General features: G+C 38.1%; 10 protein-coding genes across 20 annotated transcripts in view; 4 read left to right on the top strand and 6 right to left on the bottom strand.

Annotated features, from left to right (window-relative positions):
* LOC102225006 (protein ALKAL-like) overlaps positions 1-8534 on the top strand; it is a 16995-nt gene extending 8461 nt beyond the window's left edge. Inside the window, exons 5-6 of the mRNA XM_023340066.1 lie at positions 627-700; positions 8051-8534. Coding sequence (XP_023195834.1) covers positions 627-691 — 65 coding nt within the window. The 3' untranslated portion in view covers positions 692-700; positions 8051-8534. The remainder of the gene's footprint in view (positions 1-626; positions 701-8050) is intronic.
* Positions 8535-13769: 5235 nt separating this feature from the next.
* mindy4 (MINDY lysine 48 deubiquitinase 4) lies at positions 13770-21895 on the bottom strand. The gene is made up of 18 exons (XM_014469329.2): positions 21370-21895; positions 19829-19948; positions 19530-19747; positions 19189-19447; positions 18895-19112; positions 18740-18792; positions 18559-18659; positions 18351-18467; positions 18154-18245; positions 17566-17667; positions 16927-16990; positions 16012-16077; positions 15853-15920; positions 15688-15751; positions 15266-15427; positions 14874-15054; positions 14459-14537; positions 13770-14311 (listed from the first exon to the last, which is right to left on the bottom strand). Exons 1-18 carry the CDS (start codon positions 21427-21429, stop codon positions 14263-14265), a joined length of 2073 nt encoding a protein of 690 aa, XP_014324815.1. The 5' UTR covers positions 21430-21895; the 3' UTR covers positions 13770-14262.
* Positions 21896-22391: 496 nt separating this feature from the next.
* Positions 22392-33989, bottom strand: nexn (nexilin F-actin binding protein). 3 transcript variants are annotated; one of them, XM_023339937.1, is made up of 15 exons: positions 33849-33988; positions 31132-31540; positions 30842-31039; positions 29432-29516; positions 29191-29339; positions 27384-27587; positions 27123-27296; positions 26745-26933; positions 26177-26368; positions 25405-25449; positions 25009-25203; positions 24590-24811; positions 23623-23817; positions 23165-23528; positions 22392-23013 (listed from the first exon to the last, which is right to left on the bottom strand). In XM_023339937.1, the coding sequence occupies exons 2-15, from the start codon at positions 31489-31491 to the stop codon at positions 23000-23002; spliced, it is 2586 nt and encodes an 861-aa protein (XP_023195705.1). In that variant the 5' UTR covers positions 31492-31540; positions 33849-33988; the 3' UTR covers positions 22392-22999. The 3 variants fall into 3 exon arrangements, with proteins under 3 accessions (XP_023195705.1, XP_023195704.1, XP_023195706.1); XM_023339936.1 differs by lacking the exon at positions 22392-23013 and having other exon boundaries at positions 23025-23528; positions 33849-33989; XM_023339938.1 differs by lacking the exons at positions 22392-23013; positions 25405-25449 and having other exon boundaries at positions 23026-23528.
* A 5248-nt stretch (positions 33990-39237) lies between these two features.
* Positions 39238-48778, top strand: tab3 (TGF-beta activated kinase 1 and MAP3K7 binding protein 3). 4 transcript variants are annotated; one of them, XM_023339640.1, is made up of 8 exons: positions 39238-39418; positions 40076-40247; positions 41349-42357; positions 42466-42597; positions 43830-43990; positions 44398-44491; positions 46854-46937; positions 47931-48778. In XM_023339640.1, the coding sequence occupies exons 2-8, from the start codon at positions 40146-40148 to the stop codon at positions 48068-48070; spliced, it is 1722 nt and encodes a 573-aa protein (XP_023195408.1). In that variant the 5' UTR covers positions 39238-39418; positions 40076-40145; the 3' UTR covers positions 48071-48778. The 4 variants fall into 4 exon arrangements, with proteins under 4 accessions (XP_023195408.1, XP_023195406.1, XP_023195405.1 ...); XM_023339638.1 differs by having other exon boundaries at positions 40091-40247; positions 41349-42597; XM_023339637.1 differs by having other exon boundaries at positions 41349-42597.
* Positions 48779-50027: 1249 nt separating this feature from the next.
* Positions 50028-58302, bottom strand: LOC102234870 (transmembrane protein 47-like). Its single transcript, XM_005800501.2, has 3 exons — positions 57874-58302; positions 51017-51157; positions 50028-50927 (listed from the first exon to the last, which is right to left on the bottom strand). Exons 1-3 carry the CDS (start codon positions 58097-58099, stop codon positions 50749-50751), a joined length of 546 nt encoding a protein of 181 aa, XP_005800558.1. The 5' UTR covers positions 58100-58302; the 3' UTR covers positions 50028-50748.
* A 2610-nt stretch (positions 58303-60912) lies between these two features.
* On the top strand, positions 60913-68901 carry LOC102234610 (transmembrane gamma-carboxyglutamic acid protein 1-like). 3 transcript variants are annotated; one of them, XM_005800500.2, is made up of 4 exons: positions 60913-61005; positions 61728-61768; positions 63967-64127; positions 65463-68901. In XM_005800500.2, the coding sequence occupies exons 2-4, from the start codon at positions 61759-61761 to the stop codon at positions 65925-65927; spliced, it is 636 nt and encodes a 211-aa protein (XP_005800557.1). In that variant the 5' UTR covers positions 60913-61005; positions 61728-61758; the 3' UTR covers positions 65928-68901. The 3 variants fall into 3 exon arrangements, with proteins under 3 accessions (XP_005800557.1, XP_023195898.1, XP_023195897.1); XM_023340130.1 differs by having other exon boundaries at positions 63451-64127; XM_023340129.1 differs by lacking the exon at positions 60913-61005 and adding an exon at positions 61077-61536.
* A 690-nt stretch (positions 68902-69591) lies between these two features.
* Positions 69592-73023, bottom strand: LOC102224481 (oxygen-dependent coproporphyrinogen-III oxidase, mitochondrial-like). Its single transcript, XM_005800547.1, has 7 exons — positions 72747-73023; positions 71971-72114; positions 71757-71867; positions 71493-71634; positions 70686-70904; positions 69761-69856; positions 69592-69676 (listed from the first exon to the last, which is right to left on the bottom strand). Exons 1-7 carry the CDS (start codon positions 73021-73023, stop codon positions 69592-69594), a joined length of 1074 nt encoding a protein of 357 aa, XP_005800604.1.
* A 6231-nt stretch (positions 73024-79254) lies between these two features.
* On the bottom strand, positions 79255-82841 carry LOC102224230 (oxygen-dependent coproporphyrinogen-III oxidase, mitochondrial-like). Its single transcript, XM_005800546.3, has 7 exons — positions 82144-82841; positions 81352-81495; positions 81156-81266; positions 80876-81017; positions 80282-80500; positions 79905-80009; positions 79255-79820 (listed from the first exon to the last, which is right to left on the bottom strand). Exons 1-7 carry the CDS (start codon positions 82688-82690, stop codon positions 79736-79738), a joined length of 1353 nt encoding a protein of 450 aa, XP_005800603.1. The 5' UTR covers positions 82691-82841; the 3' UTR covers positions 79255-79735.
* Positions 82842-83527: 686 nt separating this feature from the next.
* On the top strand, positions 83528-89932 carry ccdc181 (coiled-coil domain containing 181). 4 transcript variants are annotated; one of them, XM_023339182.1, is made up of 6 exons: positions 83528-83811; positions 84789-84890; positions 86188-87258; positions 87371-87517; positions 88438-88595; positions 89161-89932. In XM_023339182.1, exons 2-6 carry the CDS (start codon positions 84792-84794, stop codon positions 89330-89332), a joined length of 1647 nt encoding a protein of 548 aa, XP_023194950.1. In that variant the 5' UTR covers positions 83528-83811; positions 84789-84791; the 3' UTR covers positions 89333-89932. The 4 variants fall into 4 exon arrangements, with proteins under 4 accessions (XP_023194950.1, XP_023194949.1, XP_023194947.1 ...); XM_023339181.1 differs by having other exon boundaries at positions 84786-84890; XM_023339179.1 differs by having other exon boundaries at positions 83529-83838.
* Positions 89933-90540: 608 nt separating this feature from the next.
* p3h2 (prolyl 3-hydroxylase 2) lies at positions 90541-140268 on the bottom strand. The gene is made up of 17 exons (XM_023339801.1): positions 139849-140268; positions 123189-123232; positions 120869-120962; positions 103896-104048; positions 103161-103350; positions 100555-100686; positions 99268-99395; positions 95465-95554; positions 95081-95121; positions 94860-94951; positions 94640-94767; positions 94433-94528; positions 93762-93912; positions 93385-93502; positions 93218-93293; positions 92854-92994; positions 90541-91496 (listed from the first exon to the last, which is right to left on the bottom strand). The coding sequence occupies exons 1-17, from the start codon at positions 140266-140268 to the stop codon at positions 91404-91406; spliced, it is 2187 nt and encodes a 728-aa protein (XP_023195569.1). The 3' UTR covers positions 90541-91403.
* Positions 140269-142702: the final 2434 nt, after the last annotated feature.

The raw sequence follows: 142702 nt of genomic DNA, 5'->3' as shown, positions 1-142702 counted from the left end.
TACAAAATTTTAATTGCCACACTTACCAGTTAAACTTATTAATATGTTTACGTGTAAAGCAGACTTTGACCGTTCTTGCTGTGCGTACTTGACACATATTTTTAGTGGTTGAGATATTAAAGCTAACTATGACTGACGAATACCTTTTATCTATTAATTCAAAATGTCTGTCTCTACTTAGGATTTTAGTTACAACAAAACAAAAATTATTAGACAATTTAAAATGCAGATGCAAAACAGAGTAAAAACATAACATTGATCTGATATTGTTATCACAGTATTCAGCATTGCTGTCACATTATGTAAAATAAAGATTTTATTGCATTTTAGAAACTCCCTAACTTTAGGAAATGTGATTGGTTCTATAACTTCTTATTAGTAAATAAATAAATCAGGGAAAACATTTCCAACTCAGTGTTTGTTGCTTCTTTCTCTGAGATATTTTCAATTTTCAAACTTATGGAGTAAATAGCAGTGAAAGCAGATATGCTCAATCATGACTCTTATTTGTCCTCGATATTTGTTGAAGTAAAGCTGCTGTTATTCTGTTATTCTTTTAATTTTCGTAATTGATTAGGTCATGTGAAGATGCTAACAATCTTTATCTTACCATTTCTTTCTTTTAGATTACAAAAGGTGTGCAAGATTGCTAACACGATTAGCAATGAGTCCGCTCTGCATGCAGTCATAGGTTTTGTATGTGAGTATTTGTTTTTTCTTCTTGAGTTACTCTTGGTCTTTTACATCCCTCGATAAAACAGAAATGATTAATATAGACACGTAGATGTATACTTTGTGTTGAATCAGATGTTCATCTGAGGAAGACTGATGCGTCCTATAATCAGAAACATATCTATTTTACATCTGTCCAACATTTGGATCGTGTATAGAATGTGGTCTATCCTTGATCTCTGAAATATTTTTATGCCAGAATGAAATCTTCTCCTACCATAACTTCAACATTTACTTTGAAACATTTCTAAATTAGTTAAACTTGGACTTAAATTGTTAGGATAGGAAGAAAACAGACATGCACATTGGGATGATTTTGAATAACGATAAATGAAAATTGAAATCCTCAAATGTGTTGAAATTTAAAAAATTCACAAATAAAAGTCTTTCAAAATTATGGACAATAATTTTTCTCAGAAATTTAAAAGACTTGTTCCCACTTAGCACAAACACTTGTTGACACATGCCACTTCCCCAGGGAGGCAAAAGTAGTTCATACATTTTGGGAGCATTTACTTTCTTACAATTGCAACAGGCTGGTAGACATAGATTTTTTTTGCCTAATAAATTAAATCACTTGAGAATTTTTTTTGTATTCTTTGAGGCTATTGTTGTCTGATATTAAAATGTACTTAATGGTCTGACGTGTTTAAGTGTGCCAAACATTAGAAACAGCATCACTCCTCTACATTTTTCCCATAACTGGAATAAAGAATTCATTTAATTTAATCATATGAACAACTTTAGATAGTGCCAAGCATTATCGGTTGTTTTCAGAAGTACATGACAGCATCCCTGAAGTCAAGGAAGGCCCCTGAATGTCGTCAGTGAAATAATTCTGGATGTGTGCTGTTATGGTCTGGCTCTAGTACCATAACAAATGAAAGGGAAGCAACGCGTGGGATAACTTAAAATAGGATTTATTTAACAAAAGTCATAACTGGTTGGAGAGGAAAGGGAGAAAAGAGGAGAGGTTGACAGACCAAGAGAAAAAGGGCTGTCCTGGTGAGAAAAAGGTGGTGCATTTTAAGCTGATCTGATGTCATTCATGGAGACACTGGCCAGCTGCCTCCACTTCCAATCAGCACCAATCAGAAGATCTGGAGCAGGGATGCTAAACCCCAAAGGAATAGCCTTGGGCCGTAACACCCCCCCTCTTCAAAACAGGGTCCCCACCGGAACCCTGGGCAACCTATGTATCAACATCTGAAGAGAAAGAAAAAAACAAGTTTAAATACACTCACATCATTTCAGACAAGCTGAGACGGAACAAAAAACAAAACTTAAATCCTTTTAAAACCCATCCCCAAGTCAACAACTGGTACCATGAAGTGACTCAGACAGGTAAGAGGAAAAAATAAATAAATTACTGACTTTGTGCTCTTGACAAAGCATCTGCGATGACATTATCCTTTCCCTTGATATGACGAATATCTAAAGAAAATGACTGCAGAAACAACGACCATCTCACAAGTCTCTGATTTGGGCACCGAAAAGAATTCAAAAAGGTCAGAGGATTATGATCTGTGAAGACAGTTAAAGGACCTGAACCCACATAAACCTCAAAATGTTGTAATGACCAAATAAGAGCAAGGGTCTCTTTTTCTATGACTGAATAATTCAGTTGATGTCTATTAAACTTCCTAGAAAAAAAACTCACAGGTCTCTCAATTGAAAAGACATCCATTTGCAAAAGGACTCCCCCTGCACCAACATGACTGGCATCAACCTGTAGTTTAAAAGACTTATTCATATCCGGAGCCAACAAGACAGGAGAATCACATAGCATCCTCTTCACATCTTCAAAAGCCTGCTGACAGACAGAGGACCAGATGTATTTCACATTACTTTTCAAAAGATCTGTCAGCGGTGCAACCACAGTTGAAAAGTTTCTGCAGAAGGCTCTATAATACCCAACTAAACCCAAGAATTTCATGAGTTCCTTTTTAGTAGTTGGTGGGGGATACTTTTCAATCGCTTCCACCTTTGCTTTAACTGGACATACTTTACCTTGACCCACTTGATGACCAAGATAAATGACAGTTGCTCGAGCAAACTCACATTTGGCTAGATTCACTGTAAGACGTGCATCCACCAAACGGTCAAACAAAGTTGTGAGTTGTTCCAGGTGAGAAGACCAACTATTAGAATAGACAACAATGTCATCCAAATACACAGAACAACCTTCTAAACACCCAACAACTTTATTCATCAAGCGCTGAAAAGTCGCCGGCGCATTCTTCAAACCAAAAGGCATAACATTGTAGGAGTACAAACCAGTAGGTGTAATAAAGGCAGCGATTTCCTGTGCCCTTTTAGTTAAAGGGACCTGCCAATAACCTTTTAACAGGTCTATCTTACTAATGAACTTAGCATTACCAATCTGGTCAATACAGTCATCCATACGAGGTAGTGGGTATGAATCAGTTTTGGTTATGCTATTGACTTTTCTGAAATCGGAACAAAACCTATAGGTTTTGTCTGATTTTGGAACTAGCAAGCAAGGTGAAGACCAGCTTGAACATGATGCTTGAGCGATCCCATTTTTTAACATGTAGTCAATCTCAGCATCCAGATATTTGCGTTTTTCAGGGCTAACCCTGTAAAACTGCTGTTTTATAGGTTGTGCATCACCCACCTCAATATCATGCTCAATCAAATGTGTGCAGGATGGAATATCTGCAAACAAATCAGAGTAAGATTTTATCAACTGAACTAACTCAAAACATTGAGTCTCTGGTAAATAATTCAGCATAGTGTCCAAGTTCTTCAGTACTTCAGAATTTATAAGTCGACCAGTTAGCATGGCTGAATCTGGAACAGGCAACCCATCGCCATTCCATTCACCTCCAGCAGATGTCACCGTTTCACTAATGCACACAGGGTGAATGTCATCCACCAATACAGTGTTATCACGAACATGGTAAGGTTTTAAGAGGTTTACATGAACCGTCTGCTGTTTCTTCCGTCTTTCTGGAGTTGCAATGAGATAGTTTTGATCGGAAAGCTGTTTCAAAACTGTGTGTGGGCCAGAAAACTTGGCCTGAAATGGTGAAGTCACAACAGGAAGTAAAGCCAGTACTTGATCACCTGAAAGAAAAACACGATGTTCAGCTTTCTTATCATACAAACACTTCATTTTTTCCTGTGCAGATGATAGTTTCCTATTTGCCAACTGCGTTGCAGTAAAGAGTCTCTGCCTAAACCCATTAACATAATGCAACAAGTTTTGTGGTGGTTCAGCATCCTTCCACTCATCTCGCAAAACTGTTAACGGACCACGCACAGTATGACCGAATACTAATTCATTAGGGCTAAAGCCCGTACTTTCTTGTGTTACTTCTCTCGCTGCAAGTAACAACCAAGGCAGACCATCCTCCCAATCAGCCTTCATCTGAACACAGTAAGCACGGAGTAAAGATTTTAATGTCTGATGAAATCGCTCCAGTGCCCCTTGGCTCTGTGCGTGATACGCTGTAGATTGATTATGCTGAATGTGTAGCTGCTTCAAAACCTGTGCAAACAAATGAGAGGAGAAATTAGATCCTTGGTCACTCTGAATGACTTTAGGTATTCCAAAAATACCAATAAATTGCCCAAGCGCTCGCACCACAGACTTTGCAGTAAGTGTGTGCAATGGATATGCTGCTGGATACCTGGTACTTTGGCACATAACTGTCAAAAGATACTTAGCACCTAAACGTGAAGGTGGAAGAGGACCCACACAATCAATTATTAAGTGCTCAAATGGTTTACCAATAGTCGGAATGGGATACAGTGGTGCCCGGTGTATGACTTGATTGGGTTTACCAGTCAACTGACAGGTGTGACAGGTTTTAATATATGAAGCAATATCTTTTTTCAGCCGTGGCCAAAAAAAATTTCTTAAAATGCGGTCATAGGTTTTCCTAACTCCCATGTGTCCGGACTCATCATGGGATACCTGCAAAACCAAGTCACGCAATTTCAAAGGCACCACAACCTGATAAACTGGCTGCCCAATAACATCATCACCACATGGCATCCACTTCCTTAACAGTACCTTGTTCTCAACAAAGTATCCATGAGCATGGTTCTGCATCTCCTCAGCAGGTAATGCAGACTGAAACAAGTGCTGTATTGTGGGGTCAGATCTTTGCTCCTGCCCCAGATCATTCTGTGAAATAGACAAAGGAATGTTAGACCAACAAAAAGAGGACGTCTGTGTATCTTTTCCAAAGCTTTCATCCTGATGCACAGCACTGGATGCTTTCATTGCTCGTGTCACAGCACATGCTTGGAAAACTTCTGGGTGTGATTTTTCATTTTCGTCAGGACCACTGCTGACCAAAGGTATTGAAACAATAACTGGAGATTCTGGTTGATCAGGCCAGACTTTCCCTCCAGCTATATGGTTCCCCAGTATAACTGTGACACCAACCACAGGTAGTGCAGGTCTAACACCCATCCTTACTTCTCCTTCAAACAACTCTGAATGAAGCACAAGCTTATGTACTGGAACACAAAACACAGACATGCCCATACCCAACACAGGTATCGATAATCCAGTGTCAGACTCATCTGAAAAAGACAACACTGATGCCAGAATGAAAGAATCATATGCACCAGTATCTCTTAAAATGGTAACTGGCACCCTGACATCACTCCCAATTAAAGAAACTTCTCCTTCCATAAGAAATGGTTTGTAAGAACTCAAATCAGGTTTTCCGGCAAATGGCACTTCAGTCATTTTGTTAGAAACATTTAAAACTGATGCAGCAAGTGCTGCTGGTTTAACCTGATTTCCATTTTTATTTCTAGATTTCAACAAAGCACAGTCTTTCTTCCAATGACCCTTTCTGTGACAATAATTACAAATTTTGTCCAGATCACGGTTACTGTGGTTTGAAAAAAAACCTCCAGAACGTGTTGAACGCCAGTTTGGAGCACTCATCCCATCTGTGTACTCTCCACCAGTATCTTTATGCGTCAAGACAAAATCATCAGCCAAAACTGCAGCTTCTGATACAGTTTTTACCTTCTGTTCATTAATGTACACTGCAATGCATTGAGAAACAGAGTTCTTAAATTGTTCAAGAACCATTAAATTACAGAGGTCACCAAGTGTTCTAACCTCAGAGGAAGTGCACCAACGATTGAAATGAATCTCCAAATCCCTTGCAAACTCTACATAAGTTGTGTCACCTTTTTTCCAGTTTCTAAACTTCTGCCTGTATGCTTCAGGGACTAATTCATACGCTTTCAGTATTGTAGCTTTAACCTTGGCATAATCCTGGCCATCAGCTAAACTCAACATAGAAAAAGCTTCCTGAGCACGACCAACCAAAACACACTGAAGCAAAACTATGCGGTCTGAATCAGACCAGTCTCTTGTCTCTGCAACCCTTTCAAACAAAGTGAAAAAAGTTTCGACATCCTTTTCACTAAACTTAGGCACCAAACGCAAGTCACTTAAAATGTCAGAGGCCTTACATTTTGAGTCCATAACACAAGATTCCGCAAACAATTTGCCGTCTTTCATCAGATTTAATTTCTCACTTTCTAAATGTATTCTTGCCAATTCAGTTTCCTGTCTTAGTTTTTCCAAAGCAAGAACCTTATCCAAATCCGCCTGCTGTCGTAAAGTCTCCAAAGCCAACTCCTTTTCCTTCTCCAGTTGCATTCTTAACCTTAACATCTCTTTTTGTTGTTCAAAATCCAAAAATTTAGGCTTTACAACCTCTAAATCCAAATCTTCAGGCATTGAAGGCAAAGACAAAACGCCCATTTCAATTAAGTTTTCCCTTAAAATTGCTTTAACATTTTCTTTCAACCGTTTATCACCAACACTTATTTTAAAGTGCTCAGCAATTTTTACCAATTGTTCTCTAGAACACAGGTCCAGAAATTCTGCTGATGGATTTTTATTAAAATCTTCAACAGACATAATTAAATTCTTAATCAGAAAACAACGTTTCAAAATTTAAAGTAAATTGCTGACAATTTGTGCAACACAAAACAACCAACCTGAACCTCCCCTCTAACTGCCTATCAGACACTAACTAGCTCAACCCTAGTCTTCAGAGATCAGGGACGGTGGGTACTTATGCACTAAATACCAGTAGAGTGAAAAAAGCGACCAGAAAACTGGCAACCTTCTCAACACTACGGCTGTGCCCCCGAGACAATTGCTCTAACCATATGATCTCACACTACTATTTTGAGCACATGAATCCCAAAGGGGAAACACGATGAGGCCTAAAGGAGAACCAGTTCAGATCAGTCATACTTAATTGCACAAACCAGTCAACAATCACACTTACCATTAGAGTCGTCAGAAGAAATGAAAGCAAACTACTTACCCCAAACCAGAAAAAAGGAGAAAAAAAAACATTTCTCTAAAAATAACTCAAGATTCCCACACTAACTTCCCAAAAAGCTTACTAACTGAAAAAACTGTCACGCCAAACTATAACATAAATTTGAACGAGCCCCCAATTTGTTATGGTCTGGCTCTAGTACCATAACAAATGAAAGGGAAGCAACGCGTGGGATAACTTAAAATAGGATTTATTTAACAAAAGTCATAACTGGTTGGAGAGGAAAGGGAGAAAAGAGGAGAGGTTGACAGACCAAGAGAAAAAGGGCTGTCCTGGTGAGAAAAAGGTGGTGCATTTTAAGCTGATCTGATGTCATTCATGGAGACACTGGCCAGCTGCCTCCACTTCCAATCAGCACCAATCAGAAGATCTGGAGCAGGGATGCTAAACCCCAAAGGAATAGCCTTGGGCCGTAACAGTGCTCATCCCTTTTTTTAAGGTGATTTTTAAAAACCCCTCTTTCTCTGCTGCCTTGATGGCTTTAAATCTAACATAGGTAAAAGCAGGGTTCACATTGGATGCAATTATGTCCAGACTGATGAGTGATTGCCACACACAAGTTCATCTCCCTAAGTGGTCATTCATGGTCATTGGGCTTAGCTGGTAATAATGTAATTGAAGAGACTGACACATCTTCAGGAATCAGATAATAGGATGCTGTCTACATTGTTCTGAGAGCTCACGTGTGTCACGATTGACGAACTTCAGAAGACGTATGAAATGAGTCATGATTCGGCAATTCTGGTCATTTCTCAGTGAACTTTGGCAGCCCAGTAATGATCCATCTTTAGAAACTGACAACATGAGTTTCTTAGAAAGATGTGAAAAAATGTGAAGATATGATCAAATCTCCAGATCCAGCATTGAGCCATGGGATTTTGATAAAAAATAAAACTTTGAAAAGTGCAGAAACTGCTAATATTGAACTATGCATTTTTGTGTTGCGATTTAAATTCCAGGTCGCCATATAACGGAAGAGGGATCAATGTGTTGCCAAGGAAGTGCCTTCCAACCCACAGCAGACATGAGGACGTTCTTTCTGTGTGTGTCTACAGTGTCTATATTTTTGCTGTTGGTGTTGTCATAACTCAAAATGATGGACATTGTTGGTTGTTTTTGAGTGGAATGGACCATGTATTTGTAAGCAGATAATGTAATATCAAATACATCTATTTATTGAAAGGACATATAAATATATGTAATGATTTAACAGTCACTGAATAGCCAATCATTTTGGTTATAAAAGTCATAAGTGATGGAAAGAAAATGTATTTGCTTTATTTTCTATATAAATTCCACTTTTGCTAATTTGCTGACGTTATACTCCATCTTTGTCTTCATCACATTTTATTTGGCACTTGAGTGATTGTTGACAATAAGACCATATAAAATAACAACAATGGTGACAACTCACTGCATTACTAAATAAAGAATACTGAAGCACAGGAGGTTTTGCTTTTTTTTTTTTTTTTTTTAATTCATGCTAAACATGGAGTCAGGCAGTGCGATGGGTGAGACCGCGAACGGAGCCCACGGGAGTGGACGGTTCATTCTTGGCACAGCATGTGATGCGTTTATCTCCATACACTTCACTTTTAACAGAAAAAAACCTGTCTTCTGCTCGTCTGAATTTGTAAACACTAGGTTTCATCACAACTGTGTTGCTATGGGATTGCTGTTTTGGATCAAATGCTTGTTTTGCACTTTTCAGCACCTTTTTCAGATGCTGCTGTCCCTGCCACTCAGAGCAGGTGCTATAATCACTGAGTCCACCCACTCACCTCTCTTTTTTTCTTGGAGGTCATTGCAGATCATCTGGCAGACTCTCACGTTTGCAGTCACTCACTTAATCAAGGCTATCAGATGCCTTGGAATGAACAGGAGGTTGAGCAATCCTTGCTTAGCCAAAAAGATAAATGTATAGTAGATAAAACCACAAAAAGTTCCCACAAAAAAGCACAAGCTTAATGCTTGAAAACATCTGTTTAGTTCGCGGAAAGCGCTTGTGAGGAAACTCAAATGCAGTGACTGACTGATTTATATTGTCGAAAAACAAAGTGTTTCTGGTGTTTGAACTTCTGAACCACTCACACACACCTATCTATGACCGCTGGGTTGGGGGCGTGTGTGTGTGTGTGAAATCTGAACCATTTCTCACATTGTGTCTTAGTTTATTTGTTCTCAAGCAACAAGTAAACTGTTTTCTGTATCGCTCCATAATTAGAATATACCAAACACTGCATATACGATATTAAGGAAATCAAGACAAACAGAGTTGGCTTAGAATAAAAGCTTCCTTTTAATGAAATTCAAATGAATAATTTTAATTTTCTATAGTAACCATGTATTTGGTCCATTCCAAACTAACAAAGTTTGTGTGGAGTACTATAACACTTTGTTAAGTGTTATAGCATTAACATAGTCCTATAACACTAGCAAAGTGCTATAACGTCCCTTGAAACCACAGAAGTGGGAGATGTATCCTCCCTTCTGGTCTGGAGAATATTGACAGTGATTGTTTTTTGTTTAAGTAGTGAAAAATACACTGAGTCAGGAACACACACATACACACGCCCACACACACACAAGGGGGGTTGCTGATGGATAAGGTTCTGAGAAAACACAAACTACAAGCCAAAGATTACAACAGCTCAGTTCTCATATCAGCTAGTCTCCACAGACCGAGAGGGAGCCTTTTCTTTCACAGGCTCATGCATTATTCACTAATAGTTTGGCTTTTTGAGCCATCATTATAGACTCATCCGTGGAAAAAGTTGAGTTGGTGAAGAGCATGTTTAATGGTGTGTACAGATACCGTCGCTGTGACTGGGATCTCAATCTAGGCAATGTTTCCAACTTGATATGAAGTTGCCTAGCAGGGCTATAAGTCATGTGATAGCCTTTGCTCCACAAATCATAGCCTTCTTAAGAATGGAGGAGTTCAGCTTTGAAATTTATGCTTCACCCAACCTCTGTATACTTGTCAAACTTGCACACATAAATCCACCCTGAGCAACATGTGGCAAAATATGAAGTGATTACCTGAGCCAATTAAGGAAACGGCTGAAGCTATAAAAGGATTAAGCTGCTAAAAATACAGCTTGCACCTCATGGGGATGCACAGGGGATCCCTTTCCCTCCGGGTGGGCAGGACAGGGACATTGGATCCTAATCTGAGGAGGATATCACTTATCTGGAGACAAACAGCACAGATTAGGAGAGGAGACAGAAGATGCACTGGGGATAGCATGTGGGAGGGCTTTAACACAATTACACACAAGCATCAAATCCCCTTTCTGGTACCTTTGAGAAATTTGGTGTAATAAATAGTAAACAGAGACCAAAGCCATGCCATTTCCTTCCTGTCAGACTGTATCCAGCCTTGCCAAAGCCCAGGGGTGAAGAGAGGAAACACCTTAATGTCGTCACCTTCTGCTCCTGTGTTATGGCTAACAGCTTCTTAAGCATTTTCACATTTCAAAACCACAAACTTCACTATGCTTTTTGGAACTTTTTGTGGTAGACCAAGCCAAAATGGTGCACAATTGCACATTTTTATTAAGCCTCTTTTAACTTAATACTTCTAAATAACATTAATTACAAAAAAATTCCACTTGTGAGATATTTAATCTTAGAGGTTTCCTAGGCAACACTAGAAGCAGGAGGAATGAAGACCAAAGAAACAGAGCAGACAGGTCAAGGGTAAAGTTATCAAGAAATTGAAGGCAGGGTTAAGCTACAATGCAATATTCCCTTGAAATATTTCATAAAGTCCTGTTTAATTCCAGACCAAAATACAATTGAGAACCTTTGACTGAGTTTGACCAATTTTTTTTTAAAGAAAAATAAGAAAATGTTTCAGTTTGTAGATATTAAAAGCTCCTGGACATATCCCAGAAGTCTGAAAATTAAAGCAGCTGCAGCTCATTCAGAACCCTGGTGCTCATGTCTTCACTAAAACTAGGAAAACAGACCCTCGGGTTAAAAGGGTCCCTGTAGCTCAGATAATATACTTTAAAATACTTTTGTCAGTTTATAAATAACTGGATGGCTTTGCACCAAAATACATTAAAGATCTGATATTGTGTCAACCTTCGAGACCATTCGGGTCTTCTGGTTCAACTTAGATCAAACATGGAGAAGCAGGATTAAGTTTTTATGCTCCTCTAATCTGGAACAAACTTTCTGAAAACTGTAAGTCTAAACCCATTTGGCAAGTGTTGCATTCAACTGTTTCAATTATAATATGAACTGAAACATCCTTAATTTTACTCTGTAATTCAACTTTATTTTCTGTGTTACAATATGTCGCCACAATCTTCTTTTTGTGCTTTCCTCACGTAAAACACTTTGTCTTGTGGCTGCAATGTGTCAGGCAAATAAACTTACCAACAGTTGGTTTTACAAAACATTGACTAAACATTTTTCAATTGTGTTATTCGTAAGAAAGTATGTTTTTAAAAAGCATGTCATTTTACTTCAACTATAATTTTTGCACAACTTGGTTTCAATCTATCACATAAAGTTAAATACTTTTAAGGTTGTGGTTTTAAAGTTGAAGAACCGTTAATACTTCGAAGGCATCGTCAAAAGTCTTTAAGGTGAATTTGAACCTCTGGTGCCATTCCTTCATTGCTGCTAACAGCTCACTAAGGGCATTCATTGGCCTGATTTTTGTCTTAAACCCTCCAAACATAATAATATGCTTGTCGAACATATTTCATGCTGGCACACAAGCATGGTTACTTATGACGTATATCAAACCACCTCTCCCCTCATGCGCAGAAGAATTTTCTGACAAAAGTGCACACGATAATCCAATTTTGGAGACCCTTAAGGCTTTATTCAGGCAAAGCATCATATTTATAGTGCATGCAGTAGCCACAGTGGCTATAAAACTGTCAGAGGGTGAATAGATTTACGCCATGTCTCATGATTAATTCATTTCTCTTCTTATGTCTTTTGGGGAATGCACAAATCCCGCATGAGTCACCAATAATATACATTCAGATAACAAGGTCTCAATTAAGAATTTGCCAACTGAAAGATGAATAAGCTGTCATCATCTCAGCGAGATCTTCCCCAACGGTTTCATTGTGCCAAAGGGAAAATGTTGACAGTAAGTAAAACAGGTTCTGTTTCGTGAAAATATGTTGATGAGCATTTTGACCCAAACCACGGCTGATCAGTGATTTGGTCTGTGGTGCAGCAGTTTGACGAGGAGGGAGCTTCTGGTTCTGCCAGCTGAAGGGTCTTTGATCCCCCTGTGCTTGAGGTGTTGGCAGTAAGTCTCTGCCACCCCCTCTGCATGTCCCACACTGACAGTGCTATGATGCCTTTCAATTTGAAGAAAAAACAAAACAAATTACTGGAAGACATCTTTCTCTTCGATCCTTGTTATCCCAACCTGTTGAAATCACGTGATCTCAGTTTATTGTACTGAAAGAAAAAGCTTGAAGCTCATGATTAAAATGAACAAACAAAAAAAAAATCTTAAGACAATAAATATGTTTTATTACAGACAGTGATATTTTGGATTATTTCTTATTTAAATGTCAAGGTTAGTAACATGTCTTAATGTAAATGTTAGTTTGAGCTGAACTGTGAAACCAGATGATCACTGGGATCCTTTAGACCGAATGTGCTCATTAAGTAATTATTCACATTTTGATTCCAGTGATAAAATTAGATACATTAATTTAAATACACTAATTAATCAACTGAGAAAAAATGACTATTTTTCCATCAGATTTTCAGTCTAGTAACGGGTAAAAGCAAGGACGTTGTTTGCTGATTGGATCTGATGCACGCAAAAACAAAAAGACGATGTTCAAGTTATTGTGGGTAAAAATAAATAAAGTTTCCATTTACATGCGACTAAAAAAAACAAAATGTCCAAATTTATTTATACCCCTCTCACTAATACAAGGAAAAGCCTATTGTGTACTATAGCAACCAAACACTACTACTGTACATACGAGCTAATGACTTTCCACTGATATTCTTTAAGGTTGAAAGGCCTCCGTCTCATCAGTCTCAAACTTTGAAAATTTAATCAAATTGAGCCACTTCACTTTTTTTGCCTCAATGAGATTTGCAAAGGACATGAACGCTTTTTAGTCAAGACTCTCAGAATCCAGCACTATGCAAGGATCTTCAAGATTTTACAACCAGCATTGCCCACATTCTTATAGATGCCGTTTTTATTGATTTTTGCTTTAGTTTTTTTATTTTTTAAACCTTTCATAACATTAATCTTGCAAGAGAAGTTATCACTTGTGACTACCACATTCTCTGAGTTTCCAGTGTAGGGTCACTTTTGTTTTTTTTAATACTTTATATGAATACCACTGTAACTTTGTGACATTTAGACATTTTCATCTGTTTACTCAAAGAAAACATCTGTTCACAATTAATCTGTGCAAATAAGATGCTTTAGAAAAACATGGAATATTTGGAAGGGTGCAGAGGCTTAAATATTCCCACAATCTCACAATCCAATAAATCAATTTTAGACAACCTCTTGCAAACATATCCACTCTGTTACTTTAAATCTAAATCTGGTGAGTGGGTATGATTAATTTTGGGAAAAAATGTAAAAACCTCCGTAAGAGCAAAATAAGAAATACATTTGCTAATTAAACAAAGGAGACATCAATGTTTGTAGAAAATTCTTGTTTTATTATCCACCAAAAATAAAGTTTATATACATAAAATTGTGGTGCAAAGCATTTTAAAAGTATTGCTAAATAGTAAAAGGCCACAGAAAGTTTACATTTACAGTTTGTTTTTTCATGAAATATTCAAGACTCCTTGTAAATAAAAACGATCTCATTTAATAATAAATGTGATTAAAATGAAATATAGCTTTTCTTAAGGAAAAAATGGTTAGGGCAACAAGTACAATGCAGGAAATTGTTTTTTAATATTGACTATTTTAACCATGTTTTGTAATTGTATTGATTTAAGTTTTACATTCACATTTTTAAATTAGAATTTAAACTTTTAACCCAGACACTGAATTTATGCTGTGACTTGTTTTTCGTTCATTATATTCTTCTCTTTAGCATGTTTTGTAGGGAAGAAAAAGATAATTTTACAGTCAAAATAACATCAAAATGGTTACATTTGAACACAGCCATTATTTGAACATTTTAAACAGCATGATTACTCAGAGAATTGGTTCGGTCTCATTCCAGTTGACTGATGCATCTTTCCACCTGCATGAAAACAAAACCAAACTTTTTAGGGCACGAAGAACAAATCCAGGTAAGCACAAAATGATGTAGAATTTTTATTTAACCAAATTTATCAGTTATTGTGCACATTAAGAAAAAGGGGAAAAAATGGGCAAAACAAGGTCCTACCGTGTCCTGATGCAGAGCTCAAGTGGAGGAATTAGATCAGCATCAACTTGGTGGTGTTTCTGTGCCAATTTGCCGAGAGCTGAACAAACAATTCACATTTTTAGTTTGGTTCAAAAAAGGTAAACTAAAAAGTAAACTTTCATTAAAAGAAAGGTCCAAATAGATGAAAACTGTTAGTGAGGTAAAACATTGCAACAGCTGTTCATGCATAATCTAGGTCTAAATCAGTCACTGTCTAATGTACTGTAATTAGAATTAGTAGTATCGAAAGGGAAAACGCACTAATCAATAAGTATTTCCTGTTGTCGGGGAATCAGGAGAAACAATCTATAAAAAACTAAGAACATATTTGAAGCATGTGGCTGCATTTAAAAACAAAGATGATTAGATCTAGAGAACTACAATACAAACATACAAACAGTGAGGCGGATTTCCTCCTGCTGATTGGCCAATCCATCATAATAATACAGATCAAACTCCAGGTCTTCATCTTGATTTGTCAATAGCTCCCTCTGCAGGCCAAACAGCACACTGAAGTGACTTTCACTGCACACCACCCAGATGGGGTAAGAAGGAGACTTCAGGTAAGCCCCCACCTAAGGCAGACAATATGAATATTTAATGTTTTGGCGTATAAACGCTCACCTAACACAATTGTAAAATCGCTTCTGTGTGCAGTAAGACTCCGCTGATGACAGAACAACTTGATTTATACTAGACAAAAAAATCAGCTGCACTGTGATATTCTGTACTTGCAAGTATCCCAGATGTGTCTACCAGCACCGTGAAGAATTCAATACAACTCACCTTACAGATATTATAATGTTCAAACAAGGACAGCAGGCCGACTTGGCATTGGTCCTTAATTCCCTTAAGCAAAGTCATGTTGCCATTTCCTGAGTCCAGCTCTATATCATTGTCAAAGACGTTAGAAACAGCTCTGCCACAGAGCAACAGATTCACCAACTCCTGAAGGTAGGGGAAAAAAAAGACAAGCATGGATGAAGGATGGACAGAAGGAAGAGGTAGGAAAAAAGATTGGAGGTCAGGAAAGGAGGAAATATACAAGGAACCACAACATTTAGATGGGATTGTTAGAAATATTTTTTTTGTCTCTCGTTTTCTTCTATTTTGTACTGAACCAGACCTGGAAAATACTCAAAGCCAGAGTTTGTAGAAACGCTGTAAATTTGGCTTGATGTTATCCAACTTAAATAGATTGTTCAAACCTGAGTGCAGTAGCCATGAGCTCCTATCAGTGGGGTTGTATGCAGATCCATATCCTCTCTCACTCTGAGAAGATAAAAAAATAAATTAATTAACAATACAATCCAGTTCAAAGCAAGTTCTTCAGAATGTCTTGTTTTGAAGAGACACAAAGGGTTTGCATCTACTTTTCAATGGATCGAGAAAGAACAGCTGAGATGACCAGCAGGACGCATCCGAACATCCCCATTTCATACTGGGGAATAAAATACAAAGAACAAAAACATCAAAACAGAATATCTGGCAGGCAAGACGGGAAAAACTGAGAAAAGTGGCGAGTTCTTCACCTGCTCAATATGCTGCTCTAGAATGACCTGCAGATCTTTGATGTTATCCACAGAGAAACACGTCATCTGGATCAAAAGGTGTTCAGAAACACATAAACTTGAAAATAAAAGCTTAACGAAAGACAACAAAAATACAGAAAAATATAATAACTTAGCATGAAATTTTGGGCCTTTAATGATACAACTTGAATATTTTTTACAAATGAAAATTATATTTACAAGTTGGAATTTGTTGTGGATAATCTACACAAGCTTAAATGTATATACAGTACACCAATCTAGACGCCCTTTGTTCCAGACGTTTTGTAGCCATCAACTATATTCAGATAATGGATGGACTGATGGTTTTGTGTCATGGACTCTAGTTTTAAGCATATACCATCAAGCTTTGAATAATGTTGAGGTCTAGACCATATCCAAAGTGTAGCTTAACTTCGCTTCAGTTTGGGTTTCGGATAATGGTCCGGTTGGAACCTGATTTTCTCCAAGTTTTAACTAGTCAGTTGTTGATTTAGGGGGAAACTGAATAATTAATCAATTTACTTTGTGCGATGCACAAGTATCACTAACAGCAACGCAGTCTGAAAAAAATTATGCCACCACCACTATGCTTCACATTGTTCTTTGAACTGAAAGCCTATCAATCTTTGCTTTGTCTGACAATCGGCCTTTTCTCCTGAAGACACTTAGCTTGTCTATGTGGCGAGCGCTTTCTAGGTGGGCAGCAAAACTAGTCTAAGAAAAGATTAATTAAAAGTTGGACACGTTTATAAAAATCTGAAAATGTGTTTGTCCTAACCCCGAAACATCTTAAAAAGGCCAAAATTAAGAGAACATTAAATTATATGATGAGTGTCCAGTATGTAAATCTCTGATGGAAACTGTCCTATTGTACAGACAGAAGAACCTTTGTACCTTTTCAAACAATTCCTCAGATCTGTAGTGTCCAAATGTGGTGAAATGGCTTCTTCCTGAATTTCTGTTATTAAAAAAAAAAGATGAAAGAATGCAAAAAAAATATAAACACTTTAAAATAGTGGTACATCTGGTCAAGCAGTTCCATAGGGGAGTTCTCAGATAAATAGGTTTGACAGGTGGTGGAGATGTGAACCCAGTTTGTCAAGAGACTACTCATCTGAATCAGACATACTGAACTGATCTGACCTTAGATAACATATTCTCACAACTTGACATAAATATGAAAAGACAATGGTGTGGTTCTCTGTGTTAGCTAAAACCCTTTAGTGACCTAAATAAGTAAGCTCAGGTTGCAGCAGATATTATGTTAAACAGTAACATATGGCAAAATGAAATCATTACTAGACAGCAGAATGAAAAAGATTATTAATTCATAGTTTAATTCATTCACCACTACAAAACAAGAGGAAAGATGAGCAAAGAATAAGAAAATTCTTCCACAAACCCGTTCTGACGCAGAGGTCATTACAGCAATTTTTTTACCTCTTTAAGGATCGACTTTCGAGACTGTTATCACACCTACAAATGTCAGCGTGAGAGGCAGGTATTTTAACCAATTAACAGGCGTTGTCTTACATTGCAACTACAGCTTGTTTTTCCTCCCCGGCTCTCCACAAAACTTCAGCCAGAGCCAAAACAAGACAGTGTCTTCTGGTGCTGCTGGAAGGTCTTAGTCGTCTGAAAACAAAATGAAACGTCAGTCTTAACCACTTTGTCTGCAGTTCCAATCCGGATGATACAGACTATATATATCAAACAAAAACTAAGTTGTGAATAATTCTTAGGTGGAGAGAAAATAATACATGGCAGAAAAGAGAATGCAAGTAATTTGTGTGCAGTTTTAGATTGGGATCAAAATTTTAACTACCATATAAAACCTTTTAATAAACCATCTTTCAATTATCTTACAAATGAAACATGCTGACAGCAGAATTATAATGTGTCGATGACTTTCTTCAGGAGGGAAAGTGAAGCTGTCATGGGAAAAAAAGTTGACGCAACAAAAAGACCAAACAGCCAGACTGACAATGGTATACTTAGAAAAACTACATCACATAAAATCACAATAAAACACATTATAGTTTGTGGTTATGTAGTGCCAACATGTGAAAATGTTAGATTAAAACCCAGAAAGGCAAAGCTTTGATGTGAAAGCTCACTTACTGAAGGATAACATCTCCGCCATCAGTGTTTTCAAACAGAAGCTTCTTCAGAAAAAATGCTTGAATTGATGCCAGGACTCCACAAGGACCACCCTGAAAAAAAAGAAATAAATAATAAACTTATTAAGCATTAAGAGTGATTTCAGACATGAGAATAAATATGTACTTGAATTTATTTTAAAGTATGATCAAATTCACCTTTCTCTGCACAATCCCGTATCCGAGGTCATGTGTGTCAGAAAAGGTAAAACCCTGATTCTTCCACTCAGTGCTAAAACAACTTAAGCTGGAACCCAGAAGAATTGTTTTCAATTCCTAAAAGAAAAGCAACTATTAAACAAACAAGCTCAAATCAAACAGAAACAGTCTCTGGCTGGTCTCTGTATCGGTGCTGTCAGAAACACACCATGGTGTTGCGATGGTCCATTGGACGGCCTGGAAATTTAAACTTTGAAACAGCGCTACGAAGAGACACTTCAGGCAGACCACCAGAGTCATCAATGTCATCTGAAAATGTAATAAAACACATCCATTTGGCAAATCAAGTTGTTAAACACATCTATGACATTTCTTTCTTTCATGCTTACCTAAAACCATCTCAGCCAGGTTCAGCTCATGGGCATCTGGTTTCATCTGTACTCTTCAAGAAACAACAAGATATAAAAAACCTCTGATAACCTTCTGAATACACTTTCACTACTATGAAAACATACGATGCAACTACTAACAAATGAGTATTTACTTTATTGTGTTTACTGTTCTTTGTCCTTTACTTCTGAAGTCCTTTTCTTCCTGGTTTTCTTCTTTTAAATCAATAGACTCTAGATTTTGTTCTTCGCAGCTGGATGTGTTTTTGGCAGTCATCTCAAGTCCATCCTGAGTCTCCCTGCTTTCCTGATCCCTGATGAACAATGGTTGAGAAACTTCGACCCTTTGACTATGCCTTTTTCTGTTAGATTCCTGAAATGAAAACATAATTTAATTATGGAGGAAAAATATCAGAACTATACCATCTACAGGTTTCTAAGGTAATTACCTGAGCTACTGGTCCGGCCACCATACCTCGCCTGATGCGGCTAGTTTTGGTTTTTGAGGTGACCCCAGCAATCAAACATTTACTTTCTTTCTCTTTTTGGGTGTAGTTCTCCTTTTTCGAAGGCATTGGTTGCTGGCTTTCTTGGTAATCTGTGTTGTCAATTAAGAAATCATTTGGATTCAAGGAAGTGGGTCCATCTTTCTTTGAAATCATTGTTAAGTCTGTCACCGGAATGCTGCATATTTCTTTCACTTCAGAACTGTAAAAAAAAAAATGTCATGCAAGTAAAATACAATAGCTTCAATGGAATAAAATAATGCAAGTTTGTAGCTGTTAAATACCTCAGTTCACTGTGTTTGCTAGAACAAATCGCTGGTGTAATTTCATCTGCTTTTGTTTCATTTATCATTGATGGCGATCCTGCACAGTAATCAGATGTTGAGCCTGTATTTGGGACCACCTGTTGAGAGTCTCCTGTGGTGATATTTTCATGGTGTAACCGTTCAATGTGATGCTTCACGATGATTTCCAACAATGTTTTCACAGGCGATTTCTGAGTCTGCAATTTTAAGAAAGTCAGTTGCAGACTATTTAGGCAGATATGTATATAAAGGTGTGGCATTTAATATGATGAATTGACCTTATTTTGTCTGTAGAGATCTTCAATGTTAAGCATCTGCTTCAGCAGTGATCGGTTATTGATACTGGCAGGCGTGCGTGGATGTTCCTCATCCATACAAGCAATGGTCCTTTTCAGGCCCTGTGCAAAAAACACCACAGAATGCATGAATGGATGGTGGGAAGGCAATTTTGTTTATATACAGCAACAGTTAGAAAAGCTCCTCGAGAAGGCCAGCTCTGTCTTTGGACGCCCCCAGTGCAGGAGGTGGGAGACAGAAGAACTCTGTCAACAACACCAAGGAGCAGCAATATCACAGATTATTCCTCCTGGGAGCAGACTAGAAGGAAGACATTATAACCATTATACTCCCAAAAAACTCAAAACATCCCTGCTGTTATTTGCTTAGTTTTTTCTTATTTCAAATAACATTCCTGCTGTTATTTTCATAATTCTGTTGCTTGTACAGTCTATTGTTTTTAAACACAAATATCCATGCGTATTTTTCTTCAAATGATCCTTTTAATCTGAATATACTAATTGTAATAACTGTACTACTTTTCTTATGTTGGAAATTTGCCCTTACTGTACAGTCTGTTATTCAGATTTTTAGATATTTTACATTAATGTAAATATGCCTGCTTCCACTTATCTTTAACTTGCTGCTGGTACACTTGGATTTCCCCACAATAGGTCAATAAATGACATTTCTATTCTATTCATGCATAAGTGTGACCAACAATCAAAGAAAAAACTTCAAAATACTATCATTGGCACTCTGACACATACTGTATAAAAAAGTTAAATGACAAATACTAATTTACTTAAAACTCGTACTTCAATCAATGATACCTACTGGACAAACAGTTAGCATAGTGACATTCTTTGATCAAAGTTTGCAGGTAAGAATTGTGTTATGATTTGTCTGATTTCTGCACAACCCAGCTCTATCAGGGAGTTTGTTCCAGAGGGAAGAAGAATACAGGTTTAATTCTCTCTCACCGTGACCAGTTCTGCTCCACGGAACATAGAATAAGATGGCTCTACATGGTTCATAAATTTATTTATTTAGGCTCAAGAGCAATGGAAAAAGTATGAAATCTTCAGCAACATTTGAGCTGCAGCTGTTTGTATAATATGCATCACTTTTGCCTATGTCCTGTTTTGACTACGTTTGTTGCAAATCAGACAAAGCAAGTACGCTGGTTAATAAAAAAAAAGATTAATGATCATCGGAAAACATGTAAAAGTCTGCTCCGATTAATATATTCCAATTGCTTTATCAATGAATTGCATATTAAGACACATAATAGTCCTGATATTGCTCCAACCTCCAGTTTTTCGATCACTTTGGGGGTTTATGCTTGATTCAGTTGTTCCCTTTATATATGCAAATGACAAAAATAAAGCAAAAAGTCAGCGTAAACACCATATCATGGAACATGTCCCAAAATAACATGCTGACCACTGAGAGGGTGATGCTAACACGAGCTAGGTAGCTAGTTAGCTAACGGTCTTCACAGAAACCGAGTTCTGTTGACCCCTAGCCTTCGCTGACTTACCTTCCTGCTCAGATATTCCCGCACTAAAGACGAAGAAATTTCTTCAACCGAAGGGACCATGATATTGGTAACGTGTCCAGCTGCAGGAAATTCAACAAAAACAGCAGTGGGCAGTTTACTCTGCCCTGCGCCGACACCGCAGATCTTCCGTTAGGTGGATGGAACAATAACGCGACGAGATCTCCCAGGAAGAAATACTGTCGTTAGCAAAGTGTTGACTGAAGCGGTGCCTCCTCGGTTGCTGCTTTAATTAAACAAAATTGTTGTACGTGTACACACTGGTTGTCAGATCAGGAAGACTGATGGTTGGTGGAGGGCATCAACATGTTTTATAGGTCAGTGAAACTGCGCAGCTGGTTGTTCGGCAACGCGTGTTACCATGGTGATGAGAGTCGCTCTGGTGTTCCACTAAATTATGCTGTATTTCAGAAAAACTATCATGGTCACCATAAATCCTGTAGTTTTGATATCCGGTTCAGTAATATCAAAAAAATAAAAGTAAAATGTGAAAGGATAACATTTAACAATCAAAAAGCTTTGTTGTAAAGAATCATATTTACCAAAGACATATTTGTCTTTGCAGAATTGTTATTCTTAAATGTGGAAGAAACATACATAGGCTATATAACCTAAGGCTGTAGTTCCCAAACGTGGATCACTAAATGGAATCCTGAGATTATTTTCACCTAAATACCAAAAGTGACAATGAAAAAGCATAAGCCTTTCAGTAATGTTGCTAAAGATGAGAGAGGAAAAAAACAACAGGACTTTTAATGCTAATTGTTTTGTCCTTGTACCATTTGTTCACTGATTCTGTAAAAATGCTTATACTCAGCAAAGAGTTGAGGTCATGATTTAAAGTGACTAAACCATTATTATTTATGATTCACAATATTCATTATCATTATAAAAACATATAGTGACAGAAACTGCACACATTGATGGTTTCAATCGTTCATCAAAAAGATGCATTATTTTATTTTATTAAAACTTGTTCTCTATTTATAATATAATAAGACAAATCATCAGGCTAGCCTACTTTTCATTAATTATCAAACAATAAAAGATTGTTCTTGACAAATAAACAATGACATCTGAATCAAGAATTTAGAGAAAATTGGCATTTTTAACATGGTTCATGAAAAATAATTAATGATCAATTGTTTTTGTCAGATTCTGCATATAAAAATTGGGATGTACACATGAATTTATTTCCTGCAAAATGTGACTTTTGCAGTCGTACTTTGATAAGTGTTGCCTCTCGATGTGAGATCCGATTAGTCTTGTTTGCTGTTTATGGACTATAAAAGTGTGATATTTACAATGTAGATCAACAGCATTTTGAACTGATTAACATTGTTGAGGTTTTGCAACAATAACATATTTGAAGCACAATGCGACCCCTGGTGTTAAAACAGGAATCTGTCTGTTTTGGCACAGGTATAATCCAAAATCCCTGCAGGGTGGGCAGCATTTTTCATTGAGCAATACGTAAACAACATAATTTCTTGTGCATGTGCGTGCATGTGCTGTGTATCCTTGTCTTAGGAATGCCAAGCATACTGTCCGTCCCTCTACCATTTGACCACAGTGGATGATGTTTTACATTGAAAAACAACAGGGAGAGGCTTCAGTAGTCATAAGCTGCAAGACAGAAACAGAAGAACTGTTATGAAAGTTTGTTTTTCAGCCTGAGTTCCTGAACAAGAGGAGCATGCGATCCACTTTGTAAAGTGAGGTAAATTCCAGGGAAAGATCACCATGCAGGCATGCGGTCACACCAGAGTGGTCTTACTTTCTATTGTGAGAATGCAGGTACTTGCTGCTGTGCCCCTGCTGTTCACAGCCTTGCACATGTACTCCCCCTCGTCCTCCGGGAAGGTCTCCGGCAGGTAGAGGCAGTATGTCTCTCCTCTTTCGATATACTGATAGTCTTCACAGTCCTGGAGCATCTCCCCCTCAAACCACCAGGTGACCTCTGGCTTTGGCTCTCCAGTGATCTTAACGGTGAACCGAACTGGCTCAGAATCCACCACCGACTGGTTTTTGAGGGGCTTTTTAAACCACGGCGCACCTGACCTCGCGTGATCTTCCTCATCTTCATAGGCTGCAGATCCGTTGATGATGCTGCCTTCATCCTCGCCGTCATCCTCTTTTTTCTGCAAGCAGACAAAAACAGTCAAGTTCTCTTACAGGCTTCCAATGAAGCCTAAGTGAGCCTAGTTCTAATTTGTATGTGACACAGTCAGGTACTTTTTGCAGCGCAGCATCAATTTCTTGCTGTTCAAACTGCATCCTCTGCAGCTTCTGCTCCTCTATTCTCCTCCGTTCTTCTTCCTCTCTGGCTTTGGCCATTTGTTCGAACCGGGCCCGCATGTCCACCTTCTGTTTGAACGGTAGGTCGTCAGATCTCACCGAAGTTGCCTCTCTTTCTTCTTCTTCCTCGTCCTGAAATGCATAGGGCATATGTACAGTTCAAACAAGATTTCTAAAAACACATTGTTAAAAGACATGGCCATTGTTCATTTGGAAGTCCAGTTTGCTTAAACACCTTAACCTCCATGTTTCTTCAATATCCAATATTTCAATATGATGCTCTTTCCTCTTCCTTCTTGCCAGACTGGGCTTTTCTGCTCCTGTTGGTTCATCAATGTTTTTCACTGTGGATGACACTATCTTACCAGCTTCAGTCACTATCTTACCAGCTTCAGTCAGCATCTTCCCATGGTCTTGTTGATACACACGTTTCTTAACAAATCCAGTGAATCCCTGAGATAAGTAGGACCGACCTCCTGACTGCTGGACGTTTCTATGGCCGAACTGTTTAAAAATGTTGTAATCTTAGTTTGAAAGCCTCTGAATTTGAATAAAGCATTTTTCTGGCATTTCACAAGTAGAAATAATCTTAAATTACCTAAATGGTTGTGTCTCTTTTTATATACAGTGGACATACAGTATGTAGTATTTCAGGTGTATGTGTTTTTGAATTATTTTTCAATTAATTCAACTACTATATTTTGCTTTTTGATGCATTAGCTTTTGAAAACTAACAATTTTTGTCTTTTGACACAAGAACTTGTTTGTAATAGAAGACTCATTCATATTTTCACAGTAAGACATCTAGGATTGTTTTAGGTTTTCAAGGTTCTTTAAGAGTCAGCGCAAACTATGTTCTGCAGAGAAAAGATAAATTCTTCATTTAACATTTCAGTCCTTTTACCTCCTGGGCCCTTTCAGCTTCTCTCTGTTTAATTTCGTCATCAATGGCCTTCCTCCGCTCTCGTTCCATCTCGATCTTTTTCTGGATCTCCTCCTCTGTCAGCTGCTTGATTTTCTCAAATTTGGACTTGAGGTTTTTGGCCTTAATGGAGCCAGTTTTCTTGAGTTTTGTCAGTTCTTCGTATTCCGTGCTTATGACGTCTGAGCTTTCGTTTATTTCTTCCTGTAAAATATCACCACAAATTAAGTGTTACATTATGAAAGTTTAGAGCCACAGTCCAAAATTAAAACAAAGAATATCGGTGTCATATTCACAAACATTTGTTTGGATGAAGTCTAGCAAATGAATTCAAACCTTAGGTGAAGAGGTATCTAAAACAAATGTGGGTTTACACAAGACTTTAAAATTTAAAGACAAACCTCTCCCATCTCTTTTCTGAGCTGCTCAAATTCCTGCTTTTCCTGCTCCAGTTTCTTTTTGCGCTCCTCAGCTTTGCGTCTCCTCTCAGCCTCTTCCTTTTCTTTTAGGAGCTCCTCAAAGTTGATCTCCAATTTTCTGGGGTGCAGAGCCTCCTGAGACTCACTCTTCACCATCACCTCGTCATCTTCCAGCACCTAAAAGAATATCAGGTAACGTAACATAACGTAACGTAACATAACGTAACGTAACATAACGTAACGTAAAAAGGTAACTCCATTCCCACTATGCATTTAGAGTCAGCATGCATCCTGTTATTATTCTGCATGAAAATCCAGATTTAAATTTGACTTTATAGTATTTTTTCAAAAGGTTAAACTAAAAAAAAAAAACCTTACTGTTTCATCTCCATATGCAGATTTTTCCTGATCCAGGATAGGGCTCTTAAAGAGATGATTTGGAGATGGTAACAGCAGTACAGACATGTCACTTGAGCCCAGTAGAATAATATAGAGAATATATATAAAGGCCAAAAGTTTACATACATCAATTATGAAAGTCTTAATCATTTGGATGTCTTAGTAATGCATTTGCACTGTTCTTGTTTTTCTTATATTATGGACAAAATTATAATACAGCATATTTTTTTTATCAATTTCTCAAATGTGCCATCATGCCTTGCAGTAAAGCATACCCTCAGCATGATGCTACCACCACCATGCCTGTCAGTTGGTAAAGTGTTCTTTAGTTTGTAAGTTTCAGGTGTCATGACCCTTGAAAATAAGTGAACTTTATTTGATAACCAGCTCCATAATAGGAAACAGTTGTGATTATGCCACAATTGTACTGAGGGTGACAAAAAATTCAATTTCTCTGCAGCCTGCTAAAGCCTGTTTAGCAAAATAAATTAACACATTTTTTAAAAATATTTGAGCTGCTGTGTATTATTTTGTACTTGATATTAATAGAAAAATCAGCATAGAAAACAGTCTCAGAAGCATAATTCAAAGGCCCAAATTATTATGACTTTCATAGCAATGATATGTAAACCTATTACTGGCACTGTGTAAGCACTATAAAAAGGCTGAACAACGACTGAACTAAGTCATATTAGTAACCAGCCCAACACAAACGTGCTGTAAAATTTGATCACTGAGTCACTTGGCTCACCATGCTCTTGCGAGCCTCAGCAAAGAGCCTCTTCTCCTCCTCCAGCCTCCTCTTGGCCTCCTCCTCTGCTTTCCTCTGCTCCTCCTCACGTCTCTGCCGCTCTAAGTCTTCAAAGCTGGCGCAGATTTTCCCAGGTTTGCTGCCCTCTAGGTTCAGCAAGGCCATCAGCACTTCATCATCTTCATCTATCAGCTGAGAAAAGAATACAATGTAAGTTTAAGGATTCTTGGTAATGTCTGTAAATAATCTACTTCTTCTATGATTCCTCTGATTTTTTCCCTGGTATTATTTCCTCTATTTGGGAGGTGTTCTGTGGATTTATTCCATTGATGTTAGTTTTGTGTTACTAATTCAGCCTTTTATTTTTGACAAATCCTTTCAGACATAATAACTAAGCTTCAGTTAAATATTTCCTGTTTTACCCACAATTTATTATAATAGCCAACAAAACCTGCAAATTATGAGGATGTTTCCTCAGAAACAATTTTAGATTTGCAGACAGCTTTGAAAACCATGCACATATTTATACAAATTATTTTTTTTTATCAAAAATGAAAACAATATTGACCATGCTCTTCCTTGCTTCAGCAAAAGCTCTTCTCTCCTCCTCCATGCGTCTTTTGGTCTCCTTCTCTGCTCTTTTGCGCTCCTCTTCAACTCTTTGTCTCTCCACCTCCTCGAAGCTCAGCCTCAGTTTTCCAGGACGAATCTCCTCTTTGTCCTCCTGATCCTCCTGGCTGATGTCCTCATCTTCTTCCTAATTAGATGTAAACTATTAGGTTTGCTCAACAGGTATTAAACACAATCATAATTTTAATTTTAATTGTTTTGAGAACTTTAATTGTTGCACATGGTGCTAAAGTTCAGGTTTTAGCTATGTGAACATGCACATTAAGTTAAAAAAACCATGTTGCATTTGTTATTACACTTGATGTATTTTGTTTACCATTCCCTGTTTTGCCTCCTGAAAAGCCTTCTTTTCCTCCAGCAAACGTTGTTTGGCTTCTTCTTCAGCTTGCTTCCTCTGCTGCTCCTGCCTTTCCTTTTCCAGCTCCTCAAACGTCAGCTTCAGCTTTCCAGGAGTCACCGACGATTTCTCTGAAGGTTTTTCTTCTTCATCCTATGTCAAATAAAGAAGACCCTTATGTCTTCTTATGCCTTATGCCATAATGACGTTGTAAAAGCAGCTTAAGAAGTTTTTTTTTACCTCTTGTTGAACAATAGAGCGCCGCTTGGCTTCCCTGAAGGAGCGTCTGTTTTCATCATACCGTCTCTTTTTCTCCTCCTCTACCTTTTTCCTCAGCTCCTCCTCCCGGCTTTTCTCAATGTCCTCGAAGTTCATCTTGATTTTGCCTGGAGGTCTTGACTGCTTTGCTGGAACCACACGTATCAGGATTGTGTCGTCTCCTTCCTGTAAAATACATAAAAATTCACTGTGAGGTTTGGGTGTGAGAGTGGGACACTCCGCAGGTCTACTGTCACCATTTGCAGTGGGTCATTATGAGGGTGAGGGGTGTGAGTTCAAGATAGCCGAGTCTAAATCTGTCACAGGATGGAAGTCTACAGCAAATTTAGAAACTGGGATGTGTGGGAAACAGTTGGCAGGCCTGGGCTGTCTACACCTAGCAGCTCACTTCTAGTTCCTTCTAGATTGAATCTTGTTAACCTCAAAGAAAATAATTGAATGAAAATAAGTGGTGAGTAAAAGTTGTAAAGCAAGTGCTTAAAATCTTGAATTGTGAATCTTTAAGCAGAACATACACACTGATATTACATTTTTACGTGACATTCACTGTAAGCTAATTTGTAATATATATGATTTAGCTTTACTTCATTTGTTGATACAGGAATAGCTCAAAACTGATTTCATTTAAGAAAACTGAAAGCTCTCTGAACTAGACATTTTTATTCTGTTCTAGTAAATTTTCATAACATGTTAAATTTAAGGGTGAATGGCTTTTCTTAACATTTGACAATCTCTTGTAGCTTTACCCCTGTGGCTTAAAGAGAAAGATTGAATGTTTTTAGTCCTTAAAAACCAATGTACTTTGGGGGCAAACTTGGAAAACAAGGAGCATGGAGATGAGCTCACAAATACACTCAAATTCATAAATGTTTTCCCAGTTTACATTTTATTTTACTAGACATTGTTTGCTCCAATGTCTAGTTTGAGGAGTCTTGATAGATTGTATTTAGTATGACTGCTAACAAAAAAACATTAATAATACCAATACCAAAAATATATATTTTCTCATTTAAACATTTTTCAATATAATTGGAAATTTATTGAGTATGATGTTGAATGTGTTTTGTGTGTAGATTTGATGTTTTCTCAACAAGCAAGATAAAAACAAAATTTTTTTGACTTCAAAGTTGATCTCCTACAAGGATTGTAATTTTGGCAGTAAAATAGTCAGCTGACAATATTCAAGTCAGTTTTAAGATGTAATATATAGCAATCCATAAAGTAAATTTAATATCACAATTATCTGTCATTAACAGCGTCCTGACTGAGTTTTCCTTCTGTTATTCATTTCAGTTCTGTTAATGTCACTCACACTGCACTGAAGCAGAACTAGGGCACAGAGATAGCAGGTAATAGCCTGTGATTACCTATTTGGCACAAGAATACTTACATAACCCTTTCCCGAGAACTTAACAGTAAGCCTTCTGTTATTTTTTCTGTGCATAACAATTGGTAATCTTTAAATCATTTACCTCAAATCATTTTCCAAACTAGTGAAACATTGAACACGCTGTCGGTTCATGGTCTTCACATGTCAACAATGCTACCGTTGGGTTTCAGACCTATTTCCAGCCCCTGCCAACTGTTCTCATCTCAAAAGCCACTTAAAATAACTATTCCAAGTGGCAGCTGAGGATTATCTCAGTCATTACAGAGGAAAGTGCTCCATTGTCACCATATAGGAAGGACTGAACCTCTCACACAGGCCGCCATGCTTCTCAGTAAGATATGAGACTCTTTGCAACCAGTTAACCCTGAGATCACTGACCTCAGCAGCTTTCTTAGCCAGTTCCTTCTTAATTTTGGCTTTCTCCATGTTGTCCTGGGCCTCTCTCTTCTTCCTCTCCTCCTCCATCCTCTTCCTCTCCTCTTCTTGTCTTTGTTTCTCCATTTCTGCAAACTTCCCCTTCACACTACCTGGATAAATCACACAGGAAGACGTAAGCCTTCAGCCTATCCCCTTCTCTGCCATATTCCTATTAATAGCTGCGTCCCTTTATGTGTCTTACCTGTGATTTTGGGGACGTAGGACTTTTCCACCTTTTTCGTTTTTACCTCCTCTTCCTCATCACTGGAAGCAAGTAGTTCTTTTATCTGCAGTACATCACAGAGAGAGAGAGAGTGGTGAGGTTAAGGTTTAGCTGGGATCATCTCCTCTGCCACTAAGGAGCCATACTGGTCCCAGCAAGAACTAGGGCCAAATCCCTGTTAATATCAGGGTCATGTGGCCTGCTGGTGGGCCTCTGATTGGCCTGCAGTGTAGCTGCACAGATAGGGGATGAGCGTAGGTGTCCATCCCTGGCAGGCTCTGGCACGACAGTTTACAGGAGGGTTGTTGTGTCTGCTTATCAACACTAATCCACTCACATAACATTGAATCACTGCCTTTATTTTATTTCCTGCAGACTAGAAGAAAAGTTGTTTACTCTCAAATTCTGGATCTCTGATTTTATTTTTGCACACTAAAACTGAGTTGAAAATTTAAATTCCATTCATTTATTAATGAGCAAAATTAGGTTTTTATTTATTCTGTTTTTTTTTTAATTGGGAGGTTTTCTATGTAATTAAGATCATTTGTATCTAAACGCCATTGATTTTCATCTACTGATTATAAAATGCATGAAAAATATAATGTGCACAAACAACAAATAAACTGTGTTAATTCCTCTGACAAGCCGCAGATAACCAGAAAATAGAAAAAAAAAATAGCAGCTCTGAGTCTTTGCGAAAACACACAAAAATAACAAATAAATTAAATTAAACTCAGTAGGGGTTGGGTGAATTTCTCACTAATTATTTCTGAACAGGGACATTTGACTCTTTTTTTTCATTCATTAAGCATGTTGAATATTAAAGATTTCTTATTTTTTGAAAAATAAAATAAATGCAGATTTCCTAAAGATTTAGCACAAACTTAAAAAAAAATCTAAATTTCCCAGAATTAAATATTTAGATACTGTCTAGGTGTAACTTATTGAACAGCTAGTTATTCTAGTATTGCATAATCTGATGTGATCTAACATAAAAAAAAAATTAAGTAAGACGACAAATATTGCGATTTTGCACTATGTAGGTGAGCAAAATTTAAGATAAATAAATTACCTAATTTGTAAAATAATAATTTGTTGCAGTCAAGTGATTTGATTAGTGCATGTCAGTACAACTAGTGTTTAGTTTATGATTCAATGCACATTAATATGACTTTTAATAAAAACCAAGACAAATCAAGGCTGAAAATTATAAAACTGAAATGAGTTATTAAATGTGACCATTAGTATTAAGGCAGTGTGTCTGGAGCTGCAGCGCTCTGGATTAAAGACTAGATTCTCACTCAGACTGGCAGCTTCGTCACCTCCATCATGCCCCATCATGCCATGCAGCTCACAGTCGGACGTTAGTGCCATTTGTCTCTCTTTGACCTGCTGCTTTCTGCGATTCCACTCCCTCTCCTTGACATATTGATCCTTCCTCTTCTGCTGTTCCTCCCTGTTCCTCTGCCGGCTGCGCTCCTCTCTGGCTTTCTGCATGGCCTCAAACTTGTTTGTCACATCTCCTTTTTCTTTGTTCAGCTTCGGCACATAGGTCCTGGCCACTGGCCTTCTGGCCCTCAGCAGCTTCTACAGTTTGTACGGAGATTATAAAATGTTGTGAGTCAGATTTTAAGCTTATATAATGACACAATCTTGCTTGTCCAGCTCCAGTGTCTTACCTCTTTCTTAAAAGCCAGATCAGACATGTTCTGTGAGTTGTCTGTTTCCTGTACTTGATCTTTACTGTCCGAAACACCATTGACAGCATCCTTTTTCTCACTTTCATCGCTTTCCTCTCCATTCAGTTGTGTTGACTCAGCCTCCTCACTTGTTTTGTCTTTCACTCTGTTAGTTTCTCTGCCTTTGCTCTGTGGTGTCCTTTCACTTCTCTCCTCAGCATCGCTAAATGTCTCATCGTCCTCTTCCTGTCTCATTTCCTCCTCCGAGTCTTCTTCGGCGCTCGTCCTGTGCTCGTTGTCGTTTGCATCATTTTTATCATCATGAATGTCAACAGCTGCAACCTGTGCCACCTCAGTCATGTTTGTGCCACAATGACAAGTTGACAAACAGGATTTGTTGTAAATGTAGCTGCAAACCAAGGGGAGAGATGGCCATAATCAAATTATCAATATAAATGGAAACATTTTATAACACTTAAATTGCACAGTAGTACAGGTAGATTATTGAAATAAACAATTGTGCTCTTTGTTTATTTCTTTTAATAAAAAGTTGTTCTGTCTCTATCCCTAGCTCTGTATTGGACAAAGTCAATAACTGAGCAGCTTCTCTTTTTTTCACAGAAAGTACTCCTGGCTCAGTTCCTCTGTTTTTATCTGAACAAAGCTATTGACCATGCTGCTTCCATTTTGCTTTGATAAATCCCTTTCTACTGATTGGCATTGAATAACTATTTAAATCAGAAATTGAATTAGACCAAATACAGCAATTAAATCTGAAAGTAACTGTATGATTGGATTATGATGGATCTGGATTCATTTGAGCCAAACTGGATTCAAAATTATTAGATATGAACTAAAACTGTTTATCTTTCTAAGGTGCTTTACATTTTGAATTGTCCTATGTATTTAATACATTCAATAAAAAACAAACAAAAAAGCAAACTCTGTTTGTGTTGGTTGCTGCTACTGGTAATGAAAACAATTGAAGTGGTGTGTCTTTTCCATAAAAGTTTGGCCAAAGTCTTAATTACATTCTTTGGTATTAGCATTTTTATCACTGCAACTTTGTCGTTGCATCAGTTAACTTGTTCATCATTTTATTTTTTTCAACATTAATAGTTAGTTTGCGTTTTTCTGATGTAATCTTAAAAGCAGATTTGAGGCGAAGCCAGCCATTCTGCTCCTCAGTCTGTTGAGAAAGAGTGCAGTGAAGGCCTGCTTGCTCCTATTTATATCCCACTTATGTACCCAGAACATGTGATCATTTCTATTTGTAATGAGTGATAGGCAGTTGGACAAAGATCAAGCTGGCACCCACATGTCGCCCAAAGGACCCTCCACAAAATGGCCAGACTCAGAGCTCAACAACTTGGTGAACAAAGGGGACTATTAGTCTTCCCCCTGTAAAACAGTCACTGTTTGTCAGCATCCACACACACCTTCTATTCGGATCTGATGATCTTATTGCTGTAAATCAGAAATTGCTGTATTTTGAGCAGTTTAAGGTCAAAAAGGAGTGTTCAGGATCAACACAATCAAACGCGAAAACACCACAGTTAAAGGAGAAACTACGGTGACTCAACCTGAATACATATACCAAGCTTATTCATGTTTCAAGTCTCTATAGTTCTGAATAGGATGAGTTGTTAAAATAAAAGTTTAAAAAGAGCATCTTTCTGTTATAACATTTTCAAAAGCCTGATTGGCTCAGATATATTCTGGTTTAATCAATAGCCTTTGATTTTCAAACCGGATGAACCGCATGGTGTATTTATGTTTATGTTTCTATTTATTTATCTTTGTTAATCTGCTCTGTACAGTTTCTGAAAAACACAAACAAACAAACAGTGGTTTGGATTTGGGGAGACTGAAGGTCTTGCACTAAATGTAACGAAACAAGCTGAGCGAAATGATCCAAAATGCCAACATGCAGTGACTGGCTGCTGCCAGGAAGACACAAGAAGATGCAATTTTATATTTTGTAGATTTGTTCTAAAGAAGTATGTTTTTGTTTTATCGTTCAGTAGCACAGAACGATAAATATGGGAGATCACCTGTCATTTTCCTAAAGCATGCATGGCAACATGTCGTCTGGAGCTAAAATTTACTGAATCATTGTTACATAATATATCCTGTCAACTCCCAAACTATCATCAGTCTACATATTTTATTAACTAAACAAGAAAATGTACTTATTTCCAATAAATCTAATCTACAACTTGAGTAAAATGTTTAAGGTCTTCAGCATTAACTGAAGAAAATTGTGCTAACTGGAAAATTTTAGTTTCAGCAGGTGCTGTCCTATTTTTGTACACAGCTGGCACAAGAATTCATGACGAAAATAAATGAGTTTGACACATGTTACACGGAAAGAGTCAAGTGTTATCACTACCATAGCTTAGAGCTTTCTTTGGGCCTTGCAGTGAGTGCATGTGAAGAAAAAGTTCAATTCACCAAAACTAGGCTGGAAACAGCTAACATTTCCAGGCAGTCATGAACAAACCTGTCAGATAAAATGCTGCTCACAAAGTTGAGTGTATACATTTTATTATTTTGCCACTCCTCTACTCATTGTGTTTTAATTTTCACTTTGATATGTTTAGAAAAGATAATTCAACACAATTCTATGTCCAAAGATAAAGTCACAGTTATTTCATGTGAAGAGATAAAAGAGAAGGGCAATTGTGTTTTTAAATAACAAAAAAAGAAAGTCTTACCTCCTGATAGTGTTTTAGTCCTCAAGTTTTGATTCAAAAATCCTTTTTGTAGATAAAAACTCTAACCAGTGAAGTCAGAGCTGCGAGACTATCGGTGAGGTGTGACCACAGTCTGAACAGACCCTACTGGCTGGGGGTCAGTGAGGCGTTTCCATAAAAGTACCGTTACTTTCTGCCGGATAGCGTGCAGGCCTGTCCCACATTCAGCTGTTGCCCAGTCTGCACGTCTGCACATGTGCACCAGCACCACACAGGCCTATCCTGGTTATTAGCCACAGCTGCATAAATAGTGAACTGCTCTTTGTGTTTATTTTGATAGAAATAGTCACTTGCATCTTATCTGGACTAAATGGACTGTTGCTATTTTAACCAACAGAACAAAATGAAGTGGAAGGGAATAAACTATTTCCTTCCCCCCTGCCCTCTAAACTCTGAAAAGTGTGGCATGCATTTATAATCAGCTTTCTTTACTCTGATCAAATCTAGTGCAATCGTTAGCCTTCTGAAATCACTTAATTGGTAGTTAGAGGTTGTCCATTTGTGCATAATTCCAGTTCCATATAATGCTGCATTCAAATTGTCTCCAAAGTCTGAGCTGGAAATGACATCACACCCAAGTAGCAAGAGTTTTGGTTGCAAGTCAGGAAGCACTTAGATTTTCTATTTGTTTTAAATCCTCTTACAATATATTTCTCGGGCTTAATGAATTACAATCTTTCAGAAGGGCTTAATAGTTATACCAATGGTGATTTAAACTACGTTACTTATTTTTACGCAGCCATATTGGATACTGTACTCGAGGGAGTTTTGTTGTTTTCAGAACTTGAAAATCCAATTTTGGCAGTATAAAAAGAGAGCAGTGGATCTAGAAAGAACTCAGACATTTATTATCTAACATTACTGAACAAATAGCATCACGAGAACCAAGCAACACACCAGATATGTCAGGAGTAAAGTTATGAAGAGGTCTAAAGCAGAGCTGGGTCATGAATAACAAGCAAGCACCTTTGTCCGAAAATTGAAGAGAATGACATAATTATAAACCTACAAACACTTGGTCATCTACCCAAACCGACAACCCAGAGAAGCAGAGGATTAATCAGAGAAGATGCCAAGATACACATAGTGACTCTTCAGAACTAAACTATTAGTTGTGCATTCCACAAAGTTGGCCTTTATGGAGGAGTAGCAATAAAGTAATTATTAAAGACAGTCATCAGATGTGCAATGCAGGTAGAGAGACAGACACCCCAAAAAACTCAGAGTTGTAATTGCAGCTAAAGGGGTTCTACAAGTGCTTTATTTAGGGAGCTGAATACAAAACCAAGCCATATTGTTTCCAATTAACAATTCTCTGTTACCTTGTTTCAATCTATTACTTTTAAATCTAGTGAAATACACCGGAGGGTTTAAATCTACTATGAGATGATGTGAACAAATTTCAAGGGGGATAAATACTTTGGCTAGGGACAGTATACAGTGATTTTAAACCCCTGACTTTCAAATTATTGTCTACACGTTGATCAGGGAAACCAACACCAAACTGGCTGAACTATACAGTGAAATACTGTATATGTTATACACTTTTGAAGACGTTTGTTTTGGACTGAATTCTAAAAGCAGACTCTGATATTTGTGGTCTGCTTGTTGAATCCTTGCCAGCAAAATTCTTTACTTATCAGTTGGAAAAGCTGTTTAGGCTTTTGTTATACCAAAAATAACCTGTATAACGCTGCCATTCTGGTATGCACTGACCGTTAGAGAGCTCAGTGACATGAAACAGTGTGTGTGTGTTGAGAAACTAAAGCTTCATATATTTCAGATGTCAGAGGTTACGTAGGAGTCTGTAATGAATTGCACTGAATTGAATTGAATAGATTGAACCAGCTAAATGGGAGTGGGTAGCTGCTTATTGTACATGGATGAAAATAAATATCATGCTGTAGAACCACTTAGTCTCATCCATGCAGAACTGTTGCTACACTGAAGAAACCAACCTGAAAATACGGAAAATTCAATTTTCTAAACAAACATTTTGCTCAAGCTTTCATAGTGCTACCATTACCTTTGCGTCACAGTAATCTTTAAGTTTGCTGAGCTGAGTTTACTATTGCAAGACTAAATATAATAACAGCATTAAAAGCTATTCTGTTTCTGGAAACAGTTGGCATTAGTTGGGGCTTTGGGAAACCCCTGAGAATCAGAGTCAAGGCTTGGGCTGCTGTTCTCAGAGGTGTAACCAGACACTCACTGTGTCATTGCAAATGAAAGAGGCAAAGTAAAATAGCTCTGGATTCCTTCGAGAAAACTCAAAGGATTCTTTCAAAGGTCTGTGCATAAACACTAAAATATGTATATATTTTTAAATTGCATAACGTGCAGAAACTAAATATTAGAGAGTTACTTCATACACGAAGAAGCTAAATAATGTCATTTGAGCTCCTCAAATATCCTCGAAGTCACCACAGACGTCTCACCTGTCTTCGTCACAATATTTGTATGTCACCATGTTTATACATTTCTGTGAAACAATTATCCATCTTCAAAAGGTTTGCGATTTTGTAAGTGGCGTTTTAAATTTCATGCAGATCAACCTTCCCCTCAGTTTGGTGTCTGTGCTGTGTGGAAAGCTTCGTCCCCCTCTGTTCTGATTGCTGCAGGACAACAAGGACACTGCTTTAAATAGAACTGCAGCTGTGGCAACTAATCAGCAAGGAAAGGACAGCTAACCTGAGTCAGACTGGGCTTTAGCGTCAGCTACAATGGCAATGCCCTTATGCCCCTCTGAATATGTTAGTGGTGGTCCAGCCTCCAGACGATTCAGTAGACCAACTCAGCAGGTCAAACCTTCATCATGTGCTGGTGGAGGGACACACCTCTCCACACCTTCGTAAAATCTTTAATGTCTCTGTGCTATTGAGTTTCGCTCATTCTCACGCCATTTAATCTCCGTTAACTCTATGGTATTGACACTATTAAGTTAATAAAGAAACCATTTGATTGTCAACAAGTTTAATGTCTGAATAATAAGTATAGCATCTGGTAGTTGCTGGGGTAAAACCTATAAAATTACAAAACATCTTACCTAAAATAAGCAACTTGTAGGTCCATTAACATCATTCCCCAGATATGTTAGGGGTGTTTCCAACATCAGATTCATAATTCAATAAATAAATGACAAAAGCATTGTTATTAAAATAGTCATCCTCATACAAATGTATCAAAATGTTAGATGTGCATTACCTTTTCATGTTCATTTTAGGTTATATGTAGTGAAATACAGCAACTTAAATTGCAACAACCAACAATTTATACCAAAAGGAACAACCAGCAACTGTTTTTCTAAATGACAATAGAGACAATTCTTTTTATACATAAAAAAAACACTTCAATTACATGAAGACTTGTAACTTTAGCTGCCCAAGGCTAATCCTGAACAACAGGCTACAGGCAATTAATTTTCATGCGCAATTATTGGTACTCTGAACTCTACAGAAGAGGATTAGGGCCACCGAAAAAATAAAGAAAAAAAAAAGAATTCTGACTTTAAACTCAGAATTCTGAGATTAAAGTCAGAATTCTGAGATTAAAGTCAGAATTCTGAGATTAAAGTCAGAATTCTTAGATTAAAGTCAGAATTCTGAGATTAAAGTCAGAATTCTGAGATTAAAGTCAAAAAGTCAGAATTCTGAGATTAAAGTCAGAATTCTGAGTTTAAAGTCAGAATTCTGAGATTAAAGTCAAAAAGTCAGAATTCTGACTTTAATTTCTTTTTCTTATTTTTCGGTGGCCCTATTCCTCTTCCGTATAACTCTTTCCTCTATTTGACAGAAAAACAAAGTACCTACTAGGTTATCCAAGTAGGTAGTTTTTTAAGCTAGAACTAGCCAAATGCACGTCAGACTCCTCAAAAAAAAACAAAAAAAAACATTGTGAAATATTTCTAGCACTTACAACGTTCACACCACCAGGTGGTATCCACTCTCATTAAATGGGCATGAAAATAGCTAATAGAACTAATAATTTCTCTCTCGCCAGGCAGAAAGCCTATACTGAATCACTTTTCTTTATTTTCCGTATTTCTGCACCTGTAACATGCCCAAATCTGAACAACACTCAGATATGCATGTACTGTGATAAAAGGAATGTAGTTTGTATACTCTCATGTTTTTGCAATTTATGTTGAAATGGGACCGTTGTATGAAAGTTGAACAACACTGTAGTATTAATGATTGTGATGTCTTTATAGTTGCACAGTTTGTGCAACAGAAGCTAGCAAGTCTTTCCTAGTTGTCACTGCTAAGTGCTCAGCTGTCATGGGGGAAAAATGAACTCCACCACAGAGCAGGTGCTCTGTGATTCACTACCAGAGATAAACTCAAAAAATCTCAAAATAGTTCTAAATTATATGTTAAAATGATATTCTTCCAGATGGTAAACCACACAAATAAAAAAATAGATCAGACATTTCTAACTGTCTTTTGATAAGCAACCTAATTCTGACGAAAACATCTGACTTGATAAAGCCACTGGATTTATCTTTACCCTAGTTCAAAAACTGTTCACAAGCCTAAAATAGACTGAGCTATTTTTGCACCTTTGCATTGTGACAGCACATATCACTGTGTCACAATCAATCCTGACGTCACACACACAGATTAAGATCACTCTCACTCAACTTGTTGTCAACGGTTGGTGTGAAATGTGAAGCTATTATTTACAATAGTAACTGAGTCATTGGTCTGTCTTCATTTAAAAAAAGAGCACATGCACTGAATGTTCTTTAAAGAATTCTGCAAAATTAAATTTTTTAGAAATTTATATGAAAAACACTTATTCTTTAGTTGCTTAAGAGGTTTTTCCCTTATTTCTCTTATATACACACATATATATAGTGTTATGTGTATATATGTAGCTGCCTGTGAAAGTTTTTTTTTTACTTGATCTACATTGTTGGCATCAATCACGTCAATGTGAACGACTTCCTGGTTTGGTGTTGTGGCGAAAAAAGCGTCCCTCCCCTGAAAATCCCCCATTTCGCCAAAACACTTAGTACATTTGAATGCCCAATTTTTTTTATTTTTTTTTGGTATTAAGCATGAAAATAAAGTTTTGGGGTTCTAATATGTCAGGCACCAGACAATTTCTTAACATTATGGTAAGACATCTGCCTTAGCATTGTGACATGGAAAGATAGGCTGTCGTATCAATATAATAGATAAACAAACAAATAAATAAATACATTCTAATTCTAAATAGTGAACATTTTGTAATTCGGGACTCCGCAGCTCTTAACATTATGAATAAGATGTGGCGGCGCGTTAGTAACGAAGGTTGCTTTTAACTGTAGGACGCTTTTTGCGGCGTCACACCGGGAAATCCTGACATTATCGCGATAAACTGACTGCTATGCAGTTCAGTTGCAGGGGCCTGACGCTGGAATGCGAAACTACAAGTTATTTCGCCGAAACAAACAAACAGAAAAACATCTCCCCGTGGTTTCCGAAACATCGAAGCGTCCCTCTGTAGACAGCTATGGTTTTAAACGTAACCGAGACTTTTAACCAATGGTAAGTTTAATAAAATCGTTGACTGGCTTTAGCAGGGTTAGCTGGTCCATTAACAGCCGGGGGACTGAGACAGCTGAGCAGCCTCAAGTTAGCATTAGCAAAGTTAGCTGCTTGGCAGTTTAGGAACTGAGTTAATCTTATTTAAAGAGTCATCCTGTTTAGAGGATTGGACTGCTAAATTAGTACAAGGTGACATTAGAAAATCTCTCAGGAATAGTAACTCCGTGTCTCAGTGCGACCACGCAGGACACAGGTGCGGCTGTTTGTTTGGGTGATGTTCCGGAGGCTAACTGACGTTGATAAGTAGCCTGCTAGCTGACGGCGGTATGTCGTCGTTGCCTGGTGCAAAAGTATGGCGAAACAAACAGAATGACAGGCGCCTTGCAGTTCTGCATTAATGTGAGTGAACATGCACAAGCCTTGCTTAAGTTGTTCCTGCGATCGTAATGAACTTTAATTTTTCACGTTGATGAAATATGTGCATTCTTGTTCTTGACAGTTCAAGCTTGCTATGCCCCTTAAGGACTGCTTCTCTGATATCTGTAATGACATTACTGCTGACACATAGGGTGTGTTTGAAGCAATCAGTAAGCCAACAGGTTTATTGCAAGCTTTTCCCTCTGACATGAGAGTTTGATCACCGTTTTTATCGTTTAGCCTCTGCTTCTTCAGGGGATGAGACGACGCATGCACCTTTGGGCCCTTTGACTCTCTGTGTGGGTTCAGGATGGCGCAGGGAGGCTCTCAAGTAGACTACCACATCCTGCAAGACCTCAAGCAGCGATTCCCAGAGATCCCAGAGGGAGTAGTTTCTCAGTTCCTTCTACAGGTAAATGCACTCTTCAGATGGGTATGAGCTTTTTCTGTAAAAAAAAAAAAAAAGTTGTATTATTGGTTTTCTGCACCTACAAAACCTATTTGTCATAGAATATTTTTTGCCCCAACAAATTTCTTTTCTCTACAGTATATTTAGATGTGTACTCTAGAAAACAGATAGATTCGTTCAAATGAATGATTTTGACTTAAAGCTGAATATCATTCATATGCATTATACCATATTTTTGCTGGGTTGTGACATTTAGATGTGCTTCTAAAAAGATGCAATTTTGTTTTTTGGCTGTCATTTTCATTTATATTCTTTTACTTGTAAATAAGTCCCAAATGACTTCAAAATAAATCAGAGGTGTAAATCTAAACTGTAATGACAATCTGGTGGTTGCTTACACATTGTATGACAAATATTTGGCTTATAAAATTTCACAGTTCCTTTGGCAATGAAGAAATAAAAAAAAGAAAAACTAAATATGTCATTCTTATTATATTAATGCAGCTATACTTTAGGGTTATATGCTAAGATTGTGGTGAGTTTGGATAGTTGCCAATTGACTTTTTTATCTTTTGTTTTTATGAAGGCAAAATCTTTGTGGTTAAAAAGTATGTAAAACTAAAAGTTCAATTTATAAACAGATAGTCAACTTTTTTGAGATGATCCACTCACAGAGCCATGTAAGATGTAATTGCCAAATAGTCCTCTTTTACTTGAAAATTATTTACTGAAACCTATGAGAAATATGCAATATGTAAATAAACTCCATAAGTTTTAGTGTTGCACCGGATCCTTGTTTGCCAATTTTCTCCATTTTCTCCCCCATATTTAACCCACTCTTAGTTAGTGTAAGGCATTCATTAAAGACATTTTATTGTTGCAAATATATGTTCTTTCAGATTAAATAAAATATCCACTAGTATGTAGTACAGTATAATACTGCAATCTTTCTGCAATCTCTCCAAATAATTTGGTTTCATAACCACTGGTTACCATCTTCTAATTCCTTTATTGACCTGAGCTGTAAAGTTGTTGGATTAACTTTTGAACTCTGTTATTTAAGATCACTGAAATGATCTTAACTCAGCATTTTGACTCTTTCAGAACAACAACAATCTGGATGTTTGCTGCCACCTGCTGTCCCAGGAGAGTAACAGATATCTCTATGGTGACTTCCATCACAGTCCGGAGGAGATGCGAATGAGTCGAAACCACATGCTACACATTAGCTTGGGCTATCCAGGTTCAGAGGCTGGAAAGTCAAACGGAGGAGGAGCGGGAGTGGGGCGCTCCTTGGTGCACAGCACCAGCGACGGTCACATCGACCCTCAGCGGCCGAGCTACCCTGAACCCCTGTCGGCTCCCGCCACCATGGCGCCCTCCCCGAGTTACAATCCTTTTTTTATGAACGATCAGAGTCGCTCATCCAGCACGCCCACGCCTCCTCCCACAATGCAAGGCATGTCCCCCACATATACTCCAGTTCCACGATATCCTATGAACCCTATTTCTGTCACTCTTCCACAAACTATACCTACAGTCCATCAGGCTCTGCAGATTCCTCCAGGGCACTATGTTAACAGCACCAATAGCACCCTGTACATTCGGCCCTCCCCCTCTCAGAGCCCACAGCCAGCTCCCTGGCCGTCCCCTGGAGCCCCCGTCTACCAGCATCAGCAGTCACCATACAGTACCCCTACATATGGCTCCCCTTACAGCTCACCTCAACATCAGGTCCAGCCACAACCACAACCACAGCCTCAACCTGGGCACCAGCAATACGTCTTCCTCCCCATTAGCCCCCCAAATCTCACAAATATGCCCTACCATCACCAGCAGCAACCTCCGCCACAGTACAGGCCCTACCAACCGAAAACCGCTCTCACAAAACAGATAGAAATCGCCCTGGAAGGACAAAGACCTCGCAGCAACTCGCCTGTTCACACCCCACACTCCCAGGGCTCGCTTTACATGGCAACAAGCCCCTCACCTAGCTCCCCGTCGCGGCCCATCACGATCGGCGGACCCCCTGGACCAGCGACTTTTCACCCGGGAATGTACTTGCAGCACCAAGGCAACACAAGGCCTCGGCAGGCATCCTCCCCCCAGCCAGGCCAGTCTGCCTATACCTTTAAAATTAAAGTGTCCCCTGGAGGCCAGGTGCAAAGACCACCCAGCTCACCACCTGTCGCTGAAGCTGAGTCTCTTCTCAACATTGTAGATCAGGGTGCGCACAGCGCCACCCCAGCACCCATCCTGCCCATCTCCGCCCTGCCAGGGAACATCGCCAGTCAGTTTCAGCAATTACCCCGACGCTCAAGCTCAGCCTCTGATGACTATGCCTACACACAAGGTAAGTGCATTAATTATGTGTTATTTTTTTATTATTTGTTTTTAAATTTTCTTTCAGTCCATTTGAGGGTGTAAAGATTAGAGATGCACCAGTCAGTCAACCAAGAGTGAAGTTACAGGGGTTTCCCTTCATTGCTTCTAATTGATGGTTAGTTGATCAAATTCTGAAAACTTTTCTGTGTTTTTAGTGTGACCTCCAATGTACACTTTAACATTATGACTAAATACATCTATTTAGATTTTTGGTCAATAATTCTGTTTTTCCATTTAACTCTTTCAATAACAAATGGTTTAATGAGTCATTAAGGCCTTCTAGTAAAACAGTAGCATGAACAGGAAATTACCCAAAATTGAACAACAAATAATTTTCAGTTCAAAGCTGTGATCTATTTGAGTCAAACTTTCCAAGGTAGCAGCTGAAAATGCAATAAAACATTTTCTCTGAATTCATAATTCCTACTTGGAAAGTTTGCGCATTCAGAATGGTGCAAGTTGCAGATGTTTTCATTTAGCAACACTTCCAATAGTTTCTTTTTAAACCAGTGCTCCATGCAATGCTCTGAAACCTATTCGTAAATATGTTGCTTTAGTGTCTGAAATAGAGATGCACCTATGAATCATCCAGAGGTCAAGTACTGAGAAAAACATTATTAATTGTTTTTTTTATCTCTTGATAACATGCATCAGAACTCAGAACACCTGCATTTTCCACTCTGTAAACATGGCTAATTTACTTCTAAACCTATGAGCAAAATATTTAGGCAATTAAAAATGTATGTAAAATAAAATCTGAAAAAATGCAGTTAGAAGGCTAACATGATGCAACATGATAGCCTTGTATTTATTTCCTTTCATTCATTTTTTTTATTGTCATTATCAAATTGTAATTTTAAAATTCCCTCTTGCATTTACTTAAAATTATAGAAGTGTGCAGTGTAATCTTTGCATAATTTTTCAGTTCGCTGCCTGATATTTAACCCTTGTATTCTTAAGTTGTCTGAAGTTAAATGATTGAAATCCAAATATGTTTTGCTAAGCAATCTTTTGAATTTCTCCAGAATGTAATTGTTAGCCTCCTCTAAAGCTAGCTGTGCTGTTTTGTATGGCATGATTTGATTGTGTTGTCATGTTGAAGTACCAACAGAGCACTGAAGAGAGAAATGGCTGTAAATTAAACAGCATTCCTCAGTCCTGATTTTTAAACATGTTTATAATCGATGTCCATCCCCACAGCTCTTCTGCTCCACCAGCGGGCGCGGATGGAGCGTCTGGAAAAAGAGCTGCACATGGAGACGCAGAAACTAGACCAGTTGAAGACTGATGTCAATAACATGGAGTACGACGCCCTCCAAAGGCGTTTTCGACGGGTCAACTCCACACATCTTGTTCCCAGAGTAAGGATCGCAATGTGTACAGTGCCTTAAAAAATAATTGTCCCCCTTGCTTTTCTTTTTTGTCAGAATTTTTCAGACCATCAAACAAATTTGATCAAATTAAGATAATTTGAGTACTTTCCAAAGCTTGTTTTCCGATAATGCTTTAATTTATCAAGGGATAAAAGCAAATCAAACCAATTTATTATGTGCCAAAACAAAGATTAGCCACTTTCCTCATTCAAATTCACTCAGGCCTATTTCCTGCCAGAATGCAGCAGTATCCAAGAAATATTTCTGGTCATCATAATAAAAACAATCTATAAAATACTTCATATTTTTAATAAGAACATTTTGAAAGTTGGATCGGGAATATGAAATGTTTTAAGGCGTATCTAAACTGACCGGGATGTTTTCATTGACTGCAGCCGGAGGAGATTACCCGACTTCGAACTCACAACAGACAACTGCAGATTGATATTGACTGCACACTGAAGGAAACGGATCTGCTGCAGTCCAGAGGTAGTACACACACGCGCACACACTGGCTTAAACATAAATAACATTTGAGTGTTTATGTAGATGAGTGTGTGTCTAATTTATTTAAGTGGGCTGATTCTAAAAGAACCAAGCATCAAAGCAGACAGAGTTGGACCTGAAATGATTGATGGATTTTGTTACTCTCTTTATAGATGCAGTGTTTAAATGGCTGGTTGCTCTGTAGCAGAAAACAAGCTGATCCATAACCGACCCCCCACCCTGTCAATGCTCAATTTGGTTGATACAAAACTCCTGTTGATCCTAACTGATAGAAGCAATAACTTTTGTGTGATGAGTAGAAAATTACTTTCAATTTCTTGTCTATTTATGTAGCATGTTACACTAAAAATATCCTGTTGCTACTCAGTCATCAGATTAACCTTTATTTTACCGCTGCTAAAGTTTTATTTCTGTTATTTGGTTTATTTAGTAGTTGCACTTTAAATTTAGATAAAATCTATAAAATGATTTATGGTTTAACCTCACTCTGAACACAATTTCATCATAGTTGTTAATGTGATGCAGTACATCACCTCACACAAATATTCAGACCCATTTATTCACATTTTGTCACATTCAACCAAAGGTTTGATGAGTCCTGAAATCAGGGTTTCCCTCAGTGTATTATAAGCCTGGTGGGCCACCAGGCTTTACTTGTTCCCCCACCAGGCTATGCATTGTTTATTTTTTTAAGTTTTTAAATATTAGCATTTTTTAAGACTTTATAGTTGGTGTTTAGGTATTAATATTCCAATTTTTTCAATCACACATAATTATCAAGTGATATTTTCAAATTTCCTATTAATTTTACATGTTTTAACTCAAAAATACGACAAGCCGCTGGATGAATGACTGCCTTAACACCCAACCCCCAGGCTTTGCAAGTTTTCTGCGGGAAACCTTGCTAAATGTAAAACCAAAACTATGATGGAATGGTTTAGATTGAGGCACATTCATGTTAAAATGCCTTAGTCAGAGTTTATACGTAAAACCAGTAGAGAATCTGTGGAATGTGTTTTTTACAGTAAACATAAAATCTGACTGAACTTGAATTATTTTACAAAGTAGAGGGTAATGTGGTTTCCTGGTTTGCAAGCCTGGAAGAGAGATTTTCAAACGACCTGCAGCTCCAAATGCATTGAAAAGTGACTATGCAAAGCATTGATTGAAGGGGAGTTATTTAAAATAAACTTCATTTAAAATAATATTAGATAGTGTTTGATATCTTCCCAGTCATACACTATTTTCTGTTGGTATCCTCCAGTTCCAATAAAAAACACAGACATTTATTGTAGTAATGTGACGAAATGTGAATGCTAAAGGGATAGAAATACTTTAACAATTACTGTAAGTGTAAATGTACAATTGTATTTTTTTTCAACCATCTTTAATATAGTGTCAGTTTCAGTCAAGAAACTTGGCTTAAAGTTTGCATCATGTCAACAATGTGAATGACTGAAGCTTGTGTTTTTTTACTTTTTGATTTTCTGTTCAAGTTATAAGTAATTTTATGCTGCTATTTCTGATTTCATTATGTGCTTAACCCTTTAACTATCACCCCCAAATTGCTAGCATATATACTATATATATATATATATATATATATATATTCCTTTATTTAATCAGGTAAACCCCGTTGAGATCTAGATCTCATTTTCAAGAGGGACCTGAGCAAAAATTTGCAATACATAGCAACCTGGTTACAAGATAAAAACAATTAATACATATGCACAAGTATAAAACAATAAAAACAATTTAAAAACAAGGACACTGTTTCATAGAATCTTGTTGCCTATCTTTAAGAACTGCTCGAAATAAGTCCAGTGAAATCATTTCCGACATCTTAAGTTCAGACTGCAACTGATTCCACTCTGTGGGGGCCAACACACTGAATGCCTGCTTCCCTTTTTCAGTTCGAAAGTGTGGGACATGCAGAAGAATAATGTTATTGGAGCAAAGAGAACAAAAACTGACAGTTCTATGTAGGAGAGTGGATAAATATGCTGGGGTTAGACCGAGTAAAGATTTATACATCAAGATCATTAAATGATTGTTTCTCCGTACACTTAAAGGAGGCCATTCAGCTTTTGCGTACAAATCACAATGATGTTATCCAATGGGTCCATGATGATACTGGTGTCCTTGTGACAGTTTACATAACTAAAAAGAACAAATAATTGATACAGTTCACAGCAAAACATTTTTTGCCTTTTTTTTATGGGCTCCATCTTTTCTGAAACTTTGCAGTGTGGACAGCTTGAACTGAGACTGGTCTGACTTTAAGGTGTAAGTGACACTCTAAAGTAAACAAATCCAAACTCTTATTTCTGTTGTTTTTCTACAGGGAAGTTTGACCCAAAAGCAATGAGTAACTTCTATGACAATATTCAGCCGGGTCCGTTGGGTCCGACCAATCCTGGGAAGAAAGGTTAGGAACATTTGAAACTATTAGTGATAAAGGCTTTTGAAACTACAGTAGGTACAGTTTGATTTAGAATCTGGCACACTTTTGTTTACGAGTATCTTGTTAACCCTTTTTTAAATTTTTACATTTATTTTTTTAATTCAGTTTATTTAAACATTAATGTTGCATTGAGATATAATATCTTTTCAGCTAGAATTTCATGGTTAAGATGATCTGAAAAAACCTGACAAGTTAACACAATGAGTATAACACAACAAATACCCAAGACATGTAAAATAATATGCATCAAATGGAAACTACAGTTCAAAACAGCGATGCTCTTCTACTAAAGCTGTTTGTAGTAAATTGTTTGAAATGAATAAGTGAATGTAATAAATGAAAGTTAGATATTCTCTGGAGATCAGAGCATAATTGAAGAACCCAATTCTGTTCTGCCGTCTGGAAAGTGTGAAATTTGATTCAAGTGTTTTCCAGCTCCGGATAATTATGAACAAAAGGAAATGGTGATATATCTGCATATTTCTGGTCCCATCATCTAAAACAGTGTTTCCCAACTCTGCTCTTCTAAGCACACTGCCCTGTATGTTTTACACGTATTCCTGCTTCTTCACACCTGATTCAGATTATTGCTGTTCAGTCCTATTAATCAGTCATTAGTTAAAGTCAGGTAAGCAGGGAAATGGTTATTAAACAAACAAGTAGGTCAGTGTGCCTTAAGGACCAGGAAGAAAAACATTGATCTAAAATTCCTGTACGTCCATCCAGTGACTGTGGTTTTTGCAGGTTTTACTCTTATAGCAAGAGCACTGCAGAAATGTTTGATGAACTTTAGTCTATGCTTAAAAAAAGATTCTGGAAATGTATATCCATAGCTGGATCTAAATGTATCCCAAGATTATTTTAAAAAGTATTAAAAAAAAATTGGTGTTTTACCTGAATTAAGTGTTTTTGTGCTTGATGTATTTACAGTTTTTTCCTGTCGTTTTTTTTCTTTAGAAGGGGAGCAGGCCTCCAAGCCGACGCCTCAAAGAGACGAGGATTTTGAAGGAGCTCACTGGAACTGTGATAGCTGCACCCTCCTGAACCACCCTGCACTCAATCGCTGTGAGGCGTGTGAGATGCCACGCTACAGCTGAACTCGGCATGGCACTGCGTCGCCCATCCCTGCCCTAATCTTTGCAAATCTTCAGACACCCTGGAGATTTGCTCAGAATCGACTCTCGGAGTCTTGACGTCTGCTCCTGTCAATCGATATACAAGTTCCCCTTTCCCCCTTCTACCTGCTGAGGAAGAGCCACTATCTCCCCTCTGATTTCTTCTCCTCCTGTCCAATACTGTGCACTATGATCATTGTTTTCTTTGGTGGATCATGAATCTCCTGGCATTTGTCGAAAAACAAAAAAAAGGGGGCTGGAAAAGGTGCAACCGCAGCAGTGACGGGGACAATGTGGTTTCTGGATGGAGGAGAAGCGGCTGTGGTTTACTTAGGGAACATTCCAGGCAGGGGAGAGTGACTGCCCTGTTTACACTGTGCCCATTACTGAACTCGGAAAGGAGGCACGTCCACTTTAATCCAGGACTTGTGTGTTTCACAATGACAGCGGAACAATGAACGAAGTGGTATGTAAGTTGTGACAAATGCGAATTGTAGATTGTACACTGTATCCGGCTCCGTGTGGGAGCTCGTATCACTGAAAGAACACTAAAAGACACTTGCATAAAAAGTATGCGCTTTGTACTTTTATGCATATTATGCCACCATGTATTATGTGTTCAGAAGATGTTGATTTCCTGTGCAAATGCCTCAACTTGCTGTACTTAATAAAAGAGCTGATTCTATGTGACTTGACGACACAAAACCGCAATTTCTTTTGATTCCTGAACCAAACTTTTATTTTTCCTCCAGTATGCGTTTATTATGTTGATCATCAGAAACATTGCAGCAAACGGTAGTGACATGCACATGCTCTCACTTTGTGAAAATGAAGCACCACGAGGTTGATCAATGCATTCATCCTCACATCAAACCTGCTGCACGTTAAACTCTGTTACTTTAAATACAATTATTATTAACCCCCGCTTTAATATCAAACTTAAATATACAACTTTCCTCAACTACAGTAACTTTTGTCCTTGTTACCCATTTTTTTTGTTACATTTCAGCATAGTGGGAAGATAAACAAGCATCACATGGGGAGCATTGTGAGCACATGCTGAGGAGCATGATCACCCAGACTGTGCAAAGGTTTTCCCACAGGGGCAAAAATCAAAGTTGAAAGGATTTTCAGGTCAAAACTTTTTAAAAGTTAAGTTCTAAGATATATTTATTTTTGTGTTTTAAGATTTTGTAATTCATTCTAAGACTGAACCATAAAAAGGGACTTGGGTTTTAGACTTTAGGAACAAAATCTGGGTATTTGGTTATGCTTCATTAATTTCAGGGAAATTTAATCAGAGTTGTAGGCAGGAAGAAGAATCTCCTGTAGCAGTCTGTATCAAAGTGGCTCTGAAAAATGCTCTGACTGAAGAGATTTTATAACAGTCTCATAAGAAAGTTTTAATTGCTTTTAAAACAAAAGGTATACTTTGTTTTATTGATCTGTAATTTGTTGTAAAACTGAAATATAAACTGGACCTCACACCTTTGCCTTATTTAAAGACCAACATCCTAAATTTTGTTGGTTGGTTGGCTTATACTGATTTGGTCTAAACCCTTTTTGGAATAAGAAGAGGATAAGCATCACTACTGTAAATACTTTCTGTGTTTAGTCAAGTTTAGACTACTGGTGCTGCTCTTAAGAAAAGATTGCAGGATGTTTGTGGTGGCATTTTCTATAAAATACCACTAAAGCCAAAAAATTGATTAGCAAAAGCCAAATACTTTGTGTTGCACCTAAACATTGTGCATTTTAAGAACAACCAGAGGAAATCTTGTTTTGTTTGTTTGTTTTTTACAAAGTGTAACTTCTGCATATAGTGTCTGAACCACTGGACCAAATTTTAGTCATTCTTGAATTGTTTTCAGAGGCCATAAATTGCCCATGAGCCGCTGTTTGGACACCCCATGATTCAGACATGTATTCACTCAGCAAGCATGGTAATTTGTCATTTTAATTCCCGTTCTTCTAGGATTGCATACTTTTTGATTATATTACATATAGTACAACAGATATATTAAAAAAAAAATCTAAACAATATTGTATTTGAAAATTGACACTGCCACTTTGTGCTAATAATAACCCAGCAGATGTTTCTCTGACTAGAATCATATAATCAGTAGGTGTCTGTGGAATGTTTTCTCTGTTAAAATAGCCCTTAAGAAAAGGTTGTTTAAGGTCCAGCTCGGCGCATCTCTGGGGAAATGTAAAATGTTACCCTGTCTTCCTCACTTTGTCATCACCAGGATATAACTTGAGCAGGACGTCGTCCTCCCTACGCTGGCCTGAAATCACTGCAGACTTTTCTCTGTCCTGACTACTTTATTATTCCACTGTTCCATATTTTCTGCTCAAATCTACGACCCACATGAGCTGCACATAATTATCTGATTAGTGACATTATCTCTCAAAATGTCTTCTGGCTGGGTTTGAATTTCTGCTTTGGGTTTGTGATTTAGGCTATTAATAAAACTCATGGGCATCTGTCCAGGTTAGGGAGTTCACAGCATCAAACAGAAGAGGTTAGTACAAACACCGTCAACAAGCGTTTTGTTTTTTCCTGTTTTCCAACTGTGGTTGTGCACTGGGGGACAGAGAACGTTTATTAAACGACAGCATGAAAACACTGTGGGGTTTTTTCCTCCCTTGTGACATTTTCAATAGTAATCTTCATAGTTCTTGGGGTTCAGGCAGTAGAGGATGGCGCCTCCGAAAGAGAAGATGGTGGATCCCCAGGCCAGGCCGTAGCCCCAGTTGAACTCGTGGTACACCCTGAGGCTGACTGTTTCTATGAACTTGATTGGGAACAAGACCAAGCTGCAGACCTGAAGAACCACTGTAAAAAGCAAAAAGAGATCAACAATGAGGACAAGGAATAAACACGCATTTGAGATGGTCACTGTAGTCGTGGAGAAACGGACTGACCTGCGGAGAACAGCATGACGGCCACGGGTTTGTAGCAGCGACTCCTGGAGCCGAAGCACAGGGAGACCAGAGCCACGAGGAAGGACAGCAGGGTGAGGGCTGCTCCTCCAAGCAGCAGGGCCAGCGTGGCGATCTGCCAGTCTGAAACCAAACACAGGGGCAGAAACGACGGAGAACATCATGAAACCAGTCTGAGATGCATCATGACAAAGGTAACTCCAGAGTAATGTTCGTCTAGTTGAGGGAAAATAAGTAGCAGTCCATAGTAGTGATGTTAGGGTCAACATGACTCAACAATAATCATGTTATCTACATAAAAAACAGTTGTTTGTGTTGTGAGGTCTCTCCTACTGTCACAAATGTAAATGGTTAAACATGCAAAAACACAAAATCTCAATAAGAATTTTTGATCTAGTTTCTAGTGAAAATATTTGCATATTAGTTCTCTTGAAATAAGACAAAATTAACTTGCACATAACTTTTCGGCAAGAGATGTGAGCTTGTTTAACAAGTACTTTTTAATTAATTAAAATTAATTAAGGAACTATTGACTTAAAAACAAACTCCTATATTGTACAGAAAAATTGATTGTTAGTTTTGTCTCATTTCAAGTGCATTAAGATATTTGAAATTTTCTGTTTTTCAAGTGCAGCTGAAACAGATTTGGATTTCTTAGCAACAAAGACTTCAGTTGGGTCTGAAATGAAATAAAGGGTTTATATGTAATAGTACCTAATCCTCATTATTAAGTAAAATGTAGGATCTGTGATGCTGTGTGTCCATTTTTTATTCTTCTAAAGCTCCTGAAGCCTTGCTTGGGTGTCTGACATCATAAATTCATTTAAATGTCAGAAGATTTTATACACAAATTTGGGGAAAAAAAGAAACACAAATATGGTCAACTCTCCTCTACCACTAAACTGAAAATGGATAATCATTGGATCTTTTCACGAGATAATAATTCAAAACATATGACCAAGTTCAACTTTTTCCATTGCCATCTCTGTATCCAGACTTAAATCTTATATGAAACTTGATAGATAGATTGAAGATAACAAGTATTACGTATCACGTAGTTCACGTGATAAAGGCTCACTTTCAAAGTGAGCCAGAAAAGCAGATTACTCTATGGAGTTGAGGTGTTGGTAAATTACCACAATGTAAACAAAAAGTATTTCTGGTCAGAAAGTGGGTGGGCTGCACCGTCTGAGGTTCTGTCAATGTCCCAACATGTTTTCAATCCAAAGCCACTTGGGTTCAATGACCAGTAAACCGAAGTTCACTGGTCATTGTGGAGTGGAAGTGAACCACTCCACAGACAAGACTCCTTCTGAGAACAGCTCTCTCCAACTTGACAAAAAACAAATGCTTCTTTCTTTTTACTAAGCACAGATCTCAGCACTTCAGTAATGACTGCCAGTGCAATAGGAAGGAAAAAGTGATTCTGTGAGGTGGCTGCTCGGATAATGAGAATCCCTCCATCGTCTCTGGCTGATGCCAGCGCAGCAGCGTTCTCAGCATTTCCACTGACATTCTCTCCCAAAAAAAACACTCAGCTGGAAATAACAGCCATACCAGAGTTTTGAGATTTTTCGCATTTTGCACATTTAAAACTTAAATCTTCAGTGTACTGTTGGGTGTTCTGTTGGAATTTCATGTGATAGACCGACACAAAGTGGAGCATAATTATGAATGAAAATCATTATATGGTTTTCAAACTTTTTTTAATAAATCAAAATCCGAAAAGTGGCATGCATTTGCATTCTTCTAAATAAAATACAGTTCATCAAATTGCCTCCAGGGCAAGATGAATGAAGCTAAATACACTTCCAACAGATTTACTTCGCTAAATGCGAAGTAAATCTGTTGGAAGTTTCAAAATAGTCACTGAGGAAAGCGACACTTTCCAGACAGCAACCCCAAAGACAAACACTCAACTCCAATGGAATGGTTTACATAAAAGCCCATTCAGAATGGTCCAGTCAAAGTCCAGACCTAAATCCAAATGAGAATCTATGGCAGGACACTCCCATTCAGTCTGACTGAGCTATTTAGATAAGAAAATGCCAGTCAGAAGATGTGTAAAGCTGGTAGATGTGCCCCAATTTCATGCTACAAAATGGTCATTCTGGACATTGAATATATGAATTTACAGCAAACTTTTCCTATTTATATTGTAAAAATCTGAAACCTATTTGTCATTTTTCTTCAGTTGGTTCTATTGGCTTTAAGCTTCAGACCACAGTTTTTGATTTAGTATTTAAAACCTGAGCTAAATTCAAGCATGCGTTTGAGATGCAGGTTTAGTGTTTTAATGAGCCACTGGAGACATGCTCAGGTTTGTTGTAGATATAATGTTATTGTTTTATAGATTAGAGATCTCTTCCTTTACTTGTTGCTGTGTACTCACGGAAACAGGAGGTCAATACGTAAACATGAAGAGGATATTATGGGGAGGAATCTGATTACACAGGAGGAAATCATTTAAAGCAGAGGGTGGAGCAAAGACTTGACATCAAAGCACAGAGGCATGCTCTGTAGACATGAATCAGTTTTACAATAGGTGAGAGCGTTCAAAGACAGTAGTTTGAATGGGCTTCATCTTTTTCCTGCCTTTAAGGAGTCCAGGGAATTAAAAAAAAAAGAAAGAAAAAGATTGAGCATTGCCAAGAAGATTTCCTCTCTGTTGGGGCAGAAAATCATCAAAACATTCACCAGCAGGAAGAAAAGTGGAGAGACATAAGCTGCTTAAAGTACAGTTCCCACTCTTTTTGGAAGGGGACTTTAAACCAGAGGCCAAGTAGCTCAAATATAAACAAACATCAGCTACTTTTGACCAAATATGGTCCAGGATTTGGAGGTTATAAATGGGCCTTGTCACCACAGGATGTTGGAAGGAGCCCACTTCTTGTTACACAACTCACAGGGACCCCTCAGTGTTCGCTGCCTCTCACAGGAAATAAGAAGGGGTTGAAGTGACTTGACCTACGGTTGTCACACAGCCTCCGCTGCTCTAATATCGTCCCTGGGTCAGCTCGGTGCCATCAGCCCGCGGTCAGTTTCAATTGGCTGGGCTTTATCAGTGGGCTCGCGAAAACATCAGGATGCAGAAAGTTTTCTCATGTCAGATTTGGAGAAGAGCCTGTGTGCTGAGCAAGAAACACAGCCAGATTTGGGAGTGCTTAAAGGCTCTGATGAGCAGGAAGCGCCAAATATTAATCTGCGCCCTGCGTGATGACAGATGGAAAAGGAGATACCATGCATGAGAAGATCAGATCTGAGTTTTAATTACGCTTCCCGTGCGTGCATGTGAAGTGTTAATTGAGAAAAACCTTCGAGGTCTCAGTTCAGTCTCTTTGTCTAAGGCAGAACTGTGTCACAGAAGAGCCCCGAGTATCTCATTTCACTTTAAACACCCGCTTTGTCTCAGATCAGAAGGATGGAGAATCCAGAAAGTGCTTCGATCAGAGTCCCCTGGCTCAAGCCCTTTGCTGCCACCTCAACCAGGCCATCACTGAGCTGTGACCATCCTCGGAGAAGAGATAAGCTTCCAGAAATGGAATCAATATTACATTATTAATGTGCTTTGCCTTCACCCCCCCCTCACTGAGCTGGACTGCCTCACGCGCTGGCGCCACAGTCGTCCCCTCATCTCACACCAGCCTGGCATCGACACACTCTGCTCTTGCATGACTGCTCCACATTCCAAGCCCAATGTCGAGCCTCTCCAGTTTAAACATGACCTCTGACCCCACCTCCCTGTCTATCTGTGTTATTGTGAGAGAACTATACAGTGGAATTGAGATACTTATATACCTCTCTGTGAAAAGAAAAAACTTCTTTCTTAATGTCTGTTTCAGTCCGTTAGGATTTGCTTAATGCTAAAATAATGCCATTATTATTCATATTTTCTTGAATTTTGTCCCATTCCTCCTGGCAGATCTAGGGTTAGTGAGTCATGACTGAAGGTCACTTTGCTCACGCACACATTTTCAACTCTGCCTACAAATTGTCTCTGGGACAGAGCCAAAACATTGGCTTTAATGTCTGTGTTACTAAATTGGGTTGGTAAGATTATTGTCATTGTCCATTCGCAAGACACATCCACGCTTAATCCTCACTGATTTTGGAGATGTTGCCTTAATATTTCCACATAATGCTATTTTCATCTTGTGTTTTGTGAAGTCACTGTTCCTTCTTGAAGCAAAACACACACAAAATGAGGATGTGTGTGCAATAACAGCTGCATTGTTGTTCCTGATGAATGGACCGTTACCTTTATCAGGCCACCGGACATTGCTAAAAAAAATTAGGTTATTTTTCTTAAGTGTATTTGCAAACTATAATCCATTTGTGTTACTTCTAGAGTAATTGCCTCTTCATCCATGAGTGGCCTTACAGTCCATGTTGTCCCTGGACTCATTCAATGGAAAATGACATGCTGTTACAAGATTAAACAAGTTTCTTAATTTGTGTTTGTTCTGGTGTTCAAACACACATTTTGCAGCAGAACTCATCTTTGGGACATAAAACCTCATTGCTTCCTGAATGATATGGGAAAATATTTCCATTATATTTATGCTTGCATATATTATACTATATAGTATACTATTTGGAAACTGAACCCAAGGACGTGGCTGATTTGTGAAGATACACAAATCCCCTACTGATATCTTGACTGATTTAGCTTTAAGTTTCTCTGATGTCACACAAGAAAAAAGTGTGTTTGAGGTTTTGCCTTAAAATGCAAGCACAAGTGTGTCTCCAATTAACTAAAATAATGCGAATTAACCAATCTGGAGCTTGAAAAGTCATGACAAAGTCGTACAGGGTTGTCTAAGCCGTTAAAAGCAAAAAATAAAAATCTGTGTATGTAAAATTCTGGCATTGAAGAAAGTGATAAAAATCTCAAAGTAATAATCATTTTTGATAATCCCAAGAGTAGGGTTAGACTGAATCAAAACATCATGCTTCTTTTTGTAAGGTGTATTGACATATCTAGTTTCATCTGTTCAGATATATTTCAAACCTCTAACAAACAGCATCTTATTGTTTTTCCCAGGTCACACATTGACTCATAGATCAAGTTCAAACACATCTATGTGGCCAGATGCTGTTTCAGACTAACAAGATTTAGTTAATGCCCCAAGCATGACACCAAGGAAAATATTTTGGGGGTGGAGTGGTTTGAGAAGAAAAAGATAGAGGAGAAGGGCAGCTGGTGATTTCTGGGCCTCAAATCAATAATTCTTAACCAAGCACAAGCTTAAGGAAAAGGAAGTTTACTGTGTACATTCACTGTGGCAGGTTACTGCTGAGAGCTGACATGGAGGCTGCATATCTTTATGTGGCACCAAAGTGCACTTTGTCTGCGCTGACAGAGGAACGGGGGCCAGCGTGACCCATCTCAGACAGAAAGAAAACATTTTGTCAAGCTAACAAAAACACGATTCACCGCGCGGCACACAGGAGAAGCCCAGAGGCAGCGAAGAAAATGAAATATTTATAGGTAAACAGGAGAGCACAGGCAGAAAATGCTAGACAGTCTGTGGGTTTAAAACTGTATAAACCAATGTATGCTTTACTTGTACGCATTTGCATTTATATTTACATTTACATCTGGCTTACAGGATGATAAAGAAAAGTCTGTTGGTGAACAATGTTACAGTCTGAAAAATGTTCCTGGAATAAATTTAGGCTTCTTGCACATTTTAAGAAGTAAAGATGGGAGAATGGAGCCAAAAAGTAAGATATTGTTGAAAAATAAAGTTTGCCACAAGCCATGCAGAAGACACATGGTGGAAGAAGGAAACGATGCTCTGTCAGATAAGAACAAAACTGAGATTTGCTGACATAAATATACAATGCTTTGTTCGGGTCTAATACTGCACAGCACCACAAACACACCGTCCTTATGGTGGTGGTAGCATCATGCTGGGGCGATGCTTTATTTTGATGGGGAAAGGGTCAGAGATCATGAGAAAATGAAATGAGCAAAATACAGGATGATCCTGAAAAACTGGCCCAAGGCATAAGTGGCATCAAATCACATATTAGCATTGACATAAATACAACTATAAATCATGATTTCCCAGCATATTTTTCAATCAAAAACAGATTAACTTTATGCTGAATATGATAAGAGGTAACCCATAAAATGCTCCCAGACATATCTCAGAGAGGGGACTCCATGAGGAAGAACCCTAAAAGGGACAAAACCAGCTTTTCTGAAGTGTCTCAATTGTTTCCCTGGTAACTAATCTCCAGGCATCTGGATCTCTGGGGAGCTCTGTTTTCTGAGTTGCCCTTGCTCCTTGGCCGGTGGAGAAACCCACACAAAGGCTTATTTTGTACGCAACAAAAGGCCAAATGAAACCCCATCTGGAGCGCTCCTGGTTGGGAAAGATTCCCACTTCATTCTGCGGTGCAATGGGGAAACACTACAGCAAAAAGAGGAAAAAAGTTCACAAGAACAGATAGAAAACTACTGCATGTCTCAAGACTTGCACTCAGGGGTAAAACTTTGATTTCTATAACTGACTGTTTTCCTCAATACCTCTTAAGTTCTGCGGTTTAAGTTAAGTAGGCAAGAGTTAATTATAAAGTAATTAACATTTAGCCCTCTTGTGGGTGATGTTCTATAATTTCACACACAGACTAGATTGGTTCAGCAGTGTTCTGACTGCAGGGAGTCAGGGATCCTTTGTTGCCGATGCACACATTTAAATATGAATGTGGGTGTCTGCTGCACCGACATTTCTGTCATTTAACAGTGAAACACTCTAAAAAAAAAACAGAGCTAAGCTGGTTTAAAAACTTCCAAAGAACATTTTGGACCCCACGTGCGTCTTTCTCACCGGCGGCCAGCGTGCTGCTGCAGGACCAGTCCACGGAGCTGACGGGCTTCCAGCAGGACTCCCACATGGACAGGTAGTACTGGTCCTCCGCCGTGACCCACGCCGGGCTCACGATGGCCCCGACATCCAGGCAAAGCGCTAGGAAGACGCACACCAGTCCCACCAACTTCAGCGGCGTCAGCCCCGACACCCGCACCTCCTCTGTGCCGCTCGCGGATGAAGCCATGTCCCAACAAAAGTGTCTGGTAACTTCAAACGGAAAAGGGGAGTACAAAAAACAGCAACATTTGTGAGTTTGTGTCTTTCCTAAAGTCCATAGGGTGAATGATGTTCAGGTTGTTTCAATACTGAAACCCCTGTCCGTGGCCGCTCTGTGGTTGCAGGATGGGGAGCCGCTGTTCACTGACTGCGCGTCCCGCTGGTGCGCACAGTGCGCTCTGCTGACAGGACGGCGCAGCTGCATATCAATAAAACACCATGCTGCACCTGCTGGGTCCTAGTGTCTGGGATTATATGTGTCTCAGTGCAGCTACTACTAAAACATGCATACATTTAATGCCAACATGATCGAATGAAACACAAATGGAGAAGTCAAAGTAGCAAAATTTAAAAAGTTTTCTGTTGTTGTTTACAGCTATTATAACTGCAACCTGTTTCCGTATGCATTTTTACAGAAGCCATTTATTTTTACATTTTATTGTTTCATTTCTATTTTAAGGTTTTAATATTCTTGCCTTCAGATTAGAGACTAAGTAAAAGAAAAATTATGCAATAGCACTATCAGGGTTTGCAATATCATGATTACTTTATTTTGTTGGCTATTTTATTTATTTATTTCGTTCACAGTATGAAATGCTACACTTATCTTGCTTTATCTGACATATAACTTTAATGTGTGGCTTGAGTTTCTTGGAACACATGTATTTACCCAGAGAAGCTTCCACTTAAATTATTAGAGATACGTTTCAACACCCAAAAAATAAAACTACCAGCAGAAATTCAAGTTCTTGCTGCTGTGTTCTTGGGAAGAAATGTTACTTTAGTGAGCAGTATGGGCAAGCACTCACAGAACTCAAGAATCAAAACATGTAAAAAATTCCTCATAATTTATACTATTAATCCCAAGTGCAATATCAGCTTTATAGCTCAAGCCTCAACGATTGTGAAGTCTTGGACATTTTTACATCCTTTTTTGTCTTTCCCTCACCCACAGATGCTGTGAGTAGAGCTTACGCAGCTCATTTATTTTATAATTAAACTCTCCTAATTCTGTTTCCTTAGGGAAGAACCGCAAAATTAATTCATATTGATTTACATAAACACACACACACACGGACACACACAGATAACAATGTCACAAAAGTGGAGAAAAGGCTCCCACAGTCTATCATAAAACGATACAGATTTATTTATTTATTTTGTAATTTGCTAAACGTTCACTGTTTCTGTCTGTTTTGGGAACTGGCTGACAAAATCAAATAATGAACAATAATTGAAATGCTGTGCCGAATGTATTTATGTAAGCTCTTCATTTGTTGAAAATAATAAAATTTGCCAATGGTTTTTGTGAATAATTGGTCTCTCTAAGTCACTCTTGAGTGTGTGTCCAACTTAGATGATTGCTGGAGACAGGCACCTGTCCACTGGTGACCCTGCAGAGATATGGTGCATAGACAGTGGAAGGTTTAACTTTGTTAAGAGTCTGTGACTCTCATGCATCTCTGTGGAACAATTTGTGATGGAAAAAAACCCATCATTTTTACTTCTGTGACGTTGCAAAGTACACGTTTTTTTAATGAATGAAAACTCTCACCATGACATACTCAATTTGGGTGTTCAAAAGATTACTTTTGAATATAGAAACAAATTTAAATAATCTTTTTTTCCCCCTTCCAAAGTTAATTGGACAATGAGATAATCTCAGCAAAAACAAAACAAAGTAGAAACTGGAAAATGTCAGACACTTCATGTAGTTGGAAAATTATTAATTATGATAGGGGGGGTTGACTTTATTTTTAAATTAATTTCAGAGTTTTCCAATTTGTTGCGCTGGAATAAGAATTTATGAGATTTTACATTTAGTCTCACTGCAGCACAAAATATTGTCACGTAAGAAACCAGTCTGAAGTTCCTAGTATATAATCGTATAGTTTGTAATAATTCTTAAGCTTTATACCAGCTAGCTAACAAACTAACTAACTAAAGGAACACCAAAACTAATTGTTAAAAGTCTTTTTCCAATCTGCAGAGAAACTCCACAACTCCTGCATCAATAAGCTTTTCGCTTCTGGCTGGAAATTGTACAATTTTTTCTTTCTTAAATGGTAGAGCTTATTTAAATGAGTTGGTTTCCTGGTAAAGAAAGAAAAATAGACAAATGAGGCATGGGATGACAAAACAACAAAAGAACCTGTTGTTCCAGGTTCTTTTGTATCCGCTTGAACAAATTGTTACTGCGCTCTTGGAGTGAGGTTTTCCACTGCTCCATGTTTTGTCCATTTCTAGATAATAGCTGTCACTGTGGTTCTCTGGAACAAAAGCCTTAGAAATCTTTTTGTAGTTCTTTCCAGACTAATGTCAAGTACTTTGTTCTATGTATGGTTACCTTTTGATGTAGGCCTGCTATGGCTAGTAAAATAGCATTTCACAAATCGTAGTCAATCACATTTATTCATGATTCACTTTTTACATAAGGCCAGGTTGGCTTGATAGATTTCCTCTTAAAGATGTTTTATCATTTATATACAGTTGTGGATATCTTTGTTGGTATTTTAACTAAACTGAAACACTCAGAGTGTGAAAAAGATGCCAAAGCACAAGGGATTTGGAAGGAATAAAAAAAAATGGAAACTTTATTTTGATTTCCATTTAAAAGGTTTGTTCCCAGAGACCGACAGACAGACAGGCAGACAAATAGACAGACAGATAGATCGATAGATAGATCGATCGATCGATCGATCGATAGATAGATAGATAGATAGATAGATGTGTCTGTGTCTTTAATTGGGGAGGTGGGGGGACCGCTGTTGCAAACAGACCTTCGCGCCTGCGCACTGTGCGCAAAACATCTCTTCGGTTAACGACGGGTCGAAGAGAGACATCGCTTATGCAAATTTTTGGCATCGAAACAAGGTAAGCAGAAGTGATGTGTTTGGTGTCTGTTGCTTCTGTTCGGTGTGTTCATGAATAGAAAGCAACAGCTGGCAGAGATCTCCGTCTCCTCGGCTGCGCCGAGAGGAAATCCGGCCTTTTGAACCACATGTCGGTCATTAAATAGCATCCTGAGCTGGAGGTGATTAGATCCAGTGAATTGTTTCTCTGATCACCTTGGACCTGATTACCGACACACATTCAAACGGAGAAGAGACTGTTTAGCGGTGAAGAAACGGTGTTGTAGGTGCTTCAGGTTATTGTTGTAACAGGGCGGCGGCGCTTTGTTTTGGGATTTTTCTGCTGCACGTCGTCTATTTTAGCCTGAAGCAGGGATCTGGGAGCTTACTAAAGATTTCACCTTTTGTCATTTTAGTCAAACATGTCCTGTTGACTGTTCAAAAATGCCCCTTGACTCCTCGATTATGGAAACTGTCACAACATTGACTTCTATTTGAGGCATTTTGAGTTGAGCTATTTGCCATCCAGCTGTTTATAAGAAATATCAGAGAGGTGAGAACTTTTACAAATTATCTGACTATTGCTAAATGAAAACAAGTCTTCATGTAGGATATTATTGAATTATTGGCGGGTTGCTGGGAAAAAAACAGCGCAAAGTATGAGTTAATCAGACAAAAATAGGTTGATGAGTGGATGTTATTTTTTATAAGTCTTTTAATCTATGTTTGACCTTTGTCCCACAGATAAATCACCCCAAACATACTGGCAGGGATCATGGGGAGTGGTAAGTTGATTCACTCTTTATTTACAGTACACTCATGGTTTTCATCGTAACATCAGGGCCGGCTAAAGCTTGGATGAGGCCCTAAGCAGTATCTTATTTAGGGGCCCATGCGGTCAAGCCCACCAATCACTAAGAGGCACTTTTACTCCGTGAATGCATGGCGTGAATTTTTGTTTCTCATTACATTAATTTTATGGTGGATTTAAAAAAAAATCATTCTTAAAAGTCACATTTAATTTTATAAGGATTTTCTTTTTTTGAAATTTTATCACAATATCTTGTGTTGTTTATTGTGATAAAAAAACAGCATTTATTTTTTCAGTCTTTTTAGGCAAGTATATGGCTGTGAATGCACGTGTTTGCTGTCAAGGACCTACAAACACAAATAGTGCTCTTAGAGAAACATAACCATTTTGAAATAGGCTTCTAAAGGACACCTGCAACTTAAAGAAGTGGGATTCACATCTCCAACCTGCACACAGTGACTCTATTTAACCTTTTTGTTATTATTATTTTTATGCTCTCATTGTACTAACAGCGGAGACAATTGTAAAAATAACAATTCTGACAATCCGATCAATTTTTGTGGTTTTCAAACACCATTAATTGGAATTGATCATTGTTACATTAATTTAAAATTCTTATCACGATAAGAAGTTTTACAATAAATAATATGATAAATGCCCACCACTGTCTAATTCTTTACTTACACCATTTTCGAAATGTGAGGCCTAACTGGCAACAAGTTATTTTACTCAGAAGATATGTGTGTCGTTTACAATTAAGCCCAGAATTGTTCAAGTTTGAGGTTTTAAGTAATCTTTTAACTTGCTTTACAAGTGACCTATAACTTTAAGCCAAATTAATGTTTCGGAGTGGCCTAACTTGAATGCTGACTTGAAACTGATTGAGAAAATATAAGGAAGCTAAATGATTAGGGTGATGGGAAGGAGACCTGATAAGCTCCAAGAATTTGAGGTCCTCGCCAAAGATAAATGATTGAAATATCAGTGGAAACCTGCAAAATCTGGTCAGGAACTGTAAAGAAGGGTTTACTGCAGTCGTCCCTATTTCTGATTTTTCAATTAATTATTTAGATGGGTGTTAAAATATGCAATTCTTAATGGCAATATAAGTAACAGGTTAAATGTATGTTTTTCAAACTTGGTACTAATTTTCAAAGTTTTGTCTTTTGAGAGATTCATGTAGATGCATTTGTAATAATGAGTAATAATAACGAGTCAAATAGCTATATGCAGACATAAACAAACCAACAAATAAGGGCTGTCCACCCATGTTGGGAGAGAAACTTCTAATTCTCTAAGTGCCAGACACTTTTCATTTCCATTCTTAACTTGATAGGTTCAAAAGTTCATATCCTGTTGGAATATATGTACTTAATGTATTTAATGTTTAATGTAACATTTACATTAAACATTTGTCAAGATGTGCTTACTTGTAAAAACCTGGTGTTTACTGAAGGGTATTTGTTGTAAATTGTTGTGAGGTTTTTCTCAGTATTATTTTGCACTGAAACGAATCACTGGAATGTGATCCTGGAGGAAAACAATAAAAACAATCCCCATTCTGGTTTTTTTTTCTGCTTGAATTCTGCCTGCCTTTGTCTCGTTATTTTTCTTTTTGTCGTCTTGTCACGTCTTATTGATCAAATTTCTTCAAAGTTATGAGTCAAACAAAAGCAATTACTTGGTAATATCAGAACCAGATCATGATGTGACCTTTTTCTAGGGTTTTGTTTATGCTCTGGACGTCCAAAAGAGACAACCCTTTGTCTCTTTAAGTTAATTCCTCCACTTTCTCTTGTGGTCTGGGAATGGATGGCCAAATAAAATAAGCTTTTGTTTATATGCAGAAATGTGGGCACCGAGCATCTCTTGCCTCTGCTCTGCTTCTTTTGTTTTGGCCTACACTTCTTTCACTCTCCCAGTTTTCTAGCTTCTTGTCTGTTTTTTTTTTTTTTTTTTTTTTTTTTTTAATTTGTGCCTTTTTGCCTCCCACATGCCGTTCCATTTACTAACTTTTCTTTTCTCCCATTTAGAAGTCTCAGCTTGCCGCTTTTGTCTTTCTGACACTTTTCTGAGTCTTGTATCCTTTCCCTCACTTTGACATTGTCTCTGCCACCCCCCTCCTTTGTGTCTCCCTCCTGCGCTCCTCTCCTGTTACTCTTTTCTTCGCAGTGTTCCTGCCAGCAAATTCAGCCCACTCGGTGCTGAGGCGGCTGCGGAGGGCCAACTTCCTGTTAGAGGAGATGAAGCTTGGGAACATTCAGAGGGAATGCCGTGAGGAGGTGTGCACCTACGAGGAGGCCCGAGAAGCTTTCGAGAACGACGAGAAGACGGTACGGCAGACGAGAGACGTCACAGGAGTTTGATTTTATCTTTGAAGTATTGACACGCTTTTAGATAAATGATTACACTTTAGACGTGCCCATTTTTTCTGTTTGAGAACATCATCATCACCTTCAGGATTATGTAAAGATGTAAAAAACACATTTGGTTTTGTTTTTTTGGTAGCATAGTCTCGCACATTTTTCATTTCGTTCATTTTTTTTAATAAACATTTTTTGTTTCTTATTTTTTCCATATTGAAATAGGAAGTCATTAATTACAAACAAAAAGTTCTGACACAAACTAATCAACTACTTTTAAATATTTTTTAAAACGATTCAGTTAAAATTTGTAGTGTTTAGGATGAAATACAGTTGCTGTTCACTGGTGAATTTGTATAAAAGCTGAATATTTTAAAGTGTATTCTTTTTTTCTCCTTTGAATAATTTTAATACGGTTTCTTGTCATCCCTACCAAATTAGGCATGGTGCGTGCTTTGTTTTTTTGGAAAAACTGCATTGTTTAGATTAGCTGTGGGCTCTTGTTCATTCATAAATCAAACATTAACCAAAAGACTGAAGATGAAACAACACAAAAGCCTCAAAACTGTGTTTCAATGATCCTACTTTACAGCATCAATCAAAGATAATTATGGTTTGATTTATGTGGATTTAGAGAACCTACAGGATGTCTTAGGGTAAAGCTGCTGTAATTATTGGGTGAGGGATAATTCCTACTACTTTGTGGATCTGCAGTGTATTTTTCTGGATGTTTTACTAAAGTCTCATTACAATCTGTTCTACTTATGGTTCTGAAAACTGAAGACAGTTCACCATTGAACATATTGATTCCATTTCCACATTTTTAGACATTTTCTGGTAGGGCAGAAATCTACAGAAGCCTATTTTAGCTGCAGGGTTTAAACCTGGAGTTAAAATCCATAAATCAATATTATTTTGATTGTATTACCTAAATAAGTCACATACTGTTAAAGAAAAAAAAAGTTTTTTTTATTATTATTATTATTTGTGGTGATTTTGTGTCCAGCAGTGAGATCCTGAAACCAAAGTGTTTGTTTTTGTGGAATGTGGGTGTTTTTTTTTCAGGAAGTGATGTTTATCAGCAGGAAGAGCAACACCAGACAGGCAGGCGGATTTGTAAAGCCATTGTGAGGGGCCAGAGAGCTATGTGTTCTCGTTTTGTTTAGGGATTGTTGTCGCCTCTCATTGTTTTCTCATGCAACTATTCAGACAGGAAACGGGACGATTTGTTGCGACTCTCTAGTTTCCTTTGAATCAGACTTCATTGCGGTCTTTGTCAACTCTTGTCTCTTTCTTAACATGCAGAAGCGATTCTGGGAGGAATATGTCCGGGAAAGCAGTCCACCTGGAGATTTGGACTCCATGGTCGGCGGGGCCCAATCTCTCTACCTGATCGTGCCGCTGCTGCTGGTCGGGCTCATCGTCATTGCCGTCGCCATCATTGCCTGGCGCTGCCACTCCCGCAAGCGCTCTCAGCGCAGCCCAGGCCTGGGGCACTCGCATCATAACCACGTCTTGTCTGTGGTCTCCATGGACCAGTGGGGGAGGGATTACCATCATGGTGACCAATCAGAACTGAGCATCCACAGCAGCCCGGCCTATCCAGGTTCTGAGATCACGTTGGGGAGAGGAAGCGCAGGAGATCCGCCGCCGTCATACGAAGAGGCTGTGGGCCACACAGATGTCCAGATAGAGGCAGAGCCGCCTCCTCAGTATGAAGATATAGTGAACTCCAACTCCGGTAGAATCAGCAGTGGTCAAAGGAAGTGAAAACATCTCAAACAGAAGCCCCGACCTACGTGAAGACCATGTTATTGTTTAGCAGTGTTTCTACTGTGGTATCACCAGCCTTCAACATTCAACACGCAGCAAGCACACATTTCAGTGGATTGATGCAAACTTTGCCGGTGCCAGTTCTGTTGAAATTTGCACTAACCTTTTCATCATCAAGGTGAAGTAATGCTTATAAGGGATTAAGTGATACTGTAATACCAAAACCAAACAACGCCTCATGTGAAGGATGAAAGGGTTTTATTTCTATAATTCAGACCAGCATATATGACGGTTGGATTGATGCTTCTTAGAGGATCAGTGCCAAACTATTGAGACTTGTGTAGGCAAAAGTACATTATTTCAACCTTTCTTTTCCTTAATATCTAGGTATCTGTTTTTTGTCCAAACACATATAGAGCCAGACATGCTTGTGGACTTGACAGGTCTTGGACTTGGTGTTGGATTAGGTGATCTTGGCTAATGCAGTAAACCCTGGTAAAGATGTGTAAAAAGCTTTAAAAAAAAAAGCACATTTCATTCCAGCACAATAACCTAACAATAGAAGATTGAGAAAAATTTTACCTTTAATTTGAGTACATTTATTCAGTGTGAAAAAAAGTTGTTGAGATAATTATTATCATAGCTACTATTTGCACCATTATTGGTACCTTTGGCTCCAGTATAAATCACAAACATCAAATAAAACACATATTTAGAAAACACAAGGAAATTACCTAAATATAAGTTTGAAAATGTGCTAATTTCTAAAAGAGATACCAGAGTCCAAAAATAGTAGGCTTAAGAACAGAGCCCCTCAGGAACCTGCCAGGGAAGTAGGGAGACAAGCCAGTGCTTGTCCATGTAATGTTCTTACAGTAAAAAGGAGGAACTTAGTGTGAACTTTAAAATCGATGGCAAGCCAGTTTAACTGGTAAAACTGTTGAGTTGAGATGTGTATTTAAAAATCTTAGCAATTGGTTGATGGGGTAATAATCTTCTATCACATTCACGCTGGAGCACACAGAGGGAGAAATGTGAAACAGACCCACAGATTCCCAGACCGTCCACCGTTAGGAACGGTGTGTAAAAGCATGTGTGTAAAAGCTCTCATGTGCTTTTACAAACATTCATTCTCCGCTTTATTCCAAACCTATCCTGAAAATAAAACTTAGTCTCAGTCTTATCTGATCTAAGCTCCTGGTAAAATCCCAAAAGCAACTAGCAATGTACACACAGTTACGGGGAAATTCTTGTGTCAGTGAAGGTAAGAAGTCCAGTTTTACTTTAGGTTTTGTAATGTCTTTGATGACTTGGTACCAACAGGAGTGTGTATGACAGGAACGGCGTTTTTTTTGGCATCACTCTCAACCAGTTTACATGTAAACAGACTCTAATAATTGTTATGGAGACTGACAACCCTAACGTGTCCCTCTTTGCTCCACTTCTCTAACTGTACATTTTACAGAGAAGATAAGTATGGGTCTCTATTAAGCTTAGTTGCCAGTTACAAAAGGAAATGGGTCTCTGTGTCAAATAATGTTTTTATCTCAGAGAAATAGGTGTAGATGACCAATTAGGACCTCCTCACTTAACGTAAAATTTAAATAAATGCTTCACTTACATTTTTTATTGATATTAATGTGGGTAAATGTTTTTTCCTCTGCTAAATGCTTTGATTTAATTGTTAGATTCATCTAAATATTTCAGTGTTAGATTGTGCTACTGCATTAACTAGCAATAATTATTGTATGGCTTTTTACACAACTTTGCCAGGGATGCTTAGAAATGTTTCTGTCTATTTGTGTTTTAAGGTTTTTCTCTCTCGTTCAGTTTCCAGGCTGTTGAACTGTGCAGTTATTTGTCTAAGGGAAGGAAAGCAAAAGTCAGATGTTTTTCTACCTTTTAACTTCTGAAACTCTTCTGGTGGCAGAAAGGTGGCTTTTATGCTTGTACTGACTGGAAATGAAAAGTAGCCCGTCACATTTTATGATAGATAATTATAGACCCTAATACAAAGAAGAAGTTAACACTTTATACAGTGCTATCAGATGGTTTATTTTTCCAGCAAATGCACTAATCCAACCTTTGAGAATATGTTGAAGACTGGAACATAAAAAGGAGGAAGTAAAGTGGGAATCACATTACTTATAATCTTGGTAATGCATGAACTTGGCCTTTTCAGGTCAGAACTCTCTCTACCCTGTTTGTTGACAGTCAGGACTCACTAACCCTCATGAACCTGTGGGTTTCTGTTCAGAGGCAGAAATATGGGCAAAAAAAGAGATTCTGGAGCTGTTAGGAAATTAAATGTAAGAAATGAATTTGTATTAAGTGTCACTATAACTAAACTCCACTTTTAGCATGTGTAATCACCTCTACATACTGTATATGTATATAGAATATGTCTGAAAGTTAACTAAAAATTTTTTTATGCATAGGAGTTCATTAAATGCGTTGATACTAATGTGATTGTACTACAGTAAGCTTTGAGGCTAGCAGGAAGTGTCTGTGCTTAACAGGAAATGTTTAATGAAAGGTAGGAAAGTTTGGTTGAAGATCTCATTCAATGAGCTGATGTTACTCTAGGTGCTTCTGGTCTATATGCAATATTTCCTAAACGATAAGCACTCTAAAAACCAAATGTACCCGTCTAACCTTCATTGGCAAAAATAAATGTCACTGATCTTTCCACACGGCACACACCTTAAGCACTAAATATTGTTATACTTGTAAATGTGAGTTGACCTGTAAGCCTCAGCATTTGCTCTGACACTGGACTGTGCTGGTAGTCACTTTGGTTACATAAAATAGTGCACCAATACTTCCACAGAGCCGTTTTTTTACAACGCCTTATTAAACAAAATGTTATATAACATTAAACACAAGGGAAGTTGTTATAAATTCTTGTCTCGTGAAAAGCTTGATATTAATTTTTAATAAAAAAAAAGATTAAAAGATGTTTTCTTGTGACTGATTTGTACCAGGTTTTGAAACCACACAAAGTTTAATAAAAAAAATGTTTCTGATTCCTGCACTTCTCTTAGCTTCATCTTGCAATTGCAGAGCCTAGAAAACATAAAATGCGTAATGATTTATTTATTTTTTTTATTGAGTACTTTACATTTAATTTCAGAAATAGTAGTGTTAGTGCCTCTGAGGCTCCTCTAGAAAGGAGATTTACATTTCAATAAGACAACAATATCAACATTATGTTGCCCCAATACATTAGACTGCAATAAAATAGATTTGAGATAAAGTTCAGGACAAAAAGCGTCATTGATTCACAATCATCCTCTGAAACATGATCCAAAACCAAAGTATTGTTTACAACTCCACTCAAATAAAGAAAGCTGAGACATCAGAAAAATAGCACAAGGTATATAGGACTCAGTTTATTCCTGCTTTTTAGGGCTGATTGGTCAAACACAAAATTTAAATATTTAGTATATTTAATATACTGTACTAAATATATATTTACAAAGAGACAAATACCACAAAGCTCAATTATTAAAACATTATTTTTTAAAGCTTTTAAGAAGACTGATTTGAAAAAGTAAAGTCCTCTGACATTTCCTTATAAACACAGGCCTTGTGAAACAGGTTACAGTTTTACAAAACTACTACAAAGGCTGTTCTTTCTGTAAACCTGTGACTGCGGCGCTCACACCCACTCCTTTGGGTTTCTGAGTACGTCCAGCATCTCGGCCTCTCGGGAACCTTTACCAGGCTCGTGCATGAACTCCCACCTGGACAGGAAGGAGGAGTCGGTTACCAGGCAACACAGTCAACTTATTACTATTGGACAGAGAGCAGGAGAGTTGATGTCTTACCTGGCAGTGAGGGGGAGGGACATGAGGACTCTGCAGCCAGGCATGGAAAGGCCGAACTTTATTCCCCTGTCATACATCAGGTTAAACTCTACATATCTACAACACAAACAAAATACCAATTTGAAAAACACTCTTCACATTATAGAGTTCCTACTCATCTTTAATGAAAAAAATCGATTAAAATAGATTAATTTTCCAGATTCAACTTTCTGAAGAACACAGTGCTTTGATTTATCATTACATTTAAAATACTAAACTTCACTATGAATTTCTACAGCAGGCGGATTTGAAGGAAGGAAGAATAAAAATGATAGGAGGGTGGAGGGTAGAAAGAAGGGAAGAAGGAAGGAAGTACCAGACAAAAGTGTCTGATACTATTGTACAGTAATCTTTTAATGTTTACAAAATCCGTGATATCCTCTCCCCTTTTTATGCAAGCATTAGTAGGGGGGTTATATATTAACTGGAACCTGTATTTATTGCTTTAAACCAGTGTGAGTTTGAGAAAATCCACAATAAGTTCAAATAGCCTTCAAATCTTGTTGCAAAAGTTAATTATAAATTATTGTAATGTCAGAAGAAAAAAAAGAGTGGACTAAATAAATTAACATCCTCAAGTTGATTCAAAATTCATACTGATGACTGTAGACGACAACCAGATATCTCTTGACAAATAAAAAGCATTACACTATATTCATCCTTTATCCTAAAAGCTATCAGTTTTGAGGGATATAAAGTCATTTTAGGAATTTGAGTGCTATAATAAATTTTCTGCGATGGACTGGTGAACTTTCCAGGGTGTACGCCGCCTCCTGCCCGAAATGTCTAGCTGGAGATAGGCACCAGCACTCCTCCCAACCCCACCAGGTAGAAGGGTGTAAGAAAATGGATGAATGGATGGGTGGATAATGAATTTTCCACTCACCTTCCTCGTCGCACCTGCTGCCAGTCCTTCTCCTCTTGAGTGAAGGAATCATTAAGATGTTTCTTCACGATGGGAAGATAACAGGGCACCACAGTTCGAGTGCAGCTCTTAATAAAGTTGAACACCTCCTCCTGATTTGGGGAGTCAAGGTCGTCAAAGAAGATTCCTCCAATGCCCCGAGTCTCTCCTCTGTGACGGATGTAGAAGTACCTGTCACACCTGGAGGACACAAGAAGAGAACAGAGAAGTTGATAATTTTCCAACTTGAAGACTAATCTGGGAAGACATCAGGCAGATTCACCTGAACAGCTACTGTATAATAATTTTCTTTCATCTATACAACAGAAGACAACATCACCATTTTACGTTGTTGTCTTCTGCTCATAGATTCAAGGCAATTAAATGTAACACAAAGATGTATAAATGTTCATTTGTCCCAGTTAGTGTCGTCCTCATTAATAATTTGAAATAAGCCCAAACTGTGGTGGTATAAGATTGTATGGTGCTATATGGTGGTGTACTATTATTGTAAAAAAATTATGTATATATGTATTTATCGGCAACTGTTCTTGCTGTCTGCAAACAAATTGACCCTTGTAGACCATTAAGCTTATCTAATCTAGTCTAATCTAATCTAAAAAAAAATTGGCATATTTTGTTCACATCCATACTAATCATTTATAACCTCTAACATTGCTCAACTGTCTTCTGCATCTGTAGATTCCAGGGCAAGACTGGAATCAGTCCTAAAAATTCACACATATGCTGATGTGCACAGAAATGTCAGAGTCACTGATGGAGCTGTACCATTTTTTAAAGTCTGCGTAGTACTTCGGGTGATGTTTGTCACAGGCCTCCTTCAGGGTGTTGTGGAACAGAAAGGCGTCTTCTCTGTCAATATACACTGGGGTCAGGTCTGTTCCTCCACCAAACCACCACTGCTTGGAGCCTGAAAGCACACACACACACACACACACACACACACAATACAAGCAACAGGGAGAAGGAAACAGAGCTCATCATTAATCCACAGAGTCAATAGAGAAACAGATGCTTTAAAAAGGGACTCACCGTCCTCCTCTTTTATTTCAAAGTATCTGTAGTTGAAGTGAACTGATGGTATGTGAGGGTTCTTGGGGTGGATGACGGAGCTCACACCCATGGCACAAAATGGCAGCTTACCTGAAGCAAAATAGAGCCAAGTTATATTTGAAATGAAGGTTTCCAGGCAGAAAGTATAACTGTACTTGTTGGATACAATGCACAAGCTGTAAGCAGAACCCACCATTTTTCCCTTTGAGGACTTTTTCTCCACTTCTCATTTGTTTCGCAGCCTCCTCAGTCAGACAACCTAGCAACACTGTCACATCCACTCCTGCCTTTTCAAACACATTTCCATCTTGCATCACACAGCTGATTCCTCCTCCACCTAAAAACAAACAAAAATGGTAAGAATTAGTTGTTTTAAGCACATATGTCTGTTGATATTGTTTCTGAAGAGCATCTTACACAGATGATAATCAAAGTGATTCATAATAAAAAAAGAACAAGAATAACAAAATAGATTAAGAATTATTAATACGTTATATTACGAAACCAAACAAACTAAAAACTTGTCTGACAAAGCAAATAGGAACAGTTAGGAGGTTGATCACTGTAGAGACATTAAAAATGGAGTCATGTCTATTCTTCTGTTGATGCAGGTTGGAAGCCTCTGCAGTTTGTAACTGAGTCAGTTTGACTTTAATTGAAAGTAATGATTATTTAGCTATTTTTTAATGTCTGACAATCTAGTAGTTGGAATTTATGCATTTCATTAAAGAAACTGTATAGCTGGATGTTTTGCACAAAAAAGTAATGAGATGTTGGTATATTTCTTTACAGCAGAAACGAAGCAAAGCAGAAACAAATGATCTGAAAACAGAGCTCTGAGGGATTTTCAAATAAAAAGTTGATCAAATCTGAAATTACCTGCTGGAGATTCACAACAAACTTGAATACATTTTATTTTTAAGAGCAGTATTTGCAGTTAGGTTAAACCATTGAAGATCCCCATATTACCTTCCTTCCTCTCCCATTTGTCCACCTTGAATGTCCCACCGTCCACTTCCTCCAGGGCTTTATAGAACTCAGCCTGAGTCTCCATGATCAGCATCTCCATCTTGGTGCCCATCTCGTCCTTCTTTTCCTCCAGCACACTGATGTCGGTCACCGGGGTAGTCAGGAAGCCCCGGCATCTTTCCGTAATGCTCTGTCCTTTCTCCTTCTTCTTCATGTTGTGGGAGATCTTGGTCGCCATCTCTGCTCTCTGAAACTCCAGGGATCCAGTGTGATACATTAACTGGTGGCCAGATGAATTTATAGCAAGGCAGATGGTTCTGTGGGCGTGGCTTTTTAGACTCACTTTACTTAAATGACTTCAAATAATCATTTTGATCAAATTTATTCATGTGTGACTTTAATTGCTTTTCTTATTTAATGGAAAGACTTCAGTTGCAATGTTGTGTCTCTTTGACATTAGCGGAATATTGACACAGTTTTGCACCCATTTGTAAAGGAAATACAGCCACTGATTTGTCATAAGCGTGGTAAGAAGTAAAAGTAGAGAGAGAAGAAAAATATTTCCAGTATTTTCCTGTGAGTGATGGAGTCCAGCACCAGTTACTTTCCTTTTATGAGGATGATGATGAAACAGCAAATGGCATCCATCAAGCTTTGAAAAACTGTCTGAAAAGCATGTTTAGGAGACCTGGCATGTCACAGAATAATGCTAATGTCATCTTTGAACAGCACCACTCTGCTTACCAACTACTAAGAAATGCCAATGATCACATTTGAAAGTAAACTGCCCAGCATTACTCAAAATCAGCTTTGTCTGCTCAGCTCTGACATCATCTCTCGGTTTACCTGCCCTGTTCCTCTAAAACAGACTTCTAAGAATGCAGAAAAACTGTGTCTATATTGATTTTATTAAGTTCTTTAAAAAACAAAATTGTGCGTCACAGATGTTTCTGAGGAAGTGTGCAGTTTCAGAATGAAGATGGTTCAGCGGAAGGAGGACAATATTTTGGATACCACACCAAGCAACTCATGAGCAAAGAAGTTCCTGACGTGAGGTCCAAATAGACTTCTTGAATTTCTCTGACTCAGATATTGCATGCGATGTTAAATGGTTTTAGTTTTCACCAGAATATTTAAAGTGGAACTGAAGCCAGTTGACCTGTATGGGGAAACCTTCTGAAGTGACTTGAAGACAGTGGCTGCGACTCTCCAAATGGCAAAAATAATTAACAAGGATCAGCTCTATGAAGAGCTTTGTTGTAGCAAAAACAAAAAACTACAGAAAGTAAGATGTGATGCTACAAAAACCAAAAAGATCAAGAAGACGATAAAGTGTCTCCAAGCATCAGAAACGACATTGCCAAACAATTAAGACTCTTTCATTTGTTTTTATTGTCAGGCTCAAATGCTTTTAAAATTTGTCGAGAGAATTTTTTCTTTGATGCAGAGTAAATGTTCAGACTTGAGGAACAGATGCAGCACAGACCTGATCAAAAATGAGCTGCAAATTTCTGTGAAGACATAATTCTTCCAGGTTGTGCAAAAGTTAAAAAAATACAGCTTGAGAAAAAAGTAGCAAGAAATATTTGTGAAAGATCTTCTTTGTAAAGTGGATCACTGGCCTTAGTAGAATCCAGCTCTTTAGATAACATTTAATGAGTAAAATACTTTTGAGCAGCAGTGCAAGTCGATATTGCATTTGTTTTTAATTTTATTTACATGGAAATGTCTGCTTTAAGTCTTAGTCTTGCATTCTGTTTAATGAGGTCATCACAGCTGATAAGTTGCAAGAAAATAAAATAAAAACATGGAGTTGATTTCATCCTCTTTTAATCCATCATGTTACATTTAACATAGACAAATAACATGAACAAGATTAAATCTATTTTAGGTGGATGTAACTCAATTTTTTTTTCTATTTGAGAAATATTGCGCTGTGACGTCCCGGGAGACAAATCTCCCTGAAAGATTTGGGATGGGACCTAAAGTAATTCCTGGAGAGATTCCAGTTAAAATTTTTGAGAAAACAATATTTACTGAAATTGATGAATAGAAACAGAAACAACCTTCGTTGTCCCACAAAGAGGAAATTCTGAATGACACATTGTTCACAATATTTTCGATATGTCTGAAAACAAGACACTGTCGTTCTGAGAAACCAAAGAACGAAAGCTTCGAAATATTTTCTCCCTTGAAAAGAAAAGATTTCTCTTCAAGGAAAATATCTTCCCTTGAAGAAGATATATTTATTTTTCTGTTCACGATATTTGAAGAAGATACCTTTGACATGACAACACGAAGAATTATTGGCTAGACGTTGCGGATTTCATGAGAGCTGCCAGATTTCACAGTTAGTTTTAAAATAATTGCAAAATGCAATCAGATTCCATAAGACATCCATTAATAGCTTAAGAATAACTTCTTTATTATTATTATTATTATTATTCTCAAAACATTATTTTGAGAATAATATTTTATGTTGCCATTTTGAAGACATTATGTCTGCAAAACTGCTTTTTAAATTAAATTAGTTATTTTAACTGTTGTTTCAGAGCCTAACATCAAGACAATAGTCAAAGTAAATCTTAAGATGATAGAAATACAGATCCAAAGCTGACATAAACGATGAAGAGCAATAGAAAATAAAATGTTTAAAGGAACGACTTATCGTTTCTACATTCAAATGGGTTTTAATTGAATTTAATTAAATGTTAGTCATTAATATCAGTTCAGAGGATAAGGACGAGTATCAGGGTCTCTTATAAAACAATAATTAACTTTTGAGGTGGATTTATTTTTTCTCTTCGTTTCAGAATAATGACGGAGCCGAAAGCCCAGACAAGACATTTAAACTTTATCGCACATCATTGAAATATTATGTGTATGCACATAAAATCAATAACAATAATAATGATATAGTATTGACATACTTCGACGAGTACTCCTCTGAAGATTAAAGATTAAAACTGAGGGACTCGGATGATCCCTGCTGAATGAACCAGCAATAGATGAAGAAATACTGGGAAAATAATAATGACTGCCAATATAGCTACTGTTCTTTTACTTTAAATACTTGCTTTATTTCCTTTTATTTGCCTTACTGTTATGTTCTTGTTCTTTTTTCCGCCCACTGAAGAGGAGCTGTGCTGTGATATGGTTTGTGTTAACTGTTTGCACTCGGATGATATGTAAAATATGATAAATAACAAGCTTCTGCTAACAAAACGAACAACAAAAGGCAAGACGAGAGAGCAGGGAGTGAGTCAGGGACAAACAGGATGATTAAAAAAAAATTCTCTGGAAAGTAAGATGTTTTAGTATTAACTGCAAACCTTCAGCTTATATTTTCATGAGTATGAGTTTGGACTTACAAAAATTCCTCACAAAAATGAGTCTCTTACAGTGAAACTGGATGAGGCAAGAACTGCATGGACTGAGAGTGATTAGGAAAAAAAGATAATTTCTTCTGCTGCGTAAGCTTGTGTAGATCCAAATAATAGTTTTTTGTTAAATGTCAATAATTTCAGCATGTTATAGATTCTAATGTTTTTGGAGGGGATTGTGAAAAGTGAAGGACTGACATAAGAGGAGAGAGGAGGAAAATAGTCTGATGGAGAGAAAAGCTCAGAAGAATCTGACATGATGTCCAGTATTTATAACTAAGGTTTAAACCATAAAGAGATTAAGTGATTTGAATGGTAAAGTAACGCAGTGAGAGGTGCAGTGGTATTCAGTGAGGTGCTGGGGCGTTGAGTTTTCTGCTGTACATGAGATTCACTGCGTATCCCTAACTGTGGGAGTGTGAAGAGGCATGTGCAAAATAAACTGTTAAGCTTAATGCCATTTTGTTACAAGACTCAGGTGTTGTAAAAAAAATAAATAAATAAAATAAAAAATGAGAGATGCAGATATGAAGAACTAAAGCTGAAATGATTATAAAATATTTTAGGATTAACGACTGGGGGGATATTTTGCAAGACCTGCGTCCTTCTGGATGTGAGCCAGTACACTTCTCAGATGCCTCACACCAAGGAAACAGAAAAAAAAATATTTCCAGTGTCTGTGAGATATTTCTCTGTGACTGATATAGTCCAGTGCAGGTTACTTGGCCTTTAGGAGGATTATGGTGAAACAGCAAATGGCATTTATTAAGCTTTGATCATTTAGGAGACTGGGCATGTCACAGAATAATGCTAATGTCACATTTTAACAGCACCACTCTGCTTACCAACTATTAAAAAATGCCAATGATCACATTTGAAAGCAAACTGCCCGGCATCACTCACAAGGCCTGCAAGCACGCCTGTAATCAGCTGTCAGCTGATATTAAGTCAGTTACTTTTAAAGATCTACAACTATGTCCTCAGTATCTGTTTTTCCAAAGCATTTTGTTACAAGCTTTTGATCAACTTGTAAAAAAAAAAGCATGAGAAAACAAAATTGTGCATCACAGATGTTTATGAGGAAGTGTGCAGTTTCAGAATGAAGTTGCAGTGTTGTAGTCAAGACTACCTAACCCGAGACCAAGACAAGACCAAGACCAGACTGTATCGAGACAAGACTTTTAGGGTCCGAGTCACAATTTAGTCACAATTTCTGGGATCATGAGCGCCCCCTGCGATGAGGCAAGAGAACTGCCTGCCTCACCTCGAATCTGTTCTCTGCCGTTCATGATCGCCCCTCAGCACACGAATCACGTTACATGCATAGTTGGTGACACAAAAAAAACACTGTACATTATATACATAAGCTAAATTATGGAAAATCAGTTCATATATTAAATGTTTTTTAACCCTCCTGTTATGTTCGTTTCTGGGGTACAGCAATAATGTTCGTGGGTCAATTTGACCCGGGGAGTGTTTAATCATGCAGTAGTGTCAGAAACCAAAACATTCCTCCAAAACATTTTGTATCTGATTATTAACTCCAATACTAACCATTTCAATCAATATTTGTGCAATGATGTTTTTTTATTTCTCAGAAATTAAGGATCAATGACGACAACCTACTCATTTACTCATTTGGACATTTAAAAAAAATGGAATTTACATTTTTCATGTCCACTGAAAAAACCTAGACACACAAAAAACCCCTATAATTTCCTTGAAATTGATTTTTGGTAATTTGTTTTTATATTACATTTAATTTGTTTTCAATGGGTGATCTTTATAATTGAACTTGAGACACACATACTGTTCAGGGTCAAATTGACCCGCTGATTAAAATCAAGATAAATGAGTCATGCAGAGAGTATTTATGTTTTCCTTCACATCTGCTGAGTGTCCACTCAGTGTGAGTGGAGTTTGTCCACGGGAACAGAAAAGGTTCTTGTCAAAAGTTGTATGAACACCTGCTTTCTCGCAGTTTCCTAGTGAAGTAAAGAGAATAGTGAAAAAGTGGGCTTGTGTGTGTATGTGGTGAAATATAGCTGCAAGTAACAGAAACACGTAAATGGTAAGTCACGTTATTGCTTGGATTTTAATCGGTGTGTTTTGCATCCAATGAAAACAGACATGTTAACAAATAAACTGGACAGTATGTGCGGTCTTGACTGGTCTTAAAATAAAATCCCGAGTCCTCAGCGACCGAGACCATCAAAAAATGTTCTCGAGTTCTACAACACTGTCAAGATGGTTCAGCGAAAGGAGGAAAACATTTTGGATGCCACACCAAGCAACTCATGGGCAAAGAAGTTCCTGTCGTGAGGTCCAAGCAACAAGACATTTTGGATTTCTCTGACTCAGCCATTGCATGCACCGATAAATGGTTTTCATTTTCACCAGGAAATTTTTAGAGTGGAACTTAAGCCAGTTGGCCTGTAAGGGAAACCTCTAAAGGTGACTTTCACAGCTGAAAAGTTTTAAGCAGATAAAATGGATACAAGACAGTGTTGATTAAATCATTTTTAAATCCATCATGTTACATTTAACATAAATAACATGAACAAGGTTAAATTGTTTAGGTGGATGTAGATTTGATGTTGGAGAAATAAAAATTATTGTGTAGTGAAGTCATAAATGACGCACTCAGTTATTAAACCCCGTCCTTTGGTGGAGCTGTGCTGAATTGGCTTAAGAGGAACTTGTTCACAGAATTACTAATAAAGTAAACATAACACTCATTTACTGCATTATGGACCAACATCATCACAATGAACTCTTGCCAGTTCTGTCTCATATTTGGGTACAAAATTCTTAGGATTTTGCAAATTAATATTTTTATGTTTAATATAATACAAGTTCTGTTGGCATAAATTACATTTTGCTGGCAATTCTCTTGAATTGCTTTCTCAATTATCTATCCAGTTAATATTAAAGACACTATAAAAATTAATGCAAGAGACAGAGAGAAACATTTATACAAACACACTCAACTGACATTTTTTCCACTTCTGGGTAATTCTCAAATAAATCCATTATATAATTTAGTACACCACTTCCCTGCAATTTCAACTAATTCTTGCTTTTTAAGTGTGATTGATCGAACAAAATTAAATGTTTAGAGCAGATAGGAATATGTCAAAATCTGATTTATTGTTTCTGGTACATCAGTGGTAAAAGCACATACATTCAGTTTGTCCTTTTCCCTTTTAGTGCTTCAATAAATAAATGAGAAGATTAGAAGACTAATTCAAGTCACTGGAAAATTAAAAAATAAGAGAAAGGAGAAAAATTATGCTTGCCATTATGAGTAAAAAGACAGACAGATCTACAAGCAGGTAATCTATGAAGGTAATTTATGTGATTCATTCTACCAAGGAGAGACAAATGGCACAAAACTCAATTATTAAAAACATCATTATCCTTAAAGCTTTTAAGAAGGCTGATTTGAAAATACATGAAGGAAGGAAAATTAACAGTGCAAGTAAAGTCCTCAGACAATTGATGAAACTTGATATTTTCTTATAAACACAGGTCTTGTAAAACAGGTTACAATTTTACAAAAATACTACAAAGGCTGTTCTTTCTGTAAAACTTTGACTGCGGCGCTCACACCCACTCCTTTGGGTTTCTGAGTACCTCCAGCATCTCGGCCTCCCGGGAACCTTTACTAGGCTCGTGCATGTACTCCCACCTGGACAAGAAGGAGGAGTCGGTTACCAGGCAACACAAACGGCTGATTACTATTGGACAGAGAGAAGGAGAGCTGATGTCTTACCTGGCAGTGAGGGGGAGGGACATGAGGATACTCTCGATTCTGGAGCCAGGTGTGGCAAGGCCGAACTTTACTCCTCTGTCGTACACCAGGTTAAACTCTACATATCTGCAACACAAACAAAATAGTAACTCTAAAAAATAGACTCTTCATATTACAGGGCTCCTACATTAAGCTTTGAATAACTTTCCCAACGTCAACTTTCCAAAGTTCAGGGTGCTTTGCTATAATTTTAAAATATAAAATACAAAACTTCACAATTAATTTCTATAATAGCATTTGCGTTGACAAATATTTCTTTTTCAAACACAGCATTCAACTAAATTTACTTCTTTCTCCCCGAAACACATCAGCTGTGATATAATGAATTTTCCACTCACCTTCCTCGTCGCACCTGCTGCCAGTCCTTCTCCTCTTGAGTGAAGGAATCATTAAGATGTTTCTTCACGATGGGAAGATAACAGGGCACCACGGTTCGAGCGCAGCTCTTAATAAAGTTGAACACCTCCTCTTGATTTGGGGAGTCAAGGTCGTCAAAGAAGATTCCTCCAATGCCCCGAGTCTCTCCTCTGTGACGGACATAGAAGTACCTGTCACACCTGGAAGACACAAAAAGTGAACAGAGAAGTTGATAACTTTACAAACTTAAAGTCAAGGATTTATCTGGAAAATAAACATCCATCTGAACAGATGCTATATCATTTTCTTTCATCTATACAACAGAAAACAAAATGTTGAAAAAAGTTTCCCCACCCTTCCTGTCCACATCAACACTAGTCATTTATGACCTCTAGCATTGCTCAACGGTTTTCTTCTGCATCTGTAGATTTTGGGAGAGACTTCCTCTTATCACCAGCCAGCAGTGAGGGTACACCCATTGTAATTCATCCACACAAATTCACTGGAATTAGTCCTTAAAACACACACATAGGCTGATGTGCACAGAAATGTCAGAGTCACTGATGGAGCTGTACCATTTTTTAAAGTCTGCGTAGTACTTCGGGTGATGTTTGTCACAGGCCTCCTTCAGAGTGTTGTGGAACAGAAAGGCGTCTTCTCTGTCAATATACACTGGGGTCAGGTCTGTTCCTCCACCAAACCACCACTGCTTGGAACCTGAAAGCACACACACACACACGAACACCCACACACACAATACAAGCCACAGGGAGAAGGAAACAAAGATCATCATCAATCCATAGAGTCAATAGAGCTACTGACACCAAGACACAGATGCTTTAAAAAGGGACTCACCGTCCTCCTCTTCTATTTCAAAGTATCTGTAATTGAAATGCACTGTGGGAATGTGAGGGTTCTTGGGGTGGATGACGGAGCTCACACCCATGGCACAAAATGGCAGCTTACCTGAAGCAAAATAGAGCCAAGTTATATTTTAGATACCTGAAGTGAAGGTGTTAAGGGAGAAAGTATAACTCTAAGCAGAACCCACCATCTTTCCCTTTGAGGACTTTCCCTCTGCTTCTCATCTGCTTCGCAGCCTCCTCAGTCAGATACCCGAACACCACCGACACATTAACTCCTGCCTTCTCAAACACCTTTCCATCTTGCATCACACAGCTGATTCCTCCTCCACCTAAAAACAAACAAAATGGTGAAAATTTGTTGTTTTTCTGCATTTGTCTGTTGATATTGCTTGTGCGTGCCTGTCTCTTCCATTAAAAAAGTCCCCAGAGTATTAAAAGGGGAAGTATTATGTATTTTAGTTGTTAAAAAATTATATAATATTACTTCATAATTTAGTTATTTAAACACCTTGAAAATTCTGCTCTTTCTGAAACTCCACCTTCAGAAAGTCATCACAACATTGCTCTTCTAATAAACCTTTAACAACAGAAAACAAAATGTTTTCTGTTTAATATAATACCACCAGAAATTCCACCAGGTGTTTGCTAATTGATTCTGGCTAGTCTGCAGGAGCTGATTGGGGGAGTCCTAAAGGAGGTCTGCTCTGTGAGCCAGAAGCTGGGAAGCTTGGAAACTGCAGCTCCAAGGAGGCGGTGCTAGGTCCGCCCAGGCGTTTTGCACTTCTGAATGGTTGTCATTGGAGACTAAAGGATTTTTCAAACATGCATGAAAGAATCAAGGCAACATTCCTGGTATGTTTCTGATGCAAACAAACGTCGATTTTACATACTACTGCCCCTTTAAGAGCAGTGTTTGTATTTGTATGGCCTGTTAGAGAAGTGCAAGCCACTAGCTGCCCCAGTGATCCCTGCATTACCTTCCTTCCTTTGCCATTTGTCCACCTTGAATGTCCCACCGTCCACTTCCTCCAGGGCTTTACAGAACTCAGCCTGAGTCTCCATGATCAGCATCTCCATCTTGGTGCTCATCTCGTCCTTCCTTTTCTCCAGTACACTGATGTCGGTCACCGGGACCGACATGAAGCCCCGGCATCTTTGCGCAATGTCCCCCTCTTCTTCCTCTTCCTCCTTCTTCTTCTTTGCCTTCTGGGGGATTGTGGTCGCCATCTCTGCCCGTTGGAAGTGATTAGCGTTAGCCAGAAAGCCCACCACCGCTGCGGCTGCTACTGCCGCCGCACCACTAAACGCCAGGGCTCCCCTTCTGGTTGTCCCGGCTGCGGACCGACCAGCGGTCCCGTGGGACATGAACCGTAAGTTCAAGCCTTTGGAAAGCCATTCCCTTTCCGGAAGGAAAGTTGCGGATGGGCCACCAGCACCTGCGAGACCCTTTAATCGAGAACCCAAACACCGTTTTGCTTTGGTCTGAGCCGTCTGCTTTACCGATAAAAGGACGATGGACGCCATTTTCAAGAAAAACACTTAGGTTTTGCTATCTTCAGTGAAGTGACAACAGTAACTAATCAATGAGCAGGAACAACCCTTGACTCTATCATAAGTTGCATGCCTACGTGCTATTAGTCGTGTTTTAAAAACTGTCCAGTAAAGGGGCGGGTGGTTTCTGGGTACTGATAACGGCTACCTGGTAAATGTAGTTCTAACGTATCCAAGGAGGGAAGAACAAAGAGTAGAATGCTAAATAACAACTACAAGACCCAGAATGCCGTACGCTAGACACGGATGTAACGTTCAAGGACTTCACATTTACCCAGTGTTTTTCGAAGTGATTAAAAAGTCTAGCGCTCCGTTTTCTCGAGTTACTTAAAAAGGGGATCGACATACGTTTAATATTCTATGTCAATTGTTTTTTATTGCTAATATACTAAACCTTTAATTTAGTAAATGATAAATTTCAAATGATCCAGTATACCACATATCTGTCTGTCTGTCTGTCTGTCTGTCTGTCTATCTATTTATAGAGAGCAGCAGTTGATATTTTAGTTGCAATATTAAATACAGTCATATTCAATATTAGCATAGTGGAACTCGTTTTGTCGGATTTTCTTGATCAACTTCTAAGCATGTTTTATAAATACTACGGTATCCATCAAGCCCATGTTCGTGTATAGAGATGTTTTATTGGCCTGGTGGAATGTTAAATGTTATGTTTTCATTGGCTTTAACGGAAATTTATAATTAACAGAAATATGAAAACATCAGTGTAATTGTGTAATTAATCTGTACAATGTGCTTAACGTAGGTGAATCCGAAGTAATTAAACTTTTCAATACACATAAAGGTACGGAATGGACCCTTATGTGTGAAACATAAAACAGTAGCTTTACAGCAGGCCGTGTTTGTTGTACGCATGCGCTTTTGATAAAGCGTGTTGTTGGTTGCCATGACGACACGTCTATTAAAGCTTTTAAGGCTGAAGAGACTCGGGCCAGATTATGATAGCAGGTGTTGCCATACAGACTGCTACGCAGTATGTAGGACGACGAGATGGAGAAATAACAACGAAACAACTCGATAATCTAAATTGATTTCCCTAACTCATCGACGGCACGTCGTTGCGCAGCCTGTTGGTGAGTGGAATAGCTAACATTCATTTGGTAAGAATCTCTTATCTATTTCTGTTTAGCATGAAAGAGGAAAAGATCAGTGTTTGATTGCTGCTCTCGCGACTTTTAGTTTTCCTATTTTACGTATCTCTGTCAACCAGCACTATAAAAAATAAACCAGATTAACGGGGGTATTTTTTTGTCTTAGCTTGTATTGAGTCCAGTGTTGTAAATTCTTACAATTTACAATACTACGCAAATTAAAATTAAACATTTAGCCGTTGTTTTAGCTACGGGATTCGGATTGATGGTTTAAAAAGAAATAAAGTTTGGGTAATTATGCAATACCACCTATTATTCACCAGATGGCGACAAATCACGAACAATTTATTCAGAGTTTGTCTTTATTTCACTGTGATGTCGATTTAATAAGTTACTTATGGACATTGCCAAACAGCTAAGCATCGCATTTTAAGTAAATATCATATTAACAACAGCACGATTGTAGTGTTTTTCTTGTTTTGCTTATTCAAGCACACACTGGTTAAATCCTGGTCTCCTACTTCAGACGACGTCTGTATGTTAACAGCCATTTGCCTTGATCACTGAATTTTTAATTAAACTTTTCACTCTGACCGCTGTCAGTGGTTTATATCCAGCGGGCTCCCATGTAGAAGAGTATAAGTGGATAAAACATGTGTCTTAGATTTGTGTTTATATTTTTAGGAGATACTGATAAAAATCAAATACAAAAAAAACATACTTTGGTTTAAATAAGGATATATATTTACATAGGAACACAGTACAGCCAAAATGCATATTTACTATGGACCAGAACTATGAAGGGACTTTCCCTATTACTTTTAAGAAATATCTTAAAACCCAGTGTGGATCAGCTTCATTGTATGGCCATAAACAGTTAGCTATATTTGTAAAAAAAAATTACTTAAAATCATTGCAAAATTTATTTAACATTTGGTCTTTTTGTCTCTCATCAGCAGATCATGACTGAGGCAAATTCATCCAAGTCTCAGGAGGATTATGAAGACGACTTTGAAAAGGATCTTGACTGGCTAATCGGTGAGGAGGGCCAAAGTGAACAGGTAACCGACTGGTTGCTTTTTTTCCCCCTTTCTGTGGGATAACAATACATTTTAATTTCTGGGGTGAATCCACGTTGTACTGCAAAAGTACAGTATTTATACCTCTTGAGGTTTCAACATATTGTCACATTACAGCTGCCACATCATCTGTCTATGTGATAGATAGACCAACCCAAAGTAGTACATTTTGTGAAGAGGAAGGGAAAGGATTTATGATTTCTCCTTTTTTCCCAGTTTTTAAAAAATAAAAATCTAAAAAAATAAATAAATCTGTGTTTAGCCTTTGTGAATCTATTCCTTGGACTGTAATTTAAGTTGGAAGTGATTTTTTTTTTACATTTGTCTAACAGTTTTGTAGGGACTGAAAATATTATCCAAGTTCTATTTTCAAAAAATCTAAAGCTCACTCAGTTTTGCTTCAGATTTTCAATTCAAATTATGTGAAGACTTTGACTAGACTATTTTAACACAGCTCCTTCAGAACTAACATGGACCTCTTGTTTGCTTTGACTCTCTGATGATACTGCAAATATAAATACTGCTCTCAAAAAATTAAATGTACACATATACAAAAGACCACATGAATTTAATAATGCAAATTTACTGCTATACATCATGCAATAATATTTAATTAGATTTAATCATATTTTTGACTGTACTGATGTTCACCAATGCTCTCATGTAACAAAGAAGAAAAACAATAAAAATAAGAAATTATTTTTTGTGTTACATAATCAGTTATATTATATTATATTATTGCATTATAACATATCACACAATAAATCACAAATTTTATCACAATTTTTAATGAAAACAAACATTAAAAAATGACTGCCCATCATTTTTATGTAAGCGACACACTTTTCACAGTTGTATTCGTAAAACAAATTTAAACTATCATTACTCTCTGACTTCATAGCTATTATAATCTAAATGCCATGAAATTTGTGTTTGTAATGACACTAAAAGTATGAATGCAATTGCATCAAGGCTCTGTATGTTTGGAGTTCCCTTCTGTGTGTCCTGAATGTGTCACTAACCCACAGAGCTCCTTTAAAGTGTGATGGGTAATAGTGTTAAGTTACACAACCTGGCACATCTCACTGCTTGCATGTGAAACCAATGCTTTTCACATGCAGTGGCATACTTTCAGTCTGATACTTCCCAATGCATCATTGATGAGCAAACAGACATATCTGCTATCACACTAGCAGATTATCAAAGTCTAAGTGTTGAGCTTGGTCTTTTGTCTACATTACAACCTAAGTAATGAATGTCTATTTCATCTACTGAACAGGGCTCTGACTATGGGGACATAGACGCAGAAATAGACAAAGAGCTGGAGAAGGAAGAGACCCCAGGAGAAGGGATAGGAAATGAAGACAGGGAGAAAAAACCAGACCATGTGGAAGATCATGAAGAAAGGTGGCCGTCTCCTATGGAGCCGTTAGGCTATGACACAGACAAGGAGAGTACATCGTTGCCTGCAGAATCACCTTCTGAGATATATGAGCAGACAGATGAGGAACAGATGTACATCTTGGGTAAAATCAAGCAGGCCAACAAGGAACTGCAGGAACAGGAAACGCCAGATATGACGAGACAGAGACGGCTTCACTTTAAAGACACACTGGTGGACCTGGTGGTGCCCCCACTCCTTCCAGATAGCAACTCCGATGACACTGATGAAGAAAAGGAGAGCGCCTTGATTGTAGGTGCAGCATGTGTGGTATCAGGGGTGTTGTCTAACTTGATCATTGACTCTAGTGGACAAGTTAGCATCAAGGACAGAGCCATGGTTTCAGATGCAGAGTCTGAGGTATCACGGAAGAGGTCCGAGTTATACACCAGTGATACCGAAGGAGAAGTCAGCAGCGAGGACAGAGCCAAGGTTACAGATGCAGATTCTGAGGTATCACGGAAGATTTCTGAGTTAACACTTTCTCCTCATGACGAAAGCAAGGAATACAGAAGATTTAGTGTTGAAGGACTTCAGGAAACTAAGGAGAGTAAAGTGCTTGTGGAAAAAGATGGTAAGTTTGACCTTGTTAGTATGAAGGATATGGAGAGCCAGAGTCTCCTCCCGCCAATAGTAAATAATGTAGGCAGCAGTACACAGTCGTCTGCTCACCTCCAACCCTCCTTTCAACTGGGCACTGATAAACGTCAAGCGCCTCGACCTCCGACTGTGCCCAAGGTCAGACCCAGTTCGGCCAGCCAAGGCCAGAAAGGGACCCAGATGAGAAACGGCAAGAGGCGAGTGCAGTCTGCGACAGGAACTCTTTCCAAGGCGACTTTTGCTCTCTCTCCACAGCAAAAAGAGCTGCTGCAGAAGATGAATGAGAGGAAGGAGAGGCTTGCCAGAGAGGTGTGATAATAAAAAATAAAAGATAAATTTGTAGATATTTGCATTGCAGTATTGTAGTTCTGACATTGGTAAACTTTTTTTTTTTCACGTAGATTGTCGTTCTTCTTGTCAGGCAGAGCAGAGGAAACGCGAGGAAGAGGGGCTAAAGAAACAGGAGAACGAGCAAGCCTTCAAGTCCTGGTTGATAAGGAAAAGAGAACAGATTTTTGAGGAGAGAAAGATTCACCGTGCCAAGGAGATAGAGAGGATGAATGCTAAGGTAGGCAGCACAAAACTTGTCAAATATTAATCCACTACTGAAATATGAAGGGTCCCATCTCCTCCTCTCTATGAAGATCAAAGTCTCCCTCTAACTTTCTCTCATTTTTTTTTAGAGGAAACTGTTTCCCAAGCCTGCAGTTGTTCTCAGTGATAATCTCCAAAAAGATATCTATGCAGCCTAATGCAGAACTGGAGCTTGTATGAGTGTTTTGAGATCAAAATATTGAAATAGTTTTTAATCTTAGGGGTTGTAATGATCAAAACAACCTCCAGCCTTCAATTAGCTACAATGATTTGGAGAGTGAGAATAGGTGGTTATAGCTACAGTGGCATTTAGAAGTTTTTATGTTCACACTGTGAGACTAAATGTCAAGCCATCAGCAAGACGCTGGCATAGTACAAACTGAATACTGGAGGACTCTTAGTCAGAATCAGAGGACTTCATTTAAATTGTTTGGCTTCGTATCTTGAAGGTGGTGTTTATTCACAGTGCATGAGTTTTTGTAGAGTTGTTAATAATCAATGCCAAAACCAATTTTAATGTGTATTTCAAAACTTTTGTCAATGTTTTAGTCATTCAGATGTTGACTCCAAGCCAAGTTTAAAAATTTGAAGAAAGTCTTCTTGCTTCATTCCAGCTTCACTGTGCAACGTACCCGCAATACTGGCACTGAAACATGATGCTGAAGGTCACCTCTTACCATTATGTCCCAAAATCTCAATCATTGTCTTATTTCGTCACCATCTGACCCTTATATGTTTTCTCCTGGAGGAAGTCAGTGTGTCATACTCAGAAAGAAAGTCCTAAAAATGCCTCTTCTTCCTCAAAAGTTAGAATGCTGATATAAACTTTCCAACTAAGAAAGAAAAAAACGTTCACAATTTTTGAATTATCTCCACTTCTACCCGCGGCCACAGAGAGACGTCTATGACCCAGAGGAGGCCTACAGGTCATGGCTTAAAAAGAAAAAGGAGCAGGTGCAGAGAGAGAGACAGGTTCTGGAGCTCAGGAAACTTGAGGAGGAGTGTAACTGCCTAATGCACAGCCGCCAGGAGTGTGACCGTGCCTTCAATCTGTGAGTGTGACCTCCTTATCTGTGTCATTCAAAGTCCTCAATAGTAGTAACAAACAACAAATAATTAGATAATTCCACATCTCAGCTTTTTACATTATACAGACATCATTGCAGTGTAGTTAAAGATGATGTTCTTGTGAAGGTCTTGGTTTTCACTTTACTGGAGCCTGTGAGGTTCACAGTCATTTAATATGGAGACTAATTAGTTTGGGGTATTGCATATTGACAGGGGTGATAAACCGGTTTAAAACCCAGTGGATGAGGTGGAAAAAAAGTTGGGACTGGAAAAACATCTACCAGTAAGCAGGGAGACAGTAAACTGTGTGAACTTTCATAATAAGTAGATATTATAGATCTTTGGTGTAAAACATGTTATATTTGCAGCTTTGCTTTCTAAATTTGATGTTGAGAGAAGGGTAAATATTACAAAATTAATTTTACAAACATTTTCTCTGGGGATCTGGTCTATAGAGCAGAAAAATAACTGTTAAAAAGTATTAATCATCAGACTAACTATTGTGTTGAAATAATTTTTTTTTAGACAATATTTTCTTGCCTTTTCCAGGTGGCTGAAGCGGAAACAGGATGAGAAGCGAGCACAGCAGCTGTTAGCCTTAGAGCAATCCCGCAGGTTGGGATTGGAGGTGCGGCGTTCGCGCCGTATGACGGAGCTGATCTGTTCCGTCAGCAAAAACAGACCCTTCCAGTTCACCGACGATTCCGCTTACCGCTACTGAGGCAAACAAGCCCCACACACCCTCCCAATTCATACACAACATCTAGTGCTTATTAAAAATTGCAACTGAACTTTATTTTATTATATATATATATATATCTGTTCGCAAGGTATGAATGAAATATTGTGTGTACTCTGTGTTATGTTGTATTTTCTGTGCTATGTTACAATACGTTTTGAGAAAAGTAAAGCACAGTGACCTCCTTTCATGTAAACAGACCTCAATCAATCATCCAGTAAATTGAATTTTTTTTTTTATTATGAATTATATTCTGTGTAGCAACAGATACACATCACTTTGTATGAAGTGCTTCCTAAAATACAGATTAATTGATTCTCATTGCATGCCTTTGATCAGAGTGCTTGATTAACTTCATGTAGACCAAGCTAATTCTCATGAATGAAAAACTTTATCTTCTGATGTATGTCCAAAGATGTAAAAAAAAAAAAAAAAGGTTTTATTGTTTTGTGTCTAAGAAAACTTAGACAGTACAATTTCAGCACTTTTTACATTTTGGTTAAATCCAAACTATAATAAACATTTATAGTCAGCAGCTACACGAGTATCTGAAATGGCAATAAAGTCTTAATTCTTAGGAAAGTGACTGTTCAGTCTGATCTTTGGTGATCTTCAATGCTCTCAGTTCTATTTTTGTACATCTACTTGCTGACTTAGTGCAACATTGTTATTCTGAATAGTTAATCGGAGCACGGGTAAGAAGATACGTCCTCTTTAAATGTGTTTTAAAAGTTTATGATTCATGTTGAATTAAATGTTTACAGACTGAGACCAAACAGTTGAAACTTTGATCAAAATGCCTGAATTCGTAGGTAAAATTGTTTTCAGCTCAGCTCTTCAGGCAGTCGGATAGCAGCCTATTTTTAATAAGAGGACGACCTACAGTATAATCAAAGTAAACAATAAGGGATAGAGGACTTTATCTAGATAGAGAATCAATATGGAGATGCTTTTTTGTAGATTTAGGAGTTTTACACAACAAAATTATAGTTCTGTTGTGTAAAACTGCTTTTCACCTTTCAGGTATTCAAGTCACATCATGTTACAATATTATTTCCTCATCAAATTGAAAGTCATATAGAGATTTGATTGTGCTATAAAATGGCACTATGTGCCTGGAAAATACACATTTTAAGTTCATTTTGAATATTGGATATTTCATTTTAAATATAAATAATAGACAAATTATAAACAATTTCAATTTGTTTTTATTTCTATGCGTGAACACACCCATTTTATGTTAACTTAAACAAAAATGGTCTCCCTCTTAAGGCCACAATACAAATATTGAGAGCACATAGGAAACTTTAAGTTTTGACTTACAGTGCATCATCATCATCATGATCAATACAGGCATGAAGTAATAAATGCTCATAAAAACACATTCCTTGAAACAGGAACAGCTGGCATCTTTCATAAAAAAAAACAACCTTTTTCATATGAAATGCAGACATCAGCTGTCTAAAAAACATAAATAAATCAAATACTCATGAGATCACCATTCTCATATCAGTAAATGTGCAAAACTGTACAATGCTCTTACAAATTATGTATTCAGCATGGAACAGGTTCCAATTATTGCAATTTCCAAAATAGAGGAACAGTGTACCACCAACCTTGAAAATTATTACTGGCAATTTCAAAAACTGAGTAACATCTTACTGTGTGTAACAATACATATATTTTTGTAGCAGTTCTAGTTGTAATAAAAGTTTCAGGTATATTTTGCTACTAGCCTCAGAGTTTTCTGAATTAAGATTGGAAACAATCACAACCCAAAACAGTGAAACATCAACTTCACAGTTCACAGCATAAAAAATACCAAACAACAGGATGTTACTGGAAAAAAGGTTCAAAAGCCAAACAGAAGTTTAACGGTACAAATAAAACCAATTACACAACACTATTATTAACTTTGCACTTCGGTATAGCACAGTACAAAAATAGAAATGTTCTGATCCAAACATTGTTTAATAAATAGCAAAATATACCAAAGGGTTTCATTGATAAAGATAATGAAGAAGTGATGGACACTTCTTTGTGTGCACCACCTCTACAGTTCATCTTTAGGGTTGATGGTGAGGCCCTGACCCCAAACAGACTGTGTGTCCAAAGCCTGGATCACCTCATCCGCCTGCAGTCTCTCCTGGAAATAATGAGGACAAAAAGACACAGGTGAGAAGGAAAGAAGAGGAAAAAAAACTACTTTGTTCATACAGCAAATAAAAGAAATGACGAAATAAAGATATTGGAAGATTAACTTATTTAGTAGTTTTTACACTGAGATGCAACATGTTGTCTATGAGTGCAGTTACCTTGATACTCGTATGTTACTGTAAAAAGTATACACAGCTCCGGAAAAAATTAAGAGCCCACTGCACTGTGTCTAAGAAAACTTAGACAGTACATTGAAAACCTCATTGAAAACCTCAGTTATTCCACCAAATAACTGAGGACTCTTCCACAGTTAAAACATTAGCATTGTTGTTCCTAAATGAATATTAACTTGTTTTCTTTGCAATACAATATTTGAGGCCTGAGAGCGCTGCATCTCTTTCGATATTTTGACCATTTCTCATTTTCTGCAAATAAATACTAAATGTTTGCTTGGAATTCTGGAGACATGTTGTCAGTAGTTCGTAGAATAAAAGAACAATGAACACATGTTACTCAAACATATACCTATACAGAGTAAAATCAGAGAAACTGATCATTTTAAGTGGTTTCTTAATTTTTTCCGGAGCTGTATATTTTAGGACCATGACTCAGACGAGGAAGTATGAGAAGTCAGATTGTAGCAAATGATGAGTAATTGTAAAAGAAGATTAATAGTAATGCCATTTTTATCTGAATCACTGAGAGATAGCAGTGGGTCTCTAAACATCAGTAAGTGTTCAAAAATAGGAATAAGCTTAAACATACAGATTATTCATTGCCATGTCCAGTTGTTTTTAGTTTGGTAAATCGGGTAAACTATTTAGACATAGCCTGGTGTTGTACTCGTCCACATGAAGGCTTCTAATTATGCTCTCATAATTACATCTGTTGATGTCATATCAACAAAAATGAAAAAGAAAAGAACTCTGGCACCCAAGTTGATGGAGTGTAGGCTTGTTAGGAAACTTTGGTAAGTAATTGTACTCACTCCCACTGATGTTACAAAAATGACTGAGGAAAAAATTCAGTCTCAAAGTTTTATGCAAATTGTATGAGACATCCTCCAAAAGACTTGCAGCTTTTATGACAGAGAAATGTGATTCTAAAACGTACAGACTCAGTGTGGGTTAAAGACAAAAGCAAAACATAATTTCAGAACACTGTACTCGTATCAGCCTACTCCACAAACATGAGGTTATCACTGCTAATCCATCACACAGAGTTCTAGTAAAATGGCTTTCACTTTGTGGCTGCAAACAAATCCTACGGTGTTAATCATTTTCCAAAGCACTGCAGGTAAAACCAAAACCATACTACTAACTGAAGCGACCTTAAAGTCTGTTTACCAGTTCTCTGTAGAGCGGATCTAAGGTGAACCACAGGGCCAGAGCACATCTCTGCCCACTAGTGACGGCTTTCACACCGTGTGGATTCTCTCCCCCTGATGAGAAACCCACCAGCCGACCACACTTTGGTTTTATTGATGCCTGAAAAAGAAAGAAGATCTAAATTTAGTTTGTTTATATTATCACAACATTATATTCTTCTTTTGGGGCCACTTGCAAGCTAGATGAAAATTAGCTTTAAATTTGTTATTTATTCATTAATTATCTTCAAACACTGAACATATAAATTAACCTCTGGTGTTATGTCCTTCTATAGGATCTCCATTATGAAGTAAAATCTATTTTTTCTGGATAACCATCTCACCGTGACTGTTTTGGCATCCATTTCTGTGAATATAAACTCCCCTCCTTCAAAATCTCCATTTAGATATAACAGTGCACTGAAAATGGAAAAGACAACACCGAATCAATACGAGATTATATAATCCACTGGATTAAATCATGCTTTGAAGACACACATCATTGTCCTACCTGTAATCTCTGTATGTGTATGCTGGTGGTTCTTTCCAACACTCGTTGGCGTCTGGATCCAGCAGACAGTTGTCAGCATGGATGGGATGGCTCAGGTCATTCCTGTGATCTTGTTGGCCTAAGGAACAACAAATAATAAACCAATCACCCAACAAACAAACAAATCAATAATCAATATGGACATTAGCATGTTTGGATCTAAATTTCAAGTATTTATTGTAAGAGGATGAAAGCAGCTTTTAATTTCCCCTTAAGGAAATCCAAAGATACAAGTTTTGCCAATAAACTGACCTAAATGTTATTAAAAAGAGTCATGGAAAGAACCCAAAATAAACTATTGTGGGGCTTTAAGGGTTTATGTTGAGTGAGTTAGTGACCTGTGATGGCTGTCCGACACACCAGGTGTGTGTAGGAGAAGTGCAGCGTAGTGTTGAGCATGAAGTAGGACTCCACGATCCGTCTCACTCGCTCGCTGGTATCATAGAAGAGTCGAGCGCTGCTCATGGGCACTCGGCCCTCATAGCCGTACTGCAAGGAGGACAAAATGTAGTCAAGCAAAAATCAGGATTTGTATAGTGTAGCTGACTTTATTCTTTAAGCAACATCCACAATGAGATCCCTGCATCCTTTAGGTCACATCTGTCAAACTCAAGGCTCAGGGGCCAAATCCGGCCTCCCGTTGCTGTTCATGTGGCCCTCTAGAGTCTGGACTCTACTCTAAAGGGCCACATGAGTAGAACCTTCAAGATATCAATTGTGTGCTTAAATAGTAATATTAATCAAATCAAACCATTTTTTTATCTGTATAATGCCAAGTTACACCAATGTGAACATATGTTCAATATTATTTAACTTTAAGAAGCATTCATTGAATGCAGAAACAGCTACTTATTAATATATACACAGTTTGTTACTGTTACAACCCCGACCCTTTAAGGACATTCTTGATTTTTATTTGGCCCAAAATGAAAATGAGTTTAACACACCTGCTTCAGGTGACATGTGCATTTGGAACTAAGGAAGCTGTTTGCATTAGCATTCAGTGTACCTGCAGAGTCTTCAGCACAGTGGCTCCTTCGAACCTCTCGTTGGGAGTGTGTGGAGACATCCTGCCTCTGTAACCGTCTCCTGCCATGGTGACTGCCTGGAAAACAGAAATAAACCCACAAATAGGCTTCAGGCACATTTTTTCCCCAGTAGAGTCGGGTTTATATTTAAGACTACCCCTGATATTATAACTTTACAATGTACTCACATGTGCCAGGTTTCTGAGCTCTGCACACTCCCCCTCAGAAATAACATGATCGAGGAGAACCCGCTGGGTACCGTTCAAAGAAACGGAGTTCTGCACCAGCTGCACACTGTCATATAGCAGGGGGCCACCTACACAAACAGAAGCACCTTAATTAAGTCTCCTACCGTTTTATTAACAATCACAGTAATAGATCTTTAGTAACAGCCTCTCACAGGCTTACCTTCTTTAAGCTGCTGTGAAACAATCACAGTGATGTTTTTCTTCTCCGAAATGGGAACATACTCCATCCAACCATCTGTTCCCGAGGGAATCCTGAGGAAACAAAAGCAACAACTGTTGAACCTGAGAGACTCTCAGTGAATTACATACAGCCGACACATTGGTGTTTTCAAAATAATTCAACTGAAATCACTGGTTTTGGTTTCTGGTGTTACATCTTACCTGTTGGAATCATCCCTTCCTCCTGTGCTGCTCCAGTAATTCTGCATCAGAGACAAATTGAAACCTCTTACTAGCTTGTTACATGCTCCTAAAAGCTCTGCTCATCAAATTCAGACGGGATTTCGCTTCATGCAAGTTGAAATATCTTAGCTTAACCAGCAGGTGGTGCTGTTGGCTGCAGAAAAAGTGGTGAATTGCGGCTCTGCCAGACACCTGTTGCTCCAATACATGTGGACAGTGTCTCTATCATTTCCGGGCAAAACCACTATTTAAGTGGGAGCAACTTGCTACATACTACTACTCATGGCGTGCTTCAAAGATCAAAAGCAATATGACAAGAAAAGGATCTAAATTACAAATGTTACTATGCTAAAATTAACTCACTCCTTCAGTGAAGTCAACACCCATTATTTTGCTGCCCATTAGAAGGAGTTCCAGTTCCAGCTGGTGCCTTGTCAAGTAACGTTCAGCTTCCTAAAGACAAACACAGTTTAGTAACAATCTCTGTATTAATGATATAACAACATTACAAATATATAAGCAGTCATTATTCTACAAATATTAGAAAGTAACTAAGCTACTAAACATACACTGAATCTAAAGATAGAACAGTGATCAATTATTAAATATTGAGGTAAAGACAAAGCTAGTGGGACCTTTAAAGGTCCATGCTTGTACATGTTTGGCAATATTTTCATGTATGGTAACTTTTCCATGAGCAAAAGAAAAACAAAAGAAATAGATATGTTTTCTTCTGTCTAAATTACATGTAAATGTAGCTGCAAGGGGAAAATCCCTCAAAGTCGAAATGTAGAAAAGATATTAGAGAATGGTTATTGCCATAATTATTGGTGTTTCTATGTGGTGATGGATCCTTGTTCCAAAAACTAAAAGTATTGATGAGACTGTAACTTTTACCAACTTTTTCCAACCAGTGGTCCCAAGAGAGCAGCAGTATAAGTTTTTCTTATGCTGTTTAGCAATAAAATTGCACTACCAGTGCTAACATCTCTACCTACCATGTTCATTTAGACAAAAAGGACAAAAAACAACAACTTTTTATCCTCGCTTTTATCATTGTCGCTCATCCCATTCCTAAAAATCATCTCCTTCCTGATTTGGAAACACCTTTTTCATTAACAACGTAGAAAATATCGACATGAAGATGTTTCTTAGGCTCTAAAGGTGATTGTTTAAGGGGTTTATTGTAATATCCACAACTGAAAAAGGGCATCTACATGAAGATGATTATTGGTTCCATTTGGATAAAAAGTGAAACTAACTTCTTCGCAATGTAGAAAGGACACCTTTATCACAAGAAAACCTCAAAGACATCCATAACATGTGCAATATACCTACGTAAAGATACTTCTTGGTGCCTAAATGTGGTTCAAAATTGAAACCTTATCTAAATAAATGAACATGTGTATCACTACTGCAGCAAGCAAATAAAAAGGAAAAAAAAGAAAAGATTTTACCTCCTTCAGAGTGAGTGAAACTTTGCCCAGAGGACTGTTACAAAATCTGAACCGCCTGCAGCATTTTTCTTTTCCATTATTCTTTGGAAAACAGCATGAAGATTGTGTCAGAGACCTTATGCAGACTCTCTACCCCCAGTTTTCCTTTCTTTTGAAAGCAGGACCTTTGGACGGAGAGGCATGTTCAGCCAGGCCTTGACACCCTACAAATGAGCTCCCAGAGGCAAGAAAAGGAGGGAATGCATGGAGGAGGCAGGCTGGAGGGCAATTAATGTAGAGTAAACTGACAAGATGTGAAAAATGGGAACGCTAGAAAGCTATAAGCTAATATATAAGCTTCAGCCTCCTTATCTCAGCTTCTGATAATGTTATCCAGACAGTCACACATTCTGCTGGAAACTTTGGTTGCTCTAATGAGCAACAGGCTTTTTCTAGTGAGAGACTAAATATTTGGGAGAGCAACAAGGCAGCGGTCTAGGTCTTTTTTAGTTAAACAAACTGATGACCAACCAGACAGATTTTTGGAAAACAACCTTTAGCTCCGGCCAAGAAGTGGGCTTTTTACGAAAGGTTGTCAGCTTTCCTCTCAAGTCTTTCCTCACTTCCTGCATAATGTCTTTATCTGCCTTTCATCATTCTGGTTTGGAGCATTCCCAGGGCTTCTTTCCAGTCCATCTTCACTAAGAAGAGAGGAAATTTCTGGACGTTGTGGATGATTTGTAGATGTAGCAATGACTTATCCTTACTCTATATAGTGTTCAGACGCACTTCAAACGCAAAGAGGGGATTGTAAAAACAAAACCATGACTGTTTTAAACTGCACACATTCATTTCTAAGATTAGTCTCTGTGCTATTAGTTAATAAGTTCACCAATTTCTCCACTCACTTCTTCCAGAATATTAAATCCTTCTGTGATTGACTCAGCCTGTCTGGGATTCTGTTTCAAGTTCAAGGCAGGCTATGGTCTGTTGTAAATTAAGCCATTTAGCTGTGAGATAATGGCGGAGAATTAAATGTGCTTTGAGTACCAACATCAAAATAACTTAAAAATATGTGGAGAAAAAAGATGAGGGCAAAATACAATACGTCATAGGTTCATTAAATATTTGGACAGTTTTATCCAAGCTGATAAATCCAAATTTTCCCTCCTCTCTTTCGTCTATCCTTCTTACACTTTGTGGACTTTAGAATCTTGGGCACTGGAACATGTCGCTACTGCAAAGCTCAGACTTTGCAGGACGATGAAATATTCCACGGAATATTTTATCGTCCTGCAAAGTCTGAGCTCCAGACACAGAAAATATATTCCTCTAGACTGGACTGCTGTTGAATCATACAAAGTTCAAATTTCAGAGTCTGGATGAAGAGCAGAGAGGCACAGAGTCCAAGCTGCTTGAGGTCCAGTGTGAAGTATTTACATTTTAACTTGATCTGAGGAGCCACGTCATTTGCTGGTGTTGGTCCACTGGGTTTCATTAAAGCCAAAGTCAGCGTTGCTTCATGCTTCCCTCTGCTGCCAAGCTTTATAAAGATGCTAATTTAACTTTAATATTTTCTGTGAAACCAAATTCTGGGGTTTCAGAAGCTGTATGCCATAATACATCAAAATGAACAAAAATTGACTTGAAATATATCTTTCTTACTTTTATATCTGAATGTTTACTAAATGTACTAAAATAAATTACATTTAATTAGCATGGTGACCTTGCAGCAAGAAGGTCCTCGGTTCAAGTCTTGGTCTTTCTGCTTGGAGTTTGTATGCTCTCCATGTGCATGAATGTATTCTCTCTAGGTACTCCGGCTTACCCCAAGTCCAAACACATGACTGACAAGCAGGTATGGACAATGGATGGATGAATAATTTGAGATACATCTGTTCATCATTTCCCTAACATAAGGTTTTGCTGCGTCTTGAGCAAGTAACTGTGAGTCGTGTGTTTTTCCTAAAATCCCCATGATGACACGGATCTCTCAAGCAATAAATTTCACATGAAACACACTTTACATCAAATCCAAACCTATGAGCCTCTGCTACATACTGTCAGACTGTCGATTTGATCAACTCTGTCCAGCCTTTCCTTGAGCTGCCAAACCGATGGAGGAAATTTTATGTCGTAATCCAAGAGCACATTTTCAGTCTGAAAGCAGGATTTCATATCTTTTGTTCTCAAAACCTTTAATATTTTTGCTTACATTTTTATTTTGAAAGCTAAACTTTATGTCTTTTTTTCTCAAATCTTGCAATACTTGTACTCAAAACCTCTCATCACACTCACACTTCATCTCTGCTCGCTTACGAAACATAGAACTGCCTTTTGGCACAGTCGCCTAAGAACCTCTCAGCCAATAGAATGAAAGTGTTGTATTGGGTGCGTTTGTTTTCTTCTAAGGGTTGTGCCTGTGTGGCCACTATTGATTGTAGCAACCTTCGCCACCTGCTGGATGTAGGGAGAAACAACATGTCAGCTTCCTGCTCCGTAGTACACTAAACATCCTCCAGCTAACAGCTACTAATCTTAGGCAGGAGTTTGTTCACCCAACCAAAGACAACATATCTATCTATCTATCTATCTATCTATCTATCTTAAAAGTTTTGATAAGAAAGATATGAAATCCTGCTTTCAGGCTGAAAATGTGTGCTCTTGGATTATGGCAGAAAAAGTCCTCCATACAAACCCAGCCCTCACATGACGCAGCAGATTTCTGACCTCTCGTGGGGTGCTGTCATGTGTCAGGATTTCTCTGTAGTGATCCACGTTGTCTGTCATAAACTCGTCTCCCTCGTGGAACAGAAGGTAGGTCAGAGCGCACTGCAGCGCTTCCTCCAGCCTGTTGACTGCACACATTAAGAGAGACAAGAAGAAAACTCAACATTTTTCTCTGATTACTGTTTATCAGTATATTACTGCAGATGGACTGGATTATCAAATTTTATGGCATGCTAGGATGTAACACAGCTAGCATTCAGAAAATAATATTACAAAGGAAATAAAGCCAAGCATTGATTGTACAGAGATAACCATGCATGCAAGTACAAACGAGTCAATAGTTTCCTATAAAAAGAAATAGGCTACTGCCATTTTTGCCACTTTGCACTGCATACAAATTTTTTTCACATATACAAATATCAGACACCTTTTGGTCCATGTTTCTGCTAGGTGTAAGCCTTCCTTATTCTGCTGTAAAGATGAAAGGTTAATACAGGACTTCCTTCTTTAGCTAATGGAGTTTATTTGCTGCCGTCACCAGCAGTTTGCAGGTTTGTTAAAGTCTGGAGATTTGAGCTGAAACAAAAATGTTTTTTTATGGAAGATACGCAGATAAGGCAAGCAGAACCACTGCTGAGTGATTTAAAACTTCCACTGCTGCTGAGTCGAATAAAACAGACTGAGGCTGCAGAGCAGAAAAATGTTTAAGATGACAAATAATAGTAGTTTTTATACTGCTTCTGAACTTTTTGACTGTTAGATTACTCTTATTTCCATTTAGGCAATAAAAATGCTTTCTTAGGACACAACATCTTTGAAGAACAATACCTAAAATTTTGAAATATAGTTTGTGAAAATGAAAACCATTTATTCTAATATACCATTGGATGGTTTAGTGTTTTCAAGGTGAAACTTAAAGTCTAATCATGTACAATTCAGAGGGGTTTCAAAAACACCATTGCTAGCTGAAGTCTATCAGGACTACCAAATGTCATAACAAACTTGACTATTGTTGGACTGCTTAAAGACATTAAAATATCCAAAGAGACACACATCTGAAAATGTTATTAATTCTCAATTTTCAGCAAATTAACTTCATCTACTTGTATCTGCATGCATGAACTGTGGGCACAATAATTTATCCTCTTTACATTCAAACAAATGGCTGTCATGTCCAAGAACCTACAAATCAAAATGCGTTAATCTAAAATGTAATCACTTCTGTCAACACATCTGTTTACTTGTACACAACTATAAGAAAAATGTCAAAAACTACAAACATCCCACCTTTAAAATAGGCAAACTGAAGGTAGTCATAGTGAAGAGGCAGGTAGTTCTCCATGGGGGAGAGGCGGCCTGGACGTGTAGCGAGATCTCGGACGCACTCATGTTCACAGTGCAAAACCTGAGTAAAGTGATCTGCAACAAATGCAATCAAAAATTTAGTCTTTGGATTATGCTAAAGGAAATTTGGATTTGCATCCATCTTCTTCCATCTTCTTCCGCTTATCCGAGGTCGGGTCGCGGGGGTAGCAGCTTCAGAAGGGAGGCCCAGACTTCCCTCTCCCCGGCCACTTCTTCCAGCTCTTCCGGGGGAATCCCGAGGCGTTCCCAGGCCAGCCGAGAGACATAGTCCCTCCAGCGTGTCCTGGGTCTTCCCCGGGGCCTCCTCCCGGTGGGACGTGCCCGGAACACCTCACCAGGGAGGCGTCCAGGAGGCATCCTGACCAGATGCCCGAGCCACCTCAACTGGCTCCTCTCGATGTGAAGGAGCAGCGGCTCTACTCTGAGTCCCTCCCGGATGACTGAGCTTCTCACCCTATCTCTAAGGGAGAGCCCAGCCACCCTACGGAGAAAACCCATTTCGGCCGCTTGTATTTGGATTTGCAAACTTTTACAAATGTGAATATCAACATTTGATGTTCATGCACCCTGTAGCAGTTAATCCCATAAGGTGGCAATAAAGTCTGAAATAAAATAGTTTGCTCCGATGGGGACTGTAGGTAGGACCTGATGTTAGGTCATCCTTTGCAGAATCAGGATTTGGGAGGCTGCTTATCATTTCCTCATGCTGTATACTGAGAAGACAGCCAGCAGTGACAGCATGCATTTGTGAATGTGTTGTTAGCATGTATGTGGAGTGAGGTCACTCTGAAGCAGCTGCAGCACGATTTTCCTTTCATACAGAAAGGATGTGATGTTTAAATTTCTTCAGGAAACCCCAGAGGAGCAGAGGTCACACCTGAATCACGCAGAGCTGCAACGGGATTTAGGTCGAATATAGAAATTTTAACACATACAGAGGGAAGCAGTTCTGTTAAATCCTTCTCTTGTTTCATCCAAGTCACACAGCAGATTGATTTTCCAAAGCCATACATCATTACACATATAAACATTATAATCGCAGAATCGACTGGTGCAGCGCTATGGAAAATAATCCGTTCATTTTAAGTAAAACAAAGCCTGGCCAAAATGAATTAGCTGTCTTTTAATGTTTACCCAATCCGACCACACACATGAGAGAGTCAGAAAACACTCACTCAGCAATTAGGCAGCGGCTACTGCACAAAAACCTGCCTCAGCTTCCAAAGAAAATGGCCTGACTTTTGTCAAACACACATGTCCCATTGACTGGGATGGAGGAAGCAGGAAGCAAAAGGAAAAGTGAAAATGCAGAACGACTAAAAAAAATCTTTAGATTTTGAAAATATTTCCAAATACAAGAGAGAAAAACAAAACAACAAGATAACAGAAAGACAGTAAAATTAAATGAAAAGATACAAGAGGACAAAAGTATTTTTATTAGTTTCTTTCACCCTTTAAGGGCTCTGGAGGTCAACATTGCCCCAAACTTCATTAGCAAAGAAGAATGAAAAAAACAAAATCAGTCTCTACATGCATGAAGCTGGTAGAGACACACCCCAACAGCTGCCATTGAAGAGAAAAGTTTTCTACTCGGTATTGACTCAGGCAAGCTGCATACGGATGGCTCACGTATGTAAAATAAACTGAAAAACGTGTCAGTCTCCTTCCAGTTCCCAATTATTTTGCTATTTTATCCCAGCCTACCACATAAAATCCCAATCGAATACATGTCTGTTTTTAGCTGCATTTTTTATTTACAAAATGAATACATGCAATACGAAAGCTGGCGGGTTTTTTTGTTTATTTATTTAGTTATTTTATTTTGAACAGAAACACAGAATTGCTAGAAATACTTGAGTATGGAAAATCATCTTCTACTGTGTCCATAAATGTATTCATGTTGTCTTCCTGGCCTGAGGTCAAGTTGTCTACATGGTCTGTCGAAGATGGTAATAGTGCATATCTACCAAATCCCAGAGCTAACTGTGCAGCAAGGCTAGTCCAGCCAAACTAAGCAGAATACTTACACTGAGCGAGTAATCCGGCTGTTCTTTGTAATGACCACTTATATTATTTCTTAAAGACTATAAAATGAAATCATTTTGACAGCTGCACATCTGGAACATGTGCAAAACTATACAGCCTAATCTCTGTACTTCCAACTTGAATACACTGTTTTATAACATAGATTAACAAAAAGTTATACACATTGGACCTAGCCAGTAGAGCTATAAACGCAAATTATTCAATTTATGTTTTCTTTTATCTGTAAAGACGACAAGACAAACCTTTTTATTATCAAGAAGTCCAAATTGAAGCATGGACAAAGGGATTATTATTTTAACTGTACATACATATTGATAAATACATTTTGATCTACTTAAGATGAATGATGAAATCATAAGAAGAATTATACACTGGTTTTATCTGTCGCTGGATGATAAATATTTATGTTTGCACTAAAATTTAAACGTAGAACTGAAACTGAAACCAGGTAGATACGTTTTCTGTGACTTTTCCTGTCTTACCTGACACAACTTCATGTAGGCTGTAGCGGTAGCGTACGTGGTCGTGGCCCTCAAATTTCTGCGGACCCTGGCACAGTGCCCGACATTCCACATCGGCTTTATAGTACTCCACCAAAGCATCCTCCAACAGAGTTACAGCTCCTTCATAGTCGCCTTTGTCGTATAACTTTACTGCAGCTGTGAATGATTGCTGTGACAGAGAAGTCACAGGGAAGGAGAAAGAGACAACAGGAGAGGATAAATCTTGAAGCGTCTTTCTATTTTTTAAGTTATGCTTTAAAGAACGTACATTTTCTTATCATAAAGAAGTGTTAAGTAAAGCGCCAGCAGAATCTAATTTGTGCACAAAGACACCAAGGTAAAGAAGAGTAGAATCTTTTGATCTGAAGTTACATTTGTCAATTTTTACTTATGTATTTAGTTTTCACATATAACAGACTGGGGTAATTAGCCGTGAAAAGGAAAAGTTCAAGACGTAGACTTTTCCAATGGAAGGTACTGCTTAGTTTTAAGCCACACAAAAAAGAAAAAGAAGTGGCTGGAGCAGCAGCATAAGGAGTTAAAACCCTTTTGCATTCAAAGCTTATCACTAAAGGCCTCAGTGAGTTTCTAGTCACTAAAACTCTAGGGGTCATTTCTATCAAGGCCGTTTGTAAAACCACAGCAGCTGTACTTTCGAAATCAGATGCTGCAGACAGGAGGAAAGCCTCGACCATAAGGACTGGTTTCTTTTACCTGATGAGGCCGGGCTTCCTGGTCCACAAAGTGGCTTTCTTCTACACCCTGCAGGTCTTTGTACTGTTCGAGGTGTTGGCCCATCTCCACATGTTCTGGATTGGCCTGAAAATAGGTATGAGCTGCTGCTGCCGCCTTTTCCGGCTGCTTCAACTGAAAAAGAAAAACAGAACCAGAGAAAAAAGTATATGCCATTAAATGCTAAAAGGCTCTAATTTTGGATGAATAGAACAAAATTTCCACAAACTAAGTTAAAGTAGGTCAAAAAGTTCAGAGAACATCAGAAAAGAAAAGTTCGTTCATTTCCAGCACAGCAGGTTGTGTTGTTTTCCCATTTCAGCCTCATTTTTACGTGTATTACTAGGAACAGTAAAGCCTCTCAGAAGAAAGGGACAGAGTTGATTGATAAGCCTGACAAAAAGACTACAATTTCTTTGAAGAAACATCTGCTGAAAGAGGCAGACCACTTGACAAAAACTCAAGCCTTTCCCAAAAATAACGTTTTGGGGAAATAGTTGGACACTCCGATGTCACATCTGAACAGAGAAAATCTGAGCAGATTTAAGAGGCCACACCGTTCCCATCCACATCCTGTTATGAAAAGACAGCCGTCATTATTATAGCCAATGCAATAAATGATTTTCTTCACAAATGAAGAACAGAAACTTGGCAGAGCTAACAGAGGAGGAGTATGGCTGAATACGTAGCCTCATAAATCTGTTCTACTGTACATACTGAGAAATGCATCTAACATGAAGATCTAATTTATTCAAGTACCTTGTGGAAAGTGCAAAAATAAAGAGTAACAGTTTGTATTTTTTTTTTTTTTTTTACATTTGAGATAAGTAGTAACAGTTTTACTCTGAAATGGAGTTTATTTAAGTTTTTAACCTTTGGATATGGAACCATTGCCTGCTTACATTTGTTTTTCTAATTTTATCTACTGCACTAGCTGGAGAAAACAGATGACTGTCCTGAAAACCAACCTTGAATTAGAGTTATTTTTACTCAGGGCAAGTACAGCATGTGTTATATGTTGAGACAACGTAGGACTTGTTTAGGAGAAATTGAAACTATGATAAAATGCTTTAGCAGTTGTAACCAAGAAATATATAAAACCACATAGTTTCACAAAGCTATATGGCTACAACTACCAGGATAAGCTATTATGTCACTGCTTACAAAATCAGACAGCACTAAAAAAAATAAGCATCTCAGTGGATATTTTTATATCCTGTTTAACTATCACCACACATTTTATGTGAATCCCCCCAACGGACTGCATGTCCTCTAATACATGGGCTGACTCGCAGAGCTCCAAATCCCCACTTAACAATGTTAAAAAACACTGATGTGTAGGGCTTACTGGTTGAGTTAACATTAATGTCAGCAGTTCAGCTGTTAAATCTCACTTCTCAGATTTTATACGACTTGTACGCTTTACTTCGATGCAGTAAAAGAGTCTTGTAACAATCCAGAAGGAGCTCTAGAGTGCAGATGGTGCTTGTGATGTCATGCTGCATTGGGTTTACACACCCAAACTAGTCCTGGAATGTCAACATGAATCTTCCATCATTGGCAATCAAAGAGCATGTGTCCCAACAATGAACAAATAAGTCCAAAAATCTTTCTCATGCCTCTGTTCCTCTACTGTCTGTTAAAATGTAAAACAATGCTATCATGTCTGGCTCTTATCAGAGGAGACAATAGTGCTCAAGCCTGAACATGAACCGAAGCAAAACGTACACTACACACTAAATTCAGGTCATACATTCAAAGGTTGTGTGTCTGTTGTGTGGTTTTGTTTATATAGTCATCATTGTTCACTAAACACTTAGTTCCTGGAAATAGCTGTCCAATGTTTTGTTGTGATTGATAATGACTGATCCAGAGTGCGCAATCTATGAGCACACAGCAAAGGAAGACGATCTGAGGATTTCAAGGAAATAAAAGTCAAATAGTAAGAGGTAAAAGTCAGACAGAGCCTGTTTTCTGTTTAATATTCCCTGCAGGGACAGCTCCTGGCAATCGAGTCAGCTCCTCACCTTATGAGCGCCTCCAAACTATAAAGAAGATCACAGCGTTTCTCAACTTCCAGTGACAACAGAGAAGGTCAGTTTGGCCAAAATACATAACAGATTGCTCAACACTCCACCAACCCTCATTCCCTAGGCATTTCTCTGCCCTGCACTGATGGATTTTTGGCTCTAAAGTCTAAAGAGATTTGTTATGAGAAAAATACAAGTTTTTATTTTTTCCCAATTCTCACATTTGTTCAGGATTATGGACATGAAAAAGTAGAATAGGTTTTTCTACAGATATCTTGAAGTGCACGCCCATACGCTGTTGAAACAAAAGTGAAGTGATTTGTGCTTTCTACCGAGGATCCAGGCTTGATATGCAGCCCTAATGGAAAAAGCAGACAATCGTCTTCTCACAAACATCCCACTTCACTCAGAAGAATAATGCTGCAGTCTGACAATGTTGGCTCTGCCTCATGCAGCGGTACAGAGAAAACCCAGCAGGACATGCTCGATTAGCCCTGAAAGGCCAAAGGCAGAAGCAGAGCCGAGTGCATTCCTGGCCGGATCACCTGCTTGGAGCCATTGGAAAGCACCCAACAATAGTGACCCAAAAACAGGGAAGAATGAGTGCAACCAGAGCATCAAGAGTGATCGTACTGTGTTTTTTTCCTGTCTCACTTTTACAAGTTTTATACAGTCTGTCACAACCAATCAACACGCTAAAAGAGCCACCGGGTAAATGAGATGGTGTTTTTGTCCCCTTAGGAATAAAATGTGAAGATTTACTGAGAAATCATGTATGGACCCGAGTCAGAAAAAACACAGAGATGTAAAAAAACTGTATTTTTAATTACATCTCAAAACATACTGGTTATTAATTTAGGCTGTGAGAGAGTGCAAGAGTACAAAACACGGACATAGCCTTTAACTCATAATGTGAATAACTAACAAACCTTTAAGGTGGGAGGATAGGAAAATATTTTCAGTGCTGTTCATACATCTTTTTATAGTTCTCAAAGAGAAATCAGATCAAACTAAATCTGTAGCTGCAGATCAATGCTTTACATAACAGCAGATTAAACAGTGAGAACAAAGTTCTGATCTGTGCATCTCTACTTAAGTTGTGTCAGCTCATAAAAAAGTCTTATTAAATTATTAAGAAATTCATGAGGCCTGTTCACCTTAACATTCAATTTAAAGTCAGGGATAAAGTAATCCCTCCATATTACTTTATTGTCAGATCCACATACTGCAACTTCAGCCCTCAGGTTCTCAAAAAAATCTAGTCATAGTTTCAAGATTCAAGGTGTTTATGTGTTTTTGAGGAATTTATCAAAGTGAACATAATACAAGGAAAGCTTTATGAGAAATTTAAAATCATAAACGTGTTCAGGTATCATTTATTGAATGATGCAGAAGAGATACTGGTTGCATTTAAGCAAATTTAAACTTGTGAGACGATCACCTGTGTTTGTCAGAGATAAAAAAAAAAAAAAAAAATCAGGATTGATCAACTGTAAAACGAGTGTAAATATTTTAAACTCAGAATACATTCATGGATCCTGTGCAGAATGAAACCCCTGGATGTTAGACTGCCAAGCATTCGGGTTAAAAACAATGACCAGACTGGATACATCACCAAACAAACTGTTCTGCAGGAACGGGTTGCATTGTGCAATAAATATACAACATGCATGTTGTGTTTTACACTATTACTAAAACTTTTATGATGAAATTCATGAAAAAAAATTTATATTTATCCCAAATTGTCTGTCAGAGTAAGAACTGAAACTGCTGTTGCTCTCATGTTTAAAACCGTTTCCAGACAGAAAGTCAGTGCTTTGCTGGCACAAAATATTTTAAGTGCTGCTAATTTTAACTTTAATCTACAAGATTAAAATCATTACAGCCCTGCCATTCAAGGCACATTTCCAAACACATTGAGTTAGTGTACATCTTGTTCCCCGAGACTACGTTTTCTCTCCCACAACATTTCAAAGCAGCACCTGTAGAGTTGAATAAATGCCTCTCAGTCTGTGCCCTCACTTTGCCCGAGTCGCCCAGCTTTTGGACTGTTCTGCCAATTTGGAAAAAAAAAAATGCTTTTAATGTGGGTACGATATCGTGCCAAGATAAACTTTCATTAACATGCTCCACCAGGCCTCCTCCTTGATGAACAGGTATGTAAACAGGCCTGGGCTAGCACCGTAGAAACGCCACTGATGTTGTGGCAAAAACAGCACTTATCCCAGAGCAAAAACAGGTCTTTAAATAAAAATAAAAGTTGCAAGACAATATGAATAATTATTATACCATAGGGAATAGTTAAGCAAAACTAAAACAGGGCTTTAATTATTTATGTTACAGAGACACAAACCTAGAGTTCAGGTTGAAATGACTGCTTCCTAATGGATTGCAGTCGGGGGAAAAAAAGCGATTACATTGTGTGCACAGTCCAGATTAATTTCAAAAGGCTAATATTTTATTCTTTCTACCAAAAAATTGTCATGTAGCCATGGGTGGAAATGTTGCAAAGCCAGACATTACGTCTTTTCTTTGACTTTTCCCTGCAGTTAAGGCTCCCAAAGTGGAACCCTCTCCTTGTTCTATCTACAAAGAAACTGAATAGACATGAGGATCATGTTACTGAAACACAAAGCCTGCTGTTCTCAACAGCCAGTAATCAAAGAACAGTCAAAGTAAAAAGTAGTTTTTTTTTCTTGAACAAATGTTGAAGCACCATGTTTAACAATTTCCTTTCTTGTGATTAGAAAGAAAGTTTCTTTCAAATCAGCCTCAGACAACTCTGAGCAACCTCTCCTTGCAATAATTAACTTAACTCAGGACACAGCCATTTTCTGCAAATAATTATCCCCAAACATATGATACGTCTGTGTCTTTAGACTCTTCCTGTACATTTTTAAATAAAAACAATATTTACTCCTCTGCAAGCAGAGCAGTTACATAAAGTTTACTTTTACCCAGCTGAGATTTGAGTGTGATGTAGAGGCTGCACTGCGTTCTTTACTCTGTATTTATCCGTAAGCAAATAGGCAAACGTAAAAGCAGCTTATTCAACAGAAGAAAGTCTGACCTCTTAGTTTATCGCATCATCTTGGTAAGAATTTTGACTTGCTTCAGGTTTATTAGCTTTCAAACTCAGCAGTTTGTCGCTGCAGTCTGAACATCTGGATAAAATAATCAGGATATAATTTAAACGTAACAGATTTAAGAGTGGGTCAAAAATACTGTTTTATTAGGTTCTTCCGGTATATATGCTGTTTTAATATGACAGAAGAGAAATGAAAATATTAATCTACTATTTATTAAAAAAGGATAAGGATCAGAAAAGCTCACAGTGATTTGGGAAGACTCCATCTCTGCTGTTTTTACTGCGATAACTCAGGATATAATTTAAACGTAACAGATTTAAATTACTTGACACAGCACAGCTGCAATGTCAAGTTTCAATTTGTCTTATACAACATTTTTCTTATTTCAACAAGTCTTATTCAATGGAATAAAACGCTATATTAGTTTACCGGACAGAATATATGCCAAATGCAATAATAATTATTGATTATATTATTGTATTAAACTCGACACCGTTAAAAAGAGATTTTTTTATATACTTATGGTAGATTTATTAGGGATGCTGAGTCAGGATGCTGGAATCCATACCTGGCACTCAGAGTTCATGCTAGTTTGTGTAAGTGGCTGATTATCTTACCATGAGGCATGCCAGCCCACTCACTTCCACTCTGAATCATCGCAAAAGCGCACAGACAGACCTTTGAGTGACGATCGGAGAAACTGAGAAATTCCTGGAAGTCTGGAGCCTCTATGTGGGGCTTCCTCGGTTCTAAGAAAATACGCCAGTCTTTTTCAAATTCAACAAGACAGGCAGTCTCATGAATGCAGAAAAAAGTTGCTTTGCTTTCAGCCCAATAATTTCAGCCCATGTGGTCATGAAACGTTTGGACACCTCTGCTCTTTAACGTTATAATCTCAGCTGAGCAGACCAGACAGTGGTTTCCTTTTGAATTACACTGATTAGTCAAATACTGGTCTAACACACAACCTTGAGTGTAACACAATACATTTTTCCGAGCCAATCAGGAAACCAGTCAACCAAACAAGGTGTACTTTAAATAAAACATGGCTAAAACATTAGGCTCATGCAATGGTAGGAAAACAGTGATGTCATGGGCTAAAGCAGCCGGTATTGATATCCGTTCTCCCTGTCCTTTAGTTTTCTGTCCGTCACATCACCTCTTCTCTATTCCCCTGTCTGTTCTCGCTGACAGCTCTGCTCTGCACACTGACCTCTTTCTCCTGTTCCTATAAGGTCGTTTCTGAGGAATTCCTGGGAATAAACCTCAGTAAGGTTGCTGCAAAAAAAAAAAAAAAAAAAAAGGCCTCTTCATTAGACACGTGAGGACACGGTTGGCATCCTAAAGGATGAGAACATACTTAAGGAGAACAGCAGCCGAATAATAAAGTCTCTGTTCACAGCAGCACGTCGTCACTCTATGAAAAACTTCTGGCTTTAATTAGTAGGTAAAATGAACAAACAAACTTGACCATAATAGCCTGAAAACCCAGAATGTGAATCAAGCGCTCACGATCCAGAAGCTATTAGCAACCAAAACACAGTTTGTCTTTATAATGACCTAATGTAAATGAGCCAAGCTGAACTGCTGGGTTTACAACTGTGGCCATGTCTTCCCTGTGGTTGACATCATCTGGCTGTACGGGGCAATGACTGATCCTGCTATTTTCACCATATTGTCTCAGTTCCCAGTTGAGCTCCATGGAGCTGATGAGAGACTATACAACCTCTTCCCAGAGCTATTCTGAGACCATCAGACACCACAGAATAATCTGTAGTAAACAGTTTCAGTACACAGAGGGCCATCTTTGTCTACAAACCTAAAAAAAAAAAAAAAAAAAAAGCTCAAGGTGTGTTTAATTTAAGCAGTGCAGACAGGGTGGAAAATCACTCATAATGTCTTCCTCCTCCCCTGACGCCCTCATGCCCTCTTCAAACACATTTCTCATGTTTCCTCCTGCCGAAAATACAGCAACACAGTCACTCCTCTTTCCCTGGGACTTCTAAAAACAGACCTGCGTAACCACCAGTTTTATTTTCGTTTAGAGCTACGATCTTCTGATCTCCCACCACATCAGCCTTCATTCACATAAAGGTGCCTTTTTCTCAACTGCAGAAAAATCTAAAGTGTTCCAAGAAGTTTGGAAAACAGCAGTGTTTTGTTTCCATCACGTTCCTCTTTGGTTGAGGTTGGGGAGTGTCAGAGTGTACCAAAGGTGTACACAGAGTGGAACAGGAGCCCATGCAGGGGACACCATATATACTGGCGAGAAAGGTTTTCTTTTTTTCTTGCCTGGATTAAACAGGAACTTATGGGAAAGATATTCTCCCACCAGGAAACAGTTAAAAACTCTCACATGTGGCAATAAAAAGTCAGGTGGGTCTTATATTTGCTCACTAACATGGTTACTTTGCAAAACTGGGATGTTCTCCTGAGATTGCACAACATGTCAACACATGAACAAGCTCTCTGAAGTGTAGATTTCTTGAAAACAGTTTTTGTGTTGCCTTTAAGGCATTGATATTATGAGATTAGACACAATGATGTAGAAAATCTCTCCACAAAGCTTTTACTGCTATAAACCAAAAGAGTCGATATGTTTTTTTTTCACATCTCTCACTTTGTCTCGACACTTTATTAATGTGATAACTAAACAAGTACATAATTTATACCAAAGTAAATGTTCATGTTTCATTTGAATATTGCGCAAATAAAACATGAACAACATTTTAGTTTTCTTTGGGACGGTAACAGATTGCAGACGGTAATTGCTTCAGCAATTCAAAAATCTGAATTTCGCTGTTGAGGTTGGCATTGCCACCAATCAGTCAATTACTGTAAACATCTATTACCATCCCTAGCAAAGGCAAGTAAGAAAAACCTAACAGCTCAAAATACATTCACGTCATTGCAGTAGCATGACTTAAAATAGATTTTACTGCAGTTTTTTAATAGTAAGCTGTGAAGATTGCTTTACCTCCCTTTCCATCAATCTCATTGCATGTGGTTTCAGGTTAAGTCCCAATTCAACCTTATTTGTCTAAGCACAAGTTGTTAAAAGCTCCTTGACAATTATTCTGACTGTTAAGAAAACAACTGTTTATGGCACCATGGAGATTTCATGTTTTGTTTTTTATATCTTACCCAATTTAAAAAGTGGCCTTTGCATCACATCATAAGGTGCTTTTGACAAAATGCCCTGTATAGCTTTTCACTCATTGCTTAATTTCATGCAGTTTTTTATTTTACAGTCATGTGTGTGTATTTCCACTCCTGGGTCCAAAATTGACACGTTTACAAAAATTGCATCCTCCTGTTGCTGCTTCAGTGGCATCAATTTGGGGATAAATATCTCTGCCAACCACAATAGTAGACAGAAGAATGTGATTAAAAGCAATAAAATTAGACCAATAAAGTTATTTAATTGTTCACAGGCAAAAATAATAGATACCATTTAAAAAAAACAAAAACTCACACTTTAGCACTTTTTTCTCCTTATAAGAAAAGTGCTAAAAAGCTCCAGAAAGCTGCATTGGTTCAAATACATGGAAACAGGCCTTTAGGTATTACTCAGGAGATTGAGATTAGCTTAAAAAGAAAAATATAAAAATACTTCAGGCACATTTATTTTCTAGGAACTAGATGTGCCTAGATGTAAAAGACGAATTTATTTCAAAGCTTTTCACAGATCTTTACAAGGTGGGACAACAGATGTGGAGGGTACTGCAGTCGTGGTCAAGATAAGCAAGTTAGACATGAAACTAATTAAAATCTGGTGCCGATGTGTTCAAATGCATCTTATTGTAACAGCAAATATATTGGTATGCAGAAACATTCAACAGAGACATAAACTTTCCCTGTGTGAGCATAAGACAGATGTTGATGTGTCTTTTGCTCATTGGTTCATGGACCTAAAGTACCGTCGAGAGTCATTGCAAAATCGCACAATGAAGGGAGCAAAGAAGCACATAAATCCAAAATCACCACCCCTTCCAGAGCAGAACAGCCACGTTAGGAAACACTGAAGCATTTCAACACTCATGAGAAATCAGTTAAAATATGACCTATTCTCAGAAGGAAACACTGTTGACTTTTCTAAATCTTTTTGTACCATTAAAATAGGAAAAACTTTCTATTCCAAAGAAAAATTACAAGAAGCAGCACAGCTGAAGGATCCGTGCCATCAGCCCTTCCAGTCAGAAGTAGGGGTCAAAGGTGAGCTTCTCACGTAAGTGTGGACACACTCAGCTTTCCCACTTTGCCTCTAAAGCTGCCAGTCTTGAAAAATAAGAAAATATGAGCATGATGTGGAGTTTAAGCGCTAAATCCTAAGCAAACCCATCCGAAACAAGATCTACGGAGGAGGAAACTGAGCATGTGTGAATGAGGCGACTTTCAGAGCATTGGCAGACAATGGTGACTTTTATCCAGGTGGTAACTCTGTGTTGTGAGGAAACTTAAGCAAATTGAAATGTGTTTTGCTCATTTTGAAATCAATTGTGAGTTCCAGCAATGAGTGATTTTATGGGCATAGCACATAGTCAGCAAAAGGTCAACAAAGTGTGTGAGCGACTTAAATAGATCTCAATGTCAATGACAGATGTGGACGGATGTGGAAAAAGCTCTTTGTCTTTTGCATCACACACATTTGTTCACAAATTGCTGTCATAGACAAGCATGAAAGCTGAAGTTCCCAGTGGAAAATATTTATCTGCTTTGATGATCACAGAGTTGGCAAACATACGAGATGTCATCCTGCACAATATTTATGTTCTCAGTTTCAACATAATTTTCCACTTATTAGTAAGGGATAAAAAAAAAAACCCCAAAGAAGTATTTTCCGGTTAAAAGTTAGGGTTCATCCTGAAAATAGACCCCGCTCCCTCAGAGAGCTAAATTAACTCATCAATCAAAACAGCAGTCCTCGAAGAATGAAGAGTTTTAAATGCTTCAGACAGCTATATTGAAAAAGTTCAAGTAAATTCAGGAAAAAAAAAAAACAAGATGGAGGCTGCTCTGTGTTTCCTTTCAGCTCTTTCTGAAGCTACAGGTGTTGGGAAAGCTGAGTTTAAACACCCAAAATCAACAGTGAACTGACAGCAACAAACAAGAGAAACCAGCAGCACATCACATGTAGCCCATCAAAATCTCTCCCACACACGATGTGTCCTGCTGTAAGCCAGTTTGCCTTCAAAAGAAACCCTCCTTTTCTGTGTTTTACAGCTTGAAGGAATATTTTCACTTTTCACAGCTACACAGTTTGACTCCCCTGCTGAGCTCACCACTGAAGAGAATCCAACAAGATCTATGACATGTTCCCTTTTGGCGTCAAAAAGTTCACGTTTACAGCCTAAACAGGAGGGGAAAGGTTCATAGTGCAAGACTGTGGCAAGAAGAGGAAAGTGCCTGGCTTTCAGACGGAGACAAACATAAAATTCTGGCTCAGAAAATATACACAGGGTCACTGTTTGGGTGAGAGATAACCTAGATAAAACCTTTGATTTGGTGCCTATTTTTCCTTGTCAGAACCTTCCTTCAACACATTAAGGAAAACTGTTGCTTATTTTCTTGCTTGTTTTATCAAAGTCATGATCCTTATTTTACTTCCTTTTTTAAAACAATGATGAAAGTTTATTTAAACACATTAATCAAACAGCATGGAGATTAAATAAACCCAATCAGGCTGTTGTAGATCTGAATTTATATCAAAGTGTTTGGAAGTTTGATGTCAATTTTTGAAATTGGTTTTGCTTACCAGAAATTCTTGGCATATCTGGAAACCAAACAGACGACTCTGAAATGCTTTAGGGTCAAAATGTACAGAGATATGCATCACCACATGCACAAATACTCTCACGCCTTTACATTTACCCAGCGGGGGATTTAACCAAAGAGCACATCCATGTGACAACAGCAATATTTCAGATTTATGGGCGAGCACGTTGTAAAACTCTTACAAACTCTCAGCACATAATGAGACGACGCCAGAGGAATATAAATCCTCTGAGGAAATGTTGGGAGAAACGCTTTCAGATATTTTTTTTACCCCTTGCCTCCCAAGTGTCGGTTCGAATATCCAGCCCTGCAGCTTTGTCAGAGGGTCCACACACCGACAGATTTCATCCGACTTATTTTACACATGTTTGATGATTAGAGTGTGGCCTCGCACGCGTAGAAAATGCAAATGTGTCAAAGACTTTGACAGAAAACTATTTATGACCTGATTAGCTGATTTGCAGTAAATCTTGAGTTTTACTGTGAAAGGACTAATCAGAAGCAGATTTTATCATGATAATTTGAGGTATTTGTTGAGACCAGGAAGAAAGTGACGACATGTTTTTAAAAATTAATTAGCATCAATGTCACCTTTTGCCAATGTATCTGTCTCTCCGTACAGTCAGAGCCTGACAAACACAAATTATGCTCTAAAGGTAACATTTATATCTAATAGGCTGCTTTAAGACAACAGCAGTTGTCTTAAACAAGCTGCTGTTTAAGACAACAGGCTTAAACAGCAGCCTGTTTCATGCCATTTCATGGATTGATTACATCGCCAGCCACAGCCTTCATTTGCATGATCATTTTGGGGTTTTGCAAACATCAATTAGATTTTATCACTATTACAATTCGTCACAATCTTTATCACTCTAACTTTCTTTTCCCATGATAACAATAAAGAGAGCAATGATTGCCTGTCCAAAACACAATGTGTCACTGTTCCCATTTAACTGAAAGTAATTAAAAACTCACCCACAGAAGAATGGGGGTAATTCTCTTTCAAAGTCTTTAAAGTAATAAGTCTTTCCTCGCCTTGTAAACATGGGACACACTCCGGATGCTGTCACATAGCACAAGCCTAGTGTTCCTGACGCACAGCATGCTGACTGCAATTTTAGACCAAGCAGGTTTAAAAGCACCAAAACCCACAAACACACCAAAATCAGATGATGCCGTTTACTTTTTCTCAGATACTAATCCGTTCAGGAATAATGTGTCTGTTTATTTGTGCTCAAACGGTCTACATGATGTCCAGCAGATGTTTCCATCTCGGTGTTTGCTTTGGGTGAAAAGCTGCTTGCTTTAAAATTAACTGACTAAGAGACAAACAAGACTCTTTTAAAAAAAATGTGTGTTTTCATATGCAAGCGACTCCGGTATGCGTTTATATTTTAGGACATAAAGGCATTCTGCCCTTAACCCCATCCTTTATAGAGCTAGACGTAAGTGGCCGTACCAGGCTAGTGTCAGGGGTCATATGGGAGACATGTTGACGACTCAGCAGACAGACGCTGCTGGAATGAGCGTTCCTCACATTCTCAAGCTCGACGGAGGAGGTTAGATGTGAAAAAAAATGTGCAAAAGCCAACTTTCACCCATCAGGCTGCTGTGTCCAATCACAGAATAGAGACAGCAATTTAAACATGAAAATTTAGGAAGATGTATTTATTAAAAATGGTAAAAATGACAGGAATAAATCCATATCTGAAACATTTTTGTTTATTGATTATATAAACAATTTAAAAAGGTGTGGCATACAATTACATTTAGCCCCAAATACTCTAATACCCCTAAAATGACCTATGAATAAATAGGGTCCACCTACAGTACAGACCAAAAGTTTGGACACACCTTCTAATTCAATGGGTTTTCTTTATTTTCATGACTATTTATAAGGCAAGAAATCCCACTTATTAACCTGACAGAGCACACCTATGAAATGAAAACCATTTCAGGTGACGACCTCTTGAAGCTCATCAAGAAAATGCAGAGTGTGTGCAAAGCAGTAATCACAGCAAAAGGTTGCTACTTTGAAGAAACTAGAATATAAGGGGTATTTTCAGTTTTTTGTTTAGTGCATATTTCCACATGTGTTATTCATAGTTTTGATGCCTTCAGTGTGAATCTACAATGTCAATAGTCATGAAAATAAAGGAAACTCATTGAACTAAAAGGTGTGTCCAAACTTTTGGTTTGTACTGTATATCTAATGCAATTTCAGTTTTAAAGTATACATTTTATGCGATGGCCATATAATGGTTTAAATAATTATGACAGCAGACTTGGTGGATGTCTGGCAGACATTATCACTCTCAATGTCTGACAATGACACTCATGAGTCAATGAGGGCAAGCCACAAATGGTCATTGCCAAAGAAGCTGGATGTTCAAAGAGACTGTATCCAAGCATATTCAAATAAAGTTGAGTGGAAAAAAGAAGTACACAAGTAACAAAATCCATTCAGGAATTTATGGAAACTTTACAAGGAGTAGACGGAGGCTGGAGTCAACTTATCATGAGCCGCTATGCATAAACAAGTCCCACACATGGGCTACAAATGTCCTTCTTCAATGTCACATTTTTTAGTTGTGGTAGTAAATAAATTTTATAGTTATGCATTATGTTGGTCCATTAAAGAAAATAACAAAATGCCTCATCACAGTCCAAAACAATTACCGTCAGGCTACTTGGTCTCTCTAAATTGTCCTTGGATGTGAGTACAAGGCTGTCCCGTGTCTCTGTGTTGTCCTGTGCTGGACTGGTGGACATAGTGTCCAAGGACTGGCCATTCTCTTGGTCAATGACTCCTAGAGATGAGCAGCATCCTTCCTGCCATCCTGTTAGGTTTACCAGGTATAGACAATGGATGTATGGAAACTTTCTCCCAAGCATAGTTGTTTATTTTACTCAAATTGTTAATTTGTCTTTGAACAGCTCAAATACCAAGTAAATAGAACATGTCAATCAGTTGCAATCTTACTCTTTGTTTCCATGTTGAAGATAAAATCGTGCTGGAGGTTCCATGTTGGAAACTCAACAAAGTCGAGTCATCTTCCTTCAGTCTTGTAGCTTTGGTATGTCGAGAACTTGGATGTTTAAGGTAGGATCACAGTCCAATGATCTGTAAGGCATGAGCTGGAACATTGCTGGCAGTGTGAATCATGAGTTAAAAGGAAATGGTGACAGTTATATCCCATAATATAGCTCTTAAGCAGAAATGTAACTTTGGTTTGCTGGGGTTCCTCCATGCACTCATTTCGCAGCGGCTGGCTCTTCTTTGCAGCGCCAAGCTGCCAAGGAACACATCATTTAAATATCAAACTTACCAAGAGGAAATATTTCAAACAGCAACAAAAAACCCACTCTAAATCACTGCTCATATTTTACAACCATAAATCTAAAGCTGGCATAAATAAAATCCATGTTTCTCCTTTTGATTCCTGAAATATGGTTCTTATTATGACTTCTTGCCCTAAATACAAAAGTCTGCTTCTACTTTTCTTCTGCGCTCCCTTGGTTTTTGGTTAGAGGACAACCTCCGCATGCCCCGAGTTCTGAAGGTACCAAACCCCGGACAATGGCGGCGTTCACTAATGGAAACCATCTCTGTTAACGTCTGATTCAGTTTGTCTTCTCCATTACCAAAAACACTAAAAATCAGTGTCACAGTGACTGAAGGATTTAAAGAGGCTAATCAGTCATAAGCTACAAAAATAAAGTCTAATCCTGTTTTTTGACCTTTATGATAGACGTACAAATCCCAGGATATTACTTACCTACGTTTTATTTCCGTTTAAAACAAAACCAATGTGGTCTCACACTGAGTGGCTCTAAGGTAGAAAATTGTGTAGAAACAATTTAAAAGAACAACTTGGCATACTGGACTTACAATACTGCACAGAGTTGAAATACAAAACAAAACAATCAAACGAGAAAAACTAAATCCAAAACAAAACTATAAACTGTAGACCTTCAACATGAGATAAATACAAAAATACTTCATCTATTTGAGTTTCACATTTTAACAAAATGCACGTAGGTCAGCAGAAAGGAAAAACTTCAGCCTTTAATTTGTTTTTAGGACTGAGTGACTGACAGCAGCTCATGCCTCAGCACCAGCCACCCTGAAACGCTTAGAGAGATAACCATCAGCCCTCCTCGGTTCCAGTGGCAGCACAGCCTACTTGCAGAAGGGTTTCCCAGCGGTCACACTGACTCAGGCCTTAAAATCAACACGGTGTCTACAACACAATCACACCACAGCCTCTCCCTGCAAAGAGCACTAAGAAATACAAGCCTGCGCTGAGATCGGCTGGTCAAAGAGATGCATGTCGGCACGGGGAGGACATATTTGTTGACTTATGACTTTCTAACATGTCCCACCTGCATTGGCCTAATAAACATGTAGATGTTTAGGCATCTGTGTAAGCAGAAATGAGTGTGTGCGTCCAGTAATTCATTCATCCGTGCTAACTCGCCCGCTCCGCCAGCTGGATTTCAAAATTGTAATGATACACCTTTAGAAAAGAGCACAAAATCGCAGAAAGTAACACCACATTCCCCACAAAATCTTTTAATAATCTGAAACAGTTGGCTTCTAAAAGTTCCAGCAATGAATTCTACTATTGTTATTTTGGCAGGAAACGACGCCAGCAGCCGCATAAATCAGCTAATATGGTAACTCCTGGGCCTAAGAGGAGACTACAATTAAAAATGAGTATTTTGAGACACTATTGGGATGGCTGTAACGTAAAAATCCATGAATTGAAGGACAAAAAAATTGAACGGCTATCCTGAGAATGAGTGGAAGTCTGAGTGATCACGTATAGTTTGGATGTGACTCTATAGCAGAGTCGTTACAAGAAGTGTTTCTGGAGAGGAGAAGTAATTAAAATGTGATGTGCTCACCAGGGAGGTCAAAGTTCACTCCACCCACCTGTTTTAACAAAAGGCCAGGGGGCACAGCTGACCCACATTTCCACCAGACTCCTTCTCTTTACCTCCCAGCTCACATTAACATTAATTACTCCTTGAAGGAACCTTTCATGACTTGAACAATCTGTTGTCAGGGTGTTTAATTAGACAGAGGTAAGGTTGCAGCTACAGGGCAAAGAGAGATTCACGCTCAACAAAGAGCTGACCTTTATAGAGGAGCATTGCACACTGTTACGATGTTACCACAGCGGTGCCTAAAACTGTGGAGGGCATTTGATTTACAGATCACCAAAATATTATTTGGAAATATTTCTTTGGGTACAAAAGGTAAGACATGATTTCTCAAACCCACTTAGGAAGAAAATCCTCTAATCCCCACTTCAGTGCAAAAAATGAAAAAAGGACAGATCAAAACTGCCAATTATGAAATAATTAGCATGAAGACTACAAAGTCTTTTAAACATTTTCCACTTATTTCACAGGAATATTATTGACTTCAACTGTGGTCACACAATTATTCAATATTCTCAAAATTACATTAGGTCCTATTTTAGCTACACTTGTATCCACAAAAAAGCTAAACTAATTTGATTTAGAGTGGTAAACATTTATACAATCCCCCCCCCCCCATCAGATTCTTGGGTATAACCTTTTCTTCCAAGAAAAATATTTCAAAAGCCGTTATATTAATTTAGTTACAAAAGAAAGTTTGCTCTTGTTTGGGTTTGAATCGTTCTACTCCACTCCACTATGTCTAGAGACATAGACCAGATTGATCTGTTTCCTATAAATGTTTTAACAATTATAGGATCAGTGCTGCTTACTGTAAGTAAACATTGAGTTTTAGATTGTAAGCGTTGCCTACGTTGATTATCATCTACAGGAAAGAGAGAAAAAGGTCCCGTCATTGAAATTAGTTCTTTTCACAGAGTCACAGCTCAGATAACAGGATGCCCCCGGGGGGAGGAAAGGAAATCCCCGACAATCTGGGAGGAGGAAAACACCACCAGTCCTTCCTAAACAAAGCTTTTCCATGGCTCAAACCAACACAATTAATAGCTTTTTTTTTTCAGGACACTTAAGATACATGGGAATTTGTGCAAAAACACAGTTGGATCCTTACTATTATTGTGTGTGCGGGCGTGTGTGTATGTGGGAGGTGGATCCAAACACATGTCCACAAGTGGCAGCTGACCTCTTTTCCTCCCTGATCACAGCTGACTCATACCGAGCCCTGAGAAAAAAAAAAAAAAAAATCTGCTTTTTTCATGTCGTCTTCCTGTCGCTGTTCACTCAGGACAAAGACATGAAACTTTACCCGACCGCGCAGCCCTGAGCCACAGCTACCGCTCTACTAATACTTATTAACTACTCACTGAAGACATGCCACCACTTTCTGTCCACTTTTACGGTTCACTACAACGCTGGGAAAAGCTGTGATTTATATTATTTGTGGTACGGAAAGAAAGAGCAACAGTCGGAAATACAATAATCAGCCATAACCCCTGAACTGCACATTTTTTGCCATTACATCAGTGGAAAAACTGTCTGGCATGACGTCTACTTTAGCCTCAGGAGATAGAGAAGGAACTGCAAGCATGTCCTCACAGCAAAAGAAAAAAAAAACAAAAAACATTGGATTACCAAAACTAGATAAAAATTGTTAAATTACAGAGCAGGAGGTGGCTGGTGTTTGTTCTGACTTTCACTGCAGTTCACAGAGGAATGTGAGCCACACTTACATGCCACAAGTGTTGGATTAAGCTACTTGTGAGGCGGTTAATAACACAGCCTGCCGTCTTCCCAAAGTTTTCAGGATGACCCAGGATGAAGGACTGTTTGGAGTGTAAATGTCAGCACTAAGCCATCACAGCTGTGAATGCTGGCACTGACAGAAGAAAAGCAGCCTGATAACAATCTCAAGGACAGTTCAAGCATTTATTTTGCCTTTTTAAAGTGGGAGTTTGGAGCATAGCTACTCATTTTTAAATGCTCCAACGTTTTCCACTCTGTGAGCTTGAACAAAACACTTCATATTGGCACAGTTTAGCCTACACAGCTGTGTGTGTGTGTGTTAGTGTCATGATGAATTCAGGGCAGAGGTGAAAGCAGTTCAAGGATGAAGGAATGAATAATTCACACGGTTCTTTCAAATCATCTTGCCATTAAGGAAATGAGGAATCCGTTTTGATAAGGGAAAAATTTTAAAATCTTCGCAAATCCTGATCAATTCTACCGTTAAAAAATAGTCATTCTTTGGGGTTTGCAAAACCACAATTTTGCCTAAAGATGCAAAAATGGCTACAACCAGCTCTGAACATAAAGTAGGCATAAACTTCTCAACTACACAGAAGCAGCTGGGCATTTGGCTGGGTGGGATTTATAACCAAACCATCGGAACCAGCAGCCGGATGAATTAAAGGCTTAATTACGCAGAAAATCTATTACAGTGAAAAACAAAATAAATATTGATTGTTGCAGTCTGAGCTCTCTACGTAAACTATGAATGACTATAAAATATATTTAATTGCACAACTTTTAGCATAATTATATTCTATAATAGATACTTGATAGTTTTTAATACTCGATACTGTTGATTTTTTAAAATAGAGGATGAGGCAAAACTGAATCCATTAGTTCACATGGTTTTCTGTCTCTATGGAGATTTAGGAAAGTTTGAAGGTTTAGCAATCCCAAAGATTGTTTGTATCTGTTCTTTGTCTTCTCCACCCAAAGTAAGTTCCAACAGATTGCCGCTTACAACAAGTGAGGTTCTGCTAAATGTTCTGTCCTGCTAGAAAGGAGTTGTTCATTTCTCAAGGATTGTTGCTAAATCGGCAATCGGCCGCAGTTCCTTACTGCAGATAACCAGATCACTTTTAACCACCTGACATTATAAACTCTATTTGATTGAAGGGTTTCTTTTATTATATATCAACTGGAATGTAGGGTATTAATCTGGAATATTCCTGCCAGACTTCTTGTAGAAATATTACTAATTTACCTGAGCTTATTCTGCATTGTCAACCATGTGATTGCTGAGGTCAGGAAAGAGCCTGTGCATCCTGTTGCTGAACGTCTTGGCCATGTCCGTCACACCACATTTACAGTCTAAGCCAAAGCTTCCTACTGCAGCACCAAAACCTCACCACCTCTTCAATCAACCACAGGCAGACAGTACTGCAGCTGCATGGAATGCATGAATGGCCAAGATTTCCCTCAGACTAAGACATGGCCACATGTCAGTGAGAACCACAAGGCAACCGGTAGGTAGCAGCACAAAAAGGGCTGTGTTTATAATGGCTGGGAATGTAGGCCCACACAGGAGTACAAGTGCAAAGAGACGGATGGGATCGACCTCTTATTACAGTCGAGACTCTGTAGAGCCAAGTTAACCGGGTCATTAAAAAACTAAAAGCTAATCAGGGAGGGGAATCTCCAACCTGCTGGCACAAAGCCAGGGAAACTTCCCCTCAGACATCTGCATCTACAGGGGGATTTTTCCACCCAGATAAGGATAACAAAACACAAATTGTGTCTTCTAACATCTACATGATCTCATGAAACATTTTCTGCGAGGCATCACAATAGCTCTACTGTAGAAAAAGTCCTGTTCCACTCTCTCATCTGTATTACAGACTCTTTGGGGGAATTAACAGCTCATTTCCAATGGCTGACACAGTATCATAGATGTAGTTTCAGCCCATAGTATGTAAAAAAAACTAAAATTCCTTTTTGATGAAGAGAGGCTTAATAAGCCCACAGAGCAGCCACCCAGCCATCACTTCTGTTTGTATTCCTGCTGCTTAGGAACAGAGCCACAAGGTGAGCTCCTGTGTTGAGCTGCATCAATTTAAAGTCTGTAATGGGAGGGAGACAGTAGCACAAAAAGTACATGTTCTTCAACTGGCTGTCTGTATTTAATAACCACTTTTTGTTCACCACATTAAATAACTGATTATTTATAATAACAGAACAGTATTAGTCCTTTCAGCTGTTTGGAAGAACCCCAAACTCCAGTGAACTTATACCATGCCATGAAGATGTGGGATTTTTCTGAGGCTTATAATTAACATAGACCACTTTGACAACCATGCACTGCTTTATATAGATTTCTAAAAGCAAACATGTGCCCTACTTTTCAAGAATTTGAGGCTGGCCAATAAAGCAACATGAAAGGAAATATCTGTTTATTTCTATACGTCAGCACATAAATGCTCCACGGAAAAAGCGTACAGTTTTCTGACGAAGCCAAAGCTAAATGAGAGTCTGTTCAGCTCTGACAACAAATCAAGACTGCTCCTCTTACACTGTGCAAGTTGATGTCCCCAAAAAATCCAATAAATATATATTTTTTGTTTGTTAAACATGTGCAAGGGACTTAAAACAAAACTGGTACTTTAATACGTTTTTAAAAAAAAAGAAAATCAAGACATATAAACACATGGACAATGAGGCATGAATGATGAGGTTACAAATTTTAACGTTTTTAACCTATTTATCTTAGATTCAAAACTACTTTTATCAACATACTTGAGGCCCCTTTTTCACAATCAATATTGGCGACATTTTTTAATAAAAAGAAATAAACAAAATCTCTTGATTTACAGTCCTTAGAAAGGAAATCCACATAGGCACGTCAACAAAGTCTGACCAGTGAACATCTACAGCTGCTGCCAGTCAAAGAAGCCACAAAAATATGAGAAGAGAAGCAGTTTTGCATTTATACCCATGAACTTCACCTGTGCTTCCCCAATCTGACTTAAAATACCACCATAAAGACTCAAATATATTTATCCATAGTGGTCAGCAAGATTTTTCTTAAATAAACACTTTGGATGCTTTGGACTTTGTTCAGATTCAGTTTTGAATCATTGTGTCGGTTTATGTATCATATCATAGTTATAAACATAACTCTGTCAGTCAATTATTTGATGTGATGTTATATTTTATTGTAGTTATTATAGTACAACACTTATAGGTTTGGCAGTAATCCATGTTGAAACTTAATGTTAACTTTACATCACACTTTGACAAAAAATCCTGTTCCGACAGACCAAGCAAATGTTTCTTCATGCCTGCAGTGTCACCTCTACATTCCTAGCATTGGGAATGATGATTTTACTAGGATTGTTTTTTCTCCATTATAGTTCAACAGAGTTTGCAAGTTATTGCAGTGAGAATAAAATAAAAGGATCAAACCAAAACGGGCTTAGAGACATTCATTTTTTTGAGTACAATTTTATGACTGTATCAAGCTAATATTTGTAACAGCATCAGTTAATCCTTTCCTAATTCACCAAACTGTAGCTTATTTAAATACGGCTAGTGAGCACATTAAGCAACATTTTTTAGCAAAATGTACACATTTTAAGAAAATGATAGGATCTCAGGCTAACTAGAAGAACCCAAACTTTGAGATAGTTTTGCCTCAGCAAGTTTCATTATCAATTTACTAGATATGAAAGATATATATATTTTTTTTTAGATAAGTAGAACCATGAGCAGATTCAAAGGAGAAATAATTAAGTACTGCAAGCTTCCCAACACTTTATAGAAAGCAGACATTCTTATTAGCATAAATGATAAACAGGCTGTGAAGTTTATTGACTGCAGAGAGAAATGCCTCAGAGAACCCAGCTCTGTCAAGTTGTTTTTGACAACAGCAGGAGGAACCATTTATTTCCTTGCATCTTTGTCAGAGCAGGTCGGCTGATTGCATCTGCATGTAGACATGCGTGAAAACAACAGAGGTGCATTCGCTCCCACCGTTTGTGGGCAGTGCAGGTTGCAGCCCTGAAGCTGTTTTTCTTTCTAAACTGCAACTAGAGCCAAAAGGTTTACATTCTTCTCTGGAGGGAGAGGCGAGTCTCCCACTGGTTTACGTCACTGAGATACGAATGTTTCAGACATGGGAATGTTCACTTTAATGACTTTAAAGACACAAAAGTCAGCAGTAAAACGCTGTTGGGAAAGAAAACTACAACCTGGATCTGTTGTTGTTTACTGTCTTGATCAGGGCTCAAACTTGTTAGAACAGTACTTTAACTTTACAGTCATCAGTGTCCAATGACCTTTTTCACATTAAAAAACGTTACAGAGCGGATGTAGAGCTTTTATTTATTGCTTATTTAGAGCTATTTATATATTGGTAAGAAAAATTATAACATGTCCTATGAATAAGAGATGTTTACTGGAGTGTTATAAATCATGTTGTTTACACTAATGCAGATAGCACTGTGAAAAAGATTTTCTGTCCTGGGATCAACAAATTATTAATCTATGCTCCTAGAATATTTTTTCTCTCCAAAAAGTACTACAGTACTTCTGCAAAACATCAATCCTTAACGCTTCTACACTTTGAAGCAGGAAAGCAAAATGGAGAAATAGATGAGGATGGAAGTCTGTGGTTTAAAACAATATTTCAGAGAGGATTTATGATGCGTTTCTAAACTGTTTCCCACTCACCATGTGGGCGTAGCATCATCTTCATGCTTATATTGTCTGTACACAAAAGAAACATAAACAATAATCCTAGTAAGTGTCTGGCTTTAGGAGCAGCTCCTAAAACCAATACAGTCATGAAAAAATATTTACCCGTTACGGATTTGTTCTGAAATAGATAATTTGAAATAATACGAAATGCAGTTTTCAATGATAATTTCATTTTTTATAAAGGGAAAAAGTTTTCCAAACCAAACTGGTTGATGTGAAAACATAATTAACTTGGATGTGAAACAACTCCAGTCAAGCATCTTTGACAATTGGTACGGAGTCTTAACCATCACAGGAGGTCTGCCTCCGAATGACTAGCCCACTGCTGATTACTCATAAAAAATCCAAAGTGAGTTATTCTTTGTTCATGTTTTTGCTCCAATAATCACATCATTGCTCATTTTCAGACAAGGGCAGAGCAAAAAGGACATGCCGCTGAGTTGAACTTGTTTTAATATTTGGCAGATGTTGCTTCCTTGCTTCTCCAGAGAGATCTTAAAAAATCAGACCAAATGTTCTTTAAGGACATTTGGCTCAGGATAATTACATGAAGTGACATGACACCATATTCTGAACAATCATCAAATCTTACTGCAGACAAAACCCAGTCACATGTGAGGAGTTTGTGGGATTCAATTAAAATGTTTAATAAAATAAATTTCAGAGTGTTAAATTAATCATATTTAATTGCATTTTATAATAAAACCACGTAGTGACAAAATAAGCAACATTTTCAATTCAAAAACTCTTTTTGCAGCTAAATATTTGAATAGACATATAAGCTTAACAGTGATGTATTATTTAGGTCATTCAACCATCAGATTGGTTCAAAGTGTATTAAACACATTTCTATTTCAAGTATTTAAGAAACTCCTGATTTTTTTATGGAGCTTCTTTGAAAAGATATGTCTTTAGAAATGTGAATGCTGACATTAGCTGGCAGTAACATATTGCATTAAATAGGCTTATGTTAATGCTCATATATGTTAGGAAGCGTACAGTTATGTTGGACAAATCAAATAAATAATATCTGGCTTGACATAATAGTATAAAACGTGTCCAAAGTCAACCTCACTTTCCCTTTTACTGGCTTTGACAAAGTAGGCAACCCTGCCCATGGCTCCTTCTCCCAAACTTACTGCTGAGCTGCAATTCAGAGATCTGATCCAGATGTGTAGTGACTGTGGGGTCAGAGTCAGCCAGGGGTCAGATCAACATGAGCTCATGAAAGCTACTCAATCAGGTCTTCTAAAAAAGTGTTAGACTACATGAAAGGGAAACCCTTTCAGGGCGACGCCAACGGCTAAACAGAGAGATAAGAGGATTTCAGAGCAGTGGAGGAAAATAGCTGGAAATCCTGGCATTACGCACCTCTGTTGTGATGAGTTATCCTTTGGCAGGCGTACATCACAGAGAGGAAACGGGGCGGTGGTGCACAAATTTGAGCAAGAAAGCAGCTGTTGAAGTTCAGATTTAGAGGGTAGCAATGCAGGAGTATTTATAATGCCTAACAAGATAAAAACAGGGTCCTCCCATGTAGGACATACTGAATTCAAAGCAAGCTGAGTCCTTTTCACACTCTGGTATCAAAGTACCACACAACATAAATGTAACACATGTTAAGATACACAAAGAGGAGCTTATTTTCTACAAAAACCCTGTGATAACCCTCACCCTGCAGGCTGACGGCAGAAGTCTGAGGCTGGATAAACAATCAACACTTCTAATTAAAATTTTCAGGAAACAGCGTTGAGGGTCAAAAAGGCAAAGTGTCCTCAGAACATGAAAGCCACACCACCTCTGCTGAAAAAAAAAATACTTTACTTAATACATACATTTTGTGAAATGTAAGGACGCAGTGTGTGAATTCACATTGTTTGGAAATCTAAAATCAGTCACCAAGCAGGATATCAGGCATTTATCGTCCATTTCCTAGATAGGAGAACAGCAACTCCACTGAGAGTTTCTTCGCTGCCAAACACAGCCGAGTAACAACAGCAAAATGAGAGGAATTCAGAGACAGAATGCCTTCAGTCTCAAAACAAAGCAGTATATCCTGAAAATATAAACCATTTTTCTATGTGGTTTACTGCCTGCTTTCGATTCTAATTGACTGCCACATTTTTAAGGTTTCTAAAAGCTGCATACAGCCATCGGATGGCACAATAAACGCCCTCTGCTCAAACACCGCAGTAAGCCCAAAATACAAGGCTTTGTCTCCACAGTCAGTGGATTACGGAGAAGTGAGAAATGTCTTTGATGGATGAAATGCTGGATAAACTGAAAAATACATGCCTATTGAAAAAGTTTCCATGCACCTGTAACTTTATCAAATTTTGTCACGCAACCTCAAACTTCTATTTTATTGCAATTTTATGCGATAACAATACAAAGTCGTAAATAACAAAAGCATTTGCATTCACTCCCCTTTACTCTGCTGGCCCAAAATACAACCAAATGTTTTCAAATTTGAGTAGAAAGCATTTGACTGAACCATGTAGGGATATACAACATAAGGAAAACATGGTGGTGTACTGGTAAAAGTTTTAATTACAATATGACTTGCAATAAATAACCATTTAGTGTGAATGTCTTTCTGCTTTAGGGATATTGCAAATATGTAACATGTAGTTTCTTAATTGCTTCACCATCTTACCTTCATTTTATTCTGCATTAAATATCAAGCGTCACCAAATATATTACTAGCACAGAAAGCCAATACACAAGGTACTTATATTTAATGCAGTTCTATCCACTATTGATATTGAGTACAATGAAATTGTGATAAGAATCATTTTACAATATTTCGTGCTGCACTATCCAGATGTGGCATTTAATCTCAGCTGCTCTAGGAAGTTCTCATAGATTTACTAGAAAACGTTAGTGAATGAATAGCATCATAACAGCAGAGATGTCAGGAAAAGACCATGGAGAAGTTTAAAAAAAAGAGTTAGGTTATAAAACAACATCTTAGGTTATGACTTTATTTCACAGGGATCTCAAGGTTTCCTCAAGTGTATTATAAGCCTGGCGGGCCACCAGGCCTTACTTGTGCCCCCACCAGGTTTAGCACTGCTTATTTATTTAAGTTTCTTTTTTATTTTTGCATTTTTTAAGACTTTATAGATGGTGTTCAGATAGTAATCTTCCATTAACACATAATTATCAAGTGATATTGTCAAATTTTCTGTCAACCTTAAAAACATTTTTAATGACTAGCGCCCAACCTTAGCAGGTTTTCTGGGGGAAACCTTGGACCTATTCAATCAATCACTCACAAGAAAATAGAAGAAAGAGCATTTCACAACCACAAACAACCAACAGGCTCCATAGAAAGCCATTAAGGAGTCTTGGGTCTAAATGGCCGTTTTGGTCTAATTTTGAATTTACCCTTATATTTTCACCATAAAAACTATTTACCTTACCTTGTTTGGTATCATTATTTTCAGAACATCCTAAACTTTGTGATTTTACAGTGTTTGTTTCATTTTGACAAAATTTATTATCACATTGGAGCAAAAAACACACACAGAAACATGACGTCATGCCCGCCACAGGGCGGGCGTCGACCTCAAAAGGTTAAAAGTTGCTCTAAGCCAGCAAACATCTGGAATAAGGTGATCTGGTCAGTAATGGCAGCAACATGCTATCCCAGTCCTGAAATCTGGTGGTGGCAGCATTATGGTGTGGACAGTTTTTTACACCTGGAAGAAAATGAACAGAGGGCAGTCCTGGAAGATAATCTGTTAGAGGTTTCTTTCTGGTAGAACAATGACTATGGCGTATATAGGGAGATAAACAATTGAAAGGTTTTGATCATATCAGGTCGATGTATTACAATGGCCGAGTCAAAAATTAGACCCAAGTCAAATTTGGATTGAAATTTGATGCTCACAGACTTCCTCCATTTAATTAGATTCAAGTTGAGCTAATAAACAAACAAGTAAGTCAGTCTCTTGATGAGCAAAGCTGGTAGAGAAATACTCCAAAAGATTGCAGCTGCAATTTTAGCATAAAGTTATTCATTGTAAACAAGTTGAGAGGCTATGCGTCATTTTCTTTCCACATCACTGTTCAACACCACTTTGTGTTGGTGTATTACGTAATATCCCAATAAAAACATGTGATGTTTGTGATTGTGCAACAGAAAGTGGAAGATGTCTGCATACTTTTTGCACAGTACAGCACAGCAAAGACAGAAAGCAAACACCACAAAAGCAAACATCACAAAAACTAAAGAACTGTGCGACCAACAAACTCATGGGCCCCGTGCTCCTCATGCTGAATTGCATCCAGATGACAGTAGGACGGGGAACTGGGCTGATCCCAGAAAAGTCAACACAGCTTGGTGTAAAGAGTGGAGGCCGTCAATCCTGGGTCCACATAGAAAAAAACTGTAATCCATCACATCATGCTGGGTGAAAACAGCATCACCGAGGAGGTTCATTGTGCCTGAGGATGTAACAAAAATGTTCCAGCCTTTCACAGACAGCGTGTCAAAGTTCAAGAGGTTCTGACTTGAGCTTTAGGGTCTGTTTGTTCTCTAGATGTCACAGCGAGCAATAAATCGCTATCTGCATGCTTTGCCCCAACCATACTACTTCAGTGTTACATAGAAAGACTTTAACATACTTTACCATTCTACAAGAGTAACGTCCAGTGATAAGACTTTTAACAGTATATTCATCTGGAAAGCAAATGTAAAGATTCACTTTTAAAAACAAAATTTGTTCTTATGACCTATTGCAACCTCTTCCATTTGGATTTAGACATCCTCTCCAGAGGACATGAGGCTAATTTGGAAGCTGGAAAGTGAGGAGAAAAACAAATCACTCATGGAACATTTCATATTTTGTTTGGACTGCAACAAATGGCTTACATTCATTCCGAGGCTCTGTCAAAGCCAGAACTGTTTATTATGGGGACTAAAGTCTATTCAGGAGCCTGAAATGGGATGTAAACAAACATGGTGGTTTAAATTAAATGCCACATTTCTTACCAGCTACTTTTAGCATGTTTTCCTCATACAGCTAAAAAAATTATAAGTATATTCACTGCTAAACAAAAGATACATCTCTTTTGTTGCCATCTAATTTATTAGATGTAACAAAAATTCAAGCAAACGCACTCAGTTTGTCTCTGTTAAATGTCACGCAACGCAGAACTTTTTCTTGCGTTTAACAAAATGATATCTAGCAGATGGAGGCGTTTCCTCTGCTTGTGCCCCACAGCGCTCAGACCACAGTTCAAGTCACTGGTGAAGATAAACAGATGCCTGGCAATCAAAAACATTTTCCACCCAACCCCTGATTTTGTCTGTACAGATACGTGGGAGACTTTAGCTGGTATGATAATGGAAATGCTCAAAGAAACCAAATTTTACAGCTATGATATGTTATTAGTGAAAAAAGAAGTTTTTAACCCAGTCAATTACTGAAAACCAAACAAATACAATGCATTGATACTCATTTGATTGGATTCCTGATTTTAGCTCAAATTTTCCTCCTTTTTTAACAAGAGCTTCTGTGATCTTTGAGAAGGAGAGCTGTGCTGTGATGACAACAGACTCAATGTAACAAATGTTACTTTAAAAAAAAAAAAAAAACATTAATTTATTAGTGCGTTTTCCATTTGGACTCAAATGCACAATTTGTAGGATGCCAGAACAAAATTGCTTCCAACTCGGATCCCATGCCAGAAAGTAAGCCGCTCCCGTATTTAAAAGCCACTGCACAACCAGCAGCAGTAAACTTTTTAATTAGGCCAAGACGAATGAAGGTGCCACAGCATGCCCCAGCATTCCTGTGTTATCCAGTCAAATCCAGTCATGCAGAAGACCTTTTCCACAGCCACTTGCTACAATGTCCGATTGTTTGTTCAAAGTACAGCACTACTTAGAGGAGTCCATAGAGTAAAGTGATGGCACTAATGGCACAGCGAAGGGCTATACTGAGACTGGAGTAATAGGAAACAATTGACTTTCCTCAATTGTTTGTGTATTATTGTACCACAAATATAAAACATAGACTGACTTTAAGAGGCAAAAAATATATTTTTACAAATCAGATTCATCATGGTTTGTTCTGCAAATCCAAACAAACATTTTTTTTTCCCAAAACAAATATTTGCCCCAGTGCTAACATAGCACACAAAATCTTGTAGTGCTAATACTTGTGATCCTTATATGAAAAAAAATAGATTGTTAATACATAGGAGTTAAAATGATGAATAAAATAATAAAAAGTGAAAGTGTTATCAAAGTTAATAATTTTACGTGTTTGTAATTACTTGGCACAAAAACATTTAATTACTTCACAAACACAGAAAACTTACCAAGGTTAAAAATATTAACCTCTCTCTGACTTTTTTCATTAGGCACTAGAACAAACCCTGCTGAGCACTGAAAGCATTGTAATGATTAAAGCATGTGAAATAAAGTTACAACTAAAGATTTTCTCTAAGTTAAGAAATCAGTTTAGACTATTAAAAGATTGTTGATAGAAAGGAGCAGGATGATGCATAAAATAATCAAAGCATTTTCAAGTGTTAATAACTGGAGCAACGAGTACCGTAAATAATTTCAAAAGAGAGACACAGATAACAGAACAAGCCTGGCAGAAATACAAAGTGAACGACGTTAGAAAGAGAACTAGTGAGAATTGTCTCTAAAGATCACAGGACTGCCAAGATACTGAGTGACTCAGGCAAGTTAGGAATTGTACTCACAAAGACAACAATCACTACAGCTCTGCACAAGAATGGACTTTAAGGTTGCAAACAAAAAAACAAAAACAAAATAAAACGTAAAACTCTGCGTAATAGATCCTCAATTCAAATTAAAGTATGCTAAACACAGTCTGGAGAATGATTCTGCATGTCCTTTTAGTTTTTGTGCAAAAAGTCTGTTTTTAAGTGCAAAGGAAAAAATGAAAACATCCTAGAAAGTGTTTCCAAAGACATGTTAAAAATCTTTTGCTGTGTTTAACAGCACTTCAATAATACTTTTATAACTAGAAAATTTTCATAGGGCACTATTAATCTTGTCATTAACTTGTCATGTGCTACATAACTCCCTTTGCTGCAGGCAAACACATTCAGAAAGCTCACAATTTAGAGTCATTTTAAGGAAATGTGATCAAAGTTAACCATATTCCAGCTGTGAAAACATAAAATCTGGGGTTGTTGAGGTGTCGAGGCCTTGGTCCTCGCTGCGGCTGTCACAGGTTTGAGTCCCGGCCTCATGACCTTTGCTGCATGACTTCTTCTCCCTCTTTCATTACCCACTTTCCTGTCTGACCACTCTCAAATAAAGGCCACTAGAGCCAATAAAACCTTTGAAAAAATGTTCCATTATTGTTATATTGTTAGTCAAATACAATGGCTAGTACATCTGTACCACATTAGCTCTTCAATTAACTGAAAAATATAAGTTTTACAAAATTCCATGAGCAACCCCGAATGAAGGAATGTTTTCCTTTTGGTTGCACATACTGAGATTAAAAAATGCTCGTATGTTTGTACTGTCTAGACACAAATCAGATTAAATCACTTGCAAAAAAACAAAACAAAAAAACACACACACATTTTAGGAACTTGTGTTATGAAAGTCTGTTTAAAGTACCTAATTTGATTTTTATGTTCTGGCACCAAGGACTGGGTGCCAACTTAATAGTGGGTAACATATAAATGTACCTTGCATTTAAGTCTGCAACTAAGAATAGTGAGGAATTTAAGAAAAAAACAATAAAGTGTGAAATTCCAATGCAGAATTTGTGTTGCATAAAACAAGCTTGGAGAAAAACAATGGCTTTGAGTCCAGATCTCAGCAGGCATAAACTCCTTCACCACTTTGCCTCGCGCTCCAAGCTCCAAGTGGCTCTGCAAACAGGATAACCACAAAACGACTGTGTGGTTCCATCTAACACATAGACCTGACTTGGCTGTGTCTGATCTGCATGCCTTTAAACAAACAGTAGTGTTTTTTTTTTCACGCTTTACTGCTCTGAAGTCAGAGAAAGTCTTTAATGCATGTTTTCTTATGAGCAGCAGATGAAAAAGACTTTTCTGACCACAAAAATTTCTAGACCTCAATTGGGATAAAGCACAAAACTTTCACATTCTGCAGCGTATCAAACCACTTCAGCGAAGTCAGACGAGTAAGTTTAACCACATGGACATCTAAGTTAAGGAGAGCTGAATGCTGCCTGCTGCTATGCTGTAATAAAATAATAAATTTCACTGTGGAGAAAGAAAAGGAAAGAATTTCAAGAAGCAGCTCTACAAAAGCCCAAAAGAGGACAAACTTCAGAGCATTTTGAAAATATTAAGCTAGTAAAGTGAACTCTGGAGCAAACACGTGTAGAGGATGAATATATAAAGCAACATGTATTAGTCACAGTCATATAGTTTCATGTGTGATTGTGAGAGTTTCCATTTTATGCATCATGACTTGTCGGAACAGATTTTGCCAGAGTGGTTTACAATAGACAGGTATGCACAGTCCTTTATCACGCTTATAATGAAGAAAGGAGCATTTATACAGCAAACTCTGCCCTGGTGGGGCTCTGCTTTACTGTGGCAACATCTGTGCAAATATGACCTTTATAAAAGACATCAGAAGCCTTTCGCAGTCTCATTACAGCAAAATCTAACACGACTGACTGAAAAAACTTTCTATATTGTGTCAGTAAGGAGCAGGTGTCATTTCTAGGCACTTTACTAAAAGAAAAGATCCAAATTATATACAGAAATATACATTCACGCTCTGTAGACGGCAGGTTGCAGCACAAAGTCGCTTTAAGGAAAACCAGAAAAGCAAGGTGAAAGACCACGGGAGATTAAATGGGGTTTGTAGTCTAGTAAGTCCAATAGTACAAAAAAATCTGGTATTTAAATTGACGAATAAAAGCACAATGAGGATGGTGATGTGCATTTAGTTAACTAGAAAGGTTCAGGTCAGAAGGTGGAGAGCCAAAGTTAAATAAAATGTGAACAAACAGAATGTAAGAAACCAATAAAATCCAAACCTGGACACAAAAGCTACACACAATGACAAACTAACTACGGCTCTTCAAACTTATTCCTTTTAACCTTTGATGCATGTTTTTATATCTTGTGAAAGGAAACAGCAGAAAGAACAGTTGAGCCATCGGAGACTTCACTTGAGCAAAGTGAAGTCAAACTTTTACTCTGGGCATCTCCTTTGAGGACTTATCCATATGACAGTTTCCCAAAATATGAGTTTCTTGAAATGTTTTCATTCACACAGAAAATGCAGCAAAAGGGAGCAGTATGTATGTCAGAGCTTTAATACTGCCGTAAATACTGGTGCGTACACACTGAAGTTTGCAAAAGGGGCAACAGACATAGGTGAGCTGACTTCGTTGCCTTTAATTGTGTGACTATCCACAAGTGCTGTGTATGTATTTCAGCTTCTGTGTATTCACAACACGCCATGGGAGACTTCACTTGAGCAACCCAAACTTTTACAGTCTGTGCTACTTTAGGGCAAAGTAAAAATATTTAGTCTCTGGCCAGATCTGCTGTGATCACAAGAGGCACAATAAACAGAGATGCATTAAACATAAATCTTCCTGGAACAGCACCACCGAGAGGCCTACCAGATTAAGAGTAAAAGCCCTGGATATCCAATCCCCTCTTGCCCCTGAAGGCAGTTCAGGGCTTTTCATCCTCCAGTAGCTGAACCGGAGTCAGATGCAGGGTCTACTGCAGCCCATGAGTGAAGGGTGGCACCCCCACTTCTTTTTATGAACAAAACAAACAAGTCTACATCAGAAAAATAGAATATTTGAATACCAGATGACGTAAATGTTGATCACTGTGCATCAACTTCCAACAATCCCAGTGGCAGCATTGAAACTGGCAGAGACTGTATGATACTTGAATGGTAAATAGTGCCTGCAAGTCTTTTATTTTCACAAATACTATCAGGTTACCCTCAAACAAACACATATACACACATTACACAAGTGTTCATACGGCTTTGACTTTGACTAATGTCACTAATGTTTATTTCTTCAAGGACCCTGCAAGTGCTAAAGGAAACCTTCCTCACAGCATGACACCATCACCAACATGTTTCAATACAGGGTGCGTTCAAGGCGTTACTTTTCCACCACAAATACTGTTTTTCATGCATGTCGAAAGGTCCAGCTGTGGTCTCATCTTCAGAACATTCAGAACATCTTCCACATATTTGCTCTCTTCTCTACTTGGATGATAGAAATCTACAAACGGGACTTCTAGTATTTTTCAAACAACTTCTTGCCACTGTTCATGAAGAGCGGATTTGTGGAGAATGACTCAATAGTAAACCCACCTGAGCTGCGGGTCTCTGCAGCTCCTCCATCACTTTGGAAGAGCTGCGTTTTTCGTGTTGGTTGATCTCATACAAAGTACATTGGCAGTAGAGTGGGAGATGTGAGTTGTGAAAAGCTGTAGATGGCCTTGTTTTGGGTGTGTTGGTATGGATCAGTCAGGTGAGAGGAGAACATCCTGCTGATGGGATCCACATGGACACGCCTGCATCTTCTCAGCTCATAAAGACATCAGCTCACAAGAGGGCCCAAAACAATCTGCCCCAACATTAAAGACACTTCTTCTTCAGACAGATGTTAAATGCATCACATCCTCTTCACACAGATTAGTTCTATTTTTACAGCTGGGTAGGCATCTGGACATGACTATCCTCAAGTCTAGACATGAGGAGAGCGGACTTTTACGACTAGGTCAGCTCTGCTTTTAATCGTTCTGTTCCTTTTCAGAAAAAAGGGAGGCTCTCTCTGTCTATAAACAGTAAGAAGACTGATAGTCTGTTGCTGTTTGTGAGCGTCATCAACCCAGTGTGTGAAAGTGATCCACAGCCAGCAGCAAGAGGAAGTCGTCTGGGTCTCAGATACACGTGAAGGAGAAGATGCTAGCTTTCCAGGCAAGCTCCAAGTGGGTTAAAGTGTCACTTGAACGGCTTTTGTTAATCCTTTACATGCTGTGTAAAAGTTTCAGTCTCTAACTCAGACCTGACATGCAGCCGACCCGAGTCTGAAGCTGTTATTTTTGGCTCTCCTCTGTCGTCACTGCCAGGTTTGGACACAAAAGTACAACCACTACATATTTCTTCTTGCCCACAAAACACGTAAACAAAAACATGCAATTAACCAAATCAACTCTTTCTACATAAAACCACATGTAGGAAGACACATAAGAGTGTGAAACTATGCCTGTTCTCAGTAAACACTGCTACGTTTGTCCTAGGACAAACATGGCAAAAAACAACAACAACAAAAAGATTTACACACTAGTAAATTGTTAAGCTTTGTTTTGGAAATGAGGAGAGAGCCATCAGCTGACTGTGGTGTGTGCTGAGGATTGGAAAACAGAGAAAGACATCCGCAAACATTTGTTCCAAAGTAGTGAAAAGTGTATAAAGTGGTACGATATGCAGAATCAAGGTGTTGTGATTCATCCACTGAGTGCATAATTAAGAGAGTTCTGGTTTGGATTGAATTCAAATGTATTCAGGATGTTCAAAGCAGATTAAAGCTACAGTGCGGTGAAAAACTATTTGCCCCCTTACACAGACTTTGTATGTCGTTGCTTCTTCACACTCATATGTTTTTAATTACTCAAACAAAGTTTATATCTAGACAAAGGTAAGCAGTGTACATATAAACAGGAGTTTTCAAATTATTTTATTCACCAAGGGAAAAAGAGATCCAAACCAACCTATGTGAAAAAGCATTTGTCATTAAACCTGGGCGTAGTGATAGACTCAGACTTGAACCTTCAGAGCCACAGAAAGACAGCTACAAAGTCGGCCTTCTATCACTGGAAGAACATTTCCAGGATTAGAGGACTGATAATATCTCAGCAAGTTCTAGCGAAACTCATCCATGAGTTTATCTTTAATCAAGTGACTGAAACAACATCTTCACACTGCCTTAAAAAAAAAAAAATCAATCCTAAAGCTGCAGCTGATCCAGAACGCTGCTGCTCGCATTCTGACTAAAACCAGGAAGACAGAGCACATCACCCAGTTCTGCAGTCCCTATGCTGGTTCCCTGTAGCTCAGAGAATAGACTATATAATAATGTTGTTAGTTTATAAATTAGTGAACGGTTTAGCACCACAATACATTAAAGATCAGATGTTGTTGTATCAACCTTGCAGATCCCTCAGATCTTCTGGTTCCGCTCTGCTCTGCATCACCAGAACCAGAACCAAACATGGAGAAGCAGCATTCAGCTTCCATGAACCACAAATCTGGAACAAGCTTCCTGAAAACTGAAAAACAGCTGAAACACTGTTTAGAGTTGCTTTTGAAACATTACAAATGAAACATTGACAAATATTCTGATGTGTAATAATGCCACCAGACAAAATGTTTAATTTATGTTTCAGTTGTTGGCTGTTGTTTTTATGATGTAAAGCACTTTGAACTGCCTTGATGCTGAAATGTGCTATAGAAATAAACTTGATTGATTAATGATTAAACCTAATAACGGCCCCACAGCATCACACAACCACCATGTCTCACTGTTCATCCTATATGTTTTTTCTTTTTTTTCTGGAATGTGTTTTATTTCAAGATATAAATATAAAAATTCCTTTTTTATTCAATCAGTCAGTGAAAGACTTTCTAATAACGCTTAGGGAGAATCAGTATGTTTTTTTCTTTGTGTTCTGTTTTGGCAGCAGTAATTTTCACCTTGGATCTCTCCCATGGAAGATATTTTTGTCTTTTATTGTTTAATCAGGAAGACTGATCTTGATTGAAGAAAGTGAGGTCTGCGGTGCCTTAGATGATGCTTTATGTTCTTTTAATACCTCTTGGATGAATCATCAGTTCACTCTCAAAGTAATTTTAGTAGTGGGGACAATTTGGGAAAGTTTCATTGTTGTTCCTTAGTTTCTCCATTTGAGAATAAAGGCTTTCACTGTGGTTTGCTGGACCTATGAGTGATTTTGTTCCTGAACATTTTCGGACTGGGGAATACTGTGTTGTGTTCTGAGATCTTTTAGCCCATTTTCTGTTGTCAGACAGGCTTTGTTTAAGTGAACTTGGCTGCACAGATGTGGCAGCAATCTGCATGTGGCTGGTAAAATTTAGCCAGTGGAAGTTCATCAAAAATAAATCATGATTTAAGGGGAATTATAGTTTTAAGATAGGCCAGGTTGGTTAATGGAAGGTCTTCCACTTTTTCGAGATTAAATAACAAGGTAACAAGTCCAGGAGGAAACCCAGGGATCCCAGTAACATCCTAGGGACTCATTCTGGGGAATCCTGCTTATTTTTACTAAAACTACTCACCTACTTGTTGTATGCACTCAAATTTTCTTTGTCTGACAAGAATTTGTTGTTGTTGTTTTTTTCAATGATCTGAAACATTTGGAGTAGTAAAAAAAAATATATACAGAAAAAAAGTCTATAAAAGCCACTTTACTTTGCTGTGGGTTTTGGGTTTATAGTTGATCTGGCAACAAGTGGTGTTCTCTTCTGTGTCTCTACATCACTTTTCTGAGCAGCAGGAACAGCTGATCACGAACCAAAGCAATTAGACAACAATAGCTCCCATTCAGCCGCCTCCTTACCTTCTGATAAGCCAGCTGGAGATAGTTGTAGGGGATCCTCCTGTTGAAGTCCTGTATGACCTCATCGCTGACCTTATGCACAGACTGGGTGCCAAGCTTCGCCTCAATGCATGCGTTCATGCACACAGTCCTGCGCAGCACTACGTCGAAAAAGCGCAGGTCCGAGAAGGTTTTATGAAACGGGTGCTGGTCCTGGCACCTCAGCCGGCACCGGATCCGGGTGTGCCGGACTCCCCTGTGGCTGCTGAGCGCTCCCTCCATGTAGCGCACCACGCTCTCATAGTCGCCGCCGTAGAAAGCCTGCACCGCGCTATCATACAACAGGTCGGCCGGCTCCAGAAAGGCAGCTGAGCAGAGCAGCAAGTCGCTGAACAGCAGGAACACAGACAGGATCATCAGCGGACACGAGTTTCCATCCATCCTCTGCTTCAGTTCGGGCGGAGAGCAGCAGGAGACGGCTGGAGGCTCATCCAAAGCAATCAGCGCAGCCTCGGTTTACAGTCCATGTACAGGCTTCCTCATACATCCATTCAGCACGGGAGCAGGGGCGGAAATATTGGCAGTGGACCGGGAACACACATGTTAAGACCCCTCATTGGCTCCGTTAACTCCTCCCCCCCGTGAGATGAATGGCTAGCGTACAATCAGGGCTGCTGACCAGCAGACAGGCCAGATGGTGGGAGGCAGAGGAATCCTGCAGGGGGGGATAAACACAATCCCATCACTGACATACCAACCACAGACATTTAAATAAATATTAGAGTATCTATTTACACATCGATATGTGAACTTTTTGTTTTTAAAAGATCTATGTAAATTTGAACCCTAGTTTTTTTCACGTAACTTTTCCTTCAGAAGTCACTTGATTAACAAATGGAGCCCTTCTGTGGCTGATTTAATCTAAGCATAAACACAGCTGTTCTTTCAAGGGAAGTTTAGAGAACATTAGTGAACAAACAGCATCATGTCGACCAGAAAACACAGCTGAAAGGTCAAGGATGTAGTTGTGGAGAGTTTTAAAGTAGGGTTGGGTTATGAGACAATATCGCAAGTTTTCGGCATTTCACTAAACGCTGAATATCTACCAAGCCATGGCCGTCAACTCAGGCAGGAAGAGCAATGTGTTGACAGAAAATGTTCAGTTTATAGAAAACGTAAGAAGACATCATTGGTAGTGCAAGCAAAAATATTTTAGCCATAACCACTGAGAAACACAGTATTGGCGGCATTATGCTATGGGGAGACCCCTTCTTTAGCAGAGATATGGAATATAGTCAGAGTTGAATTGAAGATGGTAAATACGAGGCGATACTGGAAGAAAACATGGTAGAAGGAACTTGGGTAGAGTTTCACCTTGTAAAAATAAAGCTTAATGGAATGACCTAGAGCAAACCCAATTGATGTGTTACAATGGTCCAGTCAAAGTCCAGACCTAATGTTAATGATTTGTAGCACAACTTGAAAATCAGTTCTTATAAATACTCTCCAAATACTCTCCAGTCAGTAACAGTTTAGCCAAAAGTCTTGGTGATATAATTGCAGCAAAATATGGCTTAATATTTTTTCAAGTCCTTATAAGTAAACCTCTTAGATTTTCTACCAGCCTTCGAAAATTGCTTAATGACCATTATTTTGGTCCCCAAAACTCACCATTCAGCAACTTACGAAACACTGAGTTTGCAATCTTGCTCAAAGCAAAAACAAATTCTGACCCCAAACTATTTAAAAATACTGTGTTTCTTACCATGAATATCTTTTATTCCAGACCTTCTGTCCTTTTGTTGCTCCTGTTTATTGAATTAATTCACAAGGACACACTGGACGAAGTTTATTCTGGACATTTATATTGTCCAGAATAAAGCTTCAAGGGAAACTGGGTTTTCTGCTTCGGACACTTGTTTAATAATGGGACAATGTCTCCCCCAGGCGGTCAAAGCAAGAATATGCAAGTTCCGTAACAATATTAAATACATGTTTCTGTCAGTACAAATATTGGGTCTTCGTTGTAAACAATTCATCATCTCGATATTTGAAGGCTATTTTTAATTATAACAAAATATATTGATATTGAAACCACATGTTGTTGTACAACAATAAGGTGGGTAAAGTAACCAAAAGCTACACTGTATTCAAACAAGAGTGAATATAAATTACTTTACTTAAAAAGTAATTTCACAACTTTTTAAATTGTAAAATTACTGAGTGTCTGAAATATTTCACTCAGACTCAAAAGTAATTTTTTTTCAATAATTCAATTGAAATCAAGTGAAACATTAACCACCTACTGAAGTTTTCAAGAATTTATGTGTGAATATTATGTCGATTTCCTGCTTACAGCTACTGAAGACACAATATTTAGGATTAAAATATTACAAAAGAAAACATATTTATTAAACACATATCACCTTGATGTTTAATATCTGTTTAAAGGTATTTTTAATCTGATAAATGAGTCTGATCAGCAGGAATATATAAATGCAATGCAGGTCGTGCTATTTAAGTTTATCTCACTCTTTTTCCCTTTTATATAATTTGGAAGCAGATTTTAAACTCACGATGATTCAACCACTTGGTGGCAGTGAAGCAAATCAATACTTTTTTCATGTTAAAATGGCATTCACTGCATATTTATTCACTCTTAGGAATGAAATAAACATAGATAGACCATCCCAAATTAAATATTGTAAAAATACTGCAACATAACATTATAAAAGTTTGTCACATTATTGTCCTTAAGCACAGGTGATCTGGAAGAAAGTTATTATCATTATTTTCTTTTTAACACAAACATTCAGAAAAAGAAAAAAAAATTCCTTTATCACCCAGCATGTACAAGTGAGTTTTTAATAATAGA

This window comes from Xiphophorus maculatus, chromosome 9 (assembly GCF_002775205.1).
Source record: "Xiphophorus maculatus strain JP 163 A chromosome 9, X_maculatus-5.0-male, whole genome shotgun sequence".
Lineage (NCBI taxonomy): Eukaryota > Metazoa > Chordata > Actinopteri > Cyprinodontiformes > Poeciliidae > Xiphophorus > Xiphophorus maculatus.
Note: the sequence above shows the minus strand (reverse complement) of the source record. Positions and strands in the feature narration are given on the sequence as shown.

Coding starts and splice junctions, on each gene's coding strand:
- mindy4 (XM_014469329.2), bottom strand. CDS start 21,429: ATGGTCCCTTCGGTTGAAGAAATTTCTTCGTCTTTAGTGCGGGAATAT. Junction 19,949..21,369: donor GGGAATATCTGAGCAGGAAG/GTAAGTCAGCGA, acceptor TTTTTTGCACAG/GGCCTGAAAAGGACCATTGC. Junction 19,448..19,529: donor AGCAAACACAGTGAACTGAG/GTATTTAACAGC, acceptor TTTTTTTTACAG/TTCTGAAGTGAAAGAAATAT.
- nexn (XM_023339936.1), bottom strand. CDS start 31,491: ATGACTGAGGTGGCACAGGTTGCAGCTGTTGACATTCATGATGATAAA. Junction 26,369..26,744: donor CTGAAGCAAGGAAGAGCATG/GTCAATATTGTT, acceptor TTCTTTTCTCAG/CTGATAGATGAAGATGATGA. Junction 23,529..23,622: donor TTGATGCTGCGCTGCAAAAA/GTACCTGACTGT, acceptor GTCTGCTTGCAG/AAAAAAGAGGATGACGGCGA.
- tab3 (XM_023339638.1), top strand. CDS start 40,146: ATGGCGCAGGGAGGCTCTCAAGTAGACTACCACATCCTGCAAGACCTC. Junction 42,598..43,829: donor TGACTATGCCTACACACAAG/GTAAGTGCATTA, acceptor CCATCCCCACAG/CTCTTCTGCTCCACCAGCGG. Junction 46,938..47,930: donor GACCAATCCTGGGAAGAAAG/GTTAGGAACATT, acceptor TTTTTTCTTTAG/AAGGGGAGCAGGCCTCCAAG.
- LOC102234870 (XM_005800501.2), bottom strand. CDS start 58,099: ATGGCTTCATCCGCGAGCGGCACAGAGGAGGTGCGGGTGTCGGGGCTG. Junction 51,158..57,873: donor CAGCAGCACGCTGGCCGCCG/GTGAGAAAGACG, acceptor GTTTGGTTTCAG/ACTGGCAGATCGCCACGCTG. Junction 50,928..51,016: donor CGTCATGCTGTTCTCCGCAG/GTCAGTCCGTTT, acceptor TGCTTTTTACAG/TGGTTCTTCAGGTCTGCAGC.
- LOC102234610 (XM_005800500.2), top strand. Junction 64,128..65,462: donor TCGAGAACGACGAGAAGACG/GTACGGCAGACG, acceptor CTTAACATGCAG/AAGCGATTCTGGGAGGAATA.
- LOC102224481 (XM_005800547.1), bottom strand. CDS start 73,023: ATGTATCACACTGGATCCCTGGAGTTTCAGAGAGCAGAGATGGCGACC. Junction 70,905..71,492: donor TACGCAGACTTTAAAAAATG/GTACAGCTCCAT, acceptor TGTGTCCTCCAG/GTGTGACAGGTACTTCTACA. Junction 69,677..69,760: donor TCCCTCCCCCTCACTGCCAG/GTAAGACATCAA, acceptor CTTCCTGTCCAG/GTGGGAGTTCATGCACGAGC.
- LOC102224230 (XM_005800546.3), bottom strand. CDS start 82,690: ATGGCGTCCATCGTCCTTTTATCGGTAAAGCAGACGGCTCAGACCAAA. Junction 81,267..81,351: donor AGTCCTCAAAGGGAAAGATG/GTGGGTTCTGCT, acceptor ATTTTGCTTCAG/GTAAGCTGCCATTTTGTGCC. Junction 81,018..81,155: donor TGAAATAGAAGAGGAGGACG/GTGAGTCCCTTT, acceptor GTGTGCTTTCAG/GTTCCAAGCAGTGGTGGTTT.
- ccdc181 (XM_023339182.1), top strand. CDS start 84,792: ATGACTGAGGCAAATTCATCCAAGTCTCAGGAGGATTATGAAGACGAC. Junction 87,259..87,370: donor AGGAGAGGCTTGCCAGAGAG/GTGTGATAATAA, acceptor TCTTCTTGTCAG/GCAGAGCAGAGGAAACGCGA. Junction 87,518..88,437: donor TAGAGAGGATGAATGCTAAG/GTAGGCAGCACA, acceptor CCGCGGCCACAG/AGAGACGTCTATGACCCAGA.
- p3h2 (XM_023339801.1), bottom strand. CDS start 140,268: ATGGATGGAAACTCGTGTCCGCTGATGATCCTGTCTGTGTTCCTGCTG. Junction 94,952..95,080: donor GGAAGGGATGATTCCAACAG/GTAAGATGTAAC, acceptor TTGTTTCCTCAG/GATTCCCTCGGGAACAGATG. Junction 93,913..94,432: donor CTGTGCTGAAGACTCTGCAG/GTACACTGAATG, acceptor TCCTCCTTGCAG/TACGGCTATGAGGGCCGAGT.